The sequence below is a fragment of the Triticum aestivum genome, chromosome 2A (assembly GCF_018294505.1).
Source record: "Triticum aestivum cultivar Chinese Spring chromosome 2A, IWGSC CS RefSeq v2.1, whole genome shotgun sequence".
Taxonomy (NCBI): domain Eukaryota; kingdom Viridiplantae; phylum Streptophyta; class Magnoliopsida; order Poales; family Poaceae; genus Triticum; species Triticum aestivum.
The window spans coordinates 411,866,466-412,010,644 of record NC_057797.1 but is presented as its reverse complement, the minus strand read 5'-3'; the positions used below and the strand labels follow the sequence as shown (position 1 = coordinate 412,010,644).

General features: G+C 45.1%; 1 protein-coding gene across 1 annotated transcript; it reads left to right on the top strand.

The window, feature by feature from the left end:
• Positions 1-131,182: 131,182 nt before the first annotated feature.
• Positions 131,183-134,667, top strand: LOC123188836 (sugar transport protein MST3). The gene is made up of 3 exons (XM_044601114.1): positions 131,183-131,473; positions 131,564-131,886; positions 133,421-134,667. The coding sequence occupies exons 1-3, from the start codon at positions 131,341-131,343 to the stop codon at positions 134,516-134,518; spliced, it is 1,554 nt and encodes a 517-aa protein (XP_044457049.1). The 5' UTR covers positions 131,183-131,340; the 3' UTR covers positions 134,519-134,667.
• Positions 134,668-144,179: the final 9,512 nt, after the last annotated feature.

Genomic DNA, 144,179 nt, shown 5'->3' with positions numbered 1-144,179 from the left:
CAATATGCTGTGATTTGGGCTAATGCAATAGAAAGTCATTTTAATTGAAGTGGAATTCAAAACTATATCAAATTCCAACTCCAAATCAATTATGAAAATTTCCCTTATCATGTTTCATCCTAAATAGTGAGGTTAGCTTGCTCAAACATGCATGAAAATGGTACAGATGGATTGCTTGAATTTTTCTGATAATTTTTCATATATAAATTATTTCATTTGGAGTTATAGATAATTTTCGATGATTTTTAGAAGTTTTGGGCATTTTCTAGAATTAACAAATCATTTAAGATTTATTTAAAATCCAGAAAAGGATTACTGCGTCAGCCTGACATCATCATGATGTCAGCAGGTCAACAGGGCACGGTTCAGGTCAAACCTGACCAGTGGGACCCACTGGTCAATGACCCTGAGACACTTAGTGTCACAGACAGGTGGGTCCGGTCAATGGCCACGTCAGCGAGGTCAACACCGACGCATGGGGCCACTGTGTTAAGATTTAAACTTAACTATTTTGTTAGCTGGTTAGTTAGGTAGTGGGGCCCGCATGTCAGCGACTGTGGTTGGTTCTTAGCAGTGTGGTTAGGCACTAATTAAGCCGGCCATGTCGGCAGTTAGCCGCCGGTGACACGCAGACGCGGTGGCGTCGCTCGTCCCGGTGACTCCAGCGACGAGAGGAGGTGGGGTTGGGCTCTAAGGCTACAGCACGACGAGGCGCATCGGGTGGTGGCTGTGGGGCTGCCGGAGATGGCTTGAGGCGACGGCAACGTCAAGTGGAGCGGCGCCGGAGCTCAGGCAAAGGCAGAAATGGCGCTACAAGGCACGATAGGGCGAACCCGTGGGTGCTGCAGGTTCACAGGAGTGCGGCGAGCAAGCTGGTCATGCTCGGGTGAGCAGACGAGCTCAAGAGCATGGAGCTCGTCGGCCATGGCGGCGGCAAGCTTCGGCGGAGGTGGGGAACGGAGCTAGAGCAAAAACGCGAGCAGGTGAGGAGAGGGAATCGGTCCGTGAGCTCACTGTGGTTGCAGAACGTGTCTCAGTGGGCTTGGGGGAGACCGGATGGCGACGTGACGACGAAGGCGATCGGCGGCCGGGCGTGGAGAAGATAGGTCGATGGCGAGGCGGCAGGGCATTCGGTGATGCGTGGCTTGATGGAGGGGTAGAAGCCGACGTGGCGGAGCTCTCAGACACGAAGAGAGGGCGAGGGGGAGGCGGTGGCTGCGCAGGTGAAGCACGGCGACGGCGGAGCGCTCTCGGGTGATCTCAAGGAAGGGGGCTAGAGGGCAAGGGAGAGAGCAGAGAGTGAGGGGAAAGTGAGAGGACGGCCTCGCGTGTCTCCAGACGCGGATTAGGACGAAGGAGCGGCCTCCAGCGTGAAGTAGGAGGTGGAGGGCTCCACGGGTGCGCGCGCGTGTTCGCTCCTGCCTACTGGCAGGAGGAAGACGATGAGCGAGGAGGTAAGTGGGCTGGGCCGGCTAGGTGGGCTGGCCAGCTGCCAGGCCAGGTGGGCTACAGGTAAGCCAGGTGGGTTTTTTCTCTCTCTGCTTTTTTCTAATTCTATTCTGTTTTCTATTTTGCAGGTTTGTTTTGAATTTGGTTTTGAAACCAATTCAATTTTGTTGCTTCTAGAAATATTTTTAGAAGATAAAAGAATTAAACCAAAGCTCCATAAAATATTTCAGAATTATTGGACCTATATTTATTTAATAGTAGATATAAATCCAATTCAAATAGTTATTGATTTAATTCAAATGCCCAAAATAAATGTTTCTGAGACACCAAAAATATTGGTTTGGATGTTACCTCTTGCCAATATTTCTAGAGGATAACAAGAAAATTTTCTTGGACTTATTTGAAGCAATTTTATCTTGATCATTTTTAAAAGGATTCCAAGGCTTTGAAAATTCCCCAATTCAAATTTCATTTGAATTTAAACATGATGCAAAAACCAAGCTAGTCCAAGGCCAAGGTAAAGCTAGGGATGTGACAACTCACCCCCACTAAAACAAGAATCTCGTCCCGAGATTCAAGCGTAGGGTAAGATGGAAGGGGGAACACAAACTAACACAATCTTCACGATCCAGGTTGCGCTTCATAAGAACGTTGATCCGATCACGATCTTGTCTCGATGTCATGCTCTGAGAACTTCATCCAACACGACGATGATAGAAAGAAATTCTACGGAACTGATCTCCTCAAAGACCGAGCAACTGATGATCAGCTCACAGAATGAGACATAGCAACATCTCTCGAGATGAGACATGAAGCATACATCTAGAGGGATGGAGTGAAACAGATGACGAAGATTCAAGTTGGTAGGCAACAATTCGACGCTTAAATAGATGGTGAGGGGGGGGGGTTCAAGGTAGCGAGGAGTTAAGTTGCCCATGATACCATAACGGAACACCTCGGGGAAGGTGACTCGTAGAATTATTCCCTTAAGTGGCAAAAAGAATTACTTTTGATACGGAGATCATTGAAACTCTCTATACCAGCCTAAGGAAAATCACAATTGATCAATTGAATGAATTCGAAAGAATGGCATACTTAGTTTGGAGAGGAAACTAGAGTTATAGGACACTCGGCAATGGAAGGCACATTCCAATTGATACCGAGGATATAACCCAATGACTGAGCGTGCTCTCAAGAACTTGAGCATTTCTGTATTCATCAAGGTTTTACCAACATCCGTGCCAAGGATCCTGGCAACACATCGTACTACCATGATAAACGGTGATGGAGGATGCAGATGCAAAGGAGGACATCACTTTCTCAGATTTTTCCTTAGCAATGCCAAAGAAGCAAAGCTGGATGATCGACCGAGAGAAATTTAGCACTCCGCTTCTAATGTTCTCCTTGATGTAATGGTTACCACGGTCATGCTTTAAAGCATCAACATAGTCAGCAAGTAGTGGTCGGACTTCGGAATACAAAGGATCCATAAGAAGGAACTCCTGGAGTAAATCCTACGAAATCCTTATGGGGAGGTGGTCAACTTCCTCAATCAAGATACTACAATAATAGGTCTTCCGGCTGGGTGTGTTGGCCACGACATCCACTTTACCGGTTACAAAGAGACCAATATTATAGTTCTTGGAGTGTGTTCCAACCATCATATCTGCCTGAGATTCAGATCTGGTTGGTGTCAGGATATTCCAGACTCATCAAGTCTAGAAAGGAGAATGAAAGTTTGCAACACAAATCGACGATATGACATTGCGAGATTCTCGGGAAATGAACTACGATAGAATGCTCCAAAACATGAGCTGGTTCTGCTACACACCTGTGAACACACTGTCCTAGACAAGCATGACCACGTAGTAGTCTTATAATAAAACACTACCAAGTTCAGGTTGGGAACCATCATCGAGGATAATGAAATCTTGTACAAATCTGTCTGGTACCTTCAGGACTAGCACTTAGAACTTAGTATCCTTGAACAATCAATCAGTGGCTTGGTGTGCTAGGAACACATATGGAGTGGAGGTAATTAATCTACCAAACCATAGAATACTTCGCACGAATGCATGACTGACTTGGGATGATTCCAAAAGAAGCAAAAACAAGCTCCCTCGAATTCACGGCGACAACTTACACCTAATACACATGAACTTGGAGAAAGTCACTTCTTTCACCAAACATATACCTCATGAGCGGAACACAAAGGAAATGCTTACAAAGTTTCGAACACTAGCTTAATGTTTAACACGAATCATGGGGGATACAAGATGCTGCTGATGGGCTCAACAGCAACTCATCGGAATTTCCATATCACCGGACTTCCACCATTATGTGAACATGGTGATAGTATTGGTCAGACCAAAAGATGTAATGGTGTATGCTCGAGGAATCAACCACGAGTAAGACAACATTACGAATATCATTGGTTCTAACTTGATTTGACGATAGCCCACACTCAAATCAAGGTTTGGACAAGACAATAGGTTCAACAACTAATCATGGGGATCAGTTGATGAAGATATCATCTTTCTTCAACACACACACAAACACAAGGATATCCCTTTGGAACGAACTAAGTTAGGCAAGCTTTTATCTTCCAACTCTCCAAGTTGTTGTTTAGCTTAACTGACTAGCTCAGGGGTATCCCACACAAATTCTTGGAGAATGGGTGGTTTGGAGGAAAACCAACATGATCATGGACTCAACATAGCGGTCAGGTGACAACTTGGTAATACTTCCGAGAAGATATTCGGAACATCATGAACCACCGATATGTTACTAAGCTCGAGAACAATCTTGCTTTTTAGAGCAAGACGATATGATCAAATAAGCAAGGGAATGAATAATCCTCACTCATTGATCGAGGAGTGCACCAGAAATAAGGACTAGGTAGCTCAATCTATCTTAGAATGATGATTCAATAACCAACACGCTAAGAATGAGAATATTGTCCATTAACTACCAAGCAACGGAGTTGCTAGGAATATTGATTTCACACATCACGACTCACTTATCAGCATTCCGGTTACAATAACACGAGAGCCGAGGAATGAACAATGATGGCAAGAAGTATCACTGCGTCAAAAATTCATAAGAGATGGTGCAATTCCTATGATATTCTTGACATAAAGATGGTAACACTTCAAGGTAGAACAGAGCAAAAGCTGGATTGGCATTTTGATCTGTGGAATACAATTGCTTTGACCCAATCCTAGATATGGATGAGGTTCTGGAGTTTGTTTTCTCCTAGTCATTCCGGAGTAGAATGGCTTGACAGACCACAAGAATAATAGACTTTGATGAACGAACGCAATGATATACCCTCGACTATCAATTGATAGACGAAGGTCAGAAACAACTAAGGAGGGACAACTCAAGGAACATATATCTTTCTGAGTTGTGGATGCATAGATTAGTATGTTGAGCAAAGCTCAACATTTCTTCCGGATAGCCCATGCAGAAAGGTAGAACTGGTAGATTCACAATGTAGAATGGAGAACTCATCAAGAGCACTCTGGTTGTGATCTTTTGGTTCAAAAGAACTTCTGCCATAAGCAGTTCATGGTATTTGGAAGAAAGAAATACCACGGACCTCGAGGACTATCGCAAAGGTTACTAATAACCTAAAGGAATGAGCAAACACTATCAACATGAAGTAAGTAGGGTGAATCTCGGGTTCAAAACCCAGGAGTAGAATGCCTACTACTAAATGGCATCACGGGATGCTTTCGAGAATGGTGGCCAGAATCATCACACCGGGACACAAAACATGGCTAGATTACTAGGTGACTCCCTAAAACACCTAGGGTCATAATAATAGCTCCAACATACACGCCGAGGCAACGGAGTACCCCACAGACCGATTAGTGTGCTTAATCTGGCCCAAAAAACAACAGGAACATGGAGGAAAGATTTGCAAGTGCATCCAACTATTTAGAAACCTGGAATGGCTCGGACAGCATAACGGCTGTAAATGCTCAAAAAGATTTGAGACATCCTGCAAATGGTGGCATAACCGCTCAACATCACAATATCAAGGCTCTGAGGCTAGCTATGAACATATGGAAGTAGTAGGAACTGAACTGAGGCTTGAACTCAACAATCCTAGGCAACTACGGTTTAGTAACATGTCATCCTGAGAGATAGAAAAGAAGCCTAGTTCTTAACCCCGTAGAAAAGGTAAGATGACTCAGATCAGAAGGTCATGAGGATAAGGAGTAAAAGAGCCTTACGTTCCCATCCACAATCAATTCCCTTATAGAACCAAAGCATTTCTAGACACGACTTTGACCGGTTTGGCTTGGTAATCCTACAGGCAGTCAGGCTCTGATACCAAAGCTGTCAGGACCCCGATTCCAAGTCACATCGATCTAGCCGGTAACACCTCATATCACTTTGCCGCCTCACGCACGGTATTCCCACGGGTGTCGCCTTACCATGGCCCGGGACCGTTTGCGCCTTTTGGCTCACGTATATGATAGTGTCGCTAGCATCCATATGACAGAGAACCCAGGCCGACATGACTAGTCGTGAACCCAAAGTGGCACTAACTTACGGGGACAGGCATACATGAATCAACATCGAGCATGTCGGTCAGCAACGTGTGAATCCGGGCTGTAGCACTGGGCTAACAGGACTCTGGGAACTCGGGCTGTAGCAGGCTAGGCAGGACTCCGGATGTCACCGCGTGACATTTCCCCGAAGGGAGAAACATAGGAACGAAGTGAATCACATGCCGGCTAGTCAAGTGTTCCGGAGCAGTAGTGCTGGGCTAGCAGGACTCTGGTGAACCGGGCTGTAGTGGACTACTATGGCTAATGGAAGCACAAGACTACATTTCCCCATAAGAGAGGCTACCAAGGATAAACAACTAGGTTGTCAGATCCCACACATACCAAGCATTTCAATAATACACACAATATGCTCAATATGTGCAATACAACATGTCATCACAACAAGACTCTACGACTCAGAGTATTTATTCATTAGGCTCCGAGGAGCGAGATATTACAAGCATGGGTCTCATGACCCAACATATAGCGCATACAAGCAGCAAGCACATGCGGAAGCTTAACATGTCTGAGTACAGACATCTATAAATGAAAAAGGCTGAGAAGCCTGACTATCTACAAGACCCTCCCAAGGATACAAGATCGTAGCTGGGGTAACAAGCTAAACGTCGAAGTCCACGCGGAACTACTAGCGAGACTGAAGTCTCTCTGCAAAACATAAATTAAGCAAACGTGAGTACAAATGTACTCAGCAAGACTTACATCAGAACTAACTACATATGCATCATTATCAACAAAGGGATGGTGGGGTTTAACTGCAGCAAGCTAGCTTTGACTCGGTGGCTATCCTGAACTACGACTGCAAGTAACTCTTTTGCGGTGGCGCACACGAGTCCACATATTCACCATATCAATACTCCATTATGGATCCGCTCCCGTCTCCCTACGAGAACGCCATCCATAGAACTCACACTTATCTTGCGCATTTTAGAGTATCCACTTTCACTTGTCTATGAACTATGCAAGGGGTCCTAGTTTCCATATCCGAGGAATCCAGCTATTCGAATAGATAATGATAACCCTGCAGGGGTGTACTTCTTCACACACGGTCTCGCCACTTACCACCATGTACACATCGTGTATCTCGGCAACCTTCAAGCAGAAGCCTGGCGAGGGAGTCGGCCACGACCTAACTAACCAACAAGTCTCTAGTCTAGGTTTATCGCCTATTCGGGTTCCATCCGCAAGGAGATCCGGCCGGGGTGTCGCTCACGGCCCCAAACGATGTGAGCAGGGTCCCCAAGCCCACCATCCGGGTGCCACTTGGTACACCATGCCATTGTGCCTAGTCTGTCCCAAGCCCACCTGTACCGGGTGCCACTTGGTAGACTACTAGCACTACCTACAAACACCAGAAACTAGTTGCAACTCCTGGACAGAGATCAGGTTGATTAATAAGTCGAGAGGGGCACTTAAGCATTCCAATGTGTGGTAGTAGTTGTTCATGGATCACAAACACAGAACTCAGTTCCTGAGGACGGCTGCAATGAGACAACCCACCATGTACTCCTACAAGGCATGTCACCACTACCTTTACCAAATCGTGTTCACACACTTAGCTCTCAACAGTAGGACATGTTCACCACATTCCAATACATCCCCGATGAATCAGACCTGATTCAACTCTAAGCAGTAGCAGGCATGACAAACAAACATGAATGAGTAGGCACATCAGGGCTCAAACAACTCCTACTCATGCTAGTGGGTTTCATCTATTTACTGTGGCAATGACAGGTCATGCAGAGGAAAGGGGTTCAGCTACCGCACCATGTAACAGTTGTAACGTTGTTATCCTAATGCAGTAAAAGAGAGCAGGAGCGAGAGAGTAGGATTGTATCGAAATGAACAAGGGGGTTTTGCTTGCCTGGCACTTCTGAATATATTATAGCTCTTCATCGGTGTCATCGAACTCATCGTCGAAAGCACGTCTATCGAGAGGGGACGAATACTGGCAACAGAGAGGGAGAGCACAATCAATGCAATGCAACAATATGATGCATGATCATGACATGGCAATATGCTGTGATTTGGGCTAATGCAACAGAAAGTCATTTTAATTGAAGTGGAATTCAAAACTATATCAAATTCCAACTTCAAATCTATTATGAAAATTTGCCCTAATCATGTTTCATCCTAAACAGTGAGGTTAACTTGCTCAAACATGCATGAAAATGGTACAGATGGATTCCTTGAATTTTTCTGATAATTTTTCATATATAAATTATTTCACTTTGAGTTATAGATAATTTTCTATGATTTTTAGAAGTTTTGGGCATTTTCTGGAATTAACAAATCATTTAAGATTTATTTAAATTCCAGAAAAGGATTACTGTGTCAGCCTGACATCATCATGACATCAGCAGGTCAACAGGGCACGGTCCAGGTCAAACCTGACCAGTGGGACCCACTGGTCAGTGACCCTGAGACACTTAGTGTCACAGACATGTGGGTCCGGTCAACGACCACGTCAGCGAGGTCAACGCCGACGCGTGGGGCCACTGTGTTAAGATTTAAACTTAACTATTTTGTTAGCTGGTTAGTTAGGCAGGGGCCCGCATGTCAGCAACTGTGGTTGGTACTTAGCAGTGTGGTGAGGCACTAATTAAGCCGGCCACGTCGGCGGTTAGCCGCCGGTGACACACAGACGCGGCGGCGTCACTCATCCCGGCGACTCCAGCGATGAGAGGAGGCGGGGTTGGGCTCTAAGGCTACAACGTGACGAGGCGCATCGGGTGGTGGCTGCGGGGCTGCCGGAGATGGCCTGAGGCGACGGCGGCGTCAAGCGGAGTGGCGCCGGAGCTCGGGCAAAGGAAGAAATTGTGCTACAGGGCACGACAGGGCGAACCTGTGGGTGCTGCAGGTTCACAGGAGTGCGGTGAGCACGCTGGTCATGCTCGGGCGAGCGGACGAGCTCAGGAGTGTGGAGCTCGTCGGCCATGGAGGCGGCAAGCTTCGGCGGAGGTGGGGAACGGAGCTAGAGCAAAAACCCGAGCAGGAGAGGAGGGGGAGTCGGCCCGTGAGCTCACTGCGGTTGCAGAACGCGTCTCAGTGGGCTTGGGGGAGACCAGATGGCGAAGGTGATCCGGCGGTCGGGCGTGGAGAAGATAGGTGTCCGGTGACGCGTGGCTTGACGAAGGGGTAGAAGCCGACGTGGCAGAGCTCTCGGACACGAAGAGAGGGCGAGGGGGAGGCGGTGGCTGCGCAGGTGAAGCACGGCGATGGCGGAGCGCTCTCGGGTGATCTCAAGGAAGGGGGCTAGAGGGCGAGGGAGAGAGCAGAGAGTGAGGGGAAAGTGAGAGGACGGCCTCGCGCATCTCCAGGCGCGGATTAGGACGAAGGAGCGGCCTCCAGCGCGAAGCAGGAGGTGGAGGGCTCCGCGGGTGCGCGCGCGTGTTCGCTCCTGCCTACTGGCAGGAGGAAGACGATGAGCGAGGAGGTAAGTGGACTGGGCCGGCTAGGTGGGCTGGCCAGCTGCCAGGCCAGGTGGGCTGCAGGTAAGCCAGGTGGGTTTTTTCTCTCTCTGTTTTTTTTCTAATTCTGTTCTGTTTTCTATTTTGCAGGTTTGTTTTGAATTTGGTTTTGAAACCAATTCAATTTTGTCGCTTCTAGAAATATTTTTAGAAGATAAAAGAATTAAACCAAAGCTCCATAAAATATTTCAGAATTATTGGACCTATATTTATTTGATAGTAGATATAAATCCAATTCAAATAGTTATTGATTTAATTCAAATGCCCAAAATAAATGTTTCTGAGACACCAAAAATATTGGTTTGGATTTTACCTCCTGCCAATATTTCCAGAGGATAACAAGAACATTTTCTTGGACTTATTTGAAGCAATTTTATCTTGATCATTTTTAAAAGGATTCTGAGGCTTTGAAAATTTCCCAATTCAAATTTCATTTGAATTTAAACATGATGCAACAACCAAGCTAGTCCAAGGCCAAGGTAAAGCTAGGGATGTGAAAGACCCACAAGTGTAGGGGATCTATCGTAGCTTTCTTGTATGTAACAGTGTCGAACCCAACGAGGAGCAGAAGGAAATGATAAGTAATTTTCAGTAAGGTATTCTCTGCAATCACTGAAATTATCGGTAACAAATAGTTTTGTGATAAGGTAATTTGTAACGAGTAGCAAGTAATATAAGTAAATAAGGTGCAGCAAGATGGCCCAATCCTTTTTGTATCAAAGGACAAGCCTGGACAAACTCTTATATGAAGGAAAGTGCTCCCAAGGACACATGGAAATTATCGTCAAGCTAGTTTTCATCACGTTCATATGATTCGTGTTCGGTACTTTGATAATCTGATATGTGGGTGGACCGGTGCTTGGGCGCTGTCCTTACTTGGAAAAGCATCCCACTTATGATTAACCCCCATTGCAAGGATCCGCAACTACAACAGAAGTATTAAGGTAAACCTAACCATAGCATGAAACATATGGATCCAAATCAGCCCCTTACGAAGCAACACATAAACTAGGGTTTAAGCTTCTGTCACTCTAGCAACCCATCATCTACTTATTACTTCCCAATGCCTCCCTCTAGGCCGAAACAATGGTGAAGTGTCATGTAGTCGACGTTCACATGACACCACTAGAGGGATGACAACATACATCTCATCAAAATATCGAACTTATACCAAATTCACATGACTACTTATAGCAAGACTTCTCCCATGTCCTCAGGAACAAACGTAACTACTCACAAGCATATTCATGTTCATAATCATAGGGGTATTAATATGCATAATGGATATGAACATATGATCTTCCACCAAGTAAACCAACTAGCATCAACTACAAGGAGTAATCAACACTACTAGCAACCTACAGGTACCAATCTGAGGTTTGGATACAAAGATTGGATACAAGAGATGAACTAGGGTTTGAGATGAGATGGTGATGGTGAAGATGTTGATGGAGATTGACCCCCTCCCGATGATAGGATTGTTGGTGATGACGACAGTGATGATTTCCCCCTCCCGGAGGGAAGTTTCCCCGGCAGAACAGCTCTGCCGGAGCCCTAGATTGGTTCCGCCTCGTGGCGGCGGAGTTTCTTCCCGAAAAGCTTTCTTATTATTTTTTCTCGGACGAAAGACCTCATATAGCAGAAGATGGGCATCAGAGGGCCACCAGGGATCCCTTGAGGCAGGGGGCGCACCCAGGGGGGTAGGGCGCGCCCCCACCCTCGTGGCCAGGGTGTGGCCCCCTCTGGAAGTTTCTTCACTCAGTATTTTTATATATTCTGGAAATAACTTCCGTGAAGTTTCAGGACTTTTGGAGCTGTGCACAATAGGTCTCTAATATTTGCTCCTTTTCCAGCCCAGAATCCCAGTTGCCGGCATTCTCCCTCTTCATGTAAACCTTGTAAAATAAGAGAGAATATGCATAAGTATTGTGACATAATGTGTAATAGCAACCCATAATGCAATAAATATCAATATAAAAGAATGATGCAAAATGGATGTATCAACATCCAACACGTCCGTGCCCCGCTGCCATCATCAAGGAGAAGTAGAACATGGGAGGCCGCCACCGCTTGTGTCCCATGAGGACCATCGCCTAGGCGACTCCGGTTTACACAACTGGTGTCCTGCCCGGTTGTAGGCCATAGTCGCCCCATTTCCCTCCGGCTGAAGCACATCCGGGTGGTTCCACTCCGATGAGCGGCATTGCCGAAAATGGGGAAGCGAGCCACCCTTTGCGCTGAAGCATATACCTCCAGGGCTCACGGCAGTCGGATGAGTGGGCTGTCGGACATGGGAAGAGAATGGAGATCCGCCATGGCCAGCCATAGACTAGAGAGAGGTATCTATGTCGTGGGAATGGATATCCGTCGGCGCCGCCCATAGACTAGTTTTACCTTAGTCTGGTGTAGTTTTTAGTTACAAAATGTCCAAAGTGTAATGAATTTCGTCCGATTTATGTGAAATCCACCGTGTTTGCACAAATTTCGTCTGGTTATTTCAAACAGTGGTTGAAATGTATGTGGGTAGTGTTGGATGGTTGGCTCCTGCATCAGTGTTCGGGACAGATACTGAGGCAAATTTGCTAGTCAGTATTGGAGATGCCCTTAGCTTTGGGGCTGGCCCATGTATTTTGGAAGTAAAAGACTATGTGCTATTTTTAGAGATGGGACGTACTTAAGGTCAGATAATTTGTTTTTTTGTTTGATTGAATTTCCGTGCTTTCTATTTTTGCCATAGACACAAGAGTCCGTGACACCTCAGGTAATATGCATCATCGTATCTCAACTTCTTGTTATTTGGTTGCATGCAGAAATTCCTCTTCCTGATAAGTTGATTGTGTTTCCAGCACCGCTAGTAAACATTTTTTTTGAACAAGAAAAGGCACCAGAGGGTGCTAACTTCATTCAGCTCAAATGCATAGTACAACAAGTACTACAAAGATCTAAAATTGCAACCAAGAGATTGTAGAAAGAAAAGAACAAAGGCTATGCCTATGAGCCGAAGAAACACCACCAAAGACAGGTTCTACAGAGCAACTTAGAACCTGATGAGCTACAAAGTCCGAAATACCATTGAGCTTACTACATACTCCCTCCATTCAAAAAATATTGTCACATGCGTAGTTTAGTGTGGATTTTGCGAAAAAGCCCTCATACATTCAATCTTGTTGCAAGTTCACCCCCATCTCCTTCCTTCCTCCTCTCCCGCCGCCCACGAGGCACCTTCGGGTCCAGCGCCGCCGTCGAGCACTTGCGTCACTGCTGCCCTCGTGCGCTATCGCCGCCTACCTACGCAACTCGACCATCGCCGCCCTTTTGTGCACCTCACCCACCGCCACCCATGGAAGCGATCATCCACAAGGCAGCCACTGCCAGTGCACCACCGCCACCATCGAAGAGGAGAGTTGGACCTTGGGGGCATTGGAGTAGGGGTCGAGCGACGTCCTCCATGGCGTCGTTGGTCCTGTTGCGCAAGCAAGCTACACAGGCGACCATGGCATGGTGGATCTGGGAGAGAGAGAGGATGGGGTGAGGAAGAGAGGATGGTATGGGAGTGAGGAAGAAGAGTGCAGGGACCTACCGGAGCCACACTGGAGCTGGAGTATACCAAAGAAGCCCACTGCAGAAGTCCACTAGAGAAATCAGAGATTTTTATGAGGGAGGGGGATGTTGGTAGGCAGGGAAGCAAGAGGGAGTGACGAAGGAGGCACTGCAACAGCGGCGGAGGTGGCAACTACGGTGGAGGAGCAGGAGAGCCGAGCAAGGCAGCTGTGGTGATAGGTGAGCAGGGTAGCTACGACGGCGGGGGAGCAAGGCATATGCTTCTGTCGAAAGAGGATGATGAAGACTTGGAGTTCTATTGGGAGTTTGTGGAGGGGGGTTTCACAAAAACGCTCTGATGACATCATTTTTCGGATGGGGGAGTATATGGTAGAAAGAAGGCTGCCACTGAATGGGAATGAAGAAGAAGCTATTGATAACTCACAAGTATAGGGGGCCGCGACAACCTTCGAAGGTAGTATTTCACCCAAATTTATTGATTCGACACAAGGGGAGCCAAAGAATATTTACGAGCTTGGAAGTTGAGTTGTCAATTCAATCACACCCGGAGAACTAAATCTCTACATCAAAGTGTTTAGTAGCACAATAGTATGATAGTTTGATAGCAGTGGTAATAGTAGTAGTAGTAACAGTAACAACAACAGTAATAGTTTGGTAGTGATTGTAACCCACTACAAAAAATACACTTCCGTGATGATACGTGTTTGTCACAGTAGATCACGTTTTCTGTCATGCATGTACACCCATGACGATTTTATGACAGAATCAAGATAGTCATACCTGTGCTGTCGTAGAAGTGTTCCATGACATTACCTAAATTATCATCACAGAAGTGTTCACTTCCATGACGATAAATGCCACGTCATGGAAGTGCTTTCGTCAAGGGTGACCGACACGTGGCATCCACTGTAACGGGTCGCCGTTAAGCTATCGGGTCCGGTTTTGTATCCGATAACCCACTAACAGCCACGACCAATGCCAATTTTCCACGTGTAAAATTCTCATTGGCCGACGGAACCACATGTCAGCTTCGCGTTGGCACATGTGTCACTCGTCCAATGGGCGAAATGCTCCTATGATATGTTGACACGTGGACCGGCCTAAAAGTGGCCCATAAAGATTAAATGGGCCAGCCCAACTAAAGGCCCACAAGATTTTGCAGACCATAATGGGACGGCCCAACTAAAGGCCCACGAGATTTCGCCGACCATAATGGGTCGGCCCAGCTAAAGGCCCACAAGATTTTGAGGACACTAGTGGGCCGACCTGTTAATAGGCTGCCATGTTTTGGGCCAAATGCCGGCCCATATTTGATCCGGTCCATTAACAGACTGCCACGTTCTGGGACTAATAAAGGCCCATATGAGATTCGGCCCGTTAAAAGCCTACCACGTTCTGGGCCAAATTATGGCCCAGATCAGATCCGACCCTTTAAGAGGCTTTGGACTAAATTATGGCCCATATCAGATTCAGCCCGTCAACTAGACGCTATGCTTTTGGGCCCACTTGCTAAAGGCCCATTTAGTAATTTGGCCCGATATTAGTTTCGGCTTGTTAAAGGCCCGTTTAACATTTCGGCCCTATATTTATTTCGGCCTGTTAAAAGCCCGTCATATAATTGGGCCTAACTACGACCCGGTTTGCATCCGGCCTGCTCATAGCCGATAATCTGATTGGGCCAAACAAGGACCGAGACAATTTTGGCCTGTTAACGGCCAGTGATGTGATTGGCACAATCATGGGCCGGGGTCTATTTCCGCTTGCTGTCGGCCCGTGAGCTGTTCGACATGTTTCAGGCCCAACGTACTTTTCAGCCTCCTAAAAGCCCATTGAGTTTTCTTGCGAAAATAGGGCCGGCGGTTTACTCGGCCTATTAAAGGCCCAAATCTACTAGTGGGTCATTTTACATTTAGCCTGTTAATGAACCAAGATGACTGGGCCCATGATGCGGATCATACATAGTATTTGCGTGATGACCCGATTATGTACCGTAATTTTACGGTTTGGCCGGTTTACTGCAAAGACATGATATATATACAGTAAAATAATTGCAGCATCACGAATAAGAAAAAACCTAGACTATAAAATAAAGAAATTACGACATATTAAATCCACTGGGCATCAAAGTTCGCCACTATGATAATAAAGCACAAACAAACAACATATTACATACACTGGGCATCAAAGATCGCCACCAGTGCAAATAAACACGTCGACAAAATAATATACAAAATCGACAACACTTCAATAGAGTTGAAGGAAGGTTAGCCCTACTCGGGAGCTACAACACAAGCAGCTGATGAAACTACGGTTGTTTGACACTTATATCCTCCTCACTCTGAAAGATAAACAAGCAGACATATGACAGGTTTTGCACATATAAGTATCAGTGGTGACAATTCATCACATTTCTTACCGACGAATAAAGTGACACAATTTAAAATAGAATTAACACAATATTGTATTGTTTAGGTTAAGACATGGCAGGAAATGACATTGTGAAGGAGTTGACAGCTTCACGACACAACTGGATTACAGATCAAGAACTCATAAGTATCAATGGTTAGTGTGCTGTCAATTTATCCCATTTTAGATTGGCAAATAAAGAGACGGTTTAAATAATAGTAGAATGATATGACATTGTTCGTAGTTAAGACATTGCAGAATATGACATTGTGCTGTAGTGGGTAGGTTCACCACACCACTAGATTACGAATCAAGAACAGAAGCATACATGCAGTGCAAAAGAAGATCACCTGCTCTGTATAGTTTAATTTACATGGTATGAAGAAGGAACTTGGTTGTAGAACTGAAAACTTAAATTGAGAAGGACAAACTTTTGTTTATGAACTACATAATAAACTTTAAGCATGCAATTTGATGCAAACACCAAAACTAAACAACTGTTGTAGTCATGCCTAACCAAATATACACAACAAAGTTTGAAGGCTTGAGAAGGACAAACTCACATTATTGGTGAAGACAGGCTCTATAAAGCCCTTGTCCATGCTGATGGGGGGGGGACTTCAAGAAGTTTACCACATAATCTTCTTCATAAAAATTGCCTTTATTTTACATTTTGTTAAGAGTAAATATAGATGTGATAATATAAGAAAAATGGAGAATATCTAAGATAAGATGAAGAGTGATGCTACACAACCAAGTAGCTATAAATGTAAGTACAACGATACAGGCAAAAGGTACAACCAAGAGCAATGGAGAGCTAAACTTCTTCAGTACCACCGGTGTTATCCAACCTTATGGTAAGAGTAAATATAGATCTGATGTGTAGAAAATGAAGGGCAAAGGAAAATAAGCTGCAGAGTGATGGTACATGAACAACTAGCTATTAATATAAGTACACTGATAAAGGACAACAGGTACTTACAAGAACAATGCAAAGCTAAAAAATTTCATTGGCATTGGATATATTCTACACTAATGAAACCATTCATACAGATCAGATAATTTGGAGCGAACAATTGATAAGCAAGCTATCATGCATACTGCTGTCACATAATGAACCAGGTATGAATGCAAGTACAGTTATACAGGACAACAAATACTAACAAGAGCAAAGCAACATGCATCATATTTGTGATATCCTGTCATCCTTTTCAAACTAGAATTCTTCTTCAAGCAGATTTCCTGCAAAAGAGATCCGTAAGGCACATGCGGAAAAGTAGAAGTTCAAATTGTCATGTGGTATCATAGACAGTACCTCATCCTGGGAACGAGACCAGTGCATAACAAGGTTTTTCCATTCAATGTCTTCTAAATTTAGCACAGGAGACTTCACCAGAAATTCGTTTATAGACTTGCCATCAAAGTGTGATTTCCTCAGGTAACACCGATACTGCTGCAATGCTTCCTTGAAAAGCGCAAGCAAGCTTTGCTCGTCATGACTATCCAGATTGACCCTCGCCTACTTACAACAATGTAATGTAAATCATTGATGTGTTCAATCAGCAGAAAATAGGAAAATAATCACCATGAATAATAGCACTTACACGTAAGACAGGAAGATGTGAAAATGGTGTTTGTCTTCACTATAATGTTCCCATGATGGGAATATATGCACGTAGTCCCTAACAACATTGAAAGCATTGTCTTTTAAACTGGGAATAACTGGAATGAGGTTCCAATCTGCAGGAATTGGCCGTCTCTGCAGTTGGGATAGGTCTTCGACCGGTGGACTTGTTGTACTTTTTGCTGGAGTGGGATTTTTCTGTGGTACGACTGGTGCTATGGCAACTGAAATCGGCATACCTTTTGCTGGAGTGCAGGTCCTGTGTGATGGGGCTAGTGGTGTGGCCAGTGAAGTATGGGTACAGTCTGCTGGAGTCGGTCCTACGTTTTGTGTCACTAGTTGTAGAGCCAATATAAGTGGGGTGTTGTCTGATTTCTCCGGCACCACCATGTTTTTCAAGGACTTTGCTGGTGCTCCTTCAGGTTCGACAATCACTCTCTTCCTTTTTTATGTCTAATGCACAAGAACAACATTTGAGTGAAAAAACATGGTATGATGACATATGGAATATGTATTGATAATGGATGGGCATGGCATCTTGACATATATGATGAGTAAACTAAGCAGATGGCGATGCAACAATGTAGAAGGAATGCAAGACAACTTATGCAAGATACGCGCAATCAATAAAACCTTGCCAAATTAGAACAGGCACCTTGATGGGTGAACAGGACAGGCCATCTGCCTTTGGCTCCTAGAGGTCACAATAGTCATTAGGATCATATTCTGAACAAGAATCTACAGGTGGGGAGCGTATGAGTTTCATTGCATCCAAAATGGCACTCAATGCCTTGGTGCCAATTTTGTAAGTCATTGCAGTGTTCCAAAATATTCTTCTGATGCGCGGATTCTGATATTCACTGTGATTACGTATAATATTTGAGAAGCATGAAAACATAAATAATAGTGAGATTATCTTTGTAATACAGAGGATACTCTAATATATGGGCGCCCCTGTAAACCCTTGTGTGGTATCACTAGATTCTGATGGGAGAGCTCATGTGTGCTGTAATATGGTGCGCGCATTAATATAATCTGGCACAAGTACACAAAAAATAGGCTCGAGAAGTAAGGATAGTTAGGTTTATAATACACTGTATGGAGAGTTTATTGCCAAACCATGATAACAAGAGCACACAACAACTAGGCAGATCGTAGTGTACATAAAAGGGGCACACCATAACCAGGATATATAAATCGGGAAAGTGGAACTGGCTGGAAAATACGGTGTTGTATTGCCATTACTAATTGAAAGCCTATCTATCAGATACATGCCAACTCTATCAGTTGTTGACTGTAGATGTCCCTGCTCCCCTTCCTTACAAGGAACATACTATATGTACTAAATACAAAATAACAAATGAGGAACATGTTAAAGAACGGAAGAGGAAGCATATTCTTGAGATTCCGCTTCATTGCACACAATGTTGGTTGCCCACTCATGATAAATCACATTGCCCAAAGAAATGCAATTCCATGCTGTCTCTTTATATGTGGACACATGCATTTGGAAAATCAAGTGGGAGCATTACCTAACCAATTAAATGTGTGTCTGTTAACTAATATCACTATCATATCACAATTCGTATTTGAAGAAGTAAGCTTTGGACTTATGATTAGTGTGTTGTTTAGCTTCAAGAGTGGACTACTCCTAGTGCGACAGAAAGCAGCTACACATATCATAGTGTAGATATAATGTCACATCCCTAGTTCTGGTATGACCTAGGCTAGCTTTCATGTTCGCATCATGTTTAAATTTCATTTAAATTTGAAATGGGGATTTGGGAAACCCTCAGAAATCATTTCTGGAAATAATCCAGATAAAAAAATTGCTCCAAAAAGGTCCAAGAAAATGTTCATGTTACTCTCTGAAAATATTGGTGAGAGGTAAAAATCAAACCAATATTTTTAGGAGCTCATAAATATTTATTTTGGACATTTGGAACTAATCTAGTAATTATTTGCGTTGGATAAATATATATATATATATATATATTATTGTCCAATAATTCTGAATTTTGGTGAGGGGCTTTGGAATAATCCCTTAGGCCCCTGCAAAAATTGTCAAAAGAAAATAAAATGATTTAGTATTTTACTAAATCAGAAACAAATGTCAGAAAATAGAAAAGAAAACAAAAATGGAAATGCTTACCTGAGCTCACCTGAGGCCTGGCACTGTGCGGCCCAGCAGGCTGTCCCAGCCAGCTGGCGACGCCAGTCGTCCCTGACCTCTCGCCAGGAGGACAGGGCGTGTGCCCGCGGCGCGCACGCACGCGCCCGGCCACCTCCTCTCTGCCTGCTTCATCCCAGCTGCGTCCAGGCGACGCCACGCGCCGCCCCGCACCTCTCCCACTCTCTCTCGTTCCCTTCCCTTCTCTCTCTCGCTCTCTCCTGTGAACGCCCGAGCGCCGCCGTCGCCACCGCTCGCCGTTGCCGAGCCCACCGTCACAGCCTCGCCCTTGCTTCGTGCTCAGACGCTCCGCCACGTCTCTATCTACCTCTCCGTCGAGCCACGCGACGCGGGAAGCCCTGGAGCGCCTCCATCGTTGCCATCTTCGCCTCCGGCCGTCGTGGATCCCCATCGCCGCCCCGCCGTCTCTAGTGCGTCCCCAAGCTCGCCGTCAAGCCCGTCGAGTCCGCGGTGAGCCCCGCCACCGTTCCCCCCTCTCCGCTTAGTCGCTCGCGCGCCGTAGCATCGTTTCCCCGCCATGGCCGTAGCGCCTCGCCGCCGTCCATGTCGCCGTCGTCGTCTCGGCCCACCACCGCCCAAACCGAGCACCCCATCGTGCTCCTGGTGCCATGAGGGTGCCGCAGAGCCCCTCGGGTGGCCTCCCCGTGCCCCGTAGCCCGCTCCCGCCCGTAGCCGTGCTCCGGCCGCCGCGGATGACCTCGCCGCGGTCGTCTCCGGCCATCCCACGGTCTCCCGCGTGTCCCACTGGATGCGCGCAAGCCTGGGCATCGCGTAGGTGGTCTTCGCCGCGCGTTTGGTCGCCGGAAGGCGATTTCCGACGCCCTCCGCCGCGTCTGGCCTCGCCGGCGTCGAGTCGCCGGCAGGTTTGACCCACTGACCGGGGTTTGAACCTCCCCCTTGTGTCACTGATGCGTGGGCCACCCCCTAACATTTTAGTTAGTATTAGTTTAACACTAATTAACCTAGGTTAGTTAGCTAGTTAGTCGCTGACCAGTGGGCCTGGCGCCCATTAATCCTAATTAGACTGAATAAACCCCCTGTTAACTAACCGAATCACTGACGTGTGGACCCCACACGTCAGGTTTGACTTGGTCAGCGCCATTGACCTGCTGACGTAAGCATGACGCTGTGCTGACGCAATATATCATTTTCTGGTATTAAGATAAATTAGGAAATTCTAGAAAATGATATAAACTTCAAAAATTCATAGAAATTCAACCGTAGCTCAGATTGAAATAATTTATATATGAAAAATTATCAGAAAAATTCAATCTATCCATATGTACCAGTTTCATGCATGTCAAACCAACTTATACCTACTATATAAGTGAAACACTAAAATGGCTTATATAAAGAGCTTATTTTGGAGATGCATTTGAATCTTTGGTTCAAATGGATTTCATCCAAATAAAAGCTAGTTGCATTAGCTCAACCAACATCACATATTCATGCCATGATCATGCATCATATTGTTGCATATGCTTGTGTTTGATTATCGACACCATTCCTTCTCGATAGGTCCTGCTCCGGAGACCGATCCAGAGTACCTGTCAGAGGAGCAGTGCCCCCTGTTGATCTACCAGGCAAGCAAACCCCCTTGTTCATTTCGATACAATCCTACTCTCTCGCTCCTGCTCTCATTTATTGCATTAGGACAACAACGATTCAACTGCTACTTTATGCTATGGTAGTTGAACCCTTTCCTCTGCATGACCTATCATTGCCACAGTAAATAGTTAAAACCCACTAGCATGTGTAGAAGTTGATTGAGCCATGTTGTGTTCCTACCATGCATTTCCTGCTATTGCTTAGAGTATGTCAGGTCTGATTCATCGGGAATGAATTGGAGTGTTACGATATGTTCTGGTGCTGAGAGTTAAGCGTGTGAACACGATTTGGTAAAGGTAGCGGTGAGAGGCCATGTAGGAGTACATGGTGGGTTGTCTCACTGGAACCGTCCTTAAGCACTGAGTTCCGTGTATGTTGTCCAATGACTAGCTACTACCACACATTGGAATGCTTAAGTGCCCCTCTTGACTTATTAGCCAACTTGATCTCTGTCCAGGAGTTGCAAATAGTTTCTGGTGTTTGTAGGTAGTGTTAGTAGTCTACCAAGTGGCACCCGGCCAGGTGGGCTTGGGACAGACTAGGCACAAGTGGCACGGTGTACCAAGCATAGATCCATCCGGCGAGGTGGGCTTGGGAACCCTGCACACATCATTTGGGGCCGTGAGCAACACCCCGGCAGGATCTCCTTGCGGATGGAACCCAAATAGGCGATAAACCTGGACTAGAGTCTTGTGTGGTTAGTCAGGTCGTGGCCGACACCCTCGCCAGGCTTCCGCTTGAAGGTTGCCGAGATACATGACGTGTACATGGTGATAAGTGGTGAGAGCGTGTGTGAAGAAGTACACCCCTGCAGGGTTATCATGATCTATTTGAATAGCCGTGTCCTCGGTTATGGACTTCTTGGATGCTTACGTGGTACATAGACAACTTAAAGTGGATACTCTAAAATGCTCAAGACAAGTGTGAGTGCTATGGATGGCCTCCCGTAGGGAGACGGGAATGAATCCATAGTAGAGTATTGATGTGGTGATTAGTGGACTCGTGTGCGCCACCTCAAAAGAGTTACCAGCAGTCGTAGTACAGGTTAGCCACTGAGTCAAAGCTGGCTTGCTGCAACTGAACCCCACATTGCCTCCTTGATACTAATGCATGTATGATAGGATCTGATGTAAGTCTTGCTGAGTACCTTTGTACTCACGTTGCTTTATTTATGTTTTTGCAGCGGAGACTTCGGTCTTACTAGTTTACTTGGACTTCGACGAGTAGCTTGCACCTCAGCTACGATCTTGTGCCCTTGGGAGGGACTTGTAGATAGTCAGGCTTCTTAGCCTTTTTCTTTTGTAGTTGTCTGTACTCAGACATGTAATGCTTTCGTTGCTTGTATGCTCTGAATGATGGGTCATGTGACCCCTGTTTGTATTTAATGCTATGTGGCTCTTCTGGGCCTTTATCTATATGAGTTGCGTTATGTTGTGATGCCATGTTGTACAGCACATACTTGCATGTTATGCGTACGTGTGACGTGTATTGCTATGTGTGGGATCCGACAATCTAGTTGTTTATCCTTGGCAGCCTCTCTTATGGGGAAATGTAGTCTAGTGCTTCCTTGAGCCATAGTAGTCCGCTACAGCCCGGTTCACTGGAGTCCTGCTAGCCCGGCACTACTGCTCAGGACACTTGACTGGCCGGCATGTGTTTCACTTCGTTCCTGTATCTGTCCCTTCGGGGAAATATCACGCGGTGACATCCGGAGTCCTGCCTAGCCTGCTACAGCCTGGGTTCCCCGGAGTCCTGTTAGCCTAGTGCTACAGCTCGGATTCACACGCTGCTGACCGACATGCTGGATGTGAATCATGTATGCCTGTCCCCATAGGTTAGTGCCGGTTTGGGTTCACGACTAGCCATGTCGGCCCGGGTTCTCTGTCATATGGATGCTAGCGACACAATCATATATGTGAGCCAAAAGGCGCAAACGGTCCTGGGCCAGGGTAAGGCGACACCCGTGGAAATACCGTGCGTGAGGCTGCAAAGTGATATGAGGTGTTACCGGCTAGATCGATGTGACTTGGAATCGGGGTCCTGATAGCTTTGGTATCAGAGCCTGACTGCCTGTAGGATTTCCAAGCCAACCTGGTCGAAGTTGAGTATAGAAATTCTTTAGCTATATAGGGGAATTGATTGTGGAAGGGAACGTAAGGCTCTTTTTACTCCTTATACCTCATGCCCTTCTGATCTGAGTCATCCTATCTTTCCTACGGGGTTAAGGAACTAGGCTTCCTCTTCCGTCTATCAGGATCACGTGTTACTACTCCGTAATCTCTTAGGATTGGTTGATCAGAGTGTTATCCCAGTTCAAGTACTTCCGGTGTAGTCTGTTTAGTAATATCTCAGAACCTTAAGTGATGATGATGAGTATGGTGCTACCCCATCATTTGCAGGATGTCTCATTTTGGGCATTTTATTGCCGTTATGCTGCCGGAATTGTCCTAGGAGTTCAAGAGATAGTATTTTCCTTGTACTATATTCTACATCCTTATGATCATGCTGAATCCATCCTTATTTCCTTGGGTTCATTCTTCAGGATGTTGCCGGTTAACCAAAATTCTGTTGCTCGTAGCCGGAACCACGGAGATGGTAGGGATGAGGATCCTCCCGACCAGCCTTCATTGGCAAAGTTCATGTTAGAGGTTGAGATGAACAAGCGTGAGACCAACCGCTTGTTATCACGTATAGAGGAGAACACCACACCTCAGTCCAAAGAGTCAGCGACCATCTATGATTTCATTGGTTTGAAACCACCTACCTTCCATCATTCCATTGAACCACTCGATGCAGATGACTGGCTCCGTAGTATTACACACAAGCTGCGTTCTGCGAGCGTAGATGAAGATGACAAGGTCACCTATGCTACATATCACCTGGAAGGTCCTGCTAGTCTTTGGTGGCAGAACTATGAGGCTATGCTTCCAGCTGGCCAGATAACCACCCGGAGAGATTTCACTGAGGCTTTTCGCAAGCATCACATTCCTCAAGCTCTCATTGACCGCAAGAGAGAAGAGTTCTGTAGTTTCACCCAGAGTAAGATGGTTGTTGATTCTTACAGTAGAGAGTTTGAGAACCTTGCCCGCTATGCTACAGAAGAAGTGTCCACGGACGCCAAGAAGCAAGCCAGGTTTCAGAAGGGTCTCAACCCCAAGTTGCGTCGTGATCTCCACTTGCATCATTGCAATACATTCCAGGCTCTTGTGAACAAGGCCATTAATGCAGAGACAACTCAACTCACTTACGAGGAGTCTCGTAAGCACGCCCGTGATTTGGGTTCTTCCTCCGGTTCTAGTTCTCAGAAGTGCCGGATTTGGGTTTTGAACTCCGCTCTTCCACCCGGTTATACACCAAGGCCTTCTTGTGTGGCACCTCACCCAGTTCAACCGTATGCTACACCCATTCCTATTGGTAGACCACTTGTCAATGCGGGTCCATGTCCTACCTCCAAGATTTGTTACAAGTGCGGAGAGCCAGGCCACATTGCCCGTATTTGCACTCAGACCCGTGTTGCTCCACCCAGCCCGAGAAGTCTGTTGGCCATGGTAGTAAGCCATCACACCAGATGATCAGTGCCAAGTCAGCTCCCACTGAACTTGGACGTGTGCATCACGTCTCAACTAAAGACGCTCATGATGATCCAGATGTCGTTCTTGGTACACTCCTTGTCAACTGTCATCCAGCTTCGGTTCTATTCGATACTGGAGCATCTCACTCCTTCATTTCCGAAAGTTATGCCCGCTTGCACGACATGTCATTTTGTGATATGCCCTCCCCACTACTCATTCAAACTCCTGGATCCAAATGGCAAACTTCTAGGATAAGTTATGGCAATGAAATACATGTTGACAGACTTGTATTCCTAGCTTCCTTAATATCTCTTAAGTCTTCAGATATTAACATCATCTTGGGTATGGACTGGATGAAAGCTCATTATGCCAAGATTGATTGTTACACCAGGTCTGTTCAGCTCACACACCCATCTGGCAAGATAGTCACTGTCTCCACCAGAATTGCAAAGCGTCAACTTATTCTCTTAATGCCAGCCCTCTTCCAGACCTTGAGGATATCCCGGTAGTCCGTGACTTTCCGGATGTCTTTCCAGAAGAACTGCCAGGTGTTCCACCTGACAGAGATGTAGAATTTGTCATAGATCTTATCCCAGGAACCGCCCCAATTTCTAGGAGACCTTACAAGATGGCACCCTTAGAGCTAGCCGAGCTTAAGAAACAACTTGATGAGTCCTTGCAAAAGGGTTTCATCCGTCCTAGTTCTTCTCCTTGGGCTTGCCCCGTCCTCTTCGTCAAGAAGAAGGATGGTACAGACCGAATGGTTGTAGATTATCGCCCCATTAATTTGGTTACGATAAAGAACAAGTATCCACTCCCCAGGATCAATGATCTGTATGATCAGTTCGCTAGATCCTCAGTCTTCTCCAAGATGGATTTGAGGTTAGGCTACCACCAAATCAAGATCAGAAACGGGGACATTCCTAAAACGGCTTTTGTCACTCGTTATGGTCAGTACGAGTACACCGTCATGTCCTTTGGTCTAACCAACGCTCCAGCTACATTCTCCCGCTTGATGAACTCGATCTTCATGGAGTACTTCGATAAGTTCGTCGTGGTTTACCTCGATGATATCCTTATTTACTCGAAGAACAAGGAAGAACATGCCGAACATCTTAGACTTGCGTTAGAGAAACTCAGAGAGCATCGCCTTTATGCCAAGTTCTCCAAGTGCGAATTTTGGTTGCCAGAAGTGACCTACCTAGGCCACGTGATCTCTGGTAAGGGCATTGCTGTCAATCCCAAGAGAGTTCAAGCCGTTCTTGATTGGACTCCACCCGAAACAGTTAAACAAGTTAGGAGTTTCCTTGGTCTAGCCAGTTATTGTCGCCGCTTCATTAAGAACTTCTCCAAAGTGGACAAACCTCTCACGGAACTTCTCAAGAAAGATAAAAAGTTTGAGTGGTCCCCACAGTGTGAGCACAGTTTCCAGGAACTGAAAAGACGCCTGACTTCTGCTCCCATACTTGTGCCACCGGATTTCACTAAGGACTTTGTTATCTACTGCGACGCCTCACGACAGGGACTAGGTTGCATCCTTATGCAGGATCGTCATGTGATTGCCTATGCATCTCGACAGTTGCATCCACATGAGGAGAATTATCCTACACATGATCTAGAGCTTGCAGCCGTAGTCTATGCACTTAAGACATGGCGACATTACCTTCTTGGTAAACGTTGCGAGATTTACACCGATCACCAGAGTCTCAAGTATATCTTCACCCAACCAGATTTGAACCTTAGGCAAAGACGTTGGTTGGAGTTGATCTCAGATTACGACTTAGGGATTACCTACACCCCAGGCAAGGGGAATGTCATGGCTGATGCGCTAAGTCGTAAGTCCTATTGCAACAATCTCATGTTGCAGTAGGGCCAACCACTTCTCCATGAGGAATTATGTAAGCTTAACCTTCACATTGCTCCTCACGGATTCCTTTCTACCTTGGTGGCGAAACCTACCCTTGAGGATCAGATCATTACTGATCAGAAGTTTGATAGGGGTGTTATCCGCATCAAGAGAAACATTAAGAAGGGAGTTGGTGGATGTTTCTCTATGGATGATCGAGGTGTTGTTTTCTTTGAGAATCGCTTGGTGGTTCCCAAGAATCAACATCCGCGACAACTGATTCTTAAGGAGGCTCATGAATCTCCTCTCACGATTCATCCCGGTAGCACTAAGATGTATCAGGACCTACACCAGAGGTTCTGGTGGACTAGGATGAAGAGAGAAATTGCTCAGTTCATTGCTAACTGTGATGTTTGTCGTCGCATTAAGGCAGAACATCAAAGACCTACTGGCACCCTTCAGCCTTTAGCTATTCCTGAGTGGAAATGGGATAAAGTTGGTATGGACTTCATCACCGGCTTTCCCAGGACCAAGAGAGGGAATAATGCTATCTTCGTAGTCATTGATCGTCTTTCCAAAGTGGCTCACTTCCTAGCTGTTCGAGAGAGTATCACCGCTAGTCAGCTCGCTGACTTATATATTTCTCGAATAGTGTCACTTCATGGTGTTCCACTAGAGATCAATTCAGACCGTGGTAGTCTTTTCACTTCTCATTTCTGGGAGAGTTTCCAAACTGCCATGGGCACCCATCTTTCCTTCAGTACCGCTTTCCACCCTCAATCAAGTGGTCAGGTGGAAAGGGTCAACCAAATTCTCGAAGACATGCTTAGAGCTTGTGTTATCTCATTCGGTATGGATTGGGAGAAGTGTCTTCCTTCGCCGAGTTTGCTTATAACAATAGCTACCAATCCAGCCTCAAGAAAGCTCCTTTTGAGGTTCTGTATGGACGAAGATGTCGAACACCTTTGAACTGGTCAGAAACCGGTGAAAGACAATTCTTTGGACCGGACATGATCCAGGAGGCAGAAGAGCAAGTTCGCATCATTCGTGAGAATTTGAAAACAGCCCAATCTCGTCAAAAGAGCCAGTATGACCGTTGTCATAAGGAAGTGGCTTATGAAGTTGGCGACAAGGCTTACCTTCGGGTTACCCCTTTGAAGGGTACCCATCGTTTCGGTATCAAGGGCAAGTTGGCTCCTCGTTACATTGGTCCTTTTCGCATTCTCGCTAAACGAGGAGAGGTTGCCTACCAGTTGGAACTACCCCCACATCTTTCTCGAGTACATGATGTCTTCCACGTCTCCCAACTCAGGCGTTGCTTCTCGGATCCCATCCGTGGAGTGGACCACGAAACGCTTGATCTCCAAGATAACCTCACTTATCGAGAGTACCCCGTCCGCATTCTGGATCAAGAAGAGCGTGTCACTCGACGTCATAACATCAAGTTTCTCAAGGTTCAGTGGTCTCATCATTCCGAGAGAGAAGCTACTTGGGGGCGTGAAGATCGTCTTCGACTGGAGTACCCCACTTTCTTTCCGCCAACTCCTGAATCTCGGGACGAGATTTTTTCGAGTGGGGGCGAGTTGTCACATCCCTAGTTCTGGTGTGACCTAGGATAGCTTCCATGTTCGCATCATGTTTAAATTTCATTTAAATTTGAAATGGGGATTTGGGAAACCCTCGGAAATCATTTCTGAAAATAATCTCCAAAAAGGTCCAAGAAAATGTTCATGTCACTCTCTGAAAATATTGGTCAGAGGTAAAAATCAAACCAATATTTTTAGGAGCTCATAAATATTTATTTTGTACATTTGGAACTAATCCAGTAATTATTTGGGTTGGATAAATATATATATATATATATATATATAAAAGATATTGTCAAATAATTCTGAATTTTGGTGAGGGGCTTTGGAATAATCCCTTAGGCCCCTGCCAAAATTGCCAGAAGAAAATAAAATGATTTAGTATTTTACTAAATCAGAAACAAATGTCAGAAAATAGAAAAGAAAACAAAAATGGAAATGCTTACCTGTGCTCACCTGAGGCCTGGCACTGTGTGGCCCAGTAGGCCGGACCAGCCAGCTGGCGACGCCAGTCGTCCCTGACCTCTCGCCAGGAGGACAGGGCGTGTGCCCGCGGCGCGCACGCACGCGGCCGGCCACCTCCTCTCTGCCTGCTTCATCCCAGCTGCGTCCAGGCGACGCCACGCGCCGCCCCGCACCTCTCCCACTCTCTCTCATTCCCTTCCCTTCTCTCTCTCGCTCTCTCCTGCGAACACCCGAGTGCCGCCGTCACCACCGCTCGCCGTTGCCGCGCCCACCATCACGGCCTCGCCCTCGCTTCGTGCCCAGACGCTCCGCCACGTCTCCGTCTACCTCTCCGTCGAGCCACGCGACGCGGGAAGCCCTGGAGCGCCTCCATCGTCGCCATCTTCGCCTCCGGCCGCCGTGGATCCCCATCGCCGCCCCGCCGTCTCCAGTGCGTCCCCAAGCTCGCCGTCAAGCCCGTCGAGTTCGCGGTGAGCCCCGCCACCGTTCCCCCTCTCCGCTTAGTCGCTCGCGCGCCGTAGCATCGTTCCCCCACCATGGCCGTAGCGCCTCGCTGCCGTCCATGTCGCCGTCGTCATCTCGGCCCGCCTCCGCCCAAACCGAGCACCCCATCATGCTCCTGGTGCCATGAGGGTGCCGTAGAGCCCCTCGGGTGGCCTTCCCATGCCCCGCAGCCCGCTCCCGCCCGTAGCTGTGCTCCGGCCGCCGCGGATGACCTCGCCGCGGTCGTCTGCGGCCACCCCACGGCCTCCCGCGTGTCCCACTGGATGCGTGCGAGCCTGGGCATCGCGTAGGTCGTCTCTGCCGCGCGTTTGGTCGCCGGAAGGCAATTTCCGACGCCCTCCGCCGCGTCTGGCCTCGCCGGCGTTGAGTCGCCGGCAGGTTTGACCCGCTGACCGGGGTTTGAACCTCCCCCTTATGTCACTGACGGGTGGGCCACCCCCCTGACATTTTAGTTAGTATTAGTTTAACACTAATTAACCTAGGTTAGTTAGCTAGTTAGTCGCTGACCAGTGGGCCCGGCGCCCACTAATCCTAATTAGACTAAATAAACCCCCTGTTAACTAACTGAGTCACTGACGTGTGGACCCCACACGTCAGGTTTGACTTGGTCAGCGCCATTGACCTGCTGACGTAAGCATGACGCTGTGCTGACGCAATATATCATTTTCTGGTATTAAAATAAGTTAGGAAATTCTAGAAAATGATATAAACTTTAAAAATTCATAGAAATTCAACCGTAGCTTAGATTGAAATAATTTATATATGAAAAATTATCAGAAAAATTCAATCTATCCATCTGTACCAGTTTCATGCATGTCAAACCAACTTATACCTACTATATAAGTGAAACACCAAAATGGCTTATATAAGGAGCTTATTTTGGAGATGCATTTGAATCTTTGGTTCAAATGGATTTCATCCAAATAAAAGCTAGTTGCATTAGCAGCATCACATATTCATGCCATGATCATGCATCATATTGTTGCATATGCTTGTGTTTGACTATCGACACCGTTCCTTCTGATAAGGTCCTGCTCTCAGAGACCAGATCCAGAGTACCTTCAGCAGGAGCAGTGCCCCTATTATTCTACCAGGCAACGCTATAACCACCTGTTTTCATGTTCCGATACCATATCTAACTTCTCGTCGCTCAGTTCATTTATTGTTAGGGCAACAATTGATCAACTAAGCCTTATTTAAGCTGCGGTAGTTGAACTTACTCGACAGACCTGTCATTGCCACATAAAACTTGCAAGAACTGGACGACGTAGGTTAGTAGGCTACAGTACGAAGACGTAGATCCATCCGGCGACAGGTGGGCTTGGGAACCCTGCACACATCATTTGGGGCCGTGAGCGACACCCCGGCCAGATCTCCTTGCGGATGACATAAATAGCGATAAACCTAGACTAGGTCTTGTGTGGTTAGTCAGGTCGTGTCGACACCCTCGCCAGGGCTTCCGCTTGAAGGTTGCCGAGATACATGACGTGTACATGGTGATAAGTGGTGAGAGCGTGTGTGAATAAGTACACCCCTGCAGGGTTATCATGATCTATTCGAATAGCCGTCCTCGGTTATGGACTTCTTGGATGCTTACGTGGTACGTAGACAACTTAAAGTGGATACTCTAAAATGCTCAAGACAAGTGTGAGTGCTATGGATGGCCTCCCGTAGGGAGACGGGAATGAATCCATAGTAGAGTATTGATGTGGTGATTAGTGGACTCGTGTGCGCCACCTCAAAAGAGTTACCAGCAGTCGTAGTACAAGTTAGCCATTGAGTCAAAGCTGGCTTGCTGCAACTGAACCCCACATTGCCTCCTTGATACTAATGCATGTATGATAGGATCTGATGTAAGTCTTGCTGAGTACCTTTGTACTCACATTGCTTTATTTATGTTTTTGCAGCGGAGACTTCTGTCTTACTAGTTTACTTGGACTTCGACGAGTAGCTTGCACCTCATCTACGATCTTGTGCCCTTGGGAGGGACTTGTAGATAGTCAGGCCTCTTAGCCTTTTTCTTTTGTAGTTGTCTGTACCTAGACATGTAATGCTTTCGTTGCTTGTATGCTCTGAATGATGGGTCATGTGACCCCTGTTTGTATTTAATGCTATGTGGCTCTTCTGGGCCTTTATCTATATGAGTTGTGTTATGTTATGATGCCATGTTGTACAACACATACTTGCATGTGTATGCGTACGTGTGACGTGCATTGCTATGTGTGGGATCCGACAATCTAGTTGTTTATCCTTGGCAGCCTCTCTTATGGGGAAATGTAGTCTAGTGCTTCCTTGAGCCATAGTAGTCCGTTACAGCCCGGTTCACCAGAGTCCTGCTAGCCCAGCACTACTGCTCAGGACACTTGACTGGCCGGCATGTGTTTCACTTCGTTCCTATGTCTGTCCCTTCGGGGGAATGTCACGCGGTGACATCCGGAGTCTTGCCTAGCCTGCTACAGCCCGGGTTCCCCGGAGTCCTGTTAGCCTAGTGCTACAGCCCGGATTCACACGCTGCTGACCGACATGCTCGATGTGAATCATGTATGCCTGTCCCCATAGGTTAGTGTCACTTTGGGTTCACGACTAGCCATGTCGGCCCGGGTTCTCTGTCATATGGATGCTAGCGACACAATCATATACGTGAGCCAAAAGGCGCAAACGGTCCCGGGCCATGGTAAGGCGACACCCGTGGAAATACCGTGCGTGAGGCCGCAAAGTGATATGAGGTGTTACCGGCTAGATCGATGTGACTTGGAATCGGGGTCCCGACATATAACGGGAAAACCGTAAGCATCAGGTGTAAAATCAGCAAAGTGGAACTTACTGGAATATATGTGCTAGTATTGCCGGTACGGCAAGAAAGGCTTCGGATACCAGCTCTCTTCAACTGAAGGTGCGGTACTCTTAATATCAGTGTAACTCTCAAAGGCGACACAACTCCCCACATTCCCTTGTTAATCTTATAGGATTCAAGTGGGCAGGACGCTACAATTCATATTCCTATGTTTACAAAATCCTACAAATGAAAGAGGCCCAAAGAGTTCAAAGTGTCCATCACAACCGACTATATAGACCTCTACACTGCAAATGTCCCTACTCATCTTCACTACAAGGAACATACTGTACTGCTATCATACTCCCTCCATTCCAAAACATAAGTCTTTGTAGAGATTTCCACTATGGATCACATACAGATCTATACATATACATTTTAGAATTTAGATTCACTCATTTTGCTCCATATGTAGTCCATGGTGGAATCTATACAAAGACTTGTATTTAGGAACAGAGAGAGTACTTATTAAAGAAGAATGGAAGAGGAACATGCTAAAGAAAAGCAAGCGGATTTTGGGTAATAAAATGTTCATTGCACAGTGCCGACACATGATGAACCAGAGTGCATTAAGAATGCAACTCCCCGCTGTCTCTCTATATGTGGTGCACATGCTTTTCGAAAGTAAAGTAGGAACATTAGCTGACCAATTAAACATTATATGTTTTAGTAATATCAGCATCATATCAGATTCGTATTTGAGCAACAAGTTCGGAATTATGAGTGGAAAGTTGTTTAGCTTGATGGATCCAGGAGCAGTGCTAAGCAGCTATGATGGTGGTACTAAATATAAAGGCATGTCTGCATGCAAGTCGCGTGACTTTTGTCATTTGGGTCAGTTGACCATTTCAGGCGGTTGGATGAAGATCCTACGTCTCCTAACCCTTCTTCTTCCTCGTCTTTGATTCTTCCCATACAGAACACCGCATGGGCCGCCGGCGAACCACCGGCCCTGACCCCCCACCCTCCCCTGAACCGCCCCCACCGCCTGTGTTCCTCCGCCACCCCACCCCCACCCCCGCCCCCACCCGCGTTGAGTTTTCTTCATTCGACGAGGCCCCACAACCGCCCCCACAACCACCGTCCCCACCCGAACCCCTTCCTTCGCACCGGAGAACTCCAGCGAGCTCTCAAAAATCGACTGGACCAATTTTGAAATTTAGTCTACTGTCATTTAATTAGTGTGGAATATAAAAGGGGAAAACCATAAGCATTGTGAGTATAGTGTTGAGCATGCCATGGCGGATCTGAAGGTGCAAACCGGACAAAGGAAACTTCACAACCAATGTTTGCTTTCAACTAACAAGTAAGTGATGGACAATAAATCAGAGTAAAGCAGTGGCGATCTATTTTCTTGGTGAGATAAATAAGTTGAGCAAATACGAAAAGAGTACCGCCTCTGGTGGGGCGCCATGTATGCATCTGCTGAGAATTTGACAGTGCTGCGGTAGCGATGGCTGTCGGCGGTGTGGAAGCATATCTAGGAGGGTAGACGGTGGCGGCGGGGCGTGGTGGATGAGACGGTCGTAGGAGCAGTGCCAGCAAGGTGGATGACGGCGGGGATGAAGCGAGAGGACGGGATGCAAGGATCCCGGTCCGAAGCCATGGATGAGAGAGGTCGATCTCTTGTAATGGACGACGGCATCGGGGTATCAGCTCCGGCATGGTGGAGGAGGACGACGGTGGATGGGGTGGCGGACGGAGGAGGCTGGGGTGGAGAGGGTGTTTTGGCGCCCACGGAGTACGAATGGGGAAATGGAGGGAGAGAGGAAGGGGGAAACCATGTCTTCAGGGCGCGTTTGTCTCAAATGCGAGGAAATTTACAAACTTAGCCCCCGTTTAAAATTTCCTACATCACAACAATATTAGTCGGTTGGGGATAGGGCGGTAATCTCGCATACACTGAATATTTGCTGACGAGAGTTTGTTTTGGCGCCCACTGTGTATGAATCGGGGAGGGAGTCGATTTCTGCCGAGGAGACACTGTGTTTTGGCGCCCACCGTGTATGAATCTGGGTGAGAGGCGGTTATGTCACGTTTGAGTGAAATTACAAACCTACCCCTATCTAAACCTATAGAAATCGAGCCGATAGGCTTTGCGTGTCAGGGATAGGCAATAATTTTCATCTCGCAGATTTTGGTTTCGGGTGGTTACTGCGACGTTCCCCGCTTTGCTCAAATTTTTGTAGAGTAAGAGTGCATGTTTACCGTGCCAACTCAATTCGAATCTAGTTTGTATTCTTATTTTGTTCGGGCAGGATCCATTTTCGATTGGAATGAAATTCTATATACATCAATTTTTTATATATACTTTCAAAAGCGCAACAAAGAATTCTGCTCCTTTATATATATAATATGATTTACAAATACAATGATCTCAAAATCATAAGGTTGAATTCAAAAAATTTAAACCAAATTATGTTCTACTATAATGTATGGATCAGTAATATCTACATATTAAATAACATAGATGCGCGTGAATTCATATGAGTATGCATGTTTGATAGATCAATTTTGGTTCGAGTATGAATTACATGTATCATCATTGCAAATTCAAATATTTGAATCCCTTTTATGTTGACTCCTTTCATGCCCATCTCTCTCGCATGCTCCTTCATGTAGCTATCACTCTCTTTTCTCAAGCTCACCTGCACGCTCACTTCATGTTTCTCCTATTTTCGCAAACATGGTCTCTCGACGTCTCCCTTGAGAAGTGTCACACTCTCCCTATCACTATACATTACACGGTTTTCATTATCTCTCACGTCTCTACCGTTCTCTAGTATCACTAGGTACCTAAGATTTCTTTTTCACCGCCACACACAATCTCACTCGTCTTTCACTTTGTCTTTCTCTCTATGGGGTTCTCTCACACACCCTATATCTCTCTCTAGATATGACTCATACCACTAAAATTACTCTCTCCCGCAGACACAATATTTCTTGCGGTCTCCTTTCCGTCTCCATCCCAGTTATAAAACTGACATTATTCATTTGTTTACCGGTCATACAAACTCCCCCCCTCTATCTCACACACACAACTCCTGCTTCCACTCCCCTTCCTGACTACCGTCTCTCTCTCTCTCTCTCATACACACACACACACACAAAACTCTTGCTTTCGCACCCCGACTCATATTTCTCTCACAAACACTGATCGACTAGCCTCCGTATAGGTTTATACACCCGCACACTCGTGCTTCCACTATCGCGTACATGTCTCTCTCGCGCTCCTTGTATCTATGTAGATTTTTCGTCCCTTCTTGAGACACGCCCTCTCGATCATGCACACACACACACACTATCGCCTCATTTTAAGTTGATACCACTCTTTGTGTCTTTGTCACACATGCACTCCGTCCTCCTCCTCTCTCCCTCTCTCTCACACACACAACACACACACACACATGGGCTTTTTGCAACAACTAGCAAGATGCCCATGCATTGCACGGAACATCAAGATGCATTTGTATGAGTTGTTTATCTTGTGGGAGAAAAAGGATTTATGAGGGAAGGCCTTATTTGCAAACATGGAGAGGGGTGTAGGTATCTTTTTGCAAAGTTGCCATAGTTTCCTTCCTATCCATCAGATATAAATCGAACGACCTATATTGCAGGATGGTAGGCACACCATCATCACCAACTCTATTTTTTATCTCCACTCTTATAAAAAGCATAGTTGGTGATGACGGTGTGCCTGCCATCCTGCAATATCGGCCGTCCGATCTATATCTAACAGATAGGAAGGAAACTATGACAATTTACCCGCACTCCTCTCCACATTTGCAGATAAGGCCTCCCTCGTTCATCCTTTTCCCCCACAAGATCTTGATTTTCCATGCAACGCACGGGCATCTTGCTAGTAAGAGTAGAAATTAGAGATATACCACTTCTCGAATCTTGAAACCAACCACATTCCTCCCTTATCTCATCAAAACCGCCAAAGGAATATATTTTGGTGAAACATAACATATTTTTAGTGATATACGTATTTCAAAACTAGACTCTTTTTTCTATAAAATCGGTGAATATGTATTAATCTACTTTGATCACGTGGCAACGCATTGGCACATTGCTACTAGTTATTAGTACTGTATAATTTTTTGGACACCAGACAAACGGTGGAGTGCATATACGAAGAGGACAGGCGCACGCACGCAGTCGGTCTCTCGCTGTCTTACACACATGAGAGTTACGTAAAGGCACCGTTAACAAATAAACCCTAAAGCCCTAGGTGCATGATTGCTGCATGCGCGGGTACCGGGTACGTGGTGGAGCGCACCTTTGTAGGAATAGTCAGCTCGCGTGATAATTTGATACATAGGAGTTGATGGTCAGGACCACAGGTGAATGACCTGGAGGCGGTGGCTCGCCAGTTGCCACTGGTCGAGTAGCCACATTTAAAATATCATTTTTTAGCGGGGTAAGATTTCTGATTTTCAATGGCGCGTCATAAGTACTAAGTAGTTTTTAGAACGATTGGTAGGGAGCGAAAATGGAATTCATAACTACTACCTTCTTGGCGTATGGTTGTATGGGTTATGTTGCGAGACGTTGAACCCGGTAGTTCTAGGGCAAACACTATGGTTTCGATGTTGGTTTTCAGTAATGAAAATCGGAAGGGGGAATCCCTTCTTTGATAAAAAAACTACTACCTCCATCCTGGTTTATTAGTCCCCATTGTATTTTGGGTCAAAGTTTGTCCACGAATTTTACTTGTAAATTGTGAATGGAAAACGAGATTTTGTTATACCCAGACAAAAAAGGACTGGAGGGAGTGATTGCTCTGACATGGACGCGACCTCTCATAGTGCAGGCATTGAACCTCGTGCACCAGCCAAGAGGGCCCCACTCGTTGCATGCCCGGCTGAACACGCCTCCTCGCCGCATGCAACCAGCTTCAGACTACCCCACCTACCTCCATTGAATCTGCACGTGTGCCGGCAACACGTCCTTCCGCGTCCCATAGCCCTGCCATCCTGCAATATAGGCCGTCCGATTTATATCTGACGGATAGGAAGGAAACTATGGCAATTTTTGCAGAAAGATACCCACACCCCTCTCCAGGTTTGCAAATAAGGCCTTCCCTCGTTCATCCTTTTCTCCCACAAGATAAACTACTCATACAAATGCATCTTGATGTTCCGTGCAACGCATGGGCATCTTGCTAGTTCTAAAAAACTTTCCATCATTTGCCACACTACTGGTTGCAGATGAAGAACCTACCCAAGCACAACGTGATACAGGAGCGACACACAATTACAAGCTGATATTCTATTGGATAATGGAGGCTATAACCAATTACTTTTATGGGAACAATAGCAACCAGGAAATTTGAAGGGTAGGTATGAACAAAATTGGAATTGCACATGCACTACTAAGAGATTCAATACACACATTACCAATCGTGGAGGAGTACGATGGTCGCGGCGGCCTTTGTGCATCGTGGTCGGCAACGGGAGTCAGTTCATTGTCCATGACAGTGGTGCTTCTACGCTTGGCATCGGCTTCCGGGAAGCAGATCCGAGACCGTGGAAGACGGTGCTGGGGAAGAGGCTCCGTGTATGACGACGATGGTGGAACGACTCCGGTGTGGCGTATGAGGTCGTCGATGAGGCAGATATGCTACGGTGGACGAGTGTGCCGATGTAGAAGGGGAGGAGCACGAAGGCTACGGTGCCGTGGAGACGTCTATTTTGTGGTGGGGATAGAAAATGGGGAGTATTCAGGTGTCCTACTCTAGATGCCGGGGTGGGGTTGGCTGGGTAGGGTGAACCTGAAGTTACCAAAACAGCCCCCTACCAAGCGTCATCTGTAGGCCTGTTTGAAGGCTATGATGGTAACTTCACACTGCTCGAAGCAGGGTTGCGGGAGATTTTTCCTGCCGACCTCAAAATTTTGTGACACTGAACTCCCCGTGTGGCATGTTGGGTGATTGGGCTAAGCAATTAGCGAGTAGTACTAGTAACTACTAGTACTCCCTCTATTTTTGTTAACTCTCCATATTAGGTTTGGCCGAAGTCAAACTTCCTAAAGTTTGACCAAGTTTATAGAAAAATATAAACATTTACCATAACAAATATGTATGATGTGAAAGTACATTCAATAATGAATCTAATGTTATTTATTTGTTATTGTATATGTTAATATTTTTTGTTATAAACTTATTGAGAGTTTACAAAACTTGACTTTGACCAATGCTAATATGCGAACATAAATAAAAACAGAGGGAGTACACATATGTTTTCTTAGTTTGTAGTGAAATAATCATTTGTTGTAATTGTGAAATAAATATATTTTGCTACTGACTTCGAATGTAATGGTCTATACAATTCAATAGTTACAATCATTGTTGAATTCCAAGATGTATACGGGGTCTATAGTACTTCACAATATTCTCAAACTCACATAATCCCAGTCAAATGAGAATCTAAATGCATTTCATAGTTATTACTTTGTAGGATGCCACAAAATCAACCATAACTCTACATCATCCATTACGAGTTCCGGCAAAACCCTTGAGGTTCGAACACTGGGGTGCGCATGAAGATCTCTCTCCCCCTAGCTCACACTCTCGCAATGATCTCAAAGCCTAGCTCGCCGAACCCGATGAACATGGGACACAAGAGTTTATACTGGTTCGGGCCATCGTTGTGGTGTAATACCCTACTCTAGTGTGGTTTGGTGGACTGCCTTGTAGGCTGGGGATGAACAAGTACAAGGGAAGAACAACCTCCTAAGGAGAGGTGTTCTTGAGCTCGATTAGTTTGTGCGTGTGTGGATGGTCTGGTTCCTCTCCAGATCTGATGAGGTTCCTCCCCCTCCATCGTGGTGGCTGGTCCTATTTATAGAGGCCCGGGTCCTCTTCCCAAATATTAGGCGGGAAGGGATCCCACAACGGCCAATTCGAAGGGGAACAACTAGTACAAGTTATCCTGACAAAAGCTGGTCTTCGCCTGCCAAAGGCTCTGGTGGTGACGCCGTCATGGGCTCCGTGATGACCTCCGTCCTGCCGTCCTGCTGGTCTTGGTCTCGTTGCACTGATATGGAAACCTTTGCCTGATGCCTTGGGACTCCTCGCTTGTGCTTGCCTCTTTAGAACCAAAGAGGCAACTGGTACTCTGCGCCCGCTGGCGCCCGCCTGGCCTTGGTCATCATGGCTCACATCACGGAAACCTCACGAGGTGCCCATCGCCTTGATCTCTCTGCTCCTCGCGAGCCAGCCTAGTGAGGCCACCCCTGAGGAGGTCTTGTGTTGTCCGCTTCGCGAGGCTTGGCCCCTCGTGAGGGTCTTGAGTGTTTGCTGATAAAGATGGCCATATCAGGCCGCTGGTAGAGCCACGCCCTGGGCTGCAGGCAGGCAAGTCTGGGTACCCCCGTTCCCAGAACGCCGACAGTAGCCCCCGGGCCCAAGGCGCACTCGTACTTGGCTTCGAGGCGAAGCCAAAGGGCAAGTGCGGAGCGCCGCATGCCCTAATAGCCTGCGGCCTTGATTGACGCATGGAGATTGACAGGACGTGGGTGTCTCCGCTTTCCCATGCTGCCTCGGCAACCGCCAGACTTGACGAGTCCATGTTGCATGCAGAAAAAGGTCATCATTACCTTAGATCATGGAGGCCGGCGGTTGGCCTCCTCCCGGCTATAAATGGGAAGGGGGAGGAGCCCCCGTCACCCATATCTTCCTCCACTCCTCCTGCTTCTTATTCTTCTTCTTCCTTGCCGCGACACCTATGGCGCCAGTGAAGAGGTTCTCGTCCGCCGAGAAGGGGAAAGCTTGCCAGGAGGGGCCTGGCTCGCCACCGTCTAAGAGGGCGCGCGGCCTCCCGTGCAAGCATGCCACAACCCCCACTACGGTCCCTCGTGGGCGTGGGCGAACTCCTTAGGCATCCAGCGCTGTCCTTGGCGGTCGTGACGATGCTTCTTCACGCGGCGGGAGTCGCTTAGGTTAGGGTAGCCCCGTCAATGAGGGGAGGCGCGCCATGGTCGCTCGGCCTCCCCGGCCGCGATTCCCTTTGGCGGATGTGCTGCCAGAGTTTGTCGTGTGGTCAGAGAAACCAGTCGGCACTTGGCTTCAACTTCCGCGCTCCTTCGCCAACGAACTGCTGGCCCCAGGTCCCGGCCTCTGGCTGCAAGCCGACGGCTGCTGCGGCAAGGCTTCATGGGTCGCGGTGGAGATCTCTGATACGGGCAATGTAGCCCTGGCCCGCGACTAGCAGACGTTCGCCCGCGCGCGCGGCCTGGGCAGGCGGTGCACCCTCCACTTCAAGTACGACGGTGCAACGACCCTCTTCGTGTTCCGGGAAGACGGTTGCCGCGCCGGATGCTGCCCTGAAGACGACGACGATGGTGGTGAGGTGCTTGGTCCTAGCGATGACCGTGACGAGCACGAGGGTGACCTTGCCCCCGGCGGTGGCCGTGGTTCGCCCAGCTACGGCAGCTCCTCCTCCGGCGAAAGCTCCAGCAACGGCGGATACGACCAGCCACCACACCGTTGGGCTTGCTTCGAGGACGGTGGCGGGTCATCCCGTCGCCATGCCCCGGTGAAGCACGAGGAGGGCTCTAGCTGAGTCCGAGGGGCCGATCCTCGCGAATAGCCGCGTTGCAGGAGCCGCTTTCACTTATCCTCTCCTTCCCTTTCCCTTGCATTGTCGGAAATGAATATGGGGGCCTGCGAGGGTGTGTAATGAACCATGGTGCTTATGTTGCTTTTTGTAGTGTGTTTATTGCTTCCGGGTTTTGTTGTGAGATCTTTGCCTTATACGGGTGTAGAGGGGTAACTTAGCTTGATGCATCCGGGGTAGCTTTGGCCTCATGAGGGCGTGCGTCTCTGGGCACCTGGTGGGGCTTCCCCACTATTGATTCGGGTGACATCGCGAAGCTGCAAAAATTCATTAAGAAATCCTTAACCCTTCCTGCATGAGGCCTTAGGTATGGGTTGGTTATGGCCGAACGCATCGCTTCGTGGTACCTGTGGGGCACGAACTAAAAGAGGATGCACCGATCACAAGCTCAGACGAGAACGCCTCACAGAGACCAGGGGAGTGCGCACACGCATACTACCTGTCCAGCCCCCTCGCAGGGCATGCGAGGGAGAGCGTCGGGCAACTGCCGCCCTCCCTGGCGAAAAACAAAGTATCGAGGGAAGAAACGGAAAGAAGAGGGGGTTCAACCAAACCATCAAGAAACGCTAGAACTCCAAATTTTATGAAAGGAAAAGAGGCAAGACAACTACAGAAAGCAAATGAATAGCCACGTCTGGCACCTAGTCTAGTCTTCTCACCAGCGCGGAGCTAAGTGCTGGGCGGCACTCAGGAGACTCCGGGGCGTGTACAGCCCCATTCATTATTACGTGAGAGTGTCACGAGCAGAGACCTTCATAGGCACCGAGCCTTGCTTCATGGGTAGAACTTCTGGAGGTGCTGGATGTTCCAGGCTTTCTGGATGGGGATCCTGTCCTACGTCTCCAGGCACGCGGCGCCAGGCCTGGAGACGCGGGCAATCCTAAAAGGGCCCTCCCACATGGGTGAGAGCTTATGCAGCCCTTCCCTGGAGAGCACCCGCCTCAGGACGAGATCGCCCACCTCGAGCATCCTAGAGCGGACACTGCGACAGTGGTACCGTCGCAGCGCCTGCTGGTATCTTGCCGCTCGGAGCGAGGCTTCACGGCGGCGTTCCTCCCCTTGCACAAGGTCCATCCCCCGCATGGCGTCCTGTTGCGTCTCATCAAACGCCAGGACCCGCGTGGAGCGATGCCCGACCTCATGAGGGAGAACCGCTTCTGCTCCGTACACGAGGAAGAACGGGGTCTCGCCTGTTGGCTTGGTGGCGGTGGTGCGGATGGACCACAACACAGATTGGAGCTCGTTGTGCCAGCCCCTGTCGTAGGCTTCGAGCTTCTTCTTGGAGGTCTGGGTCATGAGGCCTCTCAAGACCTCGGCGTTGGCGCGCTCTGCTTGGCCATTGCTCCTGGGATGTGCCACTGAAGCGTAGCAAATCCCCAGGCGCTCGCTGGAACGGGCCGAGGATGTCAAGCCCCCAGACCGCGAATGGCCACGAGAACGCGTCCAGGAGAACGCGTCCAGGAGACACAGCAGGTCGCACCCAGTGGTGGAGTCGACGATCTGGTCGATATGTGAAAGCGGGAACGGGTCTTGGGGACAGTCCTTGTTGAGGTTGGTGAAGTCGACACACATGCCTTCCTTCCCGCCTTTATTTGGCATGATGACAGGGTTCGCCAGCCACTCCGGGTACCGGACCTCACGAATGACACCTGCCGCCTCCAGCTTGCGAGTTTCCCGGACGATGAAGGACTGCTTCTCCATGGACTGTCACCGCGCCTTCTGCTTGACAGGGCGCACATTGGCGCACACCCTTAAGTGATGCTTGATTAGCCTCCTTGGGACCCCTATCAGCTGCTTGGGTTCCCAGGCGAATACCTCCTTGTTCGCGTGCAAGAACTTCATGTAGCGACCATACCTCAAACGGTCCAATCTCTGTGCTCCGGTGTCATCCCTGGATCAGTAATGCTGACACCACACAATACTTGAAGGATTTATAACAGAGTAGCAATCACACACTTATTACATCGAGAGTCTCAAAAGAGAACTTATTACAATAAATATGGCTTAAGGCCATCTAATAACGATAACAGTGGAAGGCTTGGAAGATAAGTGAGTCCATCAACCCCAACGGCATCACTGAGTATAGAACCACGACCTAAAAGCACCTTACTTGTCGTCTGAAAAGTCTGCAACATGAACGTTGCAACCCGAAACGGGTCAGCACATGGAATATGCTGGCAATGTAACACATAGAGAGCAATGAAAGAATAAGGCTATAAAATATGCATATTTGGCTGGTGGAAAGCTCTATGGTTACAGTTTTGCGTAAAGCCAATTTTTCCCTACTGTAAAGGAATACATTTTATTTAACTATCATGGTGGTTGTTAAACATTGAGAGTGTAGACACCCTCTCAATCCCAATTAAAACATCATCATTAAAACCCAACAAATTAATTAGAGTAACATGATGAGATTCACATGATAATCCAAGTACTAGATACTCAAGATGTCCATAACCGGGGACACGGCTAGCCATGATTAGTTTATACACTCTGCAGAGGTTTGCGCACTTTTCCCCACAAGACTCGATCTCCTCCGTTGGATTTCTTGCACTACATGGTGTTTGAGAAACGGATGACCGACACATAGTCTTTTAGAAGCACTCGCACCTTACGAACGGGTAGACCGTTACACCTACTTTCCCCTACATCTGCTAGTCTACCACTGTAAGAGTTCGCACAACTTAATCAACTATGCTAGAGCCCATAGTAGCTTGTGGCTGCACACGGAAGTTTCTAGTATGAATAATCTAATGATCCCTTTGAGCCTGGGTGGCGGTCCAGAAGAAAAACAGGCAATCGCTGGAATACCCAGGTGCCTCAATCCACCCAGATGTGTATTTAAGTTGCCACCTTAGATAAACCATTAATTTAACAATCTCACATCTGTCATGGATACACTCACCCAATCCACGTCTACTAGGATAGCATGGCATAATAAGCAAACGTAGAAGTAACTCCCAAAGGTTTCATAATAATAGGTAATAGGTTCTACCTCATCTACTTCCCAAACCCACAATTTAATTAGATCGTAATCATGCAATGTTTGAGGATTGATCTAATGCAATAAAAACTGGGTAATAGGAAGTATGATCAAAGTGTTACTTGCCTTGCCGATGATCCGTCAAACCTAGCGATTCGAAGAAGCAAGCGGCGCACTCCGGGTACTCTATCGCAAACAAACAAGCATACAATAAGTACTCAATTAATGCACAAGTAAAACTCAAATAAGAGATCTAACCAGAAAGTTCAACTTAAGAACTCCGGTTGGCAAAAAGAACCAAATCGAATGAAGCAATGAAAGACAAATGACAAAAGAAACAAGCTTCGTTTACTAATCTGGATCTAGGTCAAATTTGACGGAGGAAAAAACTTGTTTGAGTTGGTTAAACAGAAAGAGGGTTTCGAGACGAAACTCCAGGCGCTTGAATCGCCTGATTCCGATAAACGAGCGAAAAGTTATACTAGAATGAAAATCGGATCAGGAATCGCGATCAGAAAAATCGTGGAACAAATCCGAGAAAAAGAAAAACGACGAACAGATTAACGAACGAATGTTCGTTATCTGAATCTAAACGATGAACGCGTTCGTTAACACGAACGTACGAGCGAACGCTCGCTAATTAACTAAATCGAGAAAAAATCGATCTATCTAAAAAACGAATCTGAAAAAACCCGAAAAAACCGGCGAAAACCAACGGTTTTCTAAAAAAACCGGTGGGCGGCGGCGGTTCGACCTCGTCGGCGGTGGCTAGGGTTAGGGTTTAGGAGGTGGCGGCTTGGGCTTGGGGCGCGGGTCGGGTGGGCTGCGGGGCTCGGGGCGGCGCTATATAAAGGCTCCCCCGGAGGAGTCCGGGCCTAACACGGCCCGTAGGTCGGTTCGCGTTTTTTTTAATAATTACGCTCAGAAAAAAACACAATAAATACTAAACGGACTTCAAAAATCCCGAAATAAATTTTCCCCGGCTTCTAAAATCAAGCCGCACAGGATGAACATTTATTTGGGGCCTAAATGCAATTTTGAAAAACACGCATTTTTCCTAAATTCAAATAAAATAGCAAATAAAACCAAAATAAAATCTTATTTGATTTTATTATTAAATCCTTAGTATTTCTTTATTTTGGGAAAGTCATTTTATTCCCTCTCTCATATTTTTGTAATAGAAATAATTGAAGATAAAATAAATAAAATCAAATGATCCTATTTTCAAATTTTGAGAAAACTCAAATATGAAAATAACGAAATTCCCAACTCTCTGTGAGGGTCCTTGAGTTGCGTGAAATTTCTAGGATCAACCAAAATTCAATAAAATATGATATGCAATGATGATCTGTTGTATAATATTCAAAATTGAAAATTGGGGATGTTACAAACCTACCCCCCTTAAGATGAATCTCGCTCTCGAGATTCGAGTTGGCTAGAAAATAGGTGAGGGTGGTCCTTCAACAGATCTTCCTCTCGCTCCCAGGTGGCTTCATCCTCCGTGTGGTGGCTCCACTGAACTTTGCAAAACTTGATAACCTTGCTGCGGGTGACTCGGCTGGCATACTCAAGAATCTTAACCGGTTTCTCCTCATAGTCAAATCACTATCCAACTGAATCGCTTCCAGCGGCACTGTATCTCTCAGTGGTATATCAACCATCTCTACGTGGCACTTCTTCAACTGGGAAACATGGAACACGTCGTGAACTCCTGACAATCCTTCGGGCAATTCCAACTTATAGGCTACTTCTCCCATACGCTCCAAAACTTTGTATGGTCCTACAAAACGTGGCGCTAACTTTCCCTTAACTCCAAAGCGCTTAACTCCTCGAAGTGGAGATACTCGAAGGTAAACTCAGTCTCCGACTTTGTAAACTGTCTCCTTGCGTTTAGAATCTGCGTAGCTCTTCTACCTGGACTGGGATACCTTGAGCCTATCGCGAATCAATTTTACCTTCTGTTCAGACTCCTTAATCAGATCCGGTCCAAACAACTAACGGTCTCCAACTTCATCCCACGACAATGGGGTCCTGCACCTCCTTCCGTACAAGGCTTCAAAAGGGGACATCTTCAAACTGGATTGATAACTGTTGTTGTAAGAGAACTCTGTGTCTGGCAAATTCTCGTCCCAACTAGATCCATAATCTAGCGCACAAGCTCTCATCATATCCTCCAAAATCCGACTGACTCTCTCGGTCTGTCCATCTGTCTGCGGATGGAAAGCTGTACTGAACTCTAGCCTGGTACCCAAAGTTTCATGCAACTGATTCCAGAACTTTGAGGTAAACTGGGTTCCTCTATCTGATACAATGCTCCTTGGAACTCCATGCAGACATACGATCCTGGTCATGTATATCTTTGCCAACTTGGCACTAGTATAGGTAGTCTTCACTAGAATGAAATGAGCTACCTTTGTCGAACGATCGACTACAACCCAAATGGAGTCATAGCCTGAACGAGTTCTGGGCAATCCCGTGATAAAATCCATGCCTAACTTATCCCACTTCCATACGGGTATTGGCAATGGCTGTAGCAATCCTGCTAGCTTCTGATGCTCTGCCTTTACTCTCTGACATACATCACAAACTGCTACATACTCCGCAATATCCTTCTTCATCCTGGTCCACCATAAAGTATCCTTCAAATCCAAATACATCTTGGTATTTCCTGGGTGAATCGAATATGGTGAATCATGGGCCTCTTGCAGAATCAACTTCCTGATCTCCGGGTCGTTGGGCACATAAACACGGTCTTCAAACCATAAGGTATCGTGCTCATCCTCACGAAATCCTTTAGCTTTTCCTTTGCTCATTTTCTCCTTAATAGAAGCAATCTCCTTGTCAGTCCTTTGAGCTTCTCTGATCTTATCCATCAAAGTAGACTGAATCTCCAATGCTGCTACATAGCCTCTCGAGACTATCTCCAAACATAGCTCACGGAGATTTTCGGCTAACTCCCTGGGTAAATCTCCCATCATTAGGGTGTTGACATGAATTTTACGGCTCAGCGCATCGGCTACTACATTAGCCTTTCCGGGGTGATAATGCAATATCATATCATAATCTTTGATGAGCTCCAACCATCTCCTTTGCCTGAGATTCAACTCCTTCTGCGTGAAAATGTACTTCAAACTCTTGTGATCCGTATACACCTCATGGTTTCCAATGAGAAAATGTCTCCAAGTCTTCAATGCATGTACTACGGCTACTAACTCCAAATCATGGGTGGGATAATTCAACTCATGAGATTTAAGCCGTTGTGAGGCATAGGAAACAACTCTTCCTTCCTGCATAAGCACTGCTCCAAGTCCTCGCCGTGAAGCGTCGCAATACACCTCATAATCCTTGGTCTGATCTGGCAAAATCAACACTGGTGATGTAACCAGATGTTTCTTCAACTCCTGGAAACTGGCCTCACATTCCTCAATCCATATGAACTTGGTATCCTTCTTCAACAACTCCATCATAGGTTTCGCAATCTTCGAGAAATTTTCAATGAATCTCCGGTAGTGTCCTGCAAGTCCAAGAAAACTCCGGATCTCTGCAACAGTTGTTGGCGCTTCCCAATTTGTCATAGTGTCAACCTTAGTGGGATCTACTGCTATACCTTCTCCGGATATAACGTGTCCGAGAAATCCAACTTCCTTCAACCAAAACTCACATTTGCTAAATTTAGCATATAACTAATGTTCTATGAGCTTACCAAGTACCAAACGCAAATGCTCCTTATGCTCCTCTTCATTTTTCGAGTAAACCAGGATATCATCAATGAACACTATGATGAACTTATCCAAAAACTCCATAAACACTTTGTTCATCATGTTCATAAAATATGCAGGTGCGTTAGTCAGACCAAATGACATAACAGTATACTCGTACAGCCCATACCTAGTGGTAAAAGCCGTCTTAGGTATATCCTGTTCTCGAATCTTCAACTGATGGTATCCTGATCGCAAATCGATCTTGGAAAATACCTTAGCTCCTTGCAATCGATCAAACAGATCATTGATCATCGGTAGTGGGTACTTGTTCTTGATGGTTATTTCATTCAATCCTCGATAATCAACAACCATCCTTAACGATCCATCCTTCTTCTCCACTAGAAGTACTGGCGATCCCCAAGGCGAAGAACTTGGGCGGATATATCCTTTGTCCAGTAACTCCTTAATCTACTTCTTAATCTCTTAAAAATCCTTTGTGGGCATCCTATATGGTCTCTTAGATATTGGCCCTGTGCCTGGCAAAAGCTCAATCAAAAACTCAATATCTCTATCCGGTGGCATGCCTGGCAACTCCTCTGGAAATACATCAGGGAAATCCTTCACTACTGGTACTTCCTCCTGCACAACTCCTGTTAACGAATTTACTTGAGTCCTTTTAGGCACATGCCGGGATACATACTTGATCCTTCTCCCTTCTGGGGTGGTAAGCAAAATTGACTTACTGGCGCAATCGATGTTCCCTCCATACATCGATAGCCAATCCATACCCAGAATTACATCCAAACCTTGTGATTCCAAAATGATTAAATCCAAGGGAAACACATGCCTACCTATACTCAGTGGCACTTGAAAACATCCCTTACTAGCCATATACTCCGCTCCTGGTGAGATTACTAACATGGGTGTTCTAGGAACTTTGGTGGGCAGGTTATACTTATCCACAAATCCCCTTGATATGTATGAATGCGATGCACCAGTATCAAAAAGAACGAGTGCAGTAAATGACTTAACCAAAAACTTACCGATTACTGCATCCGGCTACTCTTCAACCTCATCCACGTTAACATGGTTTACCTGTCCCCTGTTGAAAGGGTTCGGCTTCTTCCCAGAGCTTCCATTGCCATTTCCATTCTGAGATTCAGGACATTCATTGGCATAATGTCCGATCTTCTGGCACTTAAAGCAAGTGACTTGGCTCAGGTCTCTCTTGGCTGGGGTTGATGGGTTGGTACGGTTCTGGCCGTTGCTTCCTCCATTCCCATTACCATTCTTGGGGCCATTATGATTGTGCGAGCTACCTCCTCCATGGGTATGCTGAAAATGTCCTCCCAGTCTAGGGGTAAAACGTGGCTTCTGCTGAGCTCCTGAATTGTACTTTCCTTGGCCATACTTCCTCTTGCGATTCTCAATCTGCTACTGCTTCCCTTCAATCATGAGAGCACGATCTACCAACTCCTGGTAGTTGTTGAAGGTTGCTACCATCAACTGCATGCTCAACTCATCATTCAGCCCTTCCAGAAACTTCTCCTGCTTAGCTGCATCCGTAGCAATGTCATCTGGGGCATAACGTGCTAGCTTACTAAAGTCCTCCACATACTGGCCAACTGTCAGTCCTCCTTGGCGCAAGTTGCAAAACTCACACTTCTTCATGGCCATAGCTCCTGCTGAAACATGGGCAGTACGGAAAGCCTGCTGGAACTGGTCCCATGTGATAGTATCGATAGGGAAAGTGGCCATGAAATTCTCCCACCATGATGTTGCGGGTCCGTCAAGCTGATGTGCGGCAAACTTCACCTTTTCCGCATCTATGCATCCTGCCGTGGTCAACTCCCTAGCTGTCTTGCGGAGCCAATCATCTGCTACTATCGGCTCGGTGCTACTGGAAAACACCGGCGGATTCAGCCTAAGAAAACGGGCTAAGTGATCAACATGTAATGGTGGTGGTGGTGGGTTGTTGTTGTTGTTCCCCTGATTCTGATTCTGAACTAGCAACTGCATTAATGTTTTCTGCTGCTGGATCAACTGAGTGAGCTCCGGTGGGAAGGTAAATCCGGGGTCACGTCTCGGAGGCATCTGAGGGTTTAGAAAAGATGAGATTTAAGAATAGAGAGGGGTCTAGAGAGAAAACACTACCCATATGCACATGAGGCAAAAGCAAACAATTCACTTCATTCAATCAAACAAGGGCATACAATCGATTTAACTATCGCAAAAGTGCTCAGACAACTATATGTACATGGTGGACTACTACTACTGATGGGGTGGTCTAGTAGAAATATTCTTCGGTTGCAGACTCCATGATATCTGCTCTTGCTTCATCAACATAGTCATCATTGCTATCATCTGGATCCGAGTTGGTGTCGTTGATGATGATGTAGTCTTCCGGGCGAATCTCCTTGGGTTCTTCGTCTTCTTCTACTGGTGTAGGGCCTCCCATAAATATTCCAATCTTCATTGTTAGGTCGGAATTCTTGTCCACTAGTACTTCGATTTCCTCTTCATAATCTTCACGTGTAGCCTTGAGTTCTTCCTCCAGTTCCTTGATTCTTGTCCTCGCCTTCTTCAGATCTATCATGTCGGTGCACATCTGGTTCTCCTGGCGTCGTATGTGCTGGTTTAACTCCTGGATAAAAGCTGCAATTGATCTATCCTTCCTGGTGCTGATCATCTCCCAGTGCTCATCTCGACGCCCACAAATCTGGTAGATAGTATCCTTGAGATCATTGCGGTAAACTTCTCCAATGCGTCCCATGGCGATGTGAGCTGCCATGCTCTTTCCTAGACTCCAGGTTGGCGCATCAAAGGAAAACTCTATGGGCTCAGTGACTGGCATGAACATCCTTCCTGGAACTTGAACTTGAATCATCCAGCGCTCCTCTTCCGGTAGAGTGGCGTTGTAGGTTCCGGTGAAGCTTGGTACTTCTATGTTCAGATATCTAGTGACTTCCTTCAAGTGACGTCCAAAGGGTGTATCTTCATCCGGTTGCGTGAACTTGTTCCTTGCATCCGCCATCCTAAAAGAGTAGAAGAGATGAGAGTCAGAATGAGAAGAGTGAGTAGTGATCTAAGGCTTTAGCTTAGTGGTCGTGCCCTACAGTCAGCGTGTGCTCTGATACCATCTTGTAGCGACCAGACCTCAAACGGTCCATTCTTTGTGCTCCGGTGTCATCCCTGGATCAGTAATGCTGACACCACACAGTACTTGAAGGATTTATAACAGAGTAGCAATCACACACTTATTACATCGAGAGTCTCAAAAGAGAACTTATTACAATAAATATGGCTTAAGGCCATCCAATAACAATAACGGCGGAAGGCTTGGAAGATAAGTGAGTCCATCAACTTCAACGACATCACTGAGTATAGAACCACGACCTAAAAGCACCTTACTTGTCGTCTGAAAAGTCTGCAACATGAACGTTGCAACCCGAAACGGGTCAGCACATGGAATATGCTGGCAATGTAACACATAGAGAGCAATGAAAGAATAAGGCTATAAAATATGCATATTTGGCTGGTGGAAAGCTCTATGGTTATAGTTTTGTGTAAAGCCAATTTTTCCCTACTGCAAAGGAATACATTTTATTTAACTATCATGGTGGTTGTTAAACATTGAGAGTGTAGACACCCTCTCAATCCCAATTAAAACATCATCATTAAAACCCAACAAATTAATTAGAGTAACATGATGAGATTCACATGATAATCCAAGTACTAGATACTCAAGATGTCCATAACCGGGGACACGGCTAACTATGATTAGTTTATACACTCTGCAGAGGTTTGCGCACTTTTCCCCACAAGACTCGATCTCCTCCGTTGGATTTCTCGCACTACATGGTGTTTGAGAAACGGATGACCGAGACATAGTCTTTCAGAAGCACTCACACCTTACGAACGGGTAGACCGTTACACCTACTTTCCCCTACATCTGCTAGTCTACCACTGTAAGAGTTCACACAACTTAATATACTATGCTAGAGCCCATAGTAGCTTGTGGCTGCACACGGAAGTTTCTAGTATGAATAATCTCATGATCCCTTTGAGCCTGGGTGGCGGTCTAGAAGAAAAACAGGCAATCGCTGGAATACCCAGGTGCCTCAATCCACCCAGATGTGTATTTAAGATGCCACCTTAGATAAACCATTAATTTAACAATCTCACATCTGTCATGGATACACTCACCCAATCCACGTCTACTAGGATAGCATGGCATAATAAGCAAACGTAGAAGTAACTCCCAAAGGTTTGGTAATAACAGGTAATAGGTTCTACCTCATCTACTTCCCAAACCCACAATTTAATTAGATCGTAATCATGCAATGTTTGAGGATTGATCTAATGCAATAAAAACTGGGTAATAGGAAGTATGATCAAAGTGTTACTTGCCTTGCTGATGATCCGTGAAACCTAGCGATTCGAAGTACCAAGCGGCGCACTCCGGGTACTCTATCACAAACAAACAAGCATACAATAAGTACTCAACTAATGCATAGGTAAAACTCAAATAAGAGATCTAACCAGAAAGTTCAACTTAAGAACTCCGGTTGGCAAAAAGAACCAAATCAAACGAAGCAACGAAAGACAAACGGCGAAAGAAACAAGCTTCGTTTACTAATCTGGATCTAAGTCAAATTTTATAGAGGCAAAAACTTGTGTGAGTTAGTTAAACGGAAAGATGGTTTCGAGACGAAACTCCAGGCGCTTGAATCGCCTGAGTCCGATAAACGAGCGAAAAGTTATACTAGAACGAAAACCGGATCAGGAATCGCGATCAGAAAAATCGCGGAACAAATCCGATAAATAGAAAAACGACGAACAAATTAACGAACGAACGTTCGTTATCTGAATCTAAACGATGAACGCGTTTGTTAAAACGAACGAATGAGCGAACGCTCGCTAATTAACTAAACCGAGAAAAAACGATCTATCTAAAAAACGAATCAAAAAAAACCGAAACAACCCGGTAAAAACTAATGGTTTTCTAAAAAACCGGCGGGCGGCAGCGGTTCGACCTCGTCGGCGGCGGCGCGGCGGCGCTGGCGGTGGCGACGGCTGGCGGCGGCTAGGGTTAGGGTTTAGGCGGCGGCGGCGGCTTGGGCTTGGGGCGCGGCTTGGGTGGACTGCGGGGCTCGGGGCGGCGCTATATAAAGCCTCCCCCGGAGGAGTCCGGGCCTAACACGGCCCGTAGGTCGGTTCGCGTTTTTTTAATAATTACGCTCAGAAAGAAAAACAAAAGAAATACTAAACGGACTCCAAAAATCCCGAAATAAAATTTCCCCGGCTTCTAAAATCAAACCGCACAGGATGAACATTTATTGGGGCCAAAATGCAATTTTGAAAAACGCGCATTTTTCCTAAATTCAAATAAAATAGCAAATAAAACCAAAATAAAATCTTATTTGATTTTATTATTAAATCCTCAATATTTCTTTATTTTGGGAAAGTCATTTTATTCCCTCTCTCATATTTTTGTAATAGAAATAATTGAAGATAAAATAAATAAAATCAAATGATCCTATTTTCAAAATTTGAGAAAACTCAAATATGAAAATAACGAAATCCCCAACTCTCTCCGAGGGTCCTTGAGTTGTGTGAAATTTCTAGGATCAACTAAAATGCAATAAAATATGATATACAATGATGATCTATTGTATAACATTCCAAATTGAAAATTTGGGATGTTACACTTCACCAATGCCTCCTCTTGACCCGGGTCGAGGCTGGTGCCTATGGTGAAGGTGGCTCCCGAGGATCCATCTTCCTCGACCGGCACATGCTTCGTTTCGGCCCGGTCTTGAGTGAACAACTGCTTCTTCTTCGCCGGCATGCTACATGCTAAATAGGGCTTTCATGAAGAGATTGTGCGTGCGAGATAGAGAGCGATGTGCGGGCCTTGAGGTGGGCAGGGGCCGGGTGAGGGTGTCAAAATGTGTGCGTTGATGCAAGTGTTACATGCAATCGTGCTAGGGACGGACGAATCGAGATAGATGGTTGTTGTGTTACGGATGCTCCTCTCTCTCTATCTCACACACACATACAAGTACAAATAGAAGACCATTCTCTCGTGTATACACAACGTATCGACATCTCTCTATGTCTCACTCATGCATGATCATTTGCACATTCACACCTCTCTATGTCTCTATAACATGCACACCGTCTCCACATTGCCCTTCCGCCACAACACACATATTGACACATACACACGTTCTCTCTCAGTCACACACACAAAATCAGTATTAAAAAAAACTAGGGCGTACCTAAAACGTCTGAATCCAAATAAACACAAACTGAAACTAAATCCAAATATATGGAAATATTGTAGCATGAAGAACTTTTCCAGGAAAAAAGTTGAGTAATATTCAGGGATTGTTTTCACACACACAAAAAGGTTCGGTGGATGTCCTTCGAGCGTGACATGGTGACGCACTGTTCGATCGACCGTGCGGCCGCGGTTCACGCGCTTGCACATGATTCCGTATCGTGGCTGTGGTAACTAATATAAGTGATGCCTTAGTTTAATGTTTACGTGTACTATTACGGTTTTCTTTTAAGTTTGACCAACCCTATATAAAACTAAACTAAGCTCCCATACGTGCACTCATCAATATGCCGCCATCGCTGTTGCGCATGCCGGCGACCGCCTGCTCCGGCCAACCATTTCTCGCCCATCACCGCCGTGTCGCCGCCATCCCTGTGCCATGAAGCTGAAGGCTCGCTGATATGTCTCCAACGTATCTACTTTTCCAAACACTTTTGCCCTTGTTTTGGACTCTAACTTGCATGATTTGAAGGGAACTAACCCGGACTGACGCTGTTTTCAGCAGAATTGCCATGGTGTTATTTTTGTGCTAAAATAAAAGTTCTCGAAATGACCTGAAAATTTACGGAGACACATTTTGGAATTTATAAAAAATACTGGCGAAAGAATCAGTGTAAGGGGGCCCACACCCTTTCCATGAGGGTGCAGGGTTCGCCCCCTGCCTCATGGGCCCCCTGTCAGATTTCGGGTTCCGGCAAAACCCTTGATGTTCGAACACTGGGGTGCGCATGAAGTTCTCTCCCCCTCCCTAGTTCGCACACTCTACGATCTCACGGCCTAGCTCGACGAACCCAAAGAACATGAGACACAAAATTTATACTAGTTCGGGCCACCGTTGTGGTGTAATACCCTACTCCGCTGTGGTGTGGTGGATTTCCTCTTGTGGGCTGAGGATGAACAGTACAAGGGAAGAACAGCCTCGCGAGGAGAGGTGTTCTTGTGCTTGGTGTGCTTGTGTGGTTGAAGATCGGAATCAGATCTCCCCCTCTCCTATGGTGGTGGCTAGTCCTATTTATAGAGGCCCTAGTCCTCTTCCCAAATATTGAGCGGGAAGGGATCCCACAACGGCCAAATTCGAAGGGAGACAACTAGTACAAGCTATCCTGACAAAAGTAGTCTTCGCCTGCCAAAGGCTTTGGTGGTGACTAATACGTCTCCAACGTATGTATAATTTTTGATTGTTCCATGCTATTATATATTATGTTTCGGATGTTTAATGGGCTTATTTATACACTTGTATATTATTTTTGGGACTAACCTATTAACCAAAGGCCCAGCCCAAATTGCTGTTTTTTTGCCTATTTCAGTGTTTCACAGAAAAAGAATATCAAACGGAGTCCAAACGGAATGAAACCTTCGGGAGCGTGATTTTTTTGGAAGAAACATGATCCAGAGGACTTGGAGTGGACTTCAAGCAACCAACGAGGAAGCCACGAGGCAGGGGGGCGTGCCCACCCCCTGGGCACGCCCTCCACCCTTGTGGGCCCCTCATGGCTCCACCGACCTACTTCTTCCTCCTATATATACCTACGTACCCTGAAAACATCCGAGGGCACCACGAAAACCTAATTCCACCACCGCAACCTTCTGCACCCATGAGATCCCATCTTGGGGCCTTTTTCGGCGCTCCGCCGGAGGGGGCATTGATCACGGAGGGCTTCTACATCAACACCATAGCCTCTCCGATGATGTGTGAGTAGTTTACCTCAAACCTTCGGGTCCATAATTATTAGCTAGATGGCTTCTTCTCTCTCTTTGGATCTCAATACAAAGTTCTCCTCGAGTCTCTTGGAGATCTATTCGATGTAATCTTCTTTTGCGGTGTGTTTGTCGAGATCCGATGAATTGTGGGTTTATGATCAAGATTATCTATGAACAATATTTGAATCTTCTCGGAATTCTTTTATGTATGATTGGTTATATTTGCAAGTCTCTTCGAATTTTCAGTTTGGTTTGGCCTACTAGATTGATCTTTCTTGCAATGGGAGAAGTGCTTAGCTTTGGGTTCAATCTTGCGGTGCTCGATCCCAGTGACAGTAGGGGAAACGACACGTATTGTATTGTTTCCATCGAGGATAAAAAGATGGGGTTTATATCATATTGCATGAGTTTATCCCTCTACATCATGTCATCTTGCTTAAAGCGTTACTCCGTTCTTATGAACTTAATACTCTAGATGCATGATGGATAGCGGTCGATGTGTGGAGTAAAAGTGGTAGATGCAGGCAGGAGTCGGTCTACTTGTCACGGACGTGATGCCTATATACATGATCATACCTAGATATTCTCATAACTATGCTCAATTCTATCAATTGCTTGACAGTAATTTGTTCACCCACCGTAATACTTATGCTTTCTTGAGAGAAGCCACTAGTGAAACCTATGGCCCCCGGGTCTATTTTCCATCATACAAGTTTCCAATCTATTTTACTTTGCAATCTTTACTTTCAAATTTATATCATAAAAATACCAAAAATATTTATCTTATTATTATTATCTCTATCAGATCTCACTCTTGCAAGTGGTCGTGAAGGGATTGACAACCCCTTTATCGCGTTGGTTGCGAGGTTCTTATTTGTTTGTGTAGGTACGAGGTGACTCGCGCGTGGTCTCCTACTGGATTGATACCTTGGTTCTCAAAAACGGAGGGAAATACTTACGCTGCTTTGCTGCATCACCGTTTCCTCTTCAAGGGAAAACCAATGCATGCTCAAGAGGTAGCAAGAAGGATTTTTGGCGCTGTTGCCGGGGAGATCTACGCCAAGTCAAGACATACCAAGTACCCATCACAACTCTTACCCTTCGCATTACATTATTTGCCATTTACCTCTCGTTTTCCTCCCCCCACTTCACCCTTGCCGTTTTATCCGCTTCTCTCCCATTGTTTTCTTTGTGCCATGGCTGATTCAAAAAGGGCTAAGGGTCCTCACCCGGGTTTTACTCTGGATAGTCCTTGTGTCCTCTCTAAGCTCATAAATAATGATGCTATGGAAAGACCTACCGGGGTTATCAACGATGGTTTGAATAATTTTGATGAAGATGATCCCGGAATTTTTCGTCATTTACTTGACGAATCTTTGAAAGATGCTTGCGATAGGATATTAAGGATCCGAGCTAGCTATGTGCCCCAACATCAAATTGAGATATACTTGAAAAGCTTTTATATGTACCATCTTCGTTGAAACAAGTTCTTGATTCTATTTTTGAAGAAGGTTTTTTTGAGGGGGATCCCATAGATACTTATGAAAAGATGAAAACTATATTTGGGCACCGCATGAGTGAGAAGGTGGATTCCACCTCTCTTTTGTGCTTTTACCAAAATGAAATGATCAAAGAAATGAAGGCTAGTTTAGATGCAAATTTTTGTAACGTGCTTAATCTTTATTCCACCATTAATGGCCACGTGCTCTCTCAAAATAGAAAGATAAATGCAATAGAAAATAAATTTTCTATTTTCTTTCCCAATACCAAAGATGGCAATACCTAGACCTATCCTCGCTTTTATGCCTAGCTAGGAGGCAACCCAATTTTATTTTTATTCCTTGCTTTTTGTTCCTGTTTAGTAATAAATAATTCATCTAGCATCTGTTTTGGTTGTGTTTGTTGTGTTTAATTAGTGTTTGTGCCAAGTAGAACCGTTGGGAAGACTTGGGGAAAGTCTTTTTGATCTTGCCGTAAAAAACAGAAACTTTAGCGCTCGCGAGACTTGCTGCCATTTTTTATTGGAGAGTGCTATTTAGTTAATTATTTTTGAAGATGATTAATAGATAAATTCCTCACATCCAGCAATTTATTTTAGAATTCTTGGGGTTCCATAAGTATGCGTTTGATACAGATTACTACAAACTGTTCTGTTTTTGACAGATTCTGTTTTTCTTGCGTTGTTTGCTTATTTTGATGAATATATGGCTAGTAATGGAGTTTATAAACCATATAAAAGTTGTAATACAGTAGGTTTAACACCAATATAAATAAATAATGAGTTCATTACAGTACCTTGAAGTGGTGTTTTGTTTTCTTTCACTAACGGAGCTCACGAGATTTTTTTGTTAAGTTTTGTGTTGTGAAGTTTTCAAGTTTTGGGTAAAGATTTGATGGATTATGGAAGAAGGAGTGGAAAGAGTCTAAGCTTGGGGATGCCCAAGGATCCCCAAGGTAAAATCCAAGGACACCAAAAAGCCTAAGCTTGGGTATGCCCCGGAAGGCATCCCCTCTTTTGTCTTCGTTCATCGGTAACTTTACTTGGAGCTATATTTTTATTCACCACATGATATCTGTTTTGCTTGGAGCGTCTTGTATGATTTGAGTCTTTGATTTTTAGTTTACCACAATTATCCTTTCTTTACACACCTTTTTAGAGAGACACATATGAATCAGGATTTATTAGAATACTCTACGTTCTTCACTTATATCTTTTGAGCTATAGTTTTTGCTCTAGTGCTTCACTTATATCTTTTAGAGCACGGTGGTGGTTTTATTTAAAGAAATAATTGATCTCTCATGCTTCACTTATATTATTTTGAGAGTCCTTTAGAACAGCATGGTAATTTGCTTTTAGGCATAATAAAAAGTTTCATATAAGTGCATTGAATACTATGAGAAGTTTGATACTTGATAATTGTTTTGAGATACGGAGATGGTGACATTAGAGTCATGCTAGTTGAGTAGTTGTGAATTTGAGAAATACTCCCGCTGTTCCAAATTACTCGTCGCAGAAATGGATGTATCTAGAACTAAAATACATCTATATACATCCATACTTGCGACAAGTAATTCGGAACGGAGGGAGTACTTGTGTTGAAGTTTGTGATTCCCGCAGCATGCACGATGGTGAACCGTTATGTGATGAAGTCGGAGCATGATTTATTTATTGATTGTCTTCCTTATGAGTGGCAGTCGGGGACGAGCGATGGTCTTTTCCTACCAATCTACCCCTCTAGGAGCATGCCCATAGTACTTTGTTTTGATAACTAATAGATTTTTGCAATAAGTATGTGAGTTCTTTATGACTAATGTTGAGTCCATGGATTATATGCACTCTCACCCTTCCACATTTGCTAGCCTCTCTATTACCGCGCACTTTTCGCCGGTATCATACACCCACCATATACCTTCCTCAAAACATCCACCATACCTACCTATCATGGCATTTCCATAACCATTCCGAGATATATTGCCATGCAACTTTCCACCGTTCCGTTTGTTATGACACGCTTCATCATTGTCATATTGCCATGCATGATCATGTAGTTGACATCGTATTTGTGGCAAAGCCACCGTTCATACATACATGTCACTCTTGATTCATTGCATATCAGGGTACACCGCCGGAGGCATTCACATAGAGTCATATTTTGTTCTAAGTATTGAGTTGTAATTCTTGAGTTGTAAGTAAAAAGAAGTGTGATGATCATCATTATTAGAGCATTGTCCCAGTGAGGAAAGGATGATGGAGACTATGATTCTCCCACAAGTCGGGATGAGACTTCGGACGAAAAAAGAAAGAAATAAAAGAGGCCAAAAGAAAAAAAAGAAAGAAGGCCCAAATGTATATATATATATATATATATATATATATATATATATATATATATATAATGAGAGAAAAAGAGAGAAGGGACAATGTTACTATCCTTTTTCCACACTTGTGCTTCAAAGTAGCACCATGATCTTCATGATCTTCATGATAGGGAGTCTCCTATGTTGTCACTTTCATAAACTAGTGGGAATTTTACATTATAGAACTTGGCTTGCATATTCCAATGATGGGCTTCCTCAAATTGCCCTAGGTCTTCGTGAGTGATACGTCCATTTTGCATCATGCTTTTATATCGATATTTATTGCATTATGGGCTGTTATTACACATTATGTCACAATACTTATGCCTATTCTCCCTTATTTTACAAGGTTTACATAAAGAGGGAGAATGTCGGCAGCTGGGATTCTGGGCTGGAAAAGGAGCAAATATTAGACCTCCTATTCTGCACAGCTCCAAAAGTCCTGAAACTTCATGGAAGTCATTTTCAGAATATATAAAAAATACTGAGTGCAAGAAGTTCCAGAGGGGGGCCACACCCTGCCTAGTGGGCCCCCTAGTGGCCCTCTGATGCCCATCTTCTGCTATATGGAGTCTTTCATTGAGAAAATATCATAAGCAAGCTTTCGAGACAAGACTCCGCCGCCACGAGGCAGAACCTTGGCGGAGCTGTTCTGCCGGGGAAACTTCCCTTCGGGAGGGGGAAATTATCGCCATCGTCATCACCAACGATCCTCTCATCGGGAGGGGGTCAATCTCCATCAACATCTTCACCAGCACCATCTCCTCTCAAACCCTAGTTCATCTCTTGTATCCAATTCTTGTCTCTAAGTCTGGGATTGGTACCTCTGGATTGCTAGTAGTGTTGATTACTCCTTGTAGTTGATGCTAGTTGGTTTATTTGGTGGAAGATCATATGTTCAGATCCTATATGCATATTAATACCCCTCTGATTATGAACATGAATATGCTTTGTGAGTAGTTACGTTTGTTCCTGAGGACACGGGAGAAGTCTTGCTATTAGTAGTCATGTGAATTTGGTATTCGTTCGATATTTTGATGAGATGTATGTTGTCTCTCCTCTAGTGGTGTTATGTGAACATCGACTACATGACACTTCACCATTATTTGCGCCCAGAGGAAGGCATTGGGAAGTAATAAGTAGATGATGGGTTGCTAGAGTCAAAGAAGCTTAAACCCTAGTTTATGCGTTGCTTCGTAAGGGGCTGATTTGGATCCACATGTTTCATGCTATGGTTAGGTTTACCTTAATACTTTTGTTGTAGTTGCGGATGCTTGCAATAGAGGTTAATCGTAAGTGGGATGCTTGTCCAAGTAAGGACAATAGCCAAGCACCGATCCACCCACATACCAAATTCTCAAAGTACCAAACGCGAATCATATGATCATGATGAAACCTAGCTTGACGATAATTCCCATGTGTCCTCGGGAGCGCTTTTCTCTATATAAGAATTTGTCCAGCCTTGTCCTTTGCTACAAAAAGGATTGGGCCACCTTGCTGCACTATATTTACTTTTGTTACTTGTTGCTCTTTACAAATTATCTTATCACAAAACTATCTATTACCTATAATTTCAGTGCTTGCAGAGAATACCTTGCTGAAAACCGCTTATCATTTCCTTCTGCTCCTCGTTGGGTTCGACACTCTTACTTATCTAAAGGACTACGATAGATCCCCTATACTTGTGGGTCATCAAGACTCTTTTCTGGCGCCGTTGCCGGGGAGTGAAGCGCCTTTGGTAGGCGGAATTTGGTAAGGAAAAATTTATATAGTGTGCTGAAATTTACTGTCACTTGTTACTACGGAAAGTAATCCTTTGAGGGGCTTGTTCGGGGTATCTTCACCCCGACCAGTAAAGCAAAGAGTTGCTCCCCAACCTACTGAACCTATTGAACCTACTGAAAATGAAAATTTCTGCTTTGAAATTCCTTCGGGTATGATAGAAAAACTGCTAGTTAATCCTTTTTAGGAGATGGAATATTACATCCTGATGAGCACCTAATATATGTGGATGAAGTTTGTGGATTATTTAATCTTGCAGGTATGCCTGATGATGTTATAAAGAAGAAGGTCTTCCCTTTATCTTTGGAGGGAGACGCATTGACATGGTATAGGCTATGTGATGATATGGGATCATGCAACTACAAACGATTGAAATTGGAATTTCATCAGAAGTTTTATCCTATGCATCTTGTTCATCGTGATCGTAATTATATATATAATTTTTGGCCTCATGAAGGAGAAAGCATCGCTCAAGCTTGGGGGAGGATTAAATCAATGTTATATTCATGCCCCAATCATGAGCTCTCAAGAGAAATGATTATTCAATTTTTTTATCCTCGGCTTTCTGATAACAACCGCACCATGCTCAATACTTCTTGTGCTGGCTCTTTTATGATGAAGACTATTGAATTCAAATGGGATTTATTGGAAAGAATTAAATGCAACTCTGAAGATTGGGATCTCGATGAAGGTAAAGAGTCAGGTATGACACCTAAGTTTGATTGTGTTAAATCTTTTATGGCTACCAATGTTTTCCGTAAATTTAGCACTAAATATGGACTTGACTCTGAAATAGTAGCTTCTTTCTATGAATCTTTTGCTACTCATATTGATCTCCCTAAAGAGAAGTGGTTTAAATATCATCCTCCCATAGAAGTAAAAGTAGCTGCACCTATTAAAGTTGAAGAAAAGACTATCACTTATAATGATCCTATTGTTCCTACTGCTTATGTTGAGAAACCACCTTTTCCTGTTAGGATAAAAGATCATGCTAAAGCTTCAACTGTGCTTCGTAAAAGCAATATTAGAACCTATACACCTCCTGAGCAAGTTAAAGTTGAACCTTATATTGCTATTGTTAAGGATCTCTTGGCTGATAATATTGATGGGCATGTTATTTATTTTTGTGATGAAACTGCTAGAATTGCTAAACCTTGTTCTAAAGATAAACATAGACCTATGGTAGGCATGCCTGTTATTTCTGTTAAAATAGGAGATCATTGTTATCATGGCTTGTGTGATATGGGTGCTAGTGCTAGTGCAATACCTATTGACTTATACAAAGAAATTATGCATGATATTGCACCTGCTGAGTTAGAAGATATTGATGTCACAATTAAACTTGCCAATAGAGATACTATTTCACCAATTGGGATTGTTAGAGATGTTGAAGTCTTGTGTGGGAAACTAAATATCCTGCTGATTTTCTTGTTCTTGGTTCCCCACAAGATAGCTTTTGTCCCATTATATTTGGTAGACCCTTCTTAAACACTGTTAATGCTAGGATAGACTACAAAAAGGATGTTATTACTATTGGTTTAGGTGATATGCCTCACGAGTTCAACTTTTCTAAATTTCATAGACAACATCGTGAAGTAGAATTTCCTAGTAAAGATGAAATTATTGGTCTTTCTTCTATTGCCGTACCTCCTAGTGATCCTTTAGAACAATATTTGCTAGACCATGAAAATGATATGTATATGAATGAAAGAAGGGAAATAGATGAAGTGTTCTTTAAACAGGGACCTATTCTGAAACACAATTTTCCTGTTGAAATCTTAGGGGATCCTCCTCCACCCAAGGGTGATCCCGTGTTTGAGCTTAAACCATTGCCTGATACTCTTAAATATGCTTATCTTGATGAAAAGAAGATATATCCTCTTATTATTAGTGCTAACCTTTCAGAGAAGGAGGAAGAAAGATTATTCAAAACTACGAAGCAGCACCATGCTGCTATTGGATATACTCTTGATGATCTTAAGGGCATTAGTCCCACTCTATGTCAACACAAAATAAATTTGGAGAAAGATGCCAAACCAGTTATTGATCACCAACGACGACTGAATCCTAAGATGAAAGAAGTGGTAAGAAAACAAATACTAAAGCTCCTTGAGGCAGGTATAATTTATCCCGTTGCTGATAGTCAGTGGGTAAGTCCTGTCCATTGTGTTCCTAAGAAGGGAGTTATTACTGTCGTTCCTAATGATAAAGATGAATTGATTCCGCAAAGAATTATTACAGGTTATAGGATGATAGTTAATTTTCGCAAATTAAATAAGGCTACTAAAAAGATCATTACCCCTTACCATTTATTGATAAAATGCTAGAAAGATTATCCAAACATACACAATTTTGCTTTCTAGATGGTTATTCTGGTTTCTCTCAAATACCTGTGTCAGCTGATGATCAATCTAAGACCACTTTTACTTGCCCTTTCGGTACTTTTGCTTATACACGTATGCCTTTTGGTTTATGTAATGCACCTGCTACCTTTCAAAGATGCATGATGGCTATATTTTCCGATTTTTGTGAAAAGATATGTGAGGTACTCATGGATGATTTCTCCGTTTATGGATCCTCTTTTGATGATTGCTTAAGAAACCTTGATCGAGTTTTGTAGAGATGTGAAGAAACTAACCTTGTCTTGAAGTGGGAGAAATGCCACTTTATGGTTAATGAAGGTATTGTCTTGGGGCACAAAATTTCTAAAAGAGGCATTGAAGTTGATAAAGCTAAAGTTGATGCTATTGAAAAGATGTCGTGTCCCAAGGACATGAAAGGTATAAGAAGTTTCCTTGGTCATGCCGGTTTTTATAGGAGGTTCATTAAGGACTTCTCAAAAATTTCTCGGCCTCTGACTAATTTATTACAAAAAGATATACCGTTCGTCTTTGATGATAATTGTGTAGAAGCATTTGAAATACTTAAGAAAGCATTGATCTCTGCACCTATTGTTCAGCCACCTGATTGGAATTTACCTTTTGAAATTATGTGTGATGCTAGTGATTATGCTGTAGGTGTTGTTCTAGGGAAAAGAGTTGATAAGAAATTAAATGTTATTCAATATGCTAGTAAAACTCTAGACAATTCCCAGAGAAATTATGCTACAACTGAAAAAGAATTCTTAGCAGTTGTATTTGCTTGTGATAAGTTCAAACCTTATATTGTTGATCCTAAAGTAACTATTCACACGGATCATGCTGCTATTAAATATCTTATGGAAAAGAAAGATGCTAAACCTAGACTTATTAGATGGGTTCTCCTCCTACTAGAATTTGATCTGCATATTATTGATAGAAAGGGAGCTGAGAACCCCGTTGCAGATAACTTGTCTAGGTTGGAAAATGTTCTTGATGACCCACTACCTATTGATGATAGCTTTCCTGATGAACAATTAAATTTCATAAATGCTTCTCACCGCTCCATGGTATGCTGATTATGCTAATTATATTGTTGCTAAGTTTATACCACCTAGTTTCACATACCAGCAAAAGAAAAAGTTCTTCTATGATTTGAGACACTACTTTTGGGATGACCCACATCTTTATAAGGAAGGAGTGGATGGTATTATTAGACGTTGTGTATCTGAGCATGAACAGGAATAGATCCTACGCAAGTGTCACTCCAAGGCTTATGGAGGACACCATGCTGGAGATAGAACTGCACATAAGTTATTGCAATCCGGTTTTTATTAGCCTACTCTCTTCAAGGATGCCTCTAAGTATGTCTTATCTTGTGATGAATGTCAAAGAATTGGTAATATTAGTAGACGTCAAGAAATGCCTATGAATTATTCGCTTGTTATTGAACCATTTGATGTTTGGGGCTTTGATTATATGGGACCTTTTCCTGCCTCTAATGGATATACACATATTTTAGTTGTTGTTGATTACGTTACTAAGTGGGTAGAAGCTATTCCAACTAGTAGTGCTGATCATAACACCTCTATTAAGATGCTTAAAGAAGTTATATTTCCGAGGTTTGGAGTCCCTAGATATCTAATGACTGATGGTGGTTCACATTTTATTCATGGTGCTTTCCGTAAAATGCTTGCTAAGTATGATGTTAATCATAGAATTGCATCTCCTTATCACCCATAGTCTAGTGGTCAAGTAGAATTGAGTAATAGAGAACTCAAATTAATTTTGCAAAAGACTGTTAATAGATCTAGAAAGAATTGGTCCAAGAAACTTGATGATGCATTATGGGCCTATAGAACTGCATATAAAAATCCTATGGGTATGTCTCCGTATAAAATGGTTTATGGAAAAGCATGTCACTTACCTCTCGAACTAGAACATAAGGCTTATTGGGCTATTAAAGAGCTCGATTATGATTTCAAACTTGCCGGTGAGAAAAGGTTATTTCACATTAGCTCACTCGATGAATGGAGAACCCAAGCCTATGAAAATGCCAAATTGTTTAAAGAAAAAGTTAAAAGATGGCATGACAAAAGAATACAAAAGCGTGAGTTTAATGTAGGTGATTATGTATTGCTATACAACTCTCGTTTAAGATTTTTTGCAGGAAAGCTTCTCTCTAAATGGGAAGGTCCTTATGTTATCGAGGAGGTCTATCGTTCCGGTGCCATAAAAATCAACAACTTCGAAGGTACAAATCCGAAGGTGGTAAACAGTCAAAGAATCAAACATTATATCTCAGGTAATCCTATAAATGTTGAAACCAATGTTATTGAAACCGTAACCCCGGAGGAATACATGAGGGACACTTTCCGGAACGTTTCAGATTCTGGAAAGGAATAGGTATGTGGTACGGTAAGTAAACCAACTCCAAAACAATTCTAATGGCAATTTTTCTCCATTTTGGAATATTTTGAAAAATAGAAAAATAAGAAGCAGTCCGGGAAGGACTCGAGGGCCCCAGGAGGGTGGAGGGCGTGCCCTACCCCCTGGGTGCGCCCCCTGCCTCGTGGGCACCTCGTGTGCTCTCCGGACTCCGTTTTCTTGCACGATACTTCTTTTGGTCGGTAAATATTCATTATATAATCTCCCGAAGGTTTTGACTCCCTTATCACACAAAAATCTCCTGTTCTTGTTTTGAGCTGTTTTCTGTCAGGGTTTTCAAGGCCAGGCATTATGTTGTCTCCCTCCTCCAACAATGGTGATCAATGATGCTTGGCTAATGAAGATAGAGCTGAAGAGGGAAGAACCTATGGAGATCAAAAAGTATGAAGGGATCAAGAAGACCACGGTGGACCAAGTTCCGGCAGCAGAAGACATCCTTCAACTTGATCACAATCTTCTTACCCCAACTGAGATCGAGGCTTTCAAGATGATTGAGTTATCCCGTATACAAAACAAGTATCTCACACGTGAAAATATTTTGTTGGAGGATCATATCATTGCACTCAAGGGCATTATCCGCAAGTTGGAGGACCTCCTACGCTCGATGTGCGACTATCCATCATCAACAACTCCACCTTCTTCACCAACAAAGAAGAACTGAGTATCTGGTATGGGCACTCCCCTTGGCAACTGCCAAGCTTGGGGGAGTGCCTCGGTATCGTATCACCATCACTTCTATCTTTACCGTTTTTCTTAGTTTGATCCTTTTGGTAATATCTTGATCTAGTAGCATAATGTTTTAGTAGGATCTAGTTGTGAGTTTTGTTTTATGATCCTTCTATGTAATCGAGTCCATGAGCTATATATAATAAAGATTAGTGTTGAGTCAAGGGCTTGATTGTTTTTCCATAATCTTGAGTGAATAAAAGAAAAGAGAAGAAATAAAAAGAAAAAAAGAGATCATATGGATCTTATGGAGAGTAATGAGCTCACATAGAAAGCGTATGATGAATAAAAGTTGTTGAGAGTTGACAAACATAGTTTTGGTCATCGTTGCAATTAATAGGAAGTAATAAAGAAAGAGAGGTCTTCATATATAAATACACTATCTTGGACATCTTTTATGATTGTGAGCACTCACCAAAATATGACATGCTAAAGAGTTGACGTTGGACAAGGAAGACAACGTAATGGGTTATGTTTTCTTACATCTAAGATAAATTATATTGTCATGGATCATCCAACATGATTGAGCTTGCCTTTCCCCCTTGTCGGTGTCAAAACCGGCGGATCTTGGGTAGGGGGTCCCGAACTGTGCGTCTAGGACGGATGGTAACAGGAGGCAGGGGACACGAAGTTTTACCCAGGTTTGGGCCCTCTCGATGGAGGTAAAACCCTACGTCCTGCTTGATTAATATTGATGATATGGGTATTACAAGAGTTGATCTACCACGAGATCAGAGAGGCTAAACCCTAGAAGCTAGCCTATGGTATGATTGTTGATGTGTACGTTGTCCTACGGACTAGAACCCTTCGGTTTATATAGACACCGGAGAGGGTTAGGGTTACATAGAGTCGGTTACAATGGTAGGAGATCTGAACATCCGTATCGCCAAGCTTGCCTTCCACGCCAAGGAAAGTCCCTTCCGGACACGTGACAGAGTCTTCAATCTTGTATCTTCATAGTCCAGGAGTCCGGCTGAAAGCATAGTTCGGCTATCCAAACACCCCCTAATCTAGGACTCCCTCAGTAGCCCCTGAACCAGGCTTCAATGACGACGAGTCCGGCGCGCAAATTGTCTTCGGCATTGCAAGGCGGGTTCCTCCTCCAAGTACTTCATAGAAGATTTTGAACACAAAGATAGTGTCCGTCTCTGCAAAATAAGTTTCCACATATTGCCATAGAGAGAATGATAATATTAACACAAATCTAATCTGCTGATGTATTCCGTGGGGCGACACGCCATGGCCAAGCCTTTATCCGAGTCGTTTAATCATCCCACCTCAGCGCGTTGTGCGAGGAGGTTTCCTTGGCACGTCTTGTTGAAGCAGAGATCGTGTCCCCTCATTTCAGGATTCTCATCAATACGGGCGTGGGTAACCCAACCATGCCTTTGATTACGGTGCTTAGAGATAAGCAAGTTTTAACAGGCTGGTGGGGACATGTAGTCGCATCCACCCATATAAGGGGATAAGGATCCACCTTTTCACCCACGCCTTCTTCCTCCTCTGCCTATCCATTCTCGTGCACTCGAGCTCCAGCGCCCAAGTCCGCACTACCACCTCGACCTTCTCCAGTCATGTCCGGAGCAGGAGGCAAGTGGATGGTCTCCTCCGTCACAGAGGGGCACATAAAAAAGCTAAGGAAGGCCGGATACCTGGCCAGCGACATCGTACACCGGCTCCCCGAAGAGGGGCAGCTCATCCCCACTCCTAGGCCCCATGAGAGGGTGGTATTTCTCCCCCATTTCCTCCGCGGACTGGGCTTCCCTATGCATCCATTTGTCCGGGGGCTCATGTTCTACTACGGCCTGGATTTCCATGATCTGGCCCCGAACTTCGTCCTCAACATCTCGGCGTTCATCGTCATGTGCGAGGCTTTCCTCCACATCCGCCCCCATTTCGGCCTATGGCTAAAGACTTTCAACGTCAAGCCGAAGGTGGTGCGCAGCAGCCAGGCGGAGTGCGGCGACGCCATGGTTGGCAAGATGGCCAACGTTCTGTGGCTCGAGGGCTCCTTTGTGGAGACCCTGAAGGGGGGGCAATCAGGGTGGTTTTACATCACCGAGCCGCGCGACGCCGAATGGGTCGCACCCCCTGAGTTCCGATCCGCCCCCCACGCGGCTCACCTCCTGGAAGGAGACTGGCCTATCTTGGGGTGAAAAAGGAGAGCTGACCGGACTCCAAACATGCATCCAAACCCTGATGGACAAGAGGCTCAAGCTTGTCAACGTAGTCCAGGTTATGCTCGTCCGCCTGATCCTCCCATGTCAACGACGGGCCTTCAACCTTTGGGAGTTCGACCCGGCACAGCATCAAACTCTTAACAGGCTCTTCGACACGACGTACAAAGATGCCTGGAGGATGCTCTTCAAGGGCGCCGAGGCCCCCGCATCTGCTGCCGAGGATCGCGGATTCAGTACTCAGCGCCGTGCTCTAGCGGTAAGCTGTTTTTGTCTTTTTACAAGGTATCAGTTTTTCATAGTTTGACTCTATGTGGGATCTAAGCTCCTTTATATTTGACAGGATTGGGAGGTGATGTCCGGACAGATCGACTGTCCGGCTCCTTTGCCCGAAGGCCCAACGGACGCCCGTTTGGAGAAGCTGCTGGTTCCGGCACCCTACGTTGTGCCGGAGAAGAAGGCCGCGGGGACTCGAAGGAGTGCCCAGCGCCAGGAGGTGTTGGATTCATCATCCGGCGGCTCCGAGGTGCATTCCTCCCGTGAAGACGAGGAGGAAGGAGAAGAGACCTCTCCCCCTCCAACGGGAGGAGAGAAGAAAAGGAAGGTCGCCCTCTCTGAGGAGGCCGGAGGGTCCAAGAGAGGAAAAACCCATCCTCCGGACTACTCCCCCGACGCCAATGACGGCGGAGAGGAGTGGCAGCCCAGGGCCAAGCCCCTGGCGAGATCGTAAGTATCTGGATACCGGAGTAATCCATAGTATTCGTTTTATGCACAGCTTTCCCTTATGTCGAATATGTTTATGCAGCCCACCCAAAGACTGGCTCGACGCGTCATCGAGCGGCTCACTGGACTCGTCGGAGGTGAACTCTCTTCCGACGGCTTCCTCCCCCCACCCTACGGGCGACACCAAAGTGTTGTCCCAACAGGTTCCAAGCAGGGAGGAGGTGGTCCTGGAGGCGCCGCAAGGCGACCTCCCGGACTCCAGGAGTAAAGGGGAGGAAACCCCCCAGGGCTCCAAGTCCGGCTTAAGGCCGGACACAGCTCCGGAATCTTCAAAGGTTCCAGAGTCTGGCGGGCGACCTCCTTCCAAGAGGAGCAAGCCTACCGTGCCGGTGACCTCCGTCCAACCGGAGGCGCCAGACAATATGTTGGAGGCGCTCCAAAGTGCCTCCATCGACGAGGGGCACCGCACTATTATGAGTGCGGTGATCCAGAAGGTTCAGTCCGCCAAAAGCGGACTGACTGAAGCTTGTACAAGCCTTTTAACAGGCTTTGAGGTAAGTAAAGAATGCGTAAATAATAGTACCGCATATATAGTAGCCCCTGATGCTCTGTTTGGTGTTCGGGAAGAAAAGCCGAATAGAGGATCAAATAGAATTCGCAGGAGTCTAACAAAAATGAGTCAATATGCATGTGTAGGCTACCCTGCTTGCGTCTGCCGCACTGACTGCGGAAGTGGACGCGCTAAAGCAAGACCTCGAAAGGTCCGAGCAAGAGCTCGAGCGTGCCAAGAAGTAGCTCGAGGACAATGAAGGTAAGAAATACCTTGTTGAAAGTATATATATAAAAAAGGTGCGATTGCGAAAAATGACAGGATTATCGTGGCTTTTGTAGGGGCCATGTCTGAGGTGGCGACCCATAAGCAAGTGTTGGACGAGGCCGAGAAGAATTCGGCCTTGGTGCACACCGAGTAGGCGAAGTATGAGGCCGAGGTTGGCAAGGTGCGGCAAGAGCTTCAGGCTCTCATGGAAAAACATGAGAGTTTAGAGCGTGACTCGAAGACGCAAGCATCCGAGCTTGTGGTGGCTATTGAAAATGCCAAATCTGCCAAGGCCGAATCCCAGAAGACCCTCCAGGAGTTGTATGAGGCGAAGAAGATTGCGGCGGGTAAGGCATTCTTTACGAAAAGCAAACACATAAACGTGAGTCACCTGTTACTTACCCGAATCCGGAGCTCTCCAGGAGCGTTCGCAGATCTTCCCCGGAGTGTATCCGATGCCGCCGCATTCTACCGAGCCGAGGAGGGCAACTCGATGAAGAAGGTGTTCTGATCTCAGTACGCTGAGGCCGGAAACCCCGTGCCCCTGAGCAACCAGCTGAAGCAACTGGTCGAGCTCCACAAGGCGGCCGAACAGGCCATGAAGGGCCTCCTAGTTCGGCTGTGGCCTGGAGAGGCTCTGCCTGGGAGCCATTTCGGGCTGGTGCGGCGGCTGGTGGAGGCCTGTCCGAGGCTTGAAGACATCAAGCGCTCCGTCTGCATTGAAGGTGCCCGTAGGGCCCTTGCCCGTGCTAAGGTGCACTGGGGCAAGCTGGATGCGGAGAAGCTTGTGAAGGACGGGCCACTGCCGGGGAAAGAGCATCGCAAGCCCAAGAATTATTATAAGGATGTTCTGAAGGGTGCTCGCCTTGTTGCGGATGAATGTACCAAGGATGTATTTTTTGAGTAAAACCCGCTCGTGTTATCCTGTGCGCTGAAAACTTGTTCATATGCGCTAAGCAATGCTGCTTGAATTTAAAATATTATCTTCTGTGCGGCTGTTTATCAATACCGAGAGATGGTGAGTCGTCGGCTTCTGCCCCCTTGCCGCTAGTGCTGGGGTGTTCGGGGATAAATCTGGGCGCTCTTTTTCCCATATTTGGGTCCTTCGAGGGAGGCGCTCAGCCCAACGAATGAGGCAATCGGACTATAATGCATGAACACTCTCACTTAGCCATAGAATTCTATAATTTTAAATTTCAGCGAAGCCCCTAGTATTCGGAAGACCAAGTTCGGGGCACTATCCATGCCTTGGCCGGACAGAGCCGACTCCTCGCCCTAAGCGGCATAAGTCTTTAAGGACTCGAAAAGACCTCTCAAACAACGACCAGCTCTCGCCTCATCATGACGGTCAGTTTTAGCTTTCTCCACTGAGGTGCTCGACCCAGCTCAACCGGGGCACAATCGCAGTGGTTCTCCTAGTGCTACCTTAGCCGATATAGCAGAACGTAAGGCACCAAAACATAGGAGCCGGGCAAACCCAACTATTGACCCAAGACATGATTCGGAGGCGATGCATATAGTGCTATAAGTTCGGGGTGCCGCACTTGTGAAAGTGTTCGGACTTCTCACACCATCTTGAGGGGTACTGAAGCCCCTGGCATATTTTGGCCGTACCAATGTGTACGGGTGCAACATGTCATTAAGGAACATATATATAAAAAAAGGGTAATGCAAAAAATAGACAAAAGCTATGCATTGTTCATTAAAATAGCTACGATCAAAGCAGAACGATACAAGTAATGCGATAAACGAAAATTTGGACTATTTAACATGTCTGTTCCAGGGGCAAGCTGCGGAATAGTATGCGAAACAGGTATACTACTCGTGATAGAGACCACCTGGGATTTCCGTAATGCGGCATGGCTTGTCTGCTTCCCTGGTCCTTGCATCGTTTTGTGCGGCAGTTGAACTGCCGAACAGGCCTTCCGAAGAGTAGAGTCCTGGAAGCAAGAGAAAAGTATATATAAAAAAATCGGCAGCCCCTGGTGCGGTTTAAGCCATGTTTTGGGCGTGCCATGATGGTGCCCCTCCCCCTATGCCCATGGTATTTCTAGAGCATAGTTATGTACGCGAAGTACTGGCGTCGCCTTTTTGCGGGGGTTGGGGTTGGGGCCGCATTGCTACGCCTGCTCGGAACGTGCCAGGCGGTCTTGCTGTAGGTTACTCCGGGCGCGCTTGACTGTGTCCGGACGTTTAATGGCCGGACTAGAGAACTTCCTGGAGAGGCTGCTTTGTACTTCCGCTGTAAGGGCCGCAGTGTGCTCCTCCGTTCGGAGGGAGCGTTCGGTGTTTCCATTGACCGTAATTACTCCTCGAGGGCCTGGCATCTTGAGCTTAAGGTATGCGTAGTGCGGGACCGCATTGAACTTGGCGAATGCGGTTCGCCCGAGTAGTGCATGGTAGCCATTGCGGAACAAGACTATGTCGAAGATTAACTCCTCGCTTCGGAAATTATCCGGAGATCCGAAGACCACTTCAAGTGTGACTGAGCCTGTACAGCTGGCCTCTACACCTGGTATTACGCCTTTAAAGGTTGTTTTGGTGGGCTTAATCCTCGAGGGATCTATGCCCATTTTCCGCACTGTATCCTGGTAAAGCAGGTTCAGGCTACTGCCGCCGTCCATAAGGACTCTAGTGAGATGAAATCCGTCAATAATTGGGTCGAGAACCAATGCGGCGAATCCGCCATGACGGATGCTAGTGGGATGGTCTCTTCGATCAAAGGTGATCGGGCAGGAGGACCATGGGTTGAACTTTGGGGCGACTGGCTCTACCGTGTATACGTCCCTTAACGCGCGCTTCTGCTCCCTCTTAGGGACGTGGGTGGCATATATCATGTTCACCGTCCGCACTTGTGGGGGAAAACCCTTCTGTCCATTGTTGTTCGGCGGCCAGGGCTCCTCGTCGTCATCGCTATGCAGCCCCTTGTCCTCATTGTCGGTGCTTAATTTGCCTGCCTGCTTGAACACCCAATAGTCCCTGTTGGTGTGATTGGCCGGCTTTTCGGGGGTGCCATGTATTTGGCACAAGCGGTCGAGTATTTGGTCCAAGATGGACGGGCCCCTAGGATTCCTTTTGAATGGCTTTTTCCGCTGACCGGATTTAGAGCCTCTGAATCCGGCATTAAGTGTCGTATCCTTAGCATTGTCACCGTTGATGCGGCGCTTCTGCTGGTTGCGACGCGACCTGCCACTAATGTCCCTGGTGTCCAAACGACCAGGGTTCCTGGTCATATTGTTGCTACGAGCAAGCCAGCTGTCTTCTCCCGCGCAAAAGCGGGTCATGAGTGTCGTGAGTGCTGCCATAGATTTCGGCTTCTCCTGTCCTAGGTGCCGGGCAAGCCACTCATCACGGATATTATGCTTGAAGGCTTCTAAGGCCTCTGCGTCCGGACAGTCGAGTATTTGATTTTTCTTTGTTAGGAACCGTGTCCAGAATTGCCTGGCCGATTCTTCTAGCTGCTGAATTACGTGGCTTAGGTCGTCAGCGTCTGGGGGTCGCACATAAGTACCCTGGAAATTGTCGAGGAATGCGACTTCCAAGTCCTCCCAACAGCTGATTGACCCTATTGGCAGGCTGTTAAGCCACTGCCGAGTTGGTCCTTTAAGCTTGAGTGGGAGGTATTTGATGGCATGGAAATCATCGCCGCGGGCCATGTGGATATGAAGGAGATAATCCTTGATCCATACCGCGGGATCTGTTGAGCCATCATATGATTCGATGTTTACGGGTTTGAAACCCTCAGGAATTTGATGATCCATTATTTCGTCTATGAAGCACAATGGGTGTGTGGCGCCTCTGTACTGGGCTATATCATGACGTAGCACCAATGAGCTTTGTCTACTGTGTTCGGCCCTGCTGAATTTTTGACCGGCGTGATGGTTATCGTCTCGAGCCGTGGGGCGCCCACGCGATCCGTAGATTGATCTTGTTTGCCTTGCCTTTTCCTCCAACATATTATGTAAGTCCGGCGCATATTGCCGTGCCTTGGTACGGGCTGCGGCTTGGGTGGAGGGCCATGAGTCCTCTCTGTCGCGACCACAAGGTGGCCTGTCGGTCGTGTCGAGTGGTTCCTCCTCAAATCGGGGTAGCAACTTGCGCTTTGGGTAGCACTTGGAGGGGCGTTCGGGTTTATGCTCTTCGGCCGCAAGGACTTCAGTCCATCTATCGACTAGCTGATCTTGATCAGCTTGAAGCTGTTGCTATTTTTTCTTGAGGCTTCTTGCCGTGGCCATAAGCCTACGTTGAAAACGCTCTTGTTCGACGGGATCCTCTGGCACGACGAATTCGTCGTCGTCGAGGCTTGCCTCGTCTTCGGAGGGAGGCATATGATTATCGTCCTCAACCTATCTGTCGGCCGCTCTCCCATGGGGGCTGGTTTCTCCACCCCCCCTATGCTAAATCTTGCTCGGGGGGATGTTCTTCGGCGCTTTCCGGGGTATTATTATCTCCCGTGCTTGAATCGCCATTTTTGTGTTGGCGGGATTTTGAGCGGCGCTGCTGACGCCGACGTTTTTGCTGTTTCTTGGAGGGGTCATCCTCCGCTGTTCCATCGCCCTCTCCCTCTTTTGGGCTGTCCACCATGTATATGTCATATGACGAGGTGGCTTTCCAGGGCCTAGTAGGCGCTGGTTCTTCATCATCTCCTTCATCGGTGTCCATACCATCAATGTCTTCGGAGTCGAAGTCGAGCATGTCGGTTAAGTCGTCGACAGTGGCTATGAATTGGGTGGTGGGTGGGTTTTGAATTTCTTCATCGTCCGTACCCCAACCTTACTGACCGTAATCCGGCCAGGGCTCTCCTGACAAAGAGAGAGACTTCAGTGATTTCAGGATATCGCCAAAAGGCGAGTGCTGAAAGACGCCCGCGGCTGTGAACTCCATGATCGGCGCCCAATCGGATTCGCTCGGCAGGGGCACGGAGGGTTCGGAGTCCGGAGAAGAATCCGGCTCCATGGAGTCACAAGTCTTGCAGAGTACGGGGCTGGTGTTCGGCTCAACCGCCATTGGGATCACAGCCCCCGAGGTGGCGTCCAACCGCCCATCCTCGATCGGCGCGGTCGGCTCCGAACTAGGGGTCGGAGCTGATGCGGGTGCGGCCTCCAGGGCACTGTTCGGTGGCAAAGCTAGACCATGCTCGTCGTGACAGTGCGGCATGCTCGGCAGTGGTTCGAATCCGTCGAAGATCAAGTCCCCGCGGATGTCGGCCGTGTAGTTTAAACTTCCGAATCTGACCTGACGGCTAGGGGCGTAGCTGTAACACCCTCGATGCGACTATAGCTCCCACGTGTCGAGGCACGACTTAGAGACATAATCGCATTGAAGGCATATGTCGCAAGTTAGGCAATCTTCACAACATCCCGTGTAATATGATAATAAAAAGGGAGATAACATAGTTGGCCTACACTCGCCACGTCAATCAAGTGCATAAATAACATTACATCATCCAAACACTCATGGCCCGACTACGTCGCCAAAATAAAAGAGAACCCAACATGTGACACGGTCCCAATCACCCCCAACTGGGCACCACTACTGATCATCGGGAAAGGAGACATAATAACGTTGAGAGTCTTCGTCGAACTCCCACTTGAGCTCGTATGCGTCTCCTGGAGCGGAATCATCAGGCCCTGCATCTGGTGTAATAGTAATCTGTGAACCACAGGGACTCAGCAATCTCGCACCCTCGCGATCAAGACTATTTAAGCTTATATGTATGGCAAGGTAAAATATAAGTGGAGCTGTAGCAAGCGACTAGCAAGTATGGTGGCTAACTTATTCGCAAAAGAGAGTGAGAAGAGGAGGCAAGGCGCGAGCGAGAAACTAGCGAACAACCTGCGCAAACATTACTCCAGCACCGTGTCCACTTCCCAGACTCCGCCGAGAAGAGGCCATCACGGTAACACACTCAGTTGTTTCATTTTAATTAAGTTAAGGTTCAAGTTATCTACAACCGGACATTAACAAATTTCCATCTGCCCACAACCGCGGGCACGGCTTTCAAAAGTTCAATCCCTGCAAGGGAGTCCCAACTTAGCCCATGACAAGCTCTCACGGTCAACAAAGGAATAGACCTCCTCCCAAGATGTTCCGATCAGACTCGGTATCTCGGTAACTCAAGACACTTCGACAGGTTAAAACAAGACCAGCAACACCGCCCGAATGTGCCGACAAATCCCGATAGGAGCTATTCATATCTCTTTCTCAGGGCACACTCAGATTTTCCTAGGTACGGGTAGGCCAGCCCAGGGTTGCCCCTGGTGGCCACCGGTAGCTGACAGGTGGACCAACACTCAGAGGAGCACTGGCCCGGGGGGGGTTAAAATAAGATGACCCTTGAGTCTGCAGAACCCAAGGGAAATAAAAGGGCTAGGTGGCAAATGGTAAGACCAAGGTTGGGCATTGCTGGAAAAGCTTTAATCAAGGCGAAATATCAAGGGGTTCCCATTATAACCCAACCGCGTAAGGAACGTAAAATCCGGGAACATAACACCGATATGACGGAAACTAGGGCGGCAAGAGTGGAACAAAACACTAGGCAAGAGACCGAGCCTTCCACCCTTTACCAAGTATATAGATGCATTAAGATAACATGGCAATATAATTATATCCCAACAAGTAAATAAATGTTCCAACAAGGAACGGCCTCCAATCTTCACTTGCAACTAGCAACGCTATAAGAGGGGCTGAGCAAAGCGATAACATAGCCAATCAACGGTTTGCTAGGACAATGGTGGGTTAGAGGTTTGACATGGCAATTTGGGAGGCTTGCAAGCAAGTGGTAGGCATCGTAGCAATGGCATAGCAAAAGAGCGAGCAAACTAGCATAGCAAAGATAGTAGTGATTTCGAGGGTATGATCATCTTGCCTGCACAGTTGTCAGAGTTGACTGGATCCTCGAAAGCAAACTCAACAGGCTCCTTGTTAGTGAACTCGTCTCCCGGATCTACCCAAACAAGACAAACAAGCAACAAGGATACAATCAACCACGTGCAAACTCAAACAACACGATGCAAAGATGATATGCTATGCGGGATGCGATGCGGGATGCAAAATGCAAGATATGATAGGAAATGCATGAACCTGGCCTCAACTTGGAAATCCAAGTGTGCCACTGGAAAGATGAGATGAAATCGCTTGAAAACGATATAAAGAACGCCGGAATCGGAGTTACGGTTTGGAAATGGCAAGCGATTCAAATATGACACCGGTCTGCGATTTACAGCAAGTAGGCATCTAAATGCAATGAGATGAACATGCTACAGCATTCAAACATGGCATCAAAATACATGGCAGGGAAGCATTCAAGATGCTTAACAAAAGTCTAGAACTGATGTACGGCCAATTCATCCATTAGGAGGTTCAAACAAACATGGCAAAAATGCAAATGACAAACAGATCTCAGACTTAGTGAAATTAACACTTGTCTGGAATTTCAGATCATATAGCCCTCTTCGGAGCAACAAAACAACATGCTACAGGACCTGAACATGACAAGGAAAGGCATGGAATGGAGCTACTCAAATAGCTTAACAAAAGTCCCTTAGTGACCTTGAGCCAAAAGGGATCACAAAATATACTAACAAGCACACGAACATAGCAAAAACATAATCACTTTTCAGACTTAGTGAAAACTGGGACATGCTGAAACATAACTCACGAAGGCATGTTTACGAGCTCGATGCACTCGCTACGGTGCAAGTCATGGCAAGACAAGCATACATCCCTTAAGAAGGCACAAAATTCAAGCTAGACATGGCAAGGACAATGGCATAGCATGCACGGATCAACTACAATAACATCGGCAAAATCGCAAACAAGTTGACGATCTGCCCAGATTCGCAACGAAGCAAAAGTAGAGCTCAATTGACTCAAGCTAGCGTAATCCATAATTGCAAACAAAGACATGGATGGATAGATAATTACAAGATTAACAAAACTCCCTTACTGATCATCCTCAAAAGAGGCACGGATCACTAGGAAACAACATGAACATATGGCATCATGAGATAAACAATCCCAGGACTTAGTGAAATTACTAAGTCCCTGAAAACAGGATTAGCAGGTGCACCTCTTTGCAAGCTTGCACAAGTCACTACACACCTCCTAAAAATACATGGGTTGCACCTCTGGAAAGATGACAAAACCCTTAACAAAACATATGAAGAACTCACGGGCATATCATGCACACAATAATCATGGCAAAAATGACAAAAGTGCTAAACGGAGTAGCAGATCTAACAATTAACTCAAGTAGCCCTCTTCTAACAGCATTTCGGGCATCAAGATGAGCTCAAATGAAAATGATGCAATGGAATGAAATGATGTACTCTCTGAGATGAACATTTTTATATGATATATGCATGAATCGGAGCTACGGATGCAAAGTTACGGAACCGTGAACATGTGCACATGGACTGAAATTTTGGGACTTAGTGAAAAAACGAAGTCAACCTAAAATTTCAGATCTGGATCGCACGCTTCCCGAGGTGGCTCCGGCGATGTACTGTAGCTCCGGTGAGCTCGTTGGTGGTCGGGCCGGCGAGGAGAAGGGCCGGGGAGGCCGGGCGACGGAGAGGCCGGCGCGGCCGGTGGCGGCGATGGGCGTAGGCGGCGGCGTGCGGTGGCCGGCGAGCTCGGGTGGCGGCGAGCTCGCGCCGGCGAGCTCTCCGGCGATGGCGCGGCGGGGCTGGGAGGAGAGCGGTGGCCGGATCGGGAGGAGAGGGGCGGCGGCGGCTGGCTCGCGGGCGAGGAGGCGAGATGGGCCTCGGGGGCCGGCCACGGGCCTCCCGGGCCTGGCGGCGGGGTGAAACGGCGGCGGAGGCGGGCCAACGGGGCGGCGACACGTGGCGGCGGACATGGCGGGTGGACGTGTCCGTCGGTGGCGCCTTTGTCCGGCGGCGGCGGGTGGAAATGGATCTGAGGTTAGGAACGGAGGGGATCCGAGATTTTTTTAGAAGGGGGAGGTATATATAGGCATAGAGGGAGCTAGGAGAGTCCAAATGAGGTGCGGTTTTCGGCCACGCGATCGTGATCGAACGCTCTAGATGATGGAGCAGAGTTAGGTGGGTTTTGGGCAAGATTGGAGGGGTGTTGAGCTGCAACACACATGAGGCCTTTTCGGTCCCTCGGTTAACCATTGGAGTACCAAACGAAGTCCAAATGGTACGAAACTTGACGGGCGGTCTACCGGTAGTAAACCAAGGCCGCTTGGAAAGTCTCGGTCCAATCCGGAAATGTTTAATCCCCACACATGAAAGAGAGCTAGAAATGACCACCGGAGGAGAACGAAGCGCCGGAATGCAAAACGGACAACGGGGAAAATGCTCAAATGCATGAGACGAACACGTATGCAAATGCAATGCACATGATGACATGATATGAGATGCATGACAACGACAAAAACACACAGAGACAAAGACCCGAACCCGAGGAAATAAATAACTTAATGTCGGAAACGGCAAGAGTTGGAGTACAAATAGGGAAAGTTACATCCGATGTGTTACAGTAGCTTTCGATCTGCTCTAGATGGCCAAGTGAATCGGCCCGCAGTGCGAAGCCGCCAAAGACGAAGATCTGCCTGGGGAGGAAGGTCTCACCCTGGACTGCATCACCATTAATGATCGTAGGATCCATCGGGCCTGACGGCGACGGCACAAAGGAACTCTCAATGAAAGCACCAATGTCGGTGTCAAAACCGGCGAATCTCGGGTAGGGGGTCCTGAACTGTGCGTCTAGGCCGGATGGTAACAGGAGGCAGGGGACACGAAGTTTTACCCAGGTTCGGGCCCTCTCGATGGAGGTAAAACCCTACGTCCTGCTTGATTAATATTGATGATATGGGTATTACAAGAGTTGATCTACCACGAGATCAGAGAGGCTAAACCCTAGAAGCTAGCCTATGGTATGATTGTTGATGTGTACATTGTCCTATGGACTAGAACCCTCTGGTTTATATAGACATCGGAGAGGGTTAGGGTTACATAGAGTCGGTTACAATGGTAGGAGATCTGAACATCCGTATCGCCAAGCTTGCCTTCCACGCGAAGGAAAGTCCCTTCCGGACATGGGACGGAGTCTTCAATCTTGTATCTTCATAGTCCAGGAGTCTGGCTGAAAGCATAGTTTGGCTATCCGAACACCACCTAATCCAGGACTCCCTCGCCCCTCATGCTAGCCAAATTCTTTGCACCAAGTAGAGCTACTACTTGTGCTTCCAAACACCCTTAAACCAGTTTTGCCATGAGGGTCCACCATACCTACCTATGGATTGAGTAAGATCCCTCAACTAAGTTGTCTTCGGTGCAAGCAATAAAAATTGCCCTCTAAATATGTATGACTTATTAGTGTGGGAGAAAATAAGCTTTATACGATCGTGTGATACTGAAGAAATAAAAGCGACGGACTTCATAATAAAGGTCCATATCACAAGTGGCAATATAAAGTGATGTTCTTTCGCATTAAGATTTTGTGCATCCAACCATAAAAGCACATGACAACCTCTGCTTCCCTCTGCGAAGGGCCTATCTTTTACTTTTATCTCCTACCTTGCATAAGAGTCATGGTGATCTTCACCCTTCCTTTTACATTTTATCTTTTTGCAAGCACAAGATGTTGGAAAGATCCTGGTATATATGGCTAATTGGATGTGAGTTTTCATGAACTATTATTGTTAACATTACCCTTGAGGTAAAATGTTGGGAGGCAAAACTATAAGCCCCCATCTTTCTCTATGTATGATTAGAACTCCATACCCATAAGTATTGCGTGAGTGTTAGCAATTGTGAAAGACTATATGGTAGTTGAGTGCGTGGACTTGCTGAAAAGCTCTTATTTTGACTCTTTCCTATGTTATGATAAATTGCAATTGCTCCAATGACTGAGATTATAGTTTGTTAGTTTTCAATGAAGTTTATGATTCATACTTGAAATTGTGATTGAATTGTTACTCTAGCATAAGAGATCATATGACAAGAATTATATAAGTTGCTATTCTAAGAATGATCATGATGCCCTCATGTCCATATTTTATTTTTATCGACACCTTTATCTCTAAACATGTGGAAATATTTCCCGATTTTGGCTTTCGCTTGAGGACAAGCGAGGTTTAAGATTGGGGCAGTTGATACGTCCACTTTGCATCATGCTTTTATATCGATATTTATTGCATTATGGGCTATTATTACACATTATGTCACAATACTTATGCCTATTTTCCCTTATTTTACAAGGTTTACATAAAGAGGGAGAATGTCGTCAGCTGGGATTCTGGGCTGGAAAAGGAGCAAATATTAGAGACCTATTCTGCACAGCTCCAAAAGTCCTGAAACTTCATGGAAGTCATTTTCAGAATATACAAAAAATATCGAGCGCAAGAAGTTCCAGAGGGGGGCCACACCCTGGCCACGAGGGTGGGGGCGCGCCCTACCCCCCTAGGCGCGCCCCCTGCCTCGTGGGCCCCCTAGTGGCCCTCCGATGCCCATCTTCAGCTATATGGAATCTTTCGTTGAGAAAAAAAATCATAAGCAAGCTTTCGGGACGAGACTGCACCGCCACGAGGCGGAACCTTGGCGGAACCAATCTAGGGCTCTGGGGAAGCTGTTCTGCCGGGGAAACTTCCCTCCGGGAGGGGGAAATCATCACGATCGTCATCACCAACGATCCTCTCATCAGGAGGGGGTCAATCTCCATCAACATCTTCACCAACACCATCTCCTCTCAAACCCTAGTTCATCTCTTGTATCCAATTCTTGTCTCTAAGTCTAGGATTGGTACCTGTGGGTTGCTAGTAGTGTTGATTACTCCTTGTAGTTGATGCTAGTTGGTTTATTTGGTGGAAGATCATACGTTCAGATCCTATATGCATATTAATAACCCTCTGATTATGAACATGAATATGCTCTATGAGTAGTTACGTTTGTTCCCGAGGACATGGGAGAAGTCTTGCTATTAGTAGTCATGTGAATTTGGTATTCGGTCAATATTTTGATGAGATGTATGTTGTCTCTCCTCTAGTGGTGTTATGTGAACGTCGACTACATGACCCTTCACCATTATTTGGTCCTAGAGGAAGGCATTGGGAAGTAATAAGTAGATGATTGTTGCAACGATCATGATTGGGGTGATTCTTCTTTTGATCTTGAAAAACTATTTAAGCCCCATGATGAATATGAGATTGATTATAATGTTTGCAATAATATTGAAGGTGGGTTTGGAAGAATGTCGACTTTAGATCCCACATATTTGGAGAATGTTCAATCTTATGAAGTTTTTGATAAAAGTGCGTTTGGAAAGGTCATGACTTTAGTTAATGTTAATCCCACTATTTTGGAAGAGTGTCAACTTTGCATGCATGTGGATCGTGTTGAAAATATTTTATGTGATAGCTATTTTGTTGAATTTGCTTATGATCCTACATGTAATTATTACGAGAGAGGAAAATATGGTGGTAGAAATTTTCATGTTACTAAATTACATCTCATTATGTTGAGATTACTATTGTTTCTTTCCTCTTCCATTCATATGCTAGTTTTTGCTTGCCATGATTTGTTTGCCTATAAGATGCCTATGCATAGGAAGTATGCTAGACTTAGATGTGTTTGTCACGTGTTTTATGAAGCTCTCTTTGTGCTTCAATTCTTGTCTTTCATGTGAGCATCATTAAAATTATCAATGCCTAGCTTTAAGGATTTAAAGAAAAGCGCTTGTTGGGAGACAACCCAATATTTGTCCTTGCTGTTATTCAATAAATAATTTATCTAGCCTCTGTTTTGGTTGTGTTTTTTGTGTTTAATTAGTGTTTGTGCCAAGTAGAACCGTTGGGAAGACTTGGGGAAAGTCTTGTTGAACTTGCTGTAAAAAACAGAAACTTTAGCGCTCACGAGAACTGCTGTCATCTTTATTTGGAAAGTGATATTTAGTTAATTCTTTTTGCAGATGTTTAATAGATAAATTACTCATGTCCAGAAATTTATTTTAGAATTTTTGGGGTTCCAGATCTTGCGCTAGCTACAGATTACTACAGACTGTTCTGTTTTTGACAGATTCTATTTTTCGTGTGTTGTTTGCTTATTTTGATGAATCTATGGCTAGTAAAATAGTTTATAATCAATAGAGAAGTTGGAATACAGTAGGTTTAACACCAATATAAATAAAGAATGAGTTCATTACAGTATATTGAAGTGGTCTTTTGTTTTCTTTCGCTAACGGAGCTCACGAGATTTTCTACTTTATGTTTTGTGTTGTGAAGTTTTCAAGTTTTGGGTAAAGATTTGATGGATTATGGAACAAGGAGTGGCAAGAGCCTAAGCTTGGGGGTTCCCATGGCACCCCCAAGATAATCTAAGGACACCTAAAAGCCAAAGCTTGGGGATGCCCCGGAAGGCATCCCCTCTTTCGTCTACTTCTATCGGTAACTTTACTTGGAGCTATATTTTTATTCACCACATGATATGTGTTTTGCTTGGAGCGTCTTTTATGATTTGAGTCTTTAATTGTTAGTCTACCACAATCATTCTTGCTGTACACACCTTTTGAGAGACCCATACATGATTTGGAATTTGATAGAATACTCTATGTGCTTCACTTATATCTTTTGAGCTTTATAATTTTGCTCTAGTGCTTCACTTATATCTTTTAGAGCACGGTGGTGGATTCGTTTTATAGAAACTATTGATCTATCATGATTCACTTAGATTATTTTGAGAGTCTTAATAGCATGGTAATTTGCTTAAAATCCTAATATGCTTGGTATGCAAGATTAATAATAAAACTTTCTTATGAGTGTGTTGAATACTAAGAAAAGTTTGATGCTTGATGATTGTTTTGAGATATGGAGGTAATAATATCAAAGTCATGCTAGTTGAGTAGTTGTGAAATTGAGAAATACTTGTCTTGAAGTTTGCAAGTCCCGTAGCATGCACGTATGGTAAACGTGTAAACGTTACGCAACAAATTTGAAACATGAGGTGTTATTTGATTGTCTTCCTTATGAGTGGCGGTCGGGGACGAGCGATGGTCTTTTCCTACCAATCTATCCCCCTAGGAGCATGCGCGTAGTACCGAGGTTTTTGATGACTTGTAGATTTTTGCAATAAGTATGTGAGTTCTTTATGACTAATGTTGAGTCCATGGATTATACGCACTCTCACCCTTCCATCCTTGCTAGCCTCTTCGGTACCGTGCATTGCCCTTTCTCACATTGAGAGTTGGCGCAAACTTCGCCGGTGCATCCAAACCCCGTGATATGATATGCTCTTTCACACATAAACCTCCTTATATCTTCCTCAAAACAGCCACCATACCTACCTATTATGGCATTTCCATAGCCATTCCGAGATATATTGCCATGCAACTTTCCATCATTCTGTTCATCATGACACATTCATCATTGTCATATTGCTTAGCATGATCATGTAGTTGACATAGTATTTGTGGCAAAGCCACCGTTCATAATTCTTTCATACATGTCACTCTTGGTTCATTGCATATCCCGGTACACCGCCGGAGGCATTCATATAGAGTCATCTTTGTTCTAGTATCGAGTTGTAATCATTGAGATGTAAATAAATAGAAGTGTGATGATCATCATTATTAGAGCATTGTCCCAAGTGAGGAATAAAAAAAAGAGAAAGGCCATAAAAAGAGAAGGCCCCCAAAAAAGAGAAAGGCCATAAAAAAGAGAAGGCCCAAAAAATGAGAGAAAAAGAGAGAAGGGACAATGTTACTATCCTTTTACCACACCTGTGCTTCAAAGTAGCACCATGATCTTCATAGTAGAGAGTCTCTCATGTTATCACTTTCATATACTAGTGGGAATTTTTCATTATAGAACTTGGCTTGTATATTCCAACAATGGGCCTCCTCAAGTGCCCTAGGTCTTCGTGAGCAAGCAAGTTGGATGCACAACCACTAGTTTCTTTTGTTGAGCTTTCATACATTTATAGCTCTAGTGCATCCGTTGCATGGCAATCCCTACTCCTTGCATTAACATCAATCTGTGGGCATCTCCATAGCCCATTGATTAGCCTCGTTGATGTGAGACTTTCTCCTTTTTTGTCTTCTCCACATAACCCCCTTCATTATATTCTATTCCACCCATAGTGCTATGTCCATGGCTCGCGCTCATATATTGCGTGAAAGTTTATAGGTTTGAGATTACTAAAGTATGAAACAATTGCTTGGCTTGTCATCGGGGTTGTGCATGATTAGAGCATTCTTGTGTGACGAAAATGAAACATGACTAAACTATATGATTTTGTAGGGATTAACTTTCTTTGGCCATGTTATTTTGAGAAGACATAATTGCTTAGTTAGTATGCTTGAAGTATTATCATTTTTATGTCAATATGAACTTTTGTCTTGAATCTTTCGGATCTGAATATTCATACCACAATTAAGAAGAATTACATTGAAATTATGCCAAGTACCACTCCGCATAAAAAATTATGTTTTTATCATTTACCTACTCAAGGACGAGCAGGAATTAAGCTTGGGGATGCTCGATATGTCTCCAACGTATCTATATTTTTTGATTGCTCCATGCTATATTATCTACTATTTTGGACCATATTGGGCTTTATTTTGCACTTTTATATTATTTTTGGGACTAACCTATTAACCGGAGGCCCAGCCCAGAATTGCTGATTTTTGCCTATTCAATGTTTCGGAGAAACAGAATATCAAACGGAGTCCAAACGGAATGAAACCTTCGGGAACGTGATTTTCTCATCAGATAAGACCTAGGAGACTTGGACCCTCTGTCAAGAAAGCCATGAGGCGGTCACGAGGGTGGAGGGCGCCCCCCCTGCCTCGTGGGCCCCTCGAAGCTCCACCGACGTACTCCTTCCTCCTATATATACCTACGTACCCCAAACGATCGGGGACGGAGCCAAAAACCTAATTCCACCGCCGCAACTTTCTGTATCCATGAGATCCCATCTTGGGGCCTGTTCCAGAGCTCCGCCGGAAGGGGAATCGATCATGGAGGGTTTCTACATCATCATCCAAGCCCCTCCGATGAAGTGTGAGTAGTTTACTTCAGACCAACAGGTCCATAGTTAGTAGCTAGATGGCTTCTTCTCTCTTTTTGGATCTCAATACATCTCTTGTGGAGATCTATTTGATGTAATCTTCTTTTTGCGGTGTGTTTGTTGAGACCGATGAACTGTGGGTTTATGATCAAGTCTATCTATGAATAATATTTGAATCTTCTCTGAATTCTTTTATGTATGATTGGTTATCTTTGCAAGTCTCTTCAAATTATCAGTTCGGTTTGGCCTACTAGATCGGTTTTTTTTTGCCATGGGAGAAGTGCTTAGCTTTGGGTTTAATCTTGCGGTGTCCTTTCCTAGTGACAGAAGGGGCAGCAAGGCACGTATTGTATTGTTTCCATCGAGGATAACAAGATGGCGTTTTTATCATATTGCATGAAACTATCCCTCTACATCATGTCATCTTGCTTAAGGCGTTACTCTGTTTCTTACTTAATACTCTAGATGCATGCTGGATAGCGGTCGATGAGTGGAGTAATAGTAGTAGATGCAGGTAGGAGTCGGTCTACTTGTCTCGGACGTGATGCCTATATACATGATCATACCTAGATATTCTCATAAGTATGCTCAATTCTGTCAATTGCTCAACAGTAATTTGTTCACCCACCGTAGAATACTTATGCTCTTGAGAGAAGCCACTAGTGAAACCTATGGCCCCCGGGTCTCTTTCTCATCATATTAATCTCCATCACTTTATTATTGCTTTGCTTTTACTTTGCCTTTTACTTTTCACTTTGCATCTCTTACCAAAAATACCAAAAATATTATTTATCATCTCTATCAGATCTCACTTTCGTAAGTGACCGTGACGGGATTGACAACCCCTAAGCGCGTTGGTTGAGTTGAGCTATTGTTTTTGTGTAGGTACGAGGGACTTGCGCATAGCCTCCTACTAGATTGATACATTGGTTCTCAAAAACTGAGGGAAATACTTACGCTACTTTTTTGCATCATCCTCTCCTCTTCGGGGAAATCCAACGCAGTGCTCAAGAGGTAGCAGTGGCGGAGCGGGTGATGACCCCGGCGGTCGACGGTGGGCTGGCGGCCACGATGACCGACGATGGGGTAGCGGCCACGACCACCACCCACCGCCTTCGGGCTGTGGTGGCAGAACGGGTGATGGCCATGGTGGCCAGCAGTAGGGTGGCAGCCATGATGGCCACCTCCCGCTTTCGGGCCACGGCGGCGGAGCGGGCGATGGCCCTAGCTTTCGACGATGGTGTGGCGGCCATTGCGGCAGATGGTGGGGTGGCGGCAACGGCGGCTGGCAACAGCTGCCGATGGGCAGCGATGGTGGAGCGTGTGGTGGGTGTTCCACGCACACCCAACAGGGATGTCACAGGCACTACACTATGTCGGGGACTGCCAGAATCTTGTCAACATCCAGGACCACTACAAGGTCTGGGGCAGCGACAACAACAAACAAAACTCCCTGGTTGATCTCACCCCGGCCATCATCGACCCCTACTACAAGAAGATAAAGGTTGAGAGCAAGAAGGACAAGAACGCCTAGCACAATGTCTGGCACCAGAGATTGGATGAACAACACGTCAAGTACACGGCCAAGGACACATACACAAGCTACGAGATGTACATGCGGATCGTTGACATGAGGGAGTGTCTTCTTTCTGCCTCATTCAAGGGATCGAGCCACAGAGCAGTGGCAAGAGCGTCACAAGAAGTAGATGACGAGACGATCGTCCCTAGTTTAGAATGCATGCAATTGTTTATTGAGGTGTGTGCGAATGATCTGTATAGTCACTTATGTAATTGGATGTTTATTTCAGTTATATATATATATATATATATATATATATATATATGTTATTCTTCTGTAGACAGAGAAAATCACATGGCTGATTAGTGGCAATCATATGTGTTATTATTGGCCTTCGCACACATTTCTAATTATGTACATGTTTGTCGCGTATCACACACATCTTGTTCAGTTGAACTATTTCTATTGTCTTGGCTCATCGCAAACAGTTCATCTGATTGAACTGTATGCCCTCCATCGCACACACCTTGATCTGGCTAACCATTTCTATTGTGTTGCCTAATCCCACATAGTTCATCCTAGTGAACTATATGTCGTATATGGCACACACCCTCATCTGGCTGCCCGTTTCTATTGTTCTACCTCATCGCAAAAAGTTCTTCTGGATTAACCGTTTGCCACGCATCGCACACGCAACTCTGAACCGTGTTTGATGTCACTGCCATCAAAAACGTTTTGCATCTTTTTTGACGGTTTTATTACAGCACCATTTGTGATTTATGCATCACACACAGTTTTGTCGAAGGGTCTCTGATTGGACTGTCGCGTTTGGACCAACCTACAGTAGTGCCATTAGGTCCAGTAGGAAACTGGCTGGGTTGCGTTACTCGAGTGTCCCAAGGTTGGACCTCATTCTCTGCCATAGCCAACTCATTCTTGTAAGCAATGATATCAGCTGGTAGGATGGCGTATCCATGGCTGGCATAAGAATCAAACAAAGAGGGTGCGGGCGACAAAATAGTCTCAGGAGTATCCTCACTAAATACCAAGTTATAACGAATGTGGTGATGAGGCTCACGGTTATCAATAAAGTGGTGATCTATCATGGACTGATGATCTAAGTAAATCCTAGGTAGCAAATAATAATCATGGCGTATATCAACCTCAAAGCATCTCGCGAGGTGAGTAGCATAAATACTGCCATGAATTTTACCTCTAGTTCTATTAGTGTGCAAGCGACATGCAATGATAGCTCCAAGACTATAAGTGTTATAACTGTGAAGTGCATGATGTCAAATGGCGAGGTCAGGAGGACTAAGCGCACCACCTTCCTCCCCGGCAGTCAAACATCTTCCTATAAATAAACCAAGTGCACGGTAGGAAACTGCAAGCTAGTAACTCGGGCTCTCGACACATGATACGTCTCTGAAAGTGCGTTATATCGACTAGAGGGGGGTGAATAGGCGATTTTTATGAAAGTCTTCAAAACGTGGAAGTTTCAAAGACAAACGCTAGAAATAAACCTATTACCATGCAGCTGAAGGTAGACTACACTAGGCAAACCATAGTCAAGTATTCAATGGAGTGAGAGCACAATGACTAATAGCAGCAATGTAGTAAGGATCAGGTAGGAATATATTATGAAGCCAAACAGAACACGCAGTCACTCAGTGAAGACAAAAGATAGTGCAAACATACAATGACTTCACAAGGAGTAACAGTAAGTAAAGGGAAGGGAAGGATGAAACCAGTGACTCGTTGAAGACAATGATTTGTTGGACCAGTTCCAGTTGATGTGACAACTATACGTCTGGTTAGGGCGGCTAGGTATTTAAACCTGAGAACACACAGTCCCGGACACCCAGTCCTGAACACACAGCTCAGGACACCCAGTCCTCGCCGTATTCCCCTTGAGCTAAGGTCACACAGACCTCGCCCAATCACTCTGGTAAGTCTTCAAGGTAGACTCCCAAACCTTCACAGACTTTGTTCACCGGCGATCCACAATGTCTCTTGGATGCTCAGAACGCGACGCCTAACCGGCTGGAGGATTCACAGTCCTCAAGTGTAATAAGTCTTCAGATCACACAGACAAGAAGACTTAAGTGATGCCTAATTCTCTTTGGCTCTGGGTGGTTAGGGCTTTATCCTCGCAAGGAATTCTCTCTCAAAGGCTTCGAGGTGGGTTGCTCTCAAACGACAAAAGCCGTACTCTAACTCTGAGCAGCCAACCGTTTATGGTTGTTGGGGTGGGCTATTTATAGCTACTAGGCAACCTGACCTGATTTGTCCGAAATGACCCTAGGTCATTAAGGAACTGACACGTGTTCCAACGGTCAGATTTCAAACTCACACGGCAACTTTACTTGGGCTACAAGCAAAGCTGACTTGTCCGACTCTGGACAAGATTCGCTCTCATAGTCTTCGCTCGAAGACATAGGTTTTGTTTAAGCATCACTTCAGTCATTCTGACTGGTTCTCTTGGACCCCACTGAGAAGAAAAAAGAACTACGAAAGATCTAAGTCTTCGAGCTCCACAGGCTTCGTGCGATGTCTTCTCTTGTCATAGTCTTCAATGTGAATATCTTCATATACCACCTTTGACATCAATGTCTTCATCCATTTTTAGGGGTCATCTCCGGTAGGAAAACCGAATCAATGAGGGACTTCTACCTGTGTTATCCTGCAATTCTCACAAACACATTAGTTCCTCAACTAGATTTGTCGTCAATACTCCAAAACCAACTAGAGGTGGCACTAGATGCACTTACAATCTCCCCCTTTTTGGTGATTGATGACAAACTAGTTGAAGTTTTCAACGGGGAATATAATATGTGAAATTGTAAAGGATAAGGAATTGTCTTCATAAGTTGCAAGGGCTCCCCCTGAAGATGTGCATATAAGTAATTTGCTTTTGGAATGCAAATGCACATGGCAGGTTGTGCTTGTGGAGATCCTCTTCAACTTATGATGACAATACACTATGCATGTGAAGGTATGTGAAGATAATGACATGCATAATGGAAAATGGACGTCTGCAAAATGATCTAAGTGTGGAATTTATCGTCACACATGCGGAATTTATCATCGCATCACAAGGTGGCAAGTAAGCAGCAGACGACCATCGAGTTTAAGTGTTACAACTCAAAGAACCAAATGTATCAAAACGAGAGTTGTAAACACAAAGCAAAATATAAAGCACCCGCCCATATGGACCCGCTTGAAGACTATCAAACTCGTATGCTTCTCCCCCTTTTGTCAGTAAGGACCAAAAAGGTTCGAAGACATAGAGCGTCTACTCGTTCCCATGAAGAGTAGGTGAAGCAGCAGGGTCGTCGGTGGTGTTCGGTGGTGAAGAAGAGATTGGAGCAGTGTCGAAGCGTGCTGAAGGAGGTGGCGGTGAAGTAGCATTGTCGTCATCCTCGATCACTCTGGCATTCACAGTTGCAGCAGAGGAAGAGAACTCAGAGTCTTCAAGAGATGGAGTTCGTCGCAGCACTGCCCTTCGAGGAGGTGTGGAGTCAAACTTGAAGCATTCAGAGAAGCCATCCTCTTGAAGATCATCTTTAGAGCACATCAGCGTCAGCCCCTTCCATGTGCGTCGAGAGGTTTCATGGGCAACAAAAGCATTCTTGGTGGCAAGATTGCGAATGCGGTTGACATCCACCAAGAGGCTTTGCATTTGACGCTTGAGCCAGTCATGACGCCTATCCTGTTTCTGATGAAGAGCCACAAGAAGCTCTCGGTCATTGAGAACACGAGTGCGCTTCTTGGGTCGCTGGGCAATTGTGCTATCAGTGGCTTTAGTAAGGGCAGGATGTGGTGCACGTGTAGTGCCAGCCAAGGGATACACACGAGTGACGGCTTCAACTCCTTCAATGTTCTAAGAAAAACTTTGATGCTCTGCATTCTGAAGACTTAGAGTTTCCTTGGCAGGCTCAGGATAGATGGCTTCAATAGACATATCCACATCAGGCAGAAAGATCCGATGATTGCGAGCAGATGGCTGATATGAGATAGCGGAGTGAAGTTTGATCAGCCGCATTACCCATGGGGCGTAGAACTTCAAGCCAAAAAGATCAGAGCCTGAGGCAGCAAGTTGGCGAATGAAGAAGTCCTGTGCATTGAAGCATTTGCCATGAAGAATATAGAAGACCAAAGTCTTCATTGCACCCTCCAGCTTGGCATGTGGAGAGTGTCCTTTGATGGGCCAGAGAGTTCGCCTTATGATGTGATAAATAGTCCTTGGCAGATACTCAAGGTCTTCAACAAGGAACTCTTTGGGATATTTAGCATCTTGGGGCAATGGCTTCATCATACTGAGCATCTGACTCATATTAGGTTCAGGCTTCTGAAAGATGCTCTCCACAGCTTCACTGTGAAGTTGACAGCCAGATTCGTAGAGATCGCCAGGAGTGGGTAGACCAGTGAGCTCAATGATGTCAAAGGCTTTGGCTTCATGATGAACATTTCCTGTCATCCACTCCAGGATCCAAGTCTTCGGATCTCTGTTATACCCGCGGATGTGAAGTGTGGCATAGAATTGGAGCAGCAACTCTTCATTCCAATGCTCTTGGTCGGTGACGAACGGCAGCAATCCAACCTCTTTGAAGCAATCCAGAGCTTCTTCCAGACAGGGCAGACCAGATATTGCTTCAATGTCAAGACGCTTATGTGGGAAGATGCGACCTTGATTGTATAGAATGCAGGAGTAATAGCTTCGCTGCGGATAGCTCCAGAACCGATCAGATGATATTCTTTCCCTTGAGTAGGGGTTCCTGGAGCTATTGAAGAAAGTGTTGTCTGCTTTGAAGCCATTGATATTGAAGGATCCAGGTGCTGATGCAGGACCTGGGAACCTGGGCAATCTTGGGATTGGCTTCTATACCTGAGGCCTGTGCTCAACATGATAGTCGAATTGAGGACCGGCAGCAGGCGTAGGAACAGAAGCAGTGGGATCAGTGGCTTCACTGACTTCTGGTGCTTTTGTTGGTGAGGGCTCCACATTAGCTTCAGCCATGACAACGTCAGTGGCTTCATTGGTGTTGGTGGTGACAGCCTCAAGATTTTCAACCTCCACTTGACGAGCTGGAGGGTCGGTCACAGTCACGTTCTCCTCGAGAACCGCTTCTTGGTGGGACAGGGGAGTAGCAGCTTGTGGGGCTTCTTCGTCATCGGGTGATGCAGCCGGAATGTCTTCAGCAGTTTTAGCTTTAGACGGAGAGACTGGAGGCCTTGGACCTTTGCGAAGCCTGCGCAACGCGGGCGACGCCTGTGGAGTTGGTGTTGGCTGGGCCTCAAAGTCTTCTTCCTCTTGTGGGCGATTAGCCCATGAAGCATCCTGAGCAATTGGCGTCAGAGGACGACCAATGCTGATGAGTTCACTGTGCGTTAGCACAGGCGATGATACCTGTTGGTGCTCGAGCTGAGGAAGGACTGCATCATCTTCAACATGGTCATGGTGACCAATGTCTTCAGCAGCGATGGGATCAGCTGCTGGAAAGTCTTCAGCTTCATGAGCCTCTGTGAAAGCAGGCTCATGGACAGTCAGTTGACGTTCTTGTGGTTCAGCGTCAGGGTGAACCATGGAAATGGGTTCAACAATCAAGGGCTCTGTGTGAGCAGCCCGTTCCTTCTTAGTCTTCCTCTTCTTCTTGGAGGGGGCAGTAGGAGAGGCTGCGGGATGTTTCCTTTTTCTGGCTTCAGCCTCAGCAGTCCTCGTCTTCTTCAGTTCTGAAGCGGTTGACCTGGCCTTTGGCTTCGGGCCAGTCATGCTAGTTGGGAAGACAATGGGATCCGCTTCCTGCCTTGGTGCGTCGGGTTCAACCGTAGCGGGCTTCTTCTTCTTCTTTGCAGCCATCCTGAGGTCGATGCCAGGACGCCCAAGGGCCTTGCGCTTCTCAGCCTCATTGTAGGCTTGCACACACCTGTCAGCCAGAACCTTCATGCGCTCACGAGAACCCTGAGCTTCTGCACGTTTCTTGAGAAAGGCTTACTTGAGCTCGTGCAGCATAATCTTGAAGTTCTTCACCTCTTGCACGCTGAGCTTGGCCATATGCTTCTTGAACTGAGATTTCTCAAAGTCAATCTTCTACTTCATTTCAACAATGCGCTGGGCGATAGCTAACTCTGAAGCAATGGCGCCATGGAAGGCGACATTGAGGCCAATGGGAAGTTGCAGATCATCGAAGCTGATGTTGGGAGTGTCAAACCATTCATCAATGAAGTTATGGATGATTGCCACGTCAAAGAGAGGCAGATTATTGAAGATTTCTGCTTCTTCTTTGCTCTTGATCAGTTGCTCAAGAGCGTCATCTGCAAGATCTTCATCACTAGACAGATCAATGGCATCATTACGCAGAACAGTAGCAACTGTCAGTTCTTGGCCGGTGTGTGGCAGATGCATCTTGACCTTCTGTGGCTTGGAGATGCGTGACAAATCTTCAGACTGCACACTGTCTTCAGGAGGTGCAGTTGCCAGTGGCTTCGCCCGTGAGATTTTTGGAGCAGAGGCAGGCTTTGAAGCTTTAGGCTGCTTCTTTGGCTTCGGCGCTGCAGGCGCTTCATCTGATTCAGCGTCATCTGCAGGCTCATTCACGGCTGTCCCTTGAACCAAGATATGGGTGATGAGACCTTCAAGGTTGTGGAAAGGACCGACGACATTGGGTTCTGCATCACGTGTGTCGTCAGCCCTTGGAGCGGAAGGACCAGGGTTGAAGTCTAGTCCCAATGTCTTCTTGTTCTGCTTTGCTGAGTTCTGGGCAAACTGGAAGTTGCGCTTGAACAGAATGTCATCACGACACCATAGTAGTGACGATGAGTGTGCATCTGCAGGCTGTGGCCCACGGACCATGCAGGGATAGAAGCCTTGTTCAATGGCTTCACCTCTGGTCCTGGGTTGAAGATTTTTGTAGAGGATGTCTCCCCATGGTCGCTTGATGGCATTCTTTTCAGCATATTCCTTTGTCACAAATCTGTACTCGAACCACTGTTCTGCCCAATAGCGTCGAATCCATTGGATTCGTGTCTTGCGCTGATTGTAATCCTTTTCAGGATCTGTCTTGTACAGCTCTGAGAGGTCATCGGGCAGATCTCTTGATGTTTCTCCACTACGCTTTCTGCCACCCTTCCTTGCGGATTTCTCTGAAGCCATGAACTTTAAACTGAAAGGCTTCAATACGTTCAAAGGCTTCAAAGGCTTTCGCTTGCTGGACAGACAGGAACTGGCTTCGGGAGAATTTATGTGATACTGTAAGAATTCTGCAAATGAATGCAGACTATGAGAACCAAGGGATTCTCCCACGGACATGTACCTATGACGGCATTAAGGTGCGAGGGAAGGGGAAGAGGTCATATGCATTCTCAGAAGATTTTGAAGATAAATCAGTGTAGAAGACATTGACCTCATCGTGCGAAGACATTCACTCATAGATAAGGAGTTGGTTCCAGATTTGTACGAATCCATGGATCAGTACAAGTGAGGAATCTAACTACTTTGTGAAGCATAAGTGAATATACTAGGCATGTTATGAGATGCAGTATGAAAGAGATCCAACTTGTGTGAATAGAAACTGCTTGTGGTAGAAAGTGATAAAGCTATAGGATCAAAGGGGCCGTAAAAAGGAAGTTTTATTTACCACACGAAGAACTGCTAGACGGAGTGGAAGAGGAGGCCGAGCAGTTCGATCTTCCGTGCCCTAACTTGGCGACGGAGGACACCTACGGTGACGGCAGAGAGGACGATGTCCATGGTCGGCGTGAAGACGGCATGGGAGAGGTTGCGGCAGCGAAGCTCTTTGTCGCCGGCGTCGTCGAGGGCTAGCTGTGGCGCTAGGGTTCGTGCGAGAGTGGAAGAAGAGATAATGACTGTGGTGAGGCGTGTATTTATAGGTACAGGGGCGGCACTGCGTTATTACATAGGTGCCCCTGGCAATTCACATCTGAGGGGCACGTGGCCATCATGCAGCATATCAGGGGTTGTTCCACGTCCCACGCACGCCTGGATTGTCAGGTGGTCGTTCCCACTTCTCTGGGTTTCAGGTGAAGGAATGAGCATTGAAAACGGACTTAATGTTTGTCTCTGTATCTTCTGCTGACAAGGACGCAGAGAAGACATTCGACAGTTTCAATAGAATGCATATGATTTGGAGAGATAGAGTTTGAGATAGAAAGCATAGAGAGGTTAGGGTCCGATCACATTCACTTAGTTCAAAAGATTCAACAAGAGGACATAGCTATAAGTGAATGATGTAGAGGACAGAACACTAGTATATATATATATAATCAACATAGTGAAGATAATCATGAAGACATGTTGAGATTGAAGCCAAACCAAATGTGAAGACATAACAAATGTAACGCCATGAGTGAAACACTTCAAACAGAACATTTGGTGGTGGTGGCGTTACCCACCGTATAGGAAGTATTAGACCCAAACACGGCGCACAATTATCGTGGCGCTCCGAAGTCAAATTCCACACTAATGTATTCACACTTAGAATGTATGTCTTTATTGATTGAAGATATACTTTACTTCGTGAATTGCACATCTAAGTCATCAATATGCATAAGTGTTAGGATGTGTGCCTGATCACAGGACATTTGAGGATTCCAAGATATTTAGCTCACACCATAACTTGCAAAATCTCTTCTCATCCAAGGGCTTGGTGAAGATATCTGCCAATTGCTCTTCAGTGTTGACGTGTATGATATTAATATCTTCCTTCACAACATGATCTCTGAGAAAGTGATGACAATTTCAATGTGCTTTGTCTTCGAGTGCTGAACTGGGTTGTTGGCAATCTTGATGGCGCTTTCGTTGTCGCAGTAGAGTGGCACTTGCTTCAGATGAATGCCATAGTCCTTGAGTGTTTGCTTCATCCACAGAAGCTGAGCGCAGCAAGATCCAACAGCAATGTATTCAGATTCAGCAGTGGAGAGAGATACACAGTTCTGCTTCTTTGAAGACCAACATACAAGTGATCGTCCCAGAAAATGACATGTGCCTGATGTAGACTTGCGATCCACCTTGTCACCAGCATAATCATCATCCGAGAATCCAACCAGATCAAACTCTGAGCCCTTTGGATACCATAATCCTAGAGTTGGGGTGTGAGCCAAATATCGAAGAATTCGCTTCACAGCTAAGTGATGCAACTCCTTTGGTGCCGCTTGAAATCGAGCACACATGCAAACACTAAGCATAATATCTGGCCTAGATGCACATAGATAAAGCAAAGAACCAATCATGGAGCGGTATACCTTTTGACCGAACTCTTTACCATTGTCGTCAGGACCCAGATGATGCTTGGCTGGCATTGGCGTCGTGAAGCCTTTGCAGTCTTGCATACCAAACTTCTTTAGGCAATCTTTGAGATACTTCTCTTGAGATATGAAGATGCCATTGCGTTGCTGTCGTATTTGAAGACCGAGGAAGAACTTCAGCTCTCCCATCATGGACATCTGATATTGCTCTTGCATCATGTATCCAAACTCTTCACTGTACTTCTGATTGGTGCAGCCGAAGATAATGTCATCCACATATATTTGGCACACAAACAGTTCACCATCATATGTCTTCATGAAGAGAGTGGGGTCGAGAGAACCAGGTATGAAGCCTTTGCTCTTCAGGAAGTATTTGAGTGTGTCATACCAGGCCCGAGGGGCTTGTTTGAGGCCATACAGTGCCTTGTTGAGCTTGTATACCATGTCAGGATGTTTTGGATCTTCAAAGCCAGGCGGTTGTGCAACATACACTTCTTCTTCAATCTTGCCATTGAGAAAGGCGCTCTTCACATCCATTTGATATAGAAGTATGTTATGATGATTTGCATAGGCCAGCAGTATGCGTATGGCTTCAAGTCTAGCCACAGGAGCAAATGTTTCATCGAAGTCAATGCCTTCCACTTGAGTATATCCTTGAGCAATGAGACGAGCTTTGTTTCTGAAAACTTGACCACGCTCATCTTGCTTGTTGCAGTATATCCATTTGGTGCCTATTATGTTGTGCTTCCGAGGATCAGGACGCTTAACCAGTTCCCATACATTATTCATCTCAAACTGTTGAAGCTCTTCTTGCATAGCTTGAATCCATTCAGGTTCCTTGAAGGCTTCTTCAACTTTCTTGGGTTCTGTTATTGAGACGAATGCGAAGTGCCCACAGAAATTTGCTAGCTGAGTTGCCCTTGAATGAGTGAGCGGACCGGGTGCGTTGATGCTATCAATTATTCTCTCAATCTGCACTTCATTGGCAACACGAGGATGTACAGGGCAAAGATTTTGCTCTTGTTGATCATTGTCGTTGTTAGAGGGATAGCATTGTCTTTAGGTTGATCAGGTGCGGAGATGATAAGTTCCTCTTCAGGTTAAGCTTCAGAGGGTATGATTTCTCCAGTTCCCATTAGCTTGATTGATTCGCTGGATGGAACTTCATCTAGCACATTTGGCAGGTGTTCTCTTTGTGAACCGTTAGTCTCATCAAATCGCACATCCACTATTTCAACCACTTTATAATGAAAGAGATTGAAGACTCTGTAGGAGTGTGAATCCTTTCCATATCCAAGCATAAAACCCTCATGTGCTTTTGGTGCAAATTTTGAAGTGTGATGTGGATCCTTGATCCAGCACCTGGCCCCAAATACTCTGAAGTAACTGACATTTGGCTTCTTGCCAGTAAGGAGCTCATAAGATGTCTTGTTCAGAAGCTTGTGAAGATAAACACGATTGATTGTATGGCATGCAGTATCAATGGCTTCAGGTCAGAATTTTCTTGGAGTCTTGTATTCATCTAGCATCGTTCTGGCCATCTCAATGAGTGTTCTGTTCTTGCGTTCGACGACGCCATTCTGCTGTGGTGTGTACGGAGCTGAGAATTCATGAGTGATGCCCAAAGTGTCAAGATATGTATCAAGGCCAGTGTTCTTGAATTCAGTGCCATTGTCACTTCTGATGTGCTTTATCTTGGTGCCATAGTTGTTCATTGCTCGATTGGCGAAGCGTCTTGGCACCGCGTGCCATGAAGCAGTAGGTAGGAGCAGAGTAGTCCTTGTCATTTGCATCGGTGTCGGTGGTGAAGTCATTGTCTTCAGTGTTGAAGATGGACTTGGCAACGTATGTTGTAGCCAGACTTGCAACGCCAGAATCGGACTCCTCCTTAGACTCCACCTCCGCCTCCTCAGAAGCGGACTCCTCCTCTGAATCCATTTCCTTGCCAACAAACGCACGTGCCTTGCCAGATGAGCTCTTCTTGTGTGATGAAGACTTTGAGGAAGACTTGGAAGAAGACTTTGAGTATTTCTTCTTCTTCTTGTCGTCAGAGTCATATTCCTTGCTCTTCTTCTTCTTTCTGTTCTCATTGTCCCACTGCGGACACTCAGAGATGAAGTGGCCAGTTTTCTTGCACTTGTGGCATGTTTTCTTCTTGTAGTCATGAGAAGAAGCTTCATCATTCCTTGAGCTTGATCGTGAAGACTTTCTGAAGCCTTTCTTCTTGGTGAATTTTTGGAACTTCTTCACAAGCATAGCAAGTTCCTTTCCAATGTCTTCAGGATCATCAGAACTGCTGTCAGATTCTTCTTCAGATGAGGAGACATCTTTTGCCTTCAAGGCACGAGTTCGCCCATAGTTTGGACCGTAGATATCTCTTTTCTCAGAAAGCTGAAACTCATGTGTGTTGAGCCTCTCAAGTATGTTGGACAGATCGAGTGTCTTGAAATCAGGTCGTTCTTGAATCATCAGGGCTAGGGTGTCAAACGAACTGTCAAGTGATCTCAGTAGTGTCTTGACGACTTCATGCTTTGTGATCTCAGTAGCGCCGAGGGCTTGAAGCTCATTTGTGATGTCAGTGAGTCGATCAAACGTGAGCTGGACATTCTCATTGTCATTTCGCTTGAATCGGTTGAAGAGGTTGCGAAGGACACTGATTCTCTGATCTCTCTGGGTTGAGACGCCTTCATTGACCTTGGAGAGCTAGTCCCAGACCAGCTTAGATGTTTCCAAAGCACTCACACGGCCATACTGTCCTTTGGTCAGATGACCACAGATGATATTCTTGGCAGTAGAGTCCAGTTGAACGAACTTCTTGACATCAGCAGCAGTGACACCTTCTCCAGCCTTGGGAACGCCATTCTTGACGACATACCATAGGTCGACGTCAATGGCTTCAAGATGCATGCGCATCTTATTCTTCTAGTAGGGATATTCAGTTCCATCGAAGACGAGGCACGCAGCGGAGACTTTAATTATCCCTGCAGTCGACATAGCTAAAACTCCAGGTGGTTAAACCGAATCACACAGAACAAGGGAGCACCTTGCTCTGATACCAATTGGAAGTGCATTATATCGACTAGAGGGGGGAGATTAGGCGATTTTTATGAAAGTCTTCAAAACGTGGAAGTTTCGAAGACAAACGCTAGAAATAAACCTATTACCATGCAGCGGAAGGTAGACTACACTAGGCAAACCATAGTCAAGTATTCAATGGAGTGAGAACACAATGACTAATAGCAGCAATGTAGTAAGGATCAGGTAGGAAGATATTATGAAGCCAAACAGAATACGCAGTCACTCAGTGAAGACAAAAGATAGTGAAAACATACAATGACTTCACAAGGAGTAACAGTAAGTAAAGGGAAGGGAAGGATGAAACCAGTGACTCGTTGAAGACAATGATTTGTTGGACCAGTTCCAGTTGCTATGACAACTGTACGTCTGGTTAGGGCGGCTAGGTATTTAAACCTGAGGACACACAGTCCCGGACACCCAGTCCTGAACACGCAGCTCAGGACACCCAGTCCTCACCGTATTCCCCTTGAGCTAAGGTCACACAGACCTTGCCCAATCACTCTGGTAAGTCTTCAAGGTATACTCCCAAACCTTCACAGACTTCGTTCACCGGCGATCCACAATGTCTCTTGGATGCTCAGAACGCGACGCCTAACCGGCTGGAGGATTCACAGTCCTCAAGTGTAATAAGTCTTCAGATCACACAGACAAGAAGACTTAAGTGATGCCTAATTCTCTTTGGCTCTGGGTGGTTAGGGCTTTATCCTCGCAAGGAATTCTCTCTCAAAGGCTTCGAGGTGGGTTGCTCTCAAACGACAAAAGCCGTACTCTAACTCTAAGCAGCCAACCGTTTATGGTTGTAGGGTGTGGGCTATTTATAGCTACTAGGCAACCCGACCTGATTTGTCTGAAATGACCCTGGGTCACTAAGGAACTTACACGTGTTCCAACGGTCAGATTTCAAACTCACACGGCAACTTTACTTGGGCTACAAGCAAAGATGACTTGTTCGACCCTGGATAAGATTCGCTCTCATAGTCTTCGCTCGAAGACATAGGTTTTGTTTAAGCATCACTTCAGTCATTCTGACTGGTTCTCTTGGACCCCACTTAACAGTACGGTGGTTCCTATGACTCAATCAGAGAAGAAAAAAAGAACTACGAAAGATCTAAGTCTTTGAGCTCCATAGGCTTCATGCGATGTCTTCTCTTGTCATAGTCTTCAATGTGAATATCTTCATATACCACCTTTGACATCAATGTCTTCATACATTTTTAGGGGTCATCTCCGGTAGGAAAACAGAATCAATGAGGGACTTCTACCTGTGTTATCCTGCAATTCTCACAAACACATTAGTTCCTCAACTAGATTTGTCGTCAATACTCCAAAACCAACTAGGGGTGGCACTAGATGCACTTACAGTCTCCAACGTATCTATAATGTTTTATTCTTCCATGATGTTATGTTATCATTCTTGGATGTTTTACATTCATTTTATAGCAACTTTATATCATTTTTTGGGACTAACCAATTGACATAGTGCCCAGTTCCTGTTGTTTTTTGCATGTTTTACTTCGCAGAATATCCATACCAAATGGAGTCCAAACACAGCGAAACTTTTTGGAGATTTTTTCTGCTCAGAAGACAACTTGGCAGCCAAGGAAGTGCACAAGGGGAGGCCCATGGGGCCCACCACCCACCTGGGCATGTAGAGGCCCCTGGCGCCCTACTGGGTGGTGGGCCCCATGGAGGTTCTTTCCACCGCCTCTCAGCTCTATAAATACCCAAATAATCCAGAAACCCTAGGATAGTCGACAAAACACAATTCCAGCCGCCGCAAGTTCCAAAACCCCGAGATCGCATCTAGAGCCCTTTTCCGGCACCTTGCCGGAGGGGAACACAATCATGGAGGGTTTCATCATCCTCATTGGTGCTCCTCCGATGATGTGTGAGTAGTTTACTACAGACCTATGGGTCCGTAGGAAGTAGCTTGATGGCTTCTTCACTATTTCTGATTCTCAATACAATATTCTCCTTGATGTTCTTGGAGATCTATTTGATGTAATGACTTTTTGCGGTGTGTTTGTTGGGATCAATTGCGAGTTTATGATCAGTTCTATCTATGAATATTATTTGAATCTTCTTTGATCTCTTATATGCATCATTATTATAGCCTCGTATTTCTTCTCTGAAACTTTGGTTTGGTTTATCCAACTAGCTAGATTGATTTTTCTTGCAATGGGAAGAGGTGCTTTGTGATGGGTTCGATCTTGCGTTGTTCTCACCCAGTGACAGAAGGGGTAGCGAGGCACGCATGTATCGTTGCTATTAAGGATAAAAAGATGGGTTCTAATTCCTACATGAATAGATCCTGTCAACATCATGTCATCATTCTTATTGCATTACTCCATTTCTCCATGAATTTAATACACTAGATGCATGCTGGATAGCGGTCGATGGGTGGAGTAATAGTAGTAGATGAAGAATCATTCCGGTCTACTAATCTTGGACGTGATGCCTATATACATGATCATTGACTTGGGTATCATCATAATTATTTGCTCTTCTATCAATTGCCCAACAGTAATTTGTTTACCCACCGTATGTTATTTTCTCGAGAGAAGCCACTAGTGAAATCTATGGGACCAAAGTCTATTTTCTATTATATTGTTTTCAGATCTATTATTCCAAAAACCCAAAAATACCTTTCTGCACTTTTTCTTTATTTATTTTATTTTGTGTTTTCGCTAGATCTATTTTATCCAATCTCATACAATTTAATCTATCTCAATACCAAGGAGGGATTGGCAACCCCTCTTACGCATTGGGTTGCAAGTATTTATTATTTGTGTGCAGCTACTGTTTACATAGTGTTGCTTGGTTCTCCTACTGGATTGATAACCTTGGTTTCATAACTGAGGGAAATACTTACCGTTGTTGTGTTGAATCACCCTCTCCTCTTCGGGGAAATACCAACGCAGATACAAGCAATCAAGAAGAATTCCTGGCGCCGTTACCGGGAGACATCATCAACATCTACCAGGATCCTAATCACAAATCTCATCTCCTTGCAATTTACATTATTTGCCGTTTGCCTCTCATTTTCATCTCCCCCACTTCTAAAACGTTTTTGTGAAAAGCACAAACATATTTTCCTTTTTATTTGCCTTCTTTCTATTTGTGTGTGATCTTGCTTGCCTACCTTGTTACTATGGCTAGTTCTTCACCTACTACGTGTACCCCTGAGAGTGAGGTTCTCGATTTTAAGCAAAGGGGGAGAGAATTTAAAAGATGCTTGCTACAAAAAAATTATGCTCATAATAGATTATTCAAAAGCAATCCACTATTATTCTCCTTCGTAATTTTTATGTGTGCGTTACTACTTGGTATAGATTTGTTCTTGATACTATCACCGGAGGGAATTTCTTGATGTGCCCCCTTCTGGATGCTTTTAATGCTATGGGAAATTTAGTGGGATCACCACCTATCATTATCAATAAAATGGTTTTAACTCTTGAGCATGTTACACAAAGGCTAGATGCTATTGGAAAGAAAATGCTCACCGAAGAACATATTGAAAATTTCGATAAAAGGATGCATAATATTGCTAATAAAATTGGGTCAAAAGTAGGATGCTCTTAAATTATTAAGGGAAAAGGAACCCATATTAAACAAGAGGATAGAAGAGAGCCTCGCTAGAATTGATAAGTTGGAAGCAATTTTTATTAACTTCAGCTCAGATTTTTCTTCCATTAAAACTATTGAAAAAATTCCTACTAGTAAGAATTGCAAGTCTACACATGTTCCTAAGAACAAGCGTGCCACTTCCAGTAGCAACAATGAAGATCTTAAAATGATTAGGGTTCACCCAAATTTCGTAGATTTGATAAAGGAACCAATCTATAAAAATACATAGGGGTTGATGCATGTTCTCATCTTTTGTTTCTCCGGTAGAAATCTCGGGGCACTCTTTGAGGTTCTTTGTGTTGGATTGAGTATTATGAGTCTGAATTTGCTTTGGTGTTATTTTAGTACGAACTCTTGATAGATCAATCAGAAAAAATAACTTGGTGTTATTTTAGTACGAACTCATGATAGATCGATCGGAAAGAATAACTTCGTGTTATTTTAGTACGAACTCTTGGATAGATCGATCGGAAAGAATAACTACAAACAATTTCTTCTTATGTTCTCCACAAGATAGGAACTTTGGAGTGATTCTTCATCGCACTTTGAGGGATGGTTATATGATCCAATTAGATTAGCATTGTTGAGAGATTTCACTAGCGAAAGTACGGACCCTAGGCCTCATTTTCAAGCATTGCAATACCGTTTGTGCTCCGATTTATCAATTGCTACCTTGCTGTTTTTTATTGTTCCTATTACAAAAATCAATATCTACTATCATTGCTATGCTTTTATTACCATCTCTTCGCCGAACTAGTGCACCTATACAAATTACCATTGTATTTGGTGTGTTGGGGACACAAGATACTTTTTATTATTTGGTTGCATGGTTGTTTGAGAGAGACCATCTTCATCCTACGCCTCCCACGGATTGATAAACCTTAGGTCATCCACTTGAGGGGAAATTGCTACTGTCCTACAAAACTCTGCACTTGGAGGCCTAACACAAGTCTACAAGAACAAGTTGTGTAGTAGACATTAAGCTCTTTTCTGGCGCCGTTGCCGGGGGAAGTGAGTGCTTGAAGGTATATCTTTAGATCTTGCAATTGAATCTTTTAGTTTATTGTTTTATCACTAGTTTGTTTTATAAAAAGAACTACAAAAAATGGATTTGAGGTTGCATCATATTATTCATGTTTATAATGTCTTTTGTGAAAATGATGGAAAGGATAATTGTGCTCAATTGGTAGAAGAAGAATTATATAAAATGTTTGACAAAAAATCTTTGAATGATGCGCATGATTGCAATGTTGTTGGTATGAACTCTTTGGATATCCATGATGCTAATGATATGCAAAGCCATAAGCTTGGGGATGCTATATTTGATGAAGATGATATTTTTAGTCCCCCAAGTTTTGATGAGAAATTTTACTATGATGAAAGCATGCCTCCTATTTATGATGATTATATTGATGAAAGTGGATTTGGAGAGGTCATGAATTTATTTAATGATGAATCCACTACATTGGAAGAGGTTTCTAGTGACTATGACAACAAAGTTGATATCTATGATGATTATGGTGATGACATGTATGCTATAAAGAATAATGATAACCATGAAACTTGTCACCATGATTTTAATTTTCAATCACATGATAGTTATTTTGTTGAGTTTGCTCCCACTACTATTCATGAGAATAAATTTGCTTATGTGGAGAGTAACAAGATTTCTATGCTTATGTATCAGGAAAAGAATACTTTATGTGATAATTATATTGTTGAATTCATTCATGATGCTACTGAAAATTAATATGAGAGAGGAACATATGCTTCTAGGCTTCTCGGTAATATCAAGTTTCCTCTCTATGTGTTGAAAGTCTTGCAGTTTTGCTTGTTTTGCCTTCCTATGCTAGTTGATTCTTGTTCCCATAAATTGTTTGCTCACAAAATCCCTATGCATAGGAAGTGGGTTAGACTTAAATGTGGTTACCATGAGATTCATGATGCTCTTGTTATGTTTCAATTCTTATCTTTTATGTGAGCAATATTGAAATCATCATGCCTAGCTAAAAAGCATTAAAGAAAAGAGCTTGTTGGGAGACAACCCAACATTTACCCCTACTATTTTTGTGTGTTCACATGATTAAGCTACTGTATTAATCATGTTTTATAGCTTTTGTTATGATAAAGTGCCAAGCAAAGCCTTTGGGATAGTATGGATGATAATTGACTTGATTCTGTGCAAAAATAGAAACTTTTGCGCCCAACAACAGAATTGATCTGCTCTGCTGGAATGGGATAAATTCTTGATTTTTTATAGATGATTTACATATGAATTTCCCATGTTTTCCTAATTTTTCAGAATGTTTTGAGTAGCAGAAGTATGGTCGTTGTCTAGATCATTACAGACTGTTCTGTTTTTGACAAATTCTGTTTTCAATGCATAGTTTGCTTGTTTCCTAGTTTCTATGGCTTATGTTACTCAATATAAATTGTGGAAATGATAAGGTATAGTAGGAATTATGTGTAAATAATTATGAATCTTGTCTTTGACAGTACCAAAGTGAATGATTTTCTTTATCATACTAATCTATCTCACGAAGTTCCGTTAAGTTTTGTGTGATTGAAGTTTTCAAGTTTTGGGTGAGATATTGATATGAGGAGAATAAGGAGTGATAAGAACCTAAGATTGGGGATGCCCAAGGCACCCCAAGGTAATATTCAAGGAAGATCCAAGCAACTAATCTTGGGGATGCCCTGGAAGGCATCCCCTCTTTCGTCTCCAACATTATCGGTAACCTCACTTGGAGCTATATTTTTATTTGTCACATGATATGTGTTTTTCTTTAAGAATCATTTTATTTTATTTGTATTTGCTTTCTGCTATTTAGAATAATGTTTTGTATGTTTTATTTCAATAAAAAGGTCAAGTATAGCCTTTACCATGCTTATTTTGCAAGTCTACATGTTGCTGTTTAAAAACAGAAAGTTTGATGTCATTGTCTGAATTCTTATGGAAATTTGAGTATGTGATAAAATCTTGAATTTTTTACACAATATGATATGATAAATTTTCTACTGTGTGGTAAGTTTTCAGAATTTTTGGAGTTAAAGAAGTATCGATATTCTTGCACTCTTTACAGACTGTACTATTTTGACAGATTGCGGTTATGTATGCATTGTTTGCATATGTTTGCTTGTTTAATGATTCTATTTAAGAATAGGAGTATTAAATATGTGGAGGAATTTAGTATGAAATGTTGAATAATAATTTTAGTGATTTTCTAAAATAGAGAATGATAAGGTTTTGCATTAATTTATACTAACTTATCTCATGAGTTCTTGTTAAGTTTTGTGTGGATGAAGTTTTTTAGATTTAGTGAAACCGTGATATAAAAGGAATTAAGGAGACACAAAGATCAAGCTTGGGGATGCCCAAGGCATCCCAACATAATATTCAAGAAGTCTCAAGCATCTAAGCTTGGGGATGCCCCGGTAGGCATCCCACTTTTCTTCATCAACAATTATCGGTTAGTATCGGTTGAGCCTAAGTTTTTGCTTCTTCACATAAGTTGTGCTATTCTTGAAATGTCATTTCATTTTGTTTTGCTTTATGTTTTAATAAAATGCTTAGATATGAAGTTTTTTAAATAAGAGAGAGTCCTCACATAGCTACCTATTTACTTAACAACTCATTTGATCTTCACTTATATCTTTTTGGAGTAGTTTGTCATTTGCTCTCATGCTTCACTTAAATTTGTTTGAGCTTGTTAAAAGAAATTGCAACATATGCAATTAGTCTCAAAGTTATAGATATCCAAGAAGGATGTAACTAAAACTTTCATGAAGATCATTGGACAAAATAAACTTGATTCTTTGTAATAGTTTTGCGGTATGATGATAGTGATATGTGAGTCATGTTGGTGAGTAATTATGCTTTAGTAAGAATATTGGTGTTAAGGTCTGTGATTCCCTATGCAAGCGCGAAAGTCAATAATTATGCAATGAAATTACATCCTACTTGTCCTGCATTATTCGGTGTTAGTTATTCTTAATGCTCGTTTATGAGATTTGTTGTTTCTTGGTTGAATGCTTCTCAATATATATGCTAGCCTTCCCTTGCACTAAGTGGGAATACTACTTGTGCATCTAAAATCCTTAAACCCAGTTTTGCCATATGAGTCCACCATACCTACCTATATGCGGTATTCTCTTGCCGTTCTAAGAAAATTTGTATGTGCCATCTCTAATTTTCAAAATAAATTTCCTTTTTGTGTGCTCGTACTGCTCATGAAACGGTAGGGGGTGGCTGATATTTTTCCATGCTAAATGTGTTATTCTCACGATGAGTGTTTATTCACTTGTCATTGCACGAGAGTACGACAAAGGTATTAGGGATGGCCAGTCCCGAAATGAAAAATGAATTTACTTTATGTTGTCAAATAATAAATTCCTTGGAAAGTGTTGGTATGGACGGTACCCATGGATACAATTAGCCGTGGAATGTTAAAGTATGGTGGAAAAAGGAATAAACTTTAATTTCTGTTTGGGAACTACCTATGGTATATCTAGCATGGAAAGTATTGGGAACTACTCGATCATTTTTGTTGACAGGAAAAGCATGCCACCCAAAATGTTTTATCTCTATCTTTTTCTCTTTGACCTCAGACACCTCTACAAATCCTTACTTCCCTCTGCGAAGGGCCTTTCTATTTACTTTATGCAATTTTATTTTTATTTGAGTCTCCATCTTCTCTTATAAAGCACCAACTAGGGGCACTATGATCGTACTTGAGCATTGGATGTAGCTAATATTCGAGTGTGTTTCATGAATGGATCAATGATTGAGCATGATGTCCTAGGGATAACTTTCTTTAGTGTTGATATTTTGAAAGACATGGTTGCTTGTTCATATGCTTGAGTATTGAAATCCTCATGTCAAAACTAGACTATTGCTTTGAACCATATAAAAGTCCAAATGTCCATGCTACAAAAAATAGAATTTGTGATGAACATGTTACGCAGCATTCCACATCAAAAATGTTGTTTTTATCATTTACCTACTCGAGGACGAGCAGGAATTAAGATTGGGGATGTTGATACGCCTCCAACATATCTATAATTTTTTATTGTTCCATGTTGATATATTATCATTCTTGGATGTTTTACAATCATTTTATAGCAACTTTATATCATTTTCTGGACTAACCGATTGACATAGTGCCCAGTGCCAGTTGTTTTTTGCTTGTTTTTTACTTCGCAAAGAATCAATAACAAACGGAGTCCAAACGCAGAGATTTTTTCCAGACCAAAGGACACCCAGTGGGCCAAAGACATACCACAGGGGTGGCCTGAGGGGGGCACAACCCACCTGGGCACGCCTGGGGGCCTAGGCGCGCCCTAGTGGGTTGTGCTCACCTTGGTGGCCTCCCGCACCGCCTCTTCGCCCTATAAATTGCCAAATATTCCAAAAACCCTTGGGGTAACCCTAGATCAGAAGTTCCACCACCGCAAGCCTTTGTAGCCACGAAAAACCAATCTAGACCCCGTTCCGGCACTCCACCGGAGGGGGAAACCATCATCGGTGGCCATCTTCATCATCCCGGCGGCCACCGTGATGAGGAGGGAGTAGTCCATCCCCGGGGCTGAGGGTTTGTACTAGTAGCTATGTGTTTAATCTCTCTCTCTCTCACTCTCTCTCTTTTGTTCTTGAGATGGCACAATCTTGATATATCGCGGGCTTTGTTAATATAGTTGGATCATTTGGTGTTTCTCCCTCTCTATCTTGTTTTGATGAATTGAGTTTTCCCTTTGAGATTTCGTTTTATCAGATTGAATACTTTTATGGATTTGAGAGCACTTGATATATGTCTTGCATATGAATACCCGTGGTGACAATGGGGTATTATATTGATTCACTTGAGATATGTTTTGGCACTCAACTCGCGAATTCCCGAGGTGACATTGGGGTAATCTATGCATAGGGGTTGATGCACGTTCTCGTCTTTTGTTTCTCCGGTAGAAATCTTGGGGCACTCTTTGAGGTTGTTTGTGTTGGATTGAGTATTATGAATTTGAATTTGCTTTGGTGTTATTTTAGTACAAACTCTTGATAGATCGATCGGAAAGAATAACTTGGTGTTATTTTAGTATGAACTCTTGGATAGATCGATCGGCAAGAATAGCTACAAACAACTTCTTCATATGTTCTCTGCTATATAGGAACTTGAAAGGATCGATACGGTCGACTAGAGGGGGGTGAATAGGAGACTACAAATTTTAATCTTTCTTGTAGATTTTAAGGCTTAGCGGATAAAAGAGTTCACTAGATATGCAACTAGGTGAATGCAACCTATATGGCAAGCAAGCTCCAAGAAGAAAAGCTAGGCAACAAACTACTTAGCAAGCCAACTAGCATACAACAACTAAGAAAGGTGCGGGAAAGGATTAACCACAAGTGAGACGAGGACGCAGATTTTAACCCGAAGTTCACTCTTCCTTGGGGAAGAGCTAATCTCCGTTTGGAGCGGTGCCGGAGCCAAAGCTTGCGGAATTCCACCAAAGGCTCACCGTATTCTCCTTCGAGTCACCCCCAACGGATGAGCCTCGAACCACTCGGGGTTGGTCTTGAAGGTGACCACCACACCTTTACAAACTTCTCCGAAGCACACCACAAGCAAGGAAGCTTCCGGAGGAACCTCTAACCGCCTAGGAGCCCAAGCTCCAAGAGTAACAAGTCAATGGGGAAGAAATGTTGCGGGGAACGCGATTTGGTTTGGTCAAGTTGTAGATCGGGTCTTGCTCTCCCAATCCCCAAAGTTTCAACAAGTTTGGGTGGAGGGATTGAGAGTATTGAGCAAAATGGGGTGTAGCAATGGTGGAGCTCAACAAGACATTAGGGTTAGGGGTTGGAGGAGGAAGAAGGGCCTTTTATAGTGTTCATGTGAGGGTGGGGATTTCTGCCCGTTGGACCCCGTGCGCACGGGCTAAGTCAGCCCCGTGCGCATGGGGCATCCAGAGATAATCACACCACCCAGTGCGCACGGGGGTCAAAAGACCCCGTGTGCATGGGGTATCCAGAGAGTTACGCAGTACCCTATGCGCACGGGGGTCAAAAGACCCCGTGCGCACGGGGTACCCAGAGAGTTACCCAGTACCCCGTGCGCACGGGGGTCAAAAGACCCCGTGCGCACGGGGTACCCAGTAACTTATTGTTGCAACTTTCTGAGTACCACAGCACATACACTAGGTTCATATGAGGTGGTTGGAGTGGGAAGGGTAAGAGAGTAAGGCTCGGTAAAGTCATTCCCACACAACATTTATCCACACAGACCCCTCTTAATAGTGCGGTCTTTCCTACGACTCAAAGCAAACCAAAACTAAACCTTCGAAGCGTTGAAAGACCACGCCTTTGTCCTTTTTGAAATGAGGGGGTCGCACATCTCCATCGTGGGCACTTAGAACCAATAACCTGAGATAAACTATAGCAACTGATATTAGTTCAACTAACCACATTGTCATCACACCAAAATATAGCTTAAGTGCCATTAGCACTTTCAATCTCCCCGGTTTTGGTGCATTGATGACAACATGGTTAGAGCATGGCAAAGAGGATAAACAGATAGAAAGCCATGGAATAAATAATGATCATGGTAGCTCCCCCTATATGTGTGCCCGAAAACAAGAATGCATCTAGTACACCCATAGGAGGTTCGACCAAGATCATTATTGAAAAGTCATGAGATACATCAAAATAAACCTATAACGGTGCCTAGATCTCACGACACAGTGTGGTGAGCAAATAATGTGAGACCCTAATAAGCATAAGAGGATAATAGCAAGGTTCAATAATAAATCTAGAGTCTCACAATAACGCTAGAGGCTCACAGGCACACAGACGGAAAGGAAATAAGATTATCTCAAGCCAACTAAAACCAACCAATAGCGAGAAACACGAGGCTTGAGATATCAACACACCCATGAACACACCACCACACACACCACTTCTCCCCCTTTGTCATCAAGACAACAAAAAAGGAGACAAATGGCGACACGAGACCCACTAGACAAGAGGAGCACTCGAGGCATCATCATCATCATCAAAACGCCACCCGGCCATTGGGAAAGACCGAGCAATGGCCTCACTGTCGACGTCCTCAGAACCTGGACCGACCTCCTCACCAGCAGCAGCCCTTGCTGCCTTCTGCTCACGCCAAACAAGCTTATCCTTATTGATTTCCTTGATCTGACGACGCTAAATCGACTGACACATCGAACATGTTGCTCAAGGTCTTGAACAGCGACTTCTTCTCTCCTTTGGCAAAGATGGCCTCAAAGCCAACAGACTTGGCCTTACCACGAGGGATCTGTGCAGTATAGGACATGCCTAGAGTGTAAGTAGCACGATCCTCAGGCCTAGGGTTGCGCCCCTTCTTGACGGGCACATAGGGAGCAGGAGCAGCTGGGGTCCAGTTGGAGTTGCACTTGGGAACGGCAGTCTTGAAGCTAGCAATGTACTTTGCTGGATAGACGATCTCAATCAACGCCTGTATGAACGGAGCATAGATCAAAGACTTGTTCTCTTGTACACACTGACGCAGCTCGTAGTACATGAAATCCAGAACATCCACTTTCTTCTTCTGATGAAGATACACAAAGACATCAAGCATGGAGCTCCGAATGTTATGGGAATCCCCGGCCTTTGGAGTGAGGGTATACCACGGGATATGGTGCATGGTGTCATAGAGGGGCAAGAGGTGTTTGATTGACCCAGTGACAAATGACTTCTCTTGTTTGTAAGCAAAGGCAATCTCATCCTTAGTGCGCTGCCCACTTTCCCGAACAATGTCAAACTCATCAGAAATAGTTTCTTCATCCATGAATGGGTAGGGAATGATCTCGGAGAACTTTTCCATAGGAGCTGAGCACTAATACGTTCCGGACATCCATGTGAGGGTGCGAGCAGAATCATTGGAGAAGTACAGAGTGGCAAAGAACTGCATCACTAGATCTTCATTGTAGGGGTGGTTGAAAGTGACAAACGGAATCAGACCCAGTCGTCCAAGAGCGGAGTACACACCGGGATACAAATGATCATTGTCGCGCAAACTCTCAGTGTTGACTTGCTTGTGAGGAGCAAACTTCTTTGACTTGGTCATAAGAAGCTCATGATAGATTCTTTGCTGAAACCCATTCTTGAAACGGGGATCCATTCCCATACTCGTGGCCTTAACATACGAATGGTTTTGTCTCTCAGCCCAGATCTCTGGATTGGTCCACTTGACAAGAGGCATATTCCGGAGGTCACGCCTGCCCGGAGTGGCTTCCTCCGAACTAGACTCCTCTCCCTCTTCTTCATCTTCCTCATCACGATCAGCTTCTTCATCTTCCTCATCACGATCATCTTCATCTTCTATCTCATCATCTTGTGATTCATATTCTTCCTCAGATTCATCGTAAGCCTCAACAACGGGCCGCTTTGAGGCTGCACGGCAAGCACGGCCCTGACCTATCCCAGGCCCCTGACCCATGCCTTTAGACGGCTGACGATGGGAAATGGTGAAGTCCTTTGATCCTCCTTTTGCACGCTTGCGACGAAGCTCAGACCTCTTGTCAGCGGAGTCTGAAACACACACAAAAACCCAACAACACAAAGCACGAGGCACAAATGAGTATAAGTGCAAGATAATTGGCAAGGAGATAGACAAAAGTCTAGGCAATAGTTCCTGGATAGCCCGTGTGCACGGGGGTTTAGACCCCGTGCACACGGGGGTCCCGTGTGCACGGTACAGGACCGTGGGCATGGGGGCCCCGTGCGCATGGGGGTCAAACCCCCCGTGGACACGAGGGTCTCCCGGCGGCAGCCACTACTAGGAAGAGCTCCGGGAGTGGGTGCATCAGAGGGACCAACGGATCTACCCACTAGACTTCTATCTATGAACTAGTTGAGGCCAAACGAATCTAGGGAGCAAAGAAACCCTAAAGCTAGAACAAAACAAGGGGAACTCAAGGAGATGGAACAAGAGGAGAGGACCAACCAGAGGAGGACCCCATCAGGACCCAGATCCACGGAGGAAGAACTCCGACAAGGCCCGGAGGAGCTCCGCCGAGAGGAGGCAACGGCGGCGGCGCTGGAGGCTTCCTGGGGAGTGGAGGGAGCGAATGGGTGGGAATGAACCCGAGCCCCCCCCCATGCCCCACCTCTTCAGGACCAAAAACCGCAGACCCTGTCGCACGGGCTAAGTGAACCCCGTGCGCACGGGCTAAGTGAGCCCCATGCGCACGGGGGTCCCGTGCGCACGGTACAGAGCCCGTGGGCACGGGGGCCCCGTGGGCACGATACAAGCCCGTGCGCATGGGGTATTCAGGAACTTTGACATGAGTGGATTTTTAGATACAGGGCTGAGTGTATACTCTTACCCCTACTTCACAAGGCACTCGTTCTACGTTTCTGAACACGCCGCGAGGAAAGTCTTATCGCTATGGAAAGGGTATATGGAGCACTTGTACCAAAAAGATGCGAGGAGAACCAACCAAAAAAAGAAAAGAAACACCACACCACACACACGAAACAAACACGGACAAAACCCTCAAGCGAGGGCAGTGGCCGAGGCCACCATGTTTGAGTTTACTTGGTATGGCACCGCGAAGATATGAACCTTGGGCCCAAGACCAATACTCATCTTTGAAGCACAAGTACCACCTAAAGTGGCTTATGTGAAAGATTGTGTTTGTTTTATGCACTTCTAGGATAAGATAGCTCATGAGTTGAGCTATCTCCCCCTAGACATGTGCCTACATCTAAGCAAGATAGTACATGATTATGTGTGTGCGAGCAAGAGTGTCAACCGAAGTTACTAATATCCACGATATTTAGCTCATGCCTTAACTCGCGGAATCTTGCTTCGTCAAGGGGCTTGGTGAAGATGTCTACTAGTTGATTCTCGGTGTTGACATGGAGTAACTCAATGTTTCCCTTGGCCACATGATCTCTAATGAAATGATGACGAATCTCAATATGCTTGGTCTTGCTATGTTGAACCGCATTCTCGGCGATCTTGATGGCACTTTCATTGTCACACCAAAGAGGCACTTTGTCACATTTGACACCGTAATCCATCAAAGTTTGCCTCATCCATAGTAATTGGGCACAACAACTTCCGGCAGCAATATACTCGGCTTCGGCTATGGAGAGAGATATACAATTTTGCTTCTTTGAAGACCAACTTACCAACGATCTCCCTAGGAATTGACATGAGCCAGATGTGGACTTGCGATCAACCTTGTCTCCGGCCCAATCCGAATCCGAGTAGCCCATTAACTCAAATGATGATCCCTTGGGATACCAAAGGCCCAAGTTTGGGGTATGAACCAAATATCGAAGGATCCTTTTCACTACCGAATAGTGGCTCTCCTTAGGAGCGGATTGAAATCTTGCACACATACACACACTCAACATAATATCTAGCCTAGATGCACAAAGGTAAAGCAAGGAACCGATCATAGAGCGATATACCTTTTGATCCACTTCTTTACCATTTGGATCAAGATGAAGTTGACCATTTATGGCCATGGGTGTCTTCATTGGCTTGACTTCTTGCATTTTTAATCTCTTGAGCATGTCTTGGATATAACGAGATTGATTGATGAAGGTTCCGCCTCTCAATTGCTTCACTTGAAACCAAAGAAAGAACTTCAACTCTCCCATCATGCTCATCGCAAATTCCTTAGTCATAAGATTCTCAAACTCAACGTTAATAGCATGGTTAGTTGACCCAAAGATAATATCATCAACATATATTTGGCAGACAAACAACTCTCCTTTTACCCCCTTCGTAAAGAGAGTGGAATCTATTACCCCAATCTGGAACCCCTTCTCGCTTAGGAACGCCGTAAGGTGATCATACCAAGCACGAGGTGCTTGTTTGAGTCCATAGAGTTCCTTATGGAGTTCATAAACATGAGAGGGATGATCGGGGTCTTCAAAACCGGGAGGTTGCTTGACATACACCAACTCCTTAAGAGGACCATTAAGAAATGCACTCTTAACATCCATTTGATATAATTTGAAATCATGATGAGAGGCATAAGCAAGCAAGATGCGAATGGATTCGAGACGGGCAACGGGGGCAAAAGTTTCACCAAAGTCCAAACCTTCAACTTGGGTGAAACCTTGTGCCACTAACCTTGCCTTGTTTCTTATTACTTGTCCATATTCATCTTGTTTGTTCTTGAAAATCCACTTTGTTCCAATGACATTATGAAATTCCTTGGGTCTTTCTACAAGGGTCCACACTTTGTTGCGTGTGAAGTTGTTGAGTTCTTCATGCATGGAATCTATCCAATCCTTAAGGGGTTCAACACAAGAGACAAACGAGTGATGTTCACAAAAGTTTGCCAAACGTCTACGAGTAGTTACCCCCTTTTTGATGCTTCCGTAGATGTTCTCGGTGAGGTGTTGAAGATGTTTTAGCTTGGCGGCCACTTTTTGCTCTTTGCGGTCAAGTTCTTCTTCACTTGGTTTTGTACTTGATGAAGAAGCTTGCCCTTGAGATTGCTTTAGCCTTGGAGACACTCTTCTCTTTGCAACCACCGGTTCTTGCTCAGTAGGAAGTGATGACGATGAAGACACTTGTGGTTGGGGTTGATCTAGATCTTGATCATGACTTTGAGCTTGATCTTGAGCCTCAATGATTGGTTCTTCATTATTCGGAAGAGTTTGCTCTTGATCTTGCTCAGGAATATGAGGGTCTTGATCTTGTTCTTGGATAGGTTCATTACTTCCCAAGGCATCTTGTACAAGTGGTGTTGGTGATGACTTCCCTTGTGGAAAATCCTCAAGAGGGGATCTTACTCCTTCTTCTTCTACTTGGACATGGGGTATTTATTGTGGGAGAATGTGGCCTATCCCCATTGTCCTTATAGCTTGTGAAGGAGCCTCATCACCTACACACTAGGAACAATTTGCTCCATGCGGGAGCCGTTATCTTCGTCAAACTCCACATTTACCGTTTCCTCAATGCATCCTGTGGATTTATTGAGAACTCAGTAAGCATGAGAGTTTGATGCATATCCAACAAATATGCCCTCATAAGTTCTAGACTCAAATTTAGCTAACCGGGATTTTTTGTTTAAAATGAAACACTTACAACTGAATACCTGAAAGTATTTGACGTTGGGCTTTCTCCCAATTAGGAGCTCATAAGGGGTCTTGTTCTTGAGCTTGCGAAGATAAAGCCGGTTTGAAGCATGGCACGCGGTGTTGATGGCTTCTGCCCAAAGCTTGAATGGTGATTTGTACTCATCAAGCATGGTCCTAGCCATCTCAATAAGAGTCCGATTCTTCCTCTCCGCAACACCATTTTGTTGGGGAGTATATGGTGCGACATATTGGTGCTTTATCCCCTCTTCACTCAAGAATTCATCCATTGTATAGTTTTTGAACTCGGTGCCATTGTCACTTCGGATTGCCTTGATCTCACAGTTATGTTGACGTTGAGCTTCTTTGGCAAAGTTGATGAAGGTTACTTGAGTTTCATCTTTAGTCTTGAGAAAGAACACCCAAGTATATCTTGTGAAGTCATCAACAATGACAAGGCAATATCTCCTTCCTCCCAAACTATCATATGTTGGAGGCCCAAATAGATCCAAATGGATAAGCTCGAGAGGCCTCAAGGTGGTGATGATAGTCTTCACTTTATGAGATTTTTCATGAAGCTTTCCGGCAATGCAAGCACTACAAGGACGATCTTTGGCAAAAGACACATTGGTTAGTCCAAGAATGTGCTCCCCCTTTAAGAGAGCTTGTAAATTTCTCATGCCCACGTGGGCTAGCCTACGGTGCCATAGCCACCCCACGTCAGTCTTGGCCATTAGGCATGTTGCAAGATGAGTTTTCTCTTTAGAGAAATCAACCACGTAAAGGTTGTCTTCAACATGCCCAACAAAGACCACTTTGAGATTGCTCCTCTTAAAGACGGTCACATGGAATTCACCAAAATGTGAATCATATCCGGCACGAGCCAATTGAATAGTTGAAAGTAAATTGTAGTGAAGGGATTGGACAAGCATGACATTTGCAAGAGATGAATCATTAGAGATTACCACCTTGCCCAAACCCAATACCTTTCCCTTGCTATTGTCACCGAAGGAGATGTTCGAAGAGGCCTTGAGTGAATCAACGAACTCCACAAGCATCTCCCTTTCTCCGGTCATATGATTGGTGCATCCACTGTCGATCACCCATTGAGTTCCACCGGAGACATAGTCCTACAATAATCAAGCTTTGGTTATAGGTACCCATTTTGCAATGGGTCCTGGTGAGTTAGCAACAAGGGTCTTGGGAACCCAAATAGTCCAAGCATAATCATCATAGTTAGTTCCAACAAATTTTGCAAAGGTATAGCCATCATCTCCTCTCATGAGAACATATGATGGATTGTTCTTGCCGGCAAAATTCTTGGAATAGCCTTGTCCCTAATGACCTTACCATTCCCAACACCCTTCATTTCCTTCTCCTTCTCCTTGTGCCCTTCTTGCACAAACACTACCTTTTGGGGAGGGGAAGGAGTCGGACCGATCTTCTTGTTGTTCTTCTTCTTGTTGTTCTTACCACTCTTAGATGCGGGATTAAACCCAACTCCCTCCTTGGCAACACACTCCTTTTGGTTGCTCAAGAGATCGTTTAGGTTTTTCTCCCCTTGGATGCATGATACAAGCCCTTTCTCAATTTGAGCTTTCAACTTCTTATTTTCCTCTTGAAGGGAGGTGCAATCATGAGCAAAGTTAGCCGTACAAGCATCATCATTTAGATCAATATGAGGTACGGAAGTGAGAGCCTTAATGGTTGTAGCTTTTAATTGAGCATAAGACTCGGTGAGAGCAATGAGGTCACCTTTGACAACCTTGGAGCTAATCACAAGGAACTCATGCTCCTCAACAAGTCTTGTATGATCAATTATAAGTTTTTCAACTCTAACGCTAATAGCATCTTTATTCTCAAGAGCAATTTGCAAAGCATCGTTGGTTTTAACAAAGTCAATTTGATGAGCAGATAAGGCTTCCTCAAGTGATGCTCTCATGACACTCTCTTCATTAAGTTCGTGCTCGAGGAGATCAACTCTCTCTTTTTCCTCTATAAGGAGGTTCTCAATGTTCTCAATAAAGTCATCGTGTTCGGCGAGTGACTTAAGGAGATCGCCAAAACGAGCATGAGCTTCACCATGAAGAGTTTTCATGAAATCCATTAAGGATTCCTCATCATTATCCACACCCTCCTCACACTCATCCTCCACTATCTCACATGAGACATTGGGAGTGTAGTTGTCGGGTCTCTTGGGTTTGGACTTTGTTTTTACCTCTTTGGCCATGAGGCATCGATGAGTGAATGGCTTGTCCTCGTTTGGAGAGTCGAAGAGGCCGGTGGTGGAGGAGGAGGTAGTGGCATGCATGGCGAAGGCGGCCGTGCCCACTTGATCATCATCACCATCATCTTCATCTCCAAACATGTATTCTTCATGAACAAGAGCCTTGTCATCCTTCCTCTTTGCAAACTCGGTGAACTTCTTCTTAAGCACAAGCTTCTCGGACTTGTCTTCACATCTCTCATATGGACAATCATGAACAAAGTGTCTTGGGCTATCACAATTGTAGCATTTCCTTCATCCAAAAGATCTTACTTGAAGATTTCTTCCTTTGTTTGCCATGGTCCCGGAGTACTTCTTGACTAAGAGAGCCAAGTCTTCTGCAAAATCATTTGCCGGGCACGAGGTATCATTATCCTCCTCACATATCTCTTCACTCACTTCTTCCTCCCTTGAGGGTTGGCTCATCACTTTCTTGGCCTTCAAGGCAAGATTGGAGTTCTTGGTTGCTTGAGCTATTGCAAATGTTTTCTTGGACTTGGTTTCCAAAAGAACATGGGTAGAGAAGGTGGAAACAACTTGAGCCGAAGTCAACTTGTGATAGTCCGGATGTTGATGAACCATCATGACCATGGTATGTTCTGTGAGAACCATAGCATCTATGAACTTGTCCTTGATGAATTCATCATTTGCCCAAGTGCACCCAAAGGTTCTCAAGTTGAGCACAAGGGACTTCAACCTTCGGTAAACCTCTTCTACGGACTCACCCTCATTCCTCACAAAGAGATTGACTTCTTGTTTGAGCAAGGCCAACCGAGATCTTTGAATTGCTTCATCTCCTTCAAGAGCCTCCTGAAGGCAATCCCAAATTTCCTTTGCGGTTTTGAGAAGAGCAATGGAATCACTATAGTCTTCAGTCACTGTGTTGCGAAGCATGTTGTGTGCGGTAGCATTGAGTTGATCGTCAACTGCTTCCCTTGGAGTGAGATTCATTGGGTCCTTGGGGTTGAATCCATTGACCACAATCCACCACAATTGAGTTGAAGCACTGCGCATGTGAGACTCCATATCTAGCTTCCACTTAGCAAACACATTAGCTTTCAAAGGGGGCGGAGGCCCAATAGGATTAATGCGGGGATGTTGCTGGTTGAGGAGAGTAAAAGGGTTCCACGGCATTGTACTGGGGAACTTGAGTACGAGCCGGGGAAGCAAGAGGCTCCCTCGAGTCATCCGCATCATGAACCTCATTTGGGTTAAACGAGTTTGATGCGGACGTTGATGGCTTTAGGCGAGCATCAATTTCCTCTTTGACCGAGCCATGAACCTCTTTCAACATAGAGACTTTGAGGTCCGCAAACATTGAAAGAAGATCGGCCGCGGTCAAGGGGACATTCGGGTTAGTAGTAGCGGCAGGAGCAACGATCGGAGCACCAAGTGTCTCAGTCGTGGCGGGGGGTTGGTTTTGACCATCCCCCGCAATGGGTAGGCCACCTCCCTCATTCCCTAGATCGACCATATCCTCTAAGGTTGTAAAACCTTATATTAGAGCACGAGGCTCTAATATCAATTGAAAGGATCGATACGGTCGACTAGAGGGGGGGTGAATAGGAGACTACAAATTTTAATCTTTCTTGTAGATTTTAAGGCTTAGCGGATAAAAGAGTTCACTAGATATGCAACTAGGTGAATGCAACCTATATGATAAGCGAGCTCCAAGAAGAAAATCTAGGCAACAAACTACTTAGCAAGCCAACAAGCATACAACAACTAAGAAAGGTGCGGGAAAGGATTAACCACAAGTGAGACGAGGACGTGGATTTTAACCCGAAGTTCACTCTTCCTTGGGGAAGAGCTAATCTCCGTTTGGAGCGGTGCCGGAGCCAAAGCTTACGGAATGCCACCAAAGGCTCACCATATTCTCCTTCGAATCACCCCCAACGGATGAGCCTCGAACCACTCGGGGTTGGTCTTGAAGGCGACCACCACACCTTTACAAACTTCTCCGGAGCACACCACAAGCAAGGAAGCTTCCGGAGGAACCTCTAACCGCCTAGGAGCCCAAGCTCCAAGAGTAACAAGTCAATGGGGAAGAAATGTTGCGGGGAACGCGATTTGGTTTGGTCAAGTTGTAGATCGGGTCTTGCTCTCCCAATCCCCAAAGTTTCAACAAGTTTGGGTGGAGGGATTGAGAGTATTGAGCAAAATGGGGTGTAGCAATGGTGGAGCTCAACAAGACATTAGGGTTAGGGGTTGGAGGAGGAAGAAGGGCATTTTTATAGTGTTCATGTGAGGGTGGGGATTTCTGCCCGTTGGACCCCGTGCGCATGGGCTAAGTCAGCCCCGTGCGCACGGGGTATCCAAAGACAATCGCACCACCCCGTGCGCACGGGGTATCCAGAGAGTTACACAGTACCCCGTGCGCACGGGGGTCAAAAGACCCCGTGCACACGGGGTACCCAGAGACTTACCCAGTACCCCGTGCGCACGGGGGTCAAAAGATCCCATGCGCACGGGGTACCCAGTAACTTACTGTTGCAACTTTCTGAGTACCACAACACACACACTAGGTTCATATGAGGTGGTTGGAGTGGGAAGGGTAAGAGAGAAGGCTCGGTAAAGTCATTCCCACACAACATTTATCCACACAGACCCCTCTTAATAGTGCGGTCTTCCCTACGACTCGAAGCAAACCAAAACTAAACCTTCGAAGCGTTGAAAGACCACGCCTTTGTCCTTTTTGAAATGGGGGGGTCGCACATCTCCATCGCGGGCACTTAGAACCAATAACCTGAGATAAACTATAGCAACCGATATTAGTTCAACTAACCACATTGTCATCACACCAAAATATAGCTTAAGTGCCGTTAGCACTTTTAGAACTTCAGAGTGATTCTTAATCGCACTTTGAGGGATGGTTATATGATCCAATTAGATTAGCATTGTTGAGAGATTGCACTAGTGAAAGTATGGACCATAGGCCTCATTTTCAAGCATTGCAATATCGTTTGTGCTCTGTTTTATCAATTGGTACCTTGTTGTTTTTTATTGTTCCTCTTACAAAAATCAATATCTATTATCATTACTACGCTTTTATTACTATCTCTTCGCTGAACTAGTGCGCCTATACAAATTACCATTGTATTTGGTGTGTTGGGGACACAAGAGACTTTTTACTATTTGGTTGCAGGATTGTTTGAGAGAGACTATCTTCGTCCTATGCCTCCCATGGATTGATAAACCTTATGTCATCCATTTGAGGGAAAATTGCTATTGTCCTACAAAACTCTGTGCTTGGAGGCCCAACACAAGTCTACAAGAACAAGTTGTGTAGTAGACATCATTCCGCCAGGGGAACTTCCCTCCGGGAGGGGGAAATCATCGTCATCATCATCACCAACAATCCTCTCATCTTTGGGAGGCAAATCTTCATCAACATCTTGAACAACACCATCTCCTCTGAAACCCTGGTTCATCTCTTGTGTTCAATCTTTGTACTAGAACCTCATATTGGTACCTGTGGGTGACTAGTAGTGTTGATTACATCTTGTAGTTGATTACTATATGATTTATTTGGTGGAAGATTATATGATTAGATCCATTATGATATTTAATACCCCTCTGATATTGATCATGATTATCATGTCTGATTAGTTACTTTTGTTCTCGAGGTCACGGGAGAAATCTTGTTGCAAGTAATCATGTGAACTTGATATGTGTTTGATATTTTTATGATATGTATGTTGTGATTCCCTTAGTGGTGTCATGTGAATGTCGACTACATGGCACGTCACCATATTTGGGCCTAAGGGAATGCATTGTGGAGTAGTTATTAGATGATGGGTTGCTAGCGTGACAGAAGCTTAAACCCTAGTTTATGCGCTATTTAGTAAGGGGCCGATTTGGATCCAAAAGTTTAATGCTATGGTTAGATTTTATCTTAATACTTTTCTCGTAGTTGTAGATGCTTGCGAGGGGGTTAATCATAAGTAGGAGGTTTGTTCAAGTAAGAACAAAACCTAAGCATCGGTCCACCCACATATCAAATTATCAAAGTAGAGAACACGAATCAAACCAACATGATGAAAGTGACTAGATGAAATTCACGTGTACCCTCAAGAACGCTTTGCTTATTATAAGAAACCGTTGGCCTGTCCTTTGCCACAAAAGGATTGGGCTACCTTGCTGCACTTTATTTACCATTACCGTTACTTGCTCATTACAAATTATCTTGCTATTGAACTACATGTTACCAACAATTTCAGTGCTTGCGGAAATTACCTTGCTGAAAACCACTTGTCATTTCCTTCTACTCCTCGTTGGGTTCAACAATCTTACTTATCGAAAGGACTATGATTGATCCCCTATACTTGTGGGTCATTAGCCTCCAGGCAAACATTTGCACCCTAGGTAATACATACTTTTGTTTCCAGGCCAGCTTGAGAAGATGCTTTAGCTCCAAAGATAGTACAGAAGACGCATCCCTAGGATTTGCATGAATTTCCTGCAAACAAAGCTTATAAGCCGATTTAGAAGAACGGATGCCATTAGGAGTGAGATCCCAACAAAGAAAATCTAGACAAGCATCATCGATGATATCAGTTTGGAAAATAACTAAGGCCATAGGCTGCTGGAAAAGTAAATGAACTAACTCATTATTCCAAAAAAAATGCCTAGGGAGCCAAAGATCCCTAACAAAAGAAGGATAACTAAAACCGGGATGTTGAATAATAAGATGGTCATGAATGGAGGCCCAAAGAGTGTACCAAGGAGTTCTCTGAATTGAGATATTACCTTGAGTTAATTGGTAAAAGGGATGAGCTTTTAAGTTAGGGATCATTTTTAAAACAGAAGTCCAGAAAGCTGATTTAGGAGAAGAAGGAATGGTTGTCCAAATAGAAGAGTCGTGAAAATATTTGGCCTTAAGAACTAAGTACAACTGAGAAGAAGGGGATTTAGCAATTCTCCAAGCAGGTGCAAGAACAAGACTTTCATTGATTGCCTTCAAATTCCTTATACCCAGGCGGCCTTCTTCTTTAGAATTGCAGATATATTTCCATGCTCTAAGACAAAGACTCCTAGAATCATTCTCCGTAACACATGTCCACAAAAAATTCCTAATGACGGCAGTTTGCTTAGCAAGAAACTTCTTTGTGAACAAAATGTTAGCCATATAACAAACAGGAATAGCGGAGAAAACAGAACGAATCAATTCCTTCCTAGCAGCATGAGAAAGCATATTGCCTTTATAAGCATGCAATTTATTTATAAACTTGTCAAGAACAAAGTTATAAGCAATTGTTCTATTTTTTGCAGGAAGAATAAGCGGATGACCCAGATGAGTGAAATTGCTATCCAAGGTAGAACAAGGAAAAACTTGCTTAATCTCCTGAGTAGTAACTTGACTAACATGAAAACTATAAAGAATGGCAGATTGGCCCCAGTTTGGGATTTGACTTGAGATAGAACAAAAGTGATGGATGAGTTGAGCCATTGAATTAGCTCCCTACATAGTGGATTGACCACAAACCAAGAGATTGTCTGCACATAATAGAGAATGAATAGAAGGGAAATTTGGACCAAGATAAATTCCCCGAAGATTGTTAGCAGCAAGAGCTTCACTGAGAGCAATAGACAATTCATTGATAGCAATATCGAACAAATAATGAGACATGGTACAACCTTGACAAATACCTCTAGAATTTTAAGCGAAGGCCGCCCATTAATAAGCACTGAGAAATCTTTACGTGCAAGAGCAGACACAATGGACTTCCATTCTAGTCGATCAAAAGCTTTAGCTAGATCTATTTTAAGCATAAAAGCATGGTGTTTCCATGATTTAAGAGAGAAAGAGTGAGTAAACTCTCGAGCAATAATAATATCATCACTAATTCTTCTACCCTTAATAAAAGCTTGCTGAGCAGGATGACTATATCTAGAAGAAGAGGATTAATCTTATTAGCTAAATATTTGGCAATTATTTTATAAACAACATTACAAAGGCTAATGGGACGATAATCCATGGGAACTTGAGGAACTAACTTTTTCGGGATGAGAGCAATATTGGTGTCATTAATGTCAGGAGGCAAAACACCTGTTTCATAAAATTTAATCACAAGTTGAGTGATTTCCTCCCCTATCCAATCCCAAGCCGCCAAATAAAATTCAACATTAAATCCATCTGGACCCGGAGAAGCATTTAACTTCATCTCTTTGAGAATCTGCAAGCCTTCATGCTTATCTGGAATAGAATAAGTGGGATCCAAAGAGTTGTTGGGAAAATGAGTAGCGAGTAAAGGCCTTGCAGTGTTATTGTTAGGCGAAGAGAAAATGTATCTAAAATAGTTGACAAAGGTATTAGTGACAGCACTAGGTTTGAGATGAAGCACATCATTTTCATCCTTACTGGAACAAACATTATTCCTTTTCCTTCTTTTGATCACAGCCTGATGGAAAAACTTGGTATTATGGTCGCCAACAGTGGCCCAACCCTTTTTACTTCTCTGCTTGTAAAACTGATTAAGCTTAGAGAGAGTTTGTTCATATCTAAGAGTGAGAGAACTTTCCAAAGTATGGTTTTGCTGCTGTAGAGGTAGCTGCTGAATCTGATTGATACTTGATTCTATTTCCAAAAGTTCTTGCTGCAAGGGCTTTTTCGTTCTACACCACATCTTCAAAGAACCTTCCAAAGAAGAGGACTTTGTTGCAAAAGAGTGAACTGTGCAATTATTCCAGGCATTTTTTGCAAAGCTGCTAAAATCTTTCTTAAGTAACCACAAGTTTTCAAATTTAAACATTGACCGAGGTTTAAAAATTTACCATCAGCAGAAACTAGAATGGGAGCATGGTCATCGAAAATAATAGGTAAATTGAGCACTTTAGTATTTGGATAGTGCACACACCATTCAGAGTTAACAAGGCATCGATCTAGGCGTCCGTAAATAGGCTTAGCTATATGTTGTTTGTTACGCCAAGTGTACGCAGGACACTGAAACCAATGTAAAAAACACCAGAAGTTTTAACAAGGGAACTAAAAGCAGACATACAACAATAATTAACACTACCATTACAACCATCTGTATCTTACAAGATGTCGTTAAGGTCTCCCATACACATCATGGGCTTTCCTAAGTTATCATACACAAAAGCAGAAAGTTGCTCCAGATAGTACTAGTCTGCCTATGGTAGGGGCCACCATATATACAAATCAAACAGAAGTGAACACACGAGGCAAGATGAACTACATTAGCTAGAATATAGTGAAAGGAGGCACTATGAACAGAAACTTTGAGCTCATCATTCCACATAAGCCAGAGCCCTCCACAAGCACATATATAAGGAACAACAAAATTGTTAGCAATGTCAAATCTATTAACAAGATCTACTAATCGAACCTTAGAAGATTTGATTTCAGAAACAAAGGATACTTGGGCTTTAGTAGAACATATCCGATTAAACAGAAATATCATACGATTAAGCCAGGCTCATCCACTTACAGAGAAAAAGAGTCAGCCATGTTCCTGTCTATTTCAGCATCGAATTCCATCTCCTCGCCCAACTGACCCGTCCTGAGATCCACTGTATCCCCTTGTCGAGAGGAGCTAAAGTCATCTTGATTTTCCATTTCGGCTTGAGCTCCGGAGCCACGCATGCCACAATCAACATCCAAATTCATGTGGTGGAGGCGATCAAAACCAGGAGGAGAGAAAGCCCCTTGACGGGAGCTAACAATACTTGCACTAACAGATGATGAAGGCGATCGCAAGGGACACAATCATAGCCTCCTCCTTCCTCTTGGCCAAATGCCATAGCCAATCTGCCCTAACCAGTATTAGTGTCGAAATCCATGAACATATTAGAGTTGGTTTAACGTTTACTAAGGCGCACTATGGAGCATTCGGTATAGTCGGGTCGTCAAAGTCTCCTCCAACAAAATCAAATACTATCTCACTGAAAAGTTAGGTCACCTTGTGCCTATCATTTGTTGTAACGCCCCGACCATAGCCGCCGATTCCTGGCTGTTCTGCCCGACGGGATCTAGACTGATCCCACAGACCAACACTAGTCCTTCCTGCGCACTTTGTGCTTACTCGTGCGCACCCGGGATGAACTTCTCAGTCGATCACCCATCATAGAATCGCTCCAAGCCAAGCACGCTTGACTTTGGAGTTCTTTTTAAATGGACTCCCGGAAAAGAAGAAATTTCTTGTTGATATGAGTAATGTATCATTCCTATTAAGCCAGGCTCATCCAATTGCGAGCTTCCATGCATCCCTCATTCTTCTTACCTAATTCAAAGTTTGCCTCCCTTTATGCCAGTGGCGGAGCTACATGTCGATTGTTTGCGAAGAAACCACACATAACACTTGTTCCTAATGCCCAAGTTTTTTTTATCACATTTCCCAATTTTCTATTGGGCTAGACGAGCCAAGGCCCAGTTGGTCCCAACTAGCTTTTGCCCTCTTTTCACCGTGGTGATTGCATCTAGCAGGGAAAATCCTATCTGCCGCATTTTGCGGCAGAGTGTCGACCGATCGCACACCCCTGTCGATAGAATGGGTTGACCCATCTGAGCGTGCGAGGAGCACTGTTTTTGTGAACCTTTCGGAAGGTTTTTGACGCGTTTACCGTTTTTCTTTTTCTGGTTCTCAGTTTTTGTTTTTGTTTATTTATTCTTTTTTTCTTTTATTTGTATGTTTTCCTTTTTGTTTTTTCTTCCTTTTTTCCCTTTTCAAGTTGAACTTTCTTTCCAATATTTTTTGGAAATTTCAATTTTGTTGAGATTTTCAAAAATGTTCCTATATTTAATTTTTTTCAATTTTTTAAAAAATTGTTCGAGTTTCAAAATTTTACATGGATTTTAAAAAGTCTTTCTTATGAAAATTTGGTCAGAATTTCAAAAAATGTGCAGGAATTCCAAAAATAGTTCCTTTTTAAAATTGTGTTCACAAATTGGAAATTTTTTGAAGTTTCAATTTTTAGGAATTTCAAAAAATATTTGTGGTTTCAAAATTTGGTGAGGACTTAAAAAAATGTCCGTGTTTCATAAAATGTTCAATAATTAAAAAAATGTTGCCATTACTATTTTTTTTCGGAATTTCATGAAATATTCCATTTAAAAAAATCACCAAATCGTAGAATTTCGTGGTTTTATTTTTTTGGAATATCATGAAATGTCTCCATTTGATAATATTTGTTCACAAATTTAAAAAAACGTTTGTGGTTTCAAAGTTTGTTCACAAATTCAAAAAATGGTTTACGTTTTTCAAGAACAATTTATGCTTTTTCAAAAAAATCAAATATTCAGAAAATGTTCCTATGTCCGAAATTTTGTTCAGAGCGCCTGCCCCTTAATTTTTTGCCGCGGTACTACTTGATGGGCAGGCCCAGTCCAATTTGACGCAAAGAAAGAAAAAAAAAACTAGCAGAGCCCTCACCCTATGATGACTGCTGAAAAAAAAAGCCGCTCAAAAAAAAATCTAGCACATGGCCATGCGCCTTCCCTCACGATCGATCCATTTTAGCATTGGCTTCCTAGCTTCCTAGCTTATGAAAGAGATCGATAAAAGGAGGAGCAGCCACTTTCATAGATGGCTTCGTCGGAAGAAATAGTTCACGTCAGTTTGGAATTGGATAGAAGAAGAGTAGGTTGGTAGCTAGCGGGGTTTCCGTAGTCAGCGGTCAGCGTGGGTGTGAAAGAAAGGAAGAAAGAAGAGCAGCACAGGAGAAGCAAAGACTTGACTGACAGTGACATGCCTTAATCTGTAGACGCGTGCGTTTGACAATTCAAAAGTTGAGAGAAATGGTTTGATGATATTTTCCCCATCTCTCTCTGCTCCTTGTCTGCTACAGTACAGTGTTTCAACGAGCAGCCTTGTTCCGGAGAAGAAGAAAAACTAGTCTCTGCATGTCCCTATCGCGCATCAAGACGGCAAGTGCTTCATTGATTGTACATAGATAGAACTGTTACTATACTATACACTGCATGACATATAGTTAAGCGGCAGGACAGCTTGCATAATGCATGTGCTAAACAAACTAAGATGCATGTGGATGAAGGCCAGCAGTCTGCGGATTGCGCGGCTTAGCTAAGTAAGCAAGGCTTTTGTCTGCAGATTAAGTAACTAGCGAAGCTAAGTTAGCTCGGCCGGTGTCTGTTCCAACGGATAGCGGCGGCGTGTAAACAAGTGATACATAATCTAGCTCCGTGTCTGTACGCCTAGTTTCTACGGCCATACGCATGCAAGGTATGACTAACGACCGATCGAGCAGCTTGGTTATTCTTCTGATCCATAGAATACAAGAGAGATAGCCGTTGCCTTTGCAAACACTACTTACAAAGTCAACGATCCATCCAAATCCAGATGTTTTTTTTCGGTAAAGGACTTTTTATTGAATAGATATATATCGAGATGATACAATCATATCGAAAGAAAGTCCGGCCTTTGCATAGCTAGATGCACACAACCAAAAAGTTCAGAATACCATAAAAATAAAATAATTTGATACAATGCCAAGCAATAAATCGTGTCCAGCCTAAGGAGCGGTAGATCCTATCCGTAAATCACACCGCCATCCATGGGGTAGAAAACCTCCCTGGCCGTACGCTCCAGCCGTGTAGACGCCATCATAAAAATGTCCCTGTCTTCCGGCTTCTGCAGGATAGACCAAGTACGGAGCCATCGTGTACAAACATGAATAATCTGCATAGGAAATGAGACACATTTATTGTTAAAAACCACATCATTCCTGGTAAGCCACATTGCCCAGCATAAGGCCGCCGCTCCCACAAGAATATGTGCAGAAAATTGTTTATTTATACCCCGCAACCAGTTGCCGAACATATTTCGTACACTACGTGGTGGGTATAAATTCGAAGCTACTTGGACCATAGCCCAAACTGCCCGAACGAACTTGCACTCAAAAAATAGGTGTTTGATAGACTCGTCATGTTGGGAAAAGATACATGTCTTGGAACCATGCCAGTTTCGTCGTGTCAGATTATCTCTAGTTAGGATGACTCCTTTGTTAAGAAATCAGAGGAAAATCTTCACTCTGAGAGGAATTTTTAGCTTCCACAATTTCCTGTTATCTACTGGAACATTAGAATGAACCATTGCATCATACATGGATTTGACCGAAAATTTGCCATTTGATGCAAGTTCCATCGAAAAGTGTCTGGCTGATCTGACAGTTGAATGTCCAGATATATATGTTTCCTTCTCCCCATTTCACATCTGTAAAACGCAGTGGAACACAGCCAATGCTTCACAGGCAGCACGTGCACCGGCCGGAGAGTCTTCTCTTCCATCTCCATCATCATCAGAAAAAAAAACAAGTAATCGTGCTCCGTGATTCGTGCAGTTAATCATGCATACCTTGTATCCAACGTTTTTTTAACGAGTTGTATCCAACTGGTTGTCAGGCATGTGCGCAAGCAGCAAACAATTGCGCGCGTAATTCTTCTTGTCAGCTAGGGTAGAGTTGCGTATGCACTTGTTTAATTTGGATGGAAGTATCTCTGACCTGAACAAGACGAAGGAGCCGTTGGTTTTGTCAGGCTCGCCGGCTAGTTAGCGGCCGACTCGCATATCAACATCGAAAAAGATCCGAAACAAGGAAGCTTCCATTCTTTTAATTATATTATATCATATGCACCTCTGAAAAAAAGAAACAGCATGATCGATCGATACACTGACCATCCCAGGGATAAGAATTAGGATGGAGAGCACACGAGATACCCTTGAATCGTTGGATCAACTTTAGGGTCCGAATTCATGGCCGGTGCGTGCAGTAAAGCACCCAAAAAGATTTGCTCATGACTCACCATCACGAGGGAACCGCCAATTTCTTGTAGAATATTCTCCCACGAAAATAAAGCTGCTTGCTGCTATTTTTTCCCGCAAAAAAGAAAAGAAAAAGGAAATCTTCTCGCTGGTTAAAACAGTTAACCCCGGGTGGCGTCCGTATCTGGATGCCAGGGTTTGCTGAATCATATTCTATTTCCGCATGGGAAACGATCGCTGAAATCAATATGAATATGCATGATTTGTTTCAGATTGCAGTTCAGACGATTCTTTGGACTTGCATTAACTAGATTAGATTATTCGACCATCCATCGATCAACACAACTCGCGCACTACTCCCCCTTGGCCGGACGGGAGACGAATGAGTGTGTGTGCATGATGTATGCATGTGATTGAATTTGAACCAACGGTGCCCGGTTGAATCATATCGATCAAGTCAAAACCTAGCAACCAACTTGACAGCCGCATGACGGCCGGCCGGCCAGCGAGTTTAAGATAATGCCTCCAACTCGGCATTCATATTTGCAGCCATCTCCTACCTATCTAGTCCAAGTTTTGACCACCACCTCAGCCGTTGACCCGCTTGCATGCTACTACTAGTTGCAACCATACACACAGCGCAATCTAGCTGTTAGCTAGCTACCAGTATTACCCAGACAAAGTTCTATATAAGGGGCTTGAGCCTCCCAGCCTTCTCACCACACCCCATACCTCCTTGATCATCAGCTTTGGGCCTGCTTAATCATTGTAGTGCTCTGAGTTCTTGCCGACCGACCAACCATGGCGGGCGGCGCCGTCGTGAACACGTCCGGCGGCAAGGACTACCCTGGCAGGCTCACCCTCTTCGTCTTCTTCACCTGCGTCGTCGCCGCCACCGGCGGCCTCATCTTCGGATATGACATCGGTATCTCAGGTCTGTACATGGATCACGCATGCACATCCTCTACTCTATTCGACAAGCAAAATTACTGACTGTGTTGATTTCCTACGTACGTACGTACAGGGGGCGTGACGTCCATGAACCCTTTCCTGAAAAAGTTCTTCCCGGAGGTGTACAACAAGAAGCAGATGAAGGGCTCCGCCAACCAGTACTGCAAGTACGACAACCAGCTGCTCCAGACGTTCACCTCCTCCCTCTACCTCGCGGCGCTCGTCTCCTCCTTCTTCGCCGCCACCGTCACACGGGTCGTGGGCCGCAAGTGGTCCATGTTCACCGGAGGGCTCACCTTCCTCATCGGCGCCGCGCTCAACGGGGCGGCGGAGAATATCGCCATGCTCATCGTCGGACGCATCCTTCTCGGTGTCGGCGTTGGCTTCGCCAATCAGGTAATGACTAGTACCTATAATACTCCGCTCCCTTAGCTCCTTCATTTGTACTGTACTCCTATTATCTGTGGCTTATTTCCTCGTTGTAATTAACGTCAAGGCAGCCCATGTGATGTACGCGTATATACTACGTAGTACTCCAAGTTCAATCGCCGACGATACTCTTTTTTAGTTGGATCAATCGTCGGTACATAACCTAACTAGTATAGCCGCACTTGATTATTTCTACAGTAATGATTTTGTTGATAAACTACTCCACAAAGTAGCATATATACACGAATTTAGTAGACAGTGGCCAGGGGTAGGTGGCAAAATGAAATGAGTTTACAGCTACATACTACAAGTACATGTCATCCTCATATCCATCCATGTCGAGCCATGTAATGAGACAAGAAAGAAATATGCTGATTCTTCTGTTACAATTAAGAACGATTCTGTCAATGATCATGCGTGTCCAAGGTATCCATCAAATACATCACCGGACGAGTTTCCAAAAGAGAGCGAGATTCTCTATAGGAAGTTACAACCACCGTGCATGTGCAAAGTCCAAGCCAGTAGGCTATTTTATTTAGGAAATAATAAAATTTAGTTAATTAATTAGTATCTCACCCTTAAGGGAGGGAAAAGAGGGCCCACTTTGATGCTCCCCAAAGTCCAAACTGGGCGTAGGTGATGTTTACTTGCAAGATGTTGACGACCGCTTTGTTGTTTCGCTTCATTAGATTACTTGCTTCCATGGCCAAAGCTGTATATGTACCAGCTGCTAATTTTGACTCTTTTTAGCTACTATCCTAAAAAAAATGTATATAATACACTACTACTGCGTACGTATCCTGATTGATCTCGCGTAGATATTCAATCTTCCATTGAACAGCGATAGGATGGGCTGTTGAAAGTATACTGGTAGTATAGTATTCATTTTAGCAGCTGGTGCTAGTACTGGTTCAATTCATTGGGCCGGCCGGCTAGCTGTTGGTTCATCCGAGGATTCACGTGCATGCAGCAAGCGAGCCTTCTTCACGGGTCTGTCGTAAACAACTGTTGATGCATGTGAAACTGATTAAACCTTCCTTGCATCTACGTACTACTCTTCCAAGAGAAATATGTACAGTACGAAAAAAGAGCATCATGAGCAAAGTAGGAACCACGGAAAGAGATTCGTGGATGTCCTTCTAGTACGATTTGTCACATAATTCATACAGTAGGATATAAAATTGCCAGTTCAGAGAAATGAGATACGCAAGTTGGAATTTTCCACGGGCCATTGCTTTATTTATTTAGTCCTCCAAAGACTTTGACTCCGTTAGATCAACGGCATCGTTTTCAGAGCAATAGTCATGTGAGGAAGAAGCAAGGAAGAACCTACTGAAAGCAATGCAGACAAACAGTGTGAAGATTAGTAAATACAGTTTTATTAAAGCACATCTAATTAAGCGTCATGTTATTAGTTTGTGCTTTCAAATTATGATAAAAGAAAAGAAAGAAAATCTGTGTTTGGTCTAACATTGGAATGGACGTTTTTTTATGCATGCAGTCTGTGCCGGTGTACCTGTCGGAGATGGCGCCTGCGCGTCTCCGGGGCATGCTCAACATCGGGTTCCAGCTGATGATCACCATCGGCATCCTGGCGGCGGCGCTCATCAACTACGGCACCAACAAGATCAAGGCCGGGTACGGGTGGCGCATCAGCCTGGCCCTGGCGGCCGTCCCCGCAGGCATCATCACCCTCGGCTCCCTCTTCCTCCCCGACACCCCCAACTCGCTCATCGAGCGCGGGCACCCGGAGGCGGCGCGGCGCATGCTGAACCGCATCCGCGGCAGCGACGTGGACATCAGCGAGGAGTACGCGGACCTGGTGGTGGCGAGCGAGGAGTCGAAGCTGGTGCAGCACCCGTGGCGCAACATCCTGCAGCGCAAGTACCGGCCGCAGCTGACCATGGCGATCATGATCCCCTTCTTCCAGCAGCTGACGGGCATCAACGTCATCATGTTCTACGCGCCGGTGCTGTTCGAGACGCTGGGGTTCAAGGGCGACGCGTCGCTCATGTCGGCCGTCATCACGGGCCTGGTGAACGTGTTCGCCACGCTGGTGTCCGTCTTCACCGTGGACCGGCTGGGGCGGCGGAAGCTGTTCCTGCAGGGCGGCTCGCAGATGCTGGTGAGCCAGCTGGTGGTGGGCACCCTGATCGCGGTCAAGTTCGGGACGAGCGGCGTGGGGGAGATGCCCAAGGGGTACGCGGCGGCAGTGGTGCTCTTCATCTGCCTCTACGTGGCCGGGTTCGCGTGGTCCTGGGGGCCCCTGGGGTGGCTGGTGCCCAGCGAGATCTTCCCGCTGGAGATCAGGCCCGCCGGGCAGAGCATCAACGTGTCGGTCAACATGCTCTTCACCTTCGTCATCGCGCAGGCGTTCCTCACCATGCTCTGCCACATGAAGTTCGGCCTCTTCTACTTCTTCGCCGGCTGGGTGGTCATCATGACCGTCTTCATCGCGCTCTTCCTGCCGGAGACCAAGAACGTGCCCATCGAGGAGATGGTGCTCGTCTGGAAGGGCCACTGGTTCTGGCGCAGGTACATCGGAGACGCTGACGTCCACGTCGGCGCCAACAACGGCAAGGGCGCCGCCATCGCATAGATTCCTTCCTTCCTTCCCTAGCTCCGTCTCCCTCGTGTACATTAATTGCTTTTCTTCCTCTCTTCCTTGTTTGTCCTCGTACTTAGGTCAAACCGTGTGTTTCTGTATGTGCTTCAAGATTCTTGCATTAATTAAGATAGTACCATCAATCACCATTGTTCTCATACTACATAGTACTCCCTCTGTAAACTAATATAAGAGCGTTTAGATCACTACTTTAGTATTCTAAACGCTCTTATATTAGTTTACAGAGGGAGTACTATGTACTTTCACTTGGAAGAAGAATCAAAGGTTTTATTCCTCATGAGGAAATAATCAGCCGCCTCCGCGACCGTCCGATGCGCCAACGAGTCACCCTGTCATCTCCCTTTGCCTATGAATTTTTTGGCACTGCTCACGCACCCACCGTGCATCACCTCTCGCGCGCCCCTCCCTTGCAGCATACCTCGTACAGTCGTACTATCATTCTATCCACGTACCACAATCTATGGGCTCAGAAGCCCTTCTACGTTCGGCTAGGGCTCACAGCACACAAAGAGCAGAATCAATCACGGAGCGCATGATCAGTTTACTCAGGTTCAGGTCTCTGTGAAGTATAAAACTCTATTCCTACTTTGATGAAATTATATGTGAAAATGCCCAAGTTACAAGAGAGCGCAACCTTGCCGTCAGGAAGCTCGGAAGAGCTAGTGCAAATAGGCTGGGTGTCGACCCTTGTAAAGGTTGTCACATGCCTTTTTTTATAGATGAAAGGGCTACCACAATGGCAAAATGGTAAATACAGAAGGCAGATAGTGGCTACAATGCTATCATATCTAATTCTGACGGTATAGGACAAGAATATTTAATGCTCCATTAGATGTCACGCCGAGGAGGAATGCCGGCAAGGGAGCCTAACTCCACTTGTGCCGCTCGCCCATCTACCTCTTATTCTTTCGTCACGCCCCTTGGACGGGTGTCAATAAAGTTGCTATTCAATGACGGGCCGCCACGTGTCCCGACAAGCTCTACCTAACCACCAGCCGCTCGACACCCGTCGTCAAGCTCCTGCCAGCTGCCACGGTGGAGCAGTGGGAGGAAGCTCGTCGGTCTTGAGGTTGTCCGTCCGGAGCCTGCCGACTCGTAGCTTGCCGGTAATTGAGTCTTCATCTTCAGTACATATTCAATACTTCTCGATGACCTGCCTGGAGGTCTTCTTCATGGTTTTTACCAAGTATTGAGTATTTATAAATGGCCAGCTTATGTTAAGCCCTTGCCGTTGGGAAGGCTGTGACTGTATGTCCATAGTTAGGGTATAAACACCCGTGTTTAATACACCGACACATTCACAACAGCCACCTTGTTGTCGCAGCATCGCCGGCCCCATCGAACCGCATTGATTCTCCACAGGTCGTCTTCCATCCAAATCAGACGACGCCGCGTGCCGGCTTCTGCAACAACGTCTACTTCGACCCATTTTCACCAACGTTGTCGTCAACAACCTCACTTCTACAGCAGCCACGGCACAATACGTGCGTCGTGATTTAGTCATGTCTCTAATTATGGGTGTTGCTGCATGTGCGATGCTGCTATTTTGTTCATCTAGTATGCTAGAGTTATGCATGCTAATTATTGTTCTGGTCATTTATTATTTACTAGAATTAATCATGAATTTGACTAATTTTCCAATAATAAGACACTTAGGAATTTTTCGAGTTAATTATGGCTAGATTCGTCGATGAATTGAGGTTAGATAAGTTTATCATTATGCACTTCAAAAGGTGGCAAGTGAAGTCCACACTCTCACTTACTGCTCTGAAAGTTTCACACATTAGTATTAGCATGCTAGAGGGAATCTCTAGTGAAGATCAGAGAAAATCGAGGGTGCCAACATTATTTTTGTCGGATGTGTTCCGAGTGTTTTTATTGGCCGTCTATGTGTTGTATTCATGCACATACAAGAAGGGAAGACACTGTGCAATGCACTGAATGCTAAATTCGGTGCAACTGATGCAGGAAGTGAACTGTATCTCATGGAGAGCTTCCACGGTTATAAGATGGTGAGTAATCATTTTGTAGTTGAACAAGCTCATGAGATACAATGCATTGTAAAGGAACTCGAACCCCTTTAGTGTGATTCACCCGACAAATTCATGGTTGAGAGCATGATTGCAAAGTTGCCTCCTTGATGAAGGAGTCTCGCCACTACTATGAAACATAAGAGACAGAAGATATCAGTTGAAAATCTGATAGCATCTCTTGACATTGAGGAGAAAACTAGGGCTAAAGACAATACTGAGAAAGGAGACAAGTTTCATCCTAGCGCCAATATGGTGCATAGATACTGACATAACAAGAACAAAGTAAAGGACAAGTGTTGTAGGGTTTCACCTAAGATGGATCTTTTCACACTTGGAGGGGGAAAAGGGATGAACACCAAGAAACACAGAGAGGAATTCACTCCAACAATACCCAATTACACATCCACTAGAGTAGCAACACAAGATCCACAAGTTCACAAATGCAATCAAAGGAAAGATACAATGATAGAGTTCTTCCCACTCTTTAGAGATGAGGTCTTGATGATGGTATTCTTCTCCAAGATGGAGGTCTTGAAATCCACAAGTGGATCCTCTCTTAAGAGGCCTTGATCTCCAATGGAGGTGGTAGAAGGAGCAAAGCTCTCAAATTCTCATCTATGTCTTTGCTAAGCCTAAACATATCCCTAGGTACGAATTATATAGGCTTGGGTAAGTAGGAGGTGAAGTGGATGCGAAGTGGAGGCCCAACAGCCCGCATCAACCGGCCATCCTGTAGGGCCCGTGCGCACGGTACACGCCCGTGCGCATGGGGTGCTACATCGCCAAACTCTTTGTGTAGCCCGTGGGCAGGGTTCTCGTGGGCCCGTGCGCACGGGGTCGCCTGGGACTTCCAGTGCTGCTGCTGTTTGGCTCCTTCCTCCTTCGTGCAGCCTTGGGGTGGTTCTCCTTGCACTTGGTGGTGTTCCTCAGCTGCTTGGAAGGGTCCCTCTTTGTACCTAATGATGCATAGGGTATCTTGGTGAGGTAGCAACCAAATCTCATTCAAGTTCATGTGCAAGTCAAGTAGGAAGGAGTTCACCTCGGTTTCCATTGCGCGTGCTCGAGCTCTTGTCATAGGTCCACGTGGGGCTTGATGTGTTGGTGTAGAATCCATGGGGATGATGGAAGGATGCTTCGCATCATCCCCCCACCCATTTGGAGAGATCCATCCACTGATCGTGATCTTCATCACCATGGTATTTGGCCAAGTCTTTAACATTGAAGATGTCGCTTACGTTGTACTTGTCGCGTGGGATGTCAATCTTGTAAGCGTTGTCGTTGTAGCGTGCTAGCACCTTGAAGGGTCCGCGTGGTACTAGCTTTGACTTGCGCTCATTGGGGAAGCGGTCCTTCCGAAGATGAAGCCATACAAGATCGTCTGGTTGGAACACCATTGGTGTCTTGTTGATGTTGAGCTTGGTGGCGATGCGGTGTACTTGACGCTCGATCGTTGCCCTTGTATCTTCATGCATCTTCTTGAGAAAACTTGCCCTTGCACTTGCATCCATGTTTGCGCGTTCTTGGAGCGGAAGAGGTAGAATGTCCAGTGGTGACAATGGGTTGAAGCCATAGACAACCTCGAAGGGGGACTTGCTAGTAGTAGTGTATCGAGCTCGATTGTAGCGTACCGGCGATGGGTAAGCACAACTGTTCAAGAATTCACCTGATTAATCAGTTAACGGGCCAGTTACGCTACTCATAGCATTGCCGAATCGAATAACACCTATTCATCGCGTTAACTGCCAGGCCGATTAATTGGCCAGTTAGACTGATTATTCAGTTGTCAGGTCAATTAATCCCAGCTGGCCCATTAACAGATGGGCAAACAAAGCCCAAAGTTTTGGCCCGTAACACCTTCCAGCCCCATCCCGCTCCTTAGTAGCTAGGATTAATAATTTTAGCTCCTCTCTATGCTTTTCATATGTGTACGACAACATATTTTTGGTATACTACATAGCTGGGAGCATGAGAGTATGATATAATACATAAAAAATCTGCATATATGTTGGAAAGTTCCTATTCAATCTACCAATTAATGGTCGATTGATTAATCAAGTTAGTAGCCAAATTCATCGATTAATCGCTACTCCTAAAGTGACCGAGCAGCTGCCAGTTAACGATTTCTTGAACATTGGTAAGCACTCCTCCCACTCCTTGATGTTCTTCTTGATCAACACGCGTAGGAGAGTAGATAGCGTCCGGTTGGTGACTTCCATTTGGCCATCGGTTTGGGGATGATAGGCCATGGAGAAAAGAAGCTTGATGCTGAGCTTGGCGCAAATGGTCTTCCAAAAGTAGCTTAAGAACTTGACGTCGCGGTCCGACACAATGATCCTTGGCACTCCATGCAACCTCAAGATTTCCCTACAAAAAATATTCACAATATGTGAAGCATTGTCTATCTTGTTGCATGGGATGAAATGTGCCATTTTTGAGAATCGGTCCACAACAACAAAGAAGAAATCTTTTCCATTGCGAGTTCTAGGCAAACCAAGCACAAAATCCATACTAATATCTTCCCATGGTTGATATGGAATTGGAAGTGGCATATGTAAACCATGAGATTGGGCTTTGGACTTAGCTCTGTTGCATGTAGAGCATTTGTTGGAACATATTTGACCAAAAGTACTTGAAGGAGAGTGTGGCAAAGGTCTTGTCGCGCCTGAAATGTTCCATGAGTCCACCTCCGTGAGCCTCTTGCAAAAGCAACAAACGAAGAGAAGACTCGGGTATACAAAGTTTGTTAGCACACATAAGGTAGCCATCTTTGAGATAAAAGTTCTCCCAACAAGTGTGAGTAAGACATTTGGCATAAGGAAGTGCAAAAGAAGGATCATTCACATAAAGATCTTTAATATGCTCAAAGCCAATAACATTCAACTCCAGTTGAGTAACAAGCATGCATATGCGGGAAAGAGCATCCGCCACAACATTTTATTTGCCCTTAATGTACTTGATCACATAAGGAAAAGACTCAATAAATTCACTTCATTTAGCATGTCATTTATTCAACTTACACTACTAGGAAAACCCTTACCAGTAGCGCTGGTTTTTTGGACATTAGTAGCGCAGGCAGGCGCGCTACTGCTACGGCGCTACAACTATTTGTTAGCAGTAGTGCTTGTTTGAACCAGCGCTAATGCTAGCTGTATCTAGCAGTAGCGCGCCTCTGTCCATCGCTACTGCTAATACTAGTAGAGTGTCCCTTAAAAAAACGCTACTGGTAAGCAGCGCTGCTACTACTCCAATACCCCACGCTACTGCTAGTATTTTCTTTTTTTATGTTGTTGTATTCGTATTTTTTCAGGTTTTATACAGTTACAACATACACATACACTGGAACTATATGAAAAAGGAATGTCTCATCATCATCATCGAAGTGGTACAACATATAGTCTCATCATATCAACATAGTCTCAACACAAATGATGTCGATCTCATCATCATCTCGAAATAGCGATACAAGTTAATGATCACATGTCTCTTACATTGTCACCGTAGACACATGTTTCATCATCTACCTAAACTAAGACATACATGATAAGAGCGATCACGATGATCAAAAGCGGTATGATGTAGTAGTTTTTGCATCGGCGCTGGTTTTGAATCCCCTGTTGTGCTATGAATCTCAAGTAACTAGCTTCGGCTTCCCCTCTGCTATCAAACCCTTTCTGGCTTCCGCCGGAGAAGCCAGAGACTTGGGCCTGACACTATGGCCACTCATCATACACATCCGGAACATGCCCTACATACACGGCATACCACTTCCTCGCCATCGTTGATCTATATACCTGTTAGAGATGCACATATATATACCATGAAGCGAATTCAACAAAATAGTTATGAAATAGAAGCAACATATATAGTAAACATAGTTAACAAATTTCATCGAACCGAAAGTAATTAACTATAGCGCGGCACCATACATCTAATAGTTTCGCCGTACTGAGAGATTCGAAGTTTCGTCGTATAGAAAGTAACAAGTAACTAAACAAACACATTGTTTTTAAGCAGTGCACTCTTCCCATCTGTCCATATCCGGAAGGGTGCACCCAAGCTTAGTGAAAGGCGTCATGTCCTGACGCTGTAGGGCAATGCGGGTTCGGACGTCAGCTCGCGATATTGGGCCGCCGTAGAACATCCCATTCTCTTCGAGGACATCTTTGATGATGATGGACGCAATTTCCTGTTGATCTGGTAGAAATCATTTCGAAGTCGATTATCCAACACGGCTCCAAAGGCTTCGACCCATCTCTGGATATGAGTATCGGATGAAGATTTCATGCAAAGTGATTGCACATCCCTTCTGTACTCCATCATTAGATGGATGACGTAGAATCCATCATTCTCACTTCTTGTCGGTTGCTGGATACAACAGAAGTCAGTCTTGTGGCTGAAACAAAGCCCGACCTTATTTGTTTTTTTGCATTGGATGTAGCCACCCCGCATGCTGAAGCCCAGCATAGCTCTGTCCAGAACATACTTTATGTGTGTGTAATCTTTGTTCTGTATGGTCTTCGACGGGTCCAAATATAGAGCGTGGGAGAAACGCGGGTAAAGAACAATGAGAACAGCACGACACCCCCGCTGCGCAAAATACACGATCAAGTTTAGCCTCCATGCGTGCAAAGTAACTATTGAAATGCACGAAAGGATGTATGTGTTATGCTGCTATCCACGGATGACTTACCTGGGATGATAAGGTAGGAGAATCGTTTCTTTGTCCTTCTTGCTGAGCAAGAATTCTTCGATGTACTGACTCGCATATTGATGGTTGGCGTCGTTGATTGACAAGAAGCCCTCATGCATGTAGTATGGGTCCGCGACCGCAAGATCGGTGACTTGCTCTCTCCTGACGATGTAGTTCATGTGCAGCGCATATAGGCGGACGAAGGTAAAATCGAGTGTCCTCATTTGAAACATCTTGAAGATGTAATCAAACCTCAGGAAGAAGAGGTCCACGGGGCATGTGTGGACATACATCTTGCAACTGCTCGGCACATGAGCCATATAAAGTGGGTATCCTGGATCATCCGAGGCGAGGAGGCTTCTCTCTGTCGAAAGCACATGGTCATGGAGTCTCTGAGATCCCCTTCTATGGTAGCTAGTGCATTCACCCGGTACCATTGGCTCTCCTGCGACATGGATTAATGGCACATGTTTCATCGGTACACGGTCAACCTTGGTCGAAGGCGGCTGGCTACTATAACCAACATTGCCAGCTTTATTGGATTTTCTCGCCGCCGGTCTCTTCCTCTGCTTCTTCTTGGTGGGCTCAGGTGCTGGTGGGTCTGTCAGACCCTCCCTGAGCACCACCCCTAGTGTTGTCGGGCTCAGCTTTGGACGACTCTGGCTAATCAGTTGAGCTTGGGTGGAGCCGGCATCTGGAGGCGTGTCCTGCGAGGATTGCATAAACAAAGAATTCTTGCACTCCCGAGGACGTTCCGGCTCTGGTACATGCATCTCATATTCATATGGTTGACTCATTGTTACTTCGTTGTCAAAGGCAGTATTGAAATACTGGTTAGGGTCATCGTCGGCCTCCTCCATGTCATGATCCCTATCCTCTTCCATGGGGCAGATGGCATCATCTGCCGGCGGAACGGTTGGCCCTCCTTCCTCATGTCTCTCGATCTCAGCAAGCAGCACAGACGATGGTTGTACTTGTGTAGGTGGTGTTGTGGTCATACCTTCCTGAGGTCCCATTGGTGTGCTCCCGGCCACCTCGACACGAAGAAGATTTTTCGGCCATAGGATCGGCCAATTTTTGCATTGCCCAAGCTGCGTGGGGGTCTCGTCATCATCTCCATCGGTTTGTATCAGACGAGGGAGACCCTCGTAGCCCGCTTTCACACTCACCACGGAGACCCTTAAGGCGTTATCAAGCATCTGCTGGCGGTGAAACAATCGATCCTTAGGCTTCACTATAGTACCATTCCCCACATCCACCAACCCGCCCTTCATGTTGTAAAGGAGGGTGCACAGAGTGGAGTCGGCCTACAAAGACATATACGTGCGGCGTCAGAGATCCAAAAAGAACGGCAACTGAAGATTAATTAATTAGTTGAATTGATGAAGGTGCGACGACGCGTATTTACCGTGAGGGCGTCGAGCTCAGCCAATGTCGACGGCCCGACATTCAAGCCAGAGACGGAGCTAGGGCTGCTGTGAGAGCTGGGTGCAGGAGCAGGTGCTGGAGGAGGTGCGGGTGCGGTTTCCATACTAGGTATGGGTATGGGTGCGGTGTTCATTGAGTTGCTCCCGGTGAAGCTGGGCATGGGAAAATCACTTGGTGGCGCGTTTGGATTTTGTTGCACCCATGTGACCACTGTTGGAATCAAGCTTGTAAAGGCAGCCACCATATCATCTCTACAGGCAGTGATTATCCCAGCTTTGGTCTCAGCTTTTGCTTTCTGCATCGCTCGTGCCACCTTCTCGTCGATAGTCACTTGACTGAACTTCTTTCTCTGTCTTTTGGCCTCGGGGTCCTCGTTATAATAGTACTTCCAAGTGGCCCCATCCCCGGCACCAAGCACACACCCATATTGCGGCCGCTGGCCGGGCGGGTGTCCCATCATTATGTTCATGGCCCGGTTGAAAGGAGTGTCCCACTTATACTTCACCGACGACTGAGTCGACGAGTCGCTCTTGGCCGCAAGCTTGTGTTGTTCTCTCTGCAAAATGGACCGTGAATCATTTATGAATGCGACTAGAATGTAGTAGACTTCGTTGATCAGGACCTAATATGTAAGGTGGTAAAAAGGATAATTACCAGTAATCTCATGAATTTCCTAGTCGGCCCGTTGGTGAAAAAAAATCTTTTTCTTGGGGTCCCACGAGAATCAGGCCCTGATGAAGTCGTGCTCTTGCTGGTCGGTGAACTCAGCCAATGGGTCTGGGATCCCCTGACGTTCACGTTCTGCGTCCTCCTTAGCCCACACGGGCCTCTTTCCCGTGTAACCACGACTTCCAAGGCGGTGGTTCCCCATGTTCTTTGCCTGCAGCTGCTTGCCTCTCTCCGACCTGGCCTTGGCAGCTTCTTCATTGCAAGTCTCCTTGAACCTTTCAAAGTCCTCTATCGTAATTTTCGGATTGTCTACAACAATCTCGGCGTAGGTTTCATGGTCTACTTGAATCGCCCTTTTCACCCTAGTTTTCCAAGCGCTCAATGCGTTGCTGAACTTCCCTAGGGCTTTGTTGTTGATTTTTTTTCATGCCCTCATCATCCCATGGGTTGACATCGTCATTCCGACCGGGGAACTGGAATCTTGCGTGCAACCTAGTTAGAAGCAGCTTCTTCAAATGTTCATCCTTCCGTATTTTTGTGGTGTTGATGTTAGCGGTATCCCGTAGGATGCATCCTAGTTGGTTGCTGTAACATGCTGCCACTTCTCACGGCTCTATTGGCTCGAACTCGCCAGGGTGCACCGCCGTCACCACCATTCTTCCGGTGCCGAGCTCATTTGGGCGTCGTGTCCTCTTTTCCTTCTGTCCCTCACTGGCTTGGGAGGTCCCACCTTCCGTGCTGCAGTTAGGAACATCATCAGCGCCAGTCTCAGTGCCGGTGTCGTTGGTGGCATCAGTGTCGGCGCCGGCGCCAC

What these genes read in the sequence shown, in the direction of transcription:
- LOC123188836 (XM_044601114.1), top strand. Translation starts at nt 131,341, where the DNA reads ATGGCGGGCGGCGCCGTCGTGAACACGTCCGGCGGCAAGGACTACCCT. An exon ending in ATATGACATCGGTATCTCAG is followed by an intron (nt 131,474 to 131,563) that starts GTCTGTACATGG and finishes ACGTACGTACAG; the next exon opens with GGGGCGTGACGTCCATGAAC. An exon ending in GCGTTGGCTTCGCCAATCAG is followed by an intron (nt 131,887 to 133,420) that starts GTAATGACTAGT and finishes TTATGCATGCAG; the next exon opens with TCTGTGCCGGTGTACCTGTC.